This window comes from Rhinolophus sinicus, linkage group LG03 (genome assembly GCF_036562045.2).
Source record: "Rhinolophus sinicus isolate RSC01 linkage group LG03, ASM3656204v1, whole genome shotgun sequence".
NCBI lineage: Eukaryota > Metazoa > Chordata > Mammalia > Chiroptera > Rhinolophidae > Rhinolophus > Rhinolophus sinicus.
In genome coordinates this window covers 71,829,178-71,953,364 of record NC_133753.1, presented here as the reverse complement: position 1 = coordinate 71,953,364, position 124,187 = coordinate 71,829,178, and the positions used below count along the sequence as shown (strand labels likewise).

The 124,187-nt window shown below is 48.4% G+C and overlaps 9 protein-coding genes and 1 pseudogene across 44 annotated transcripts; 3 read left to right on the top strand and 7 right to left on the bottom strand.

The window, feature by feature from the left end:
- Positions 1 to 7,048: 7,048 nt before the first annotated feature.
- Positions 7,049 to 21,118, top strand: ZNF219 (zinc finger protein 219). 4 transcript variants are annotated; one of them, XM_019713545.2, is made up of 5 exons: positions 7,049 to 7,194; positions 17,558 to 17,647; positions 17,924 to 19,346; positions 19,659 to 19,790; positions 20,047 to 21,118. In XM_019713545.2, exons 2-5 carry the CDS (start codon positions 17,642 to 17,644, stop codon positions 20,646 to 20,648), a joined length of 2,163 nt encoding a protein of 720 aa, XP_019569104.1. In that variant the 5' UTR covers positions 7,049 to 7,194; positions 17,558 to 17,641; the 3' UTR covers positions 20,649 to 21,118. The 4 variants fall into 4 exon arrangements, with proteins under 4 accessions (XP_019569104.1, XP_019569106.1, XP_074184106.1 ...); XM_019713547.2 differs by lacking the exon at positions 7,049 to 7,194 and adding an exon at positions 12,545 to 12,563; XM_074328005.1 differs by lacking the exon at positions 7,049 to 7,194 and adding an exon at positions 12,704 to 13,066.
- TMEM253 (transmembrane protein 253) lies at positions 7,188 to 10,686 on the bottom strand. 2 transcript variants are annotated; one of them, XM_074328006.1, is made up of 7 exons: positions 10,497 to 10,686; positions 10,242 to 10,400; positions 9,744 to 9,854; positions 9,598 to 9,654; positions 9,198 to 9,308; positions 8,931 to 9,077; positions 7,188 to 8,608 (listed from the first exon to the last, which is right to left on the bottom strand). In XM_074328006.1, the coding sequence occupies exons 2-7, from the start codon at positions 10,347 to 10,349 to the stop codon at positions 8,528 to 8,530; spliced, it is 615 nt and encodes a 204-aa protein (XP_074184107.1). In that variant the 5' UTR covers positions 10,350 to 10,400; positions 10,497 to 10,686; the 3' UTR covers positions 7,188 to 8,527. The 2 variants fall into 2 exon arrangements, with proteins under 2 accessions (XP_074184107.1, XP_019569090.1); XM_019713531.2 differs by having other exon boundaries at positions 10,242 to 10,381; positions 10,497 to 10,679.
- A 521-nt stretch (positions 21,119 to 21,639) lies between the features above and the next one.
- On the bottom strand, positions 21,640 to 40,254 carry ARHGEF40 (Rho guanine nucleotide exchange factor 40). 9 transcript variants are annotated; one of them, XM_019713535.2, is made up of 24 exons: positions 39,944 to 40,254; positions 37,224 to 37,421; positions 35,362 to 36,607; positions 35,048 to 35,215; positions 34,795 to 34,915; positions 34,114 to 34,210; positions 33,931 to 34,011; positions 33,683 to 33,799; positions 31,947 to 32,042; positions 31,751 to 31,866; positions 31,248 to 31,374; positions 29,423 to 29,545; positions 29,177 to 29,320; positions 28,072 to 28,682; positions 27,708 to 27,942; positions 27,260 to 27,346; positions 26,459 to 26,674; positions 25,575 to 25,745; positions 24,593 to 24,770; positions 23,771 to 23,875; positions 23,399 to 23,542; positions 22,944 to 23,181; positions 22,307 to 22,368; positions 21,640 to 22,178 (listed from the first exon to the last, which is right to left on the bottom strand). In XM_019713535.2, exons 1-23 carry the CDS (start codon positions 39,944 to 39,946, stop codon positions 22,335 to 22,337), a joined length of 4,656 nt encoding a protein of 1,551 aa, XP_019569094.2. In that variant the 5' UTR covers positions 39,947 to 40,254; the 3' UTR covers positions 21,640 to 22,178; positions 22,307 to 22,334. The 9 variants fall into 9 exon arrangements, with proteins under 9 accessions (XP_019569094.2, XP_019569095.2, XP_019569096.2 ...); XM_019713536.2 differs by having other exon boundaries at positions 22,307 to 22,353; XM_019713537.2 differs by lacking the exon at positions 22,944 to 23,181 and adding an exon at positions 22,763 to 22,905 and having other exon boundaries at positions 39,944 to 40,253.
- Positions 37,763 to 70,546, top strand: RNASE13 (ribonuclease A family member 13 (inactive)). 4 transcript variants are annotated; one of them, XM_074328008.1, is made up of 4 exons: positions 48,491 to 48,621; positions 63,784 to 64,013; positions 66,211 to 66,267; positions 68,188 to 70,546. In XM_074328008.1, exon 4 carries the CDS (start codon positions 68,922 to 68,924, stop codon positions 69,381 to 69,383), a length of 462 nt encoding a protein of 153 aa, XP_074184109.1. In that variant the 5' UTR covers positions 48,491 to 48,621; positions 63,784 to 64,013; positions 66,211 to 66,267; positions 68,188 to 68,921; the 3' UTR covers positions 69,384 to 70,546. The 4 variants fall into 4 exon arrangements, with proteins under 4 accessions (XP_074184110.1, XP_074184109.1, XP_019569109.2 ...); XM_019713550.2 differs by lacking the exon at positions 66,211 to 66,267; XM_074328009.1 differs by lacking the exons at positions 48,491 to 48,621; positions 63,784 to 64,013; positions 66,211 to 66,267 and adding an exon at positions 37,763 to 39,591.
- Positions 48,488 to 50,565, bottom strand: LOC141570607 (ribonuclease 8-like; annotated as a pseudogene).
- RNASE7 (ribonuclease A family member 7) lies at positions 59,230 to 60,512 on the bottom strand. The gene has a single exon (XM_019713549.2). It carries the CDS (start codon positions 60,331 to 60,333, stop codon positions 59,845 to 59,847), a length of 489 nt encoding a protein of 162 aa, XP_019569108.2. The 5' UTR covers positions 60,334 to 60,512; the 3' UTR covers positions 59,230 to 59,844.
- A 413-nt stretch (positions 70,547 to 70,959) lies between the features above and the next one.
- TPPP2 (tubulin polymerization promoting protein family member 2) lies at positions 70,960 to 73,817 on the bottom strand. Its single transcript, XM_074326706.1, has 3 exons — positions 72,687 to 73,817; positions 72,291 to 72,444; positions 70,960 to 71,502 (listed from the first exon to the last, which is right to left on the bottom strand). Exons 1-3 carry the CDS (start codon positions 72,857 to 72,859, stop codon positions 71,317 to 71,319), a joined length of 513 nt encoding a protein of 170 aa, XP_074182807.1. The 5' UTR covers positions 72,860 to 73,817; the 3' UTR covers positions 70,960 to 71,316.
- Positions 73,818 to 76,906: 3,089 nt separating this feature from the next.
- Positions 76,907 to 86,058, top strand: NDRG2 (NDRG family member 2). Of its 19 annotated transcripts, none has more exons than XM_074327986.1 (18): positions 76,907 to 77,361; positions 78,577 to 78,639; positions 78,776 to 78,842; positions 79,557 to 79,637; positions 79,979 to 80,020; positions 80,670 to 80,775; positions 80,980 to 81,100; positions 81,288 to 81,350; positions 82,282 to 82,342; positions 82,560 to 82,646; positions 82,842 to 82,898; positions 83,074 to 83,177; positions 83,659 to 83,703; positions 83,973 to 84,024; positions 84,280 to 84,327; positions 84,608 to 84,643; positions 84,796 to 84,847; positions 85,076 to 86,058. In XM_074327986.1, exons 4-18 carry the CDS (start codon positions 79,563 to 79,565, stop codon positions 85,240 to 85,242), a joined length of 1,116 nt encoding a protein of 371 aa, XP_074184087.1. In that variant the 5' UTR covers positions 76,907 to 77,361; positions 78,577 to 78,639; positions 78,776 to 78,842; positions 79,557 to 79,562; the 3' UTR covers positions 85,243 to 86,058. The 19 variants fall into 19 exon arrangements, with proteins under 19 accessions (XP_074184087.1, XP_074184084.1, XP_074184095.1 ...); XM_074327984.1 differs by having other exon boundaries at positions 77,053 to 77,152; XM_074327987.1 differs by lacking the exon at positions 76,907 to 77,361 and adding an exon at positions 77,806 to 77,833.
- A 6,172-nt stretch (positions 86,059 to 92,230) lies between these two features.
- Positions 92,231 to 95,399, bottom strand: SLC39A2 (solute carrier family 39 member 2). Of its 3 annotated transcripts, none has more exons than XM_074327980.1 (4): positions 94,186 to 95,399; positions 93,876 to 94,006; positions 93,585 to 93,635; positions 92,231 to 93,155 (listed from the first exon to the last, which is right to left on the bottom strand). In XM_074327980.1, the coding sequence occupies exons 1-4, from the start codon at positions 94,298 to 94,300 to the stop codon at positions 92,523 to 92,525; spliced, it is 930 nt and encodes a 309-aa protein (XP_074184081.1). In that variant the 5' UTR covers positions 94,301 to 95,399; the 3' UTR covers positions 92,231 to 92,522. The 3 variants fall into 3 exon arrangements, with proteins under 3 accessions (XP_074184081.1, XP_074184083.1, XP_074184082.1); XM_074327982.1 differs by having other exon boundaries at positions 93,031 to 93,155; positions 93,585 to 93,630; XM_074327981.1 differs by lacking the exon at positions 92,231 to 93,155 and having other exon boundaries at positions 93,196 to 93,630.
- A 125-nt stretch (positions 95,400 to 95,524) lies between these two features.
- Positions 95,525 to 101,237, bottom strand: METTL17 (methyltransferase like 17). The gene is made up of 14 exons (XM_074327979.1): positions 101,110 to 101,237; positions 100,809 to 100,962; positions 100,586 to 100,720; positions 99,647 to 99,728; positions 99,308 to 99,389; positions 98,924 to 98,997; positions 98,372 to 98,466; positions 97,931 to 98,001; positions 97,633 to 97,740; positions 97,304 to 97,372; positions 96,593 to 96,643; positions 96,254 to 96,346; positions 95,848 to 96,032; positions 95,525 to 95,774 (listed from the first exon to the last, which is right to left on the bottom strand). Exons 1-14 carry the CDS (start codon positions 101,188 to 101,190, stop codon positions 95,669 to 95,671), a joined length of 1,386 nt encoding a protein of 461 aa, XP_074184080.1. The 5' UTR covers positions 101,191 to 101,237; the 3' UTR covers positions 95,525 to 95,668.
- Positions 101,238 to 124,187: the final 22,950 nt, after the last annotated feature.

Below are 124,187 nucleotides of genomic sequence, written 5' to 3'. Positions count from 1 at the left end.
CCCCAGATTATATAAATATTTACCTATATTTCTTCTCATAATTTTATGATTTTGATTTTTTCCATTTAATCTTTAATTATCTAGAATTTATTTTGATGTTTGGTGTACATTAGCAGTGTAACTTAATTTATTTGCAAATAGTTATGCAGTTGTTCCAATATCATTTATTGAAAAAAAATCAATATATATACAATGGAATATTGCTCATCCATAAAAAAGAATGAAATCTTGCCATTTGTGACTACATAGATGGGCCTAGAGGATATTATCCTAAGTGAAATAAGTCAGACAGAGAAAGACAAATACCATATGACTTCACTTATATGTAGAATTAAAAAAAAACCAAAATAAACAAAACAGAAACAAGCTCATAGATGCAGAGAACAAATTGATGGTTGCCAGATGGGAGTGATGTTGGGAGGATGGGTGAAAATGGTGAAGGGATTAGGAAGTACAAATTGGCAGTTTTAAAAATAGTCATGGGGATGTAAAGCACAGCATAGGGAATATAGTCAGTAATATTGTAATAACTATGTATGGTGTCAGATGGGTACTAGACTTATTGGGGTGATCACTTTGTAAGTTATATAAATGTCTAATCACTATGTTGTATACCTGAAACTAATATAATATTGTATGTGAATTGTAATTAAAAATAAAATTTTTAAAAAGAAAAAAACCAGTTTACAATTAATTGACTAATAGAAATAGAGCCATTAAAATATATTAAATCTTCGTATATACTTGAGCTCTTTTTTTGACTCTCTATTCTGTTTCATTCATCTATCTGTCTATTCTGGTGCCAATACCACACTGTTTTAATTTTTTATCTTTATATTAATAGCTGATAGACTAAGTCTCACCTTATTTTTCTTCTTCTTGTTAGAGGCCCTTCCTTCCTTCCTTCCTTCCTTCCTTCCTTCCTTCCTTCCTTTTTTTGATATCATACATTTATTCTTCCAGATTCACTTTAAAATAACTATGGAGAACAAGGTAAAAAACTGGAAGTAGCAGGAAATTGAGAGCTACCAATAGTAGTATTACAGCATAGCCTTTGGGACCTAGTTGCACTTTGAGCTCGTGAATTTGTTGTGGCATCAGCTGAAAATCATGTTTGGATGATTTTCTCAAGTGGCAACATATTGTTAATGTTTTAGCAGACACTGAGTGTTAGAATGTTGCACAGGAGTTTCTATGATGAGTAGAATGCCTTCTAAGGTTTCTTCTGACTTAGCCTCTTCATTCGTTCAGTAAACATTTACTGAATGTCTCCTATATGCCATTCACTTGGCCAGCTTCTGGGGTTATAAAGATGTATAAAATACAGTTCTTACTTCAAAGCTGGACACAGAAATGATAATTTTAGTTGTAGGAAAGGAAAACAATTTTTCTCTATCCTCTTAGGTTTAGTAGCTAGAGTTTGCACATTGGCACAAGCCAAATTACCAGGAGAAAAGCCATACAAACTTTATTTTATGTTAACATTTTAATTTTTATGTGATCAGAGGGCCTTCATGAAATGAAGACCCAAGGAAGTGATTAGACACAGGGGATTATATACCATTTTAATAAAGGGTGAGAAATTGTGAAGAAGTGACAAGACAGAAGAAAAGGGGCTTGGAGCTTCTAGGGGAGGTAAATTGTGGGAAAGTAAATATATGGGGGAAGTTGATGGAAGATAAGAATTATTTTAGGAAGGTTTGTTCGTGCATACCCATGACAGTGCTAACTGTCTGCAGTGATAATGATTGATTTTCTTCCTCCTATTATGGGAGAGGAGAGGGGGAAGACTTCAGGAAAGCTTCCGAAAGTAGGTGAGTACTGAGCTGAGTCTGAAAGGATCAGTAGCAGATAGTAGCAATACAAAAGGCTGGGATGGGGCTAGCACTAGATACCACAGCTTGAATTGGGCACAGAAGTAAGAAATATACATGCCAAATTAAGATATTTTGACATGATATGGCTTTGATTTCCCACTAGTGTTTTAATTGTTTTGACTTCTCACGATTGTGCACAACAAACAGCCCTGACCCCTGTCCAGCCCATCAGTGAGTCAGTATTATCATCATCATCATCCTTGGGTTAATGAAAAAGCCAAAAAGAGGGAGAGGAAGAGGGAGAGGCTGAAGTTCAAAGATGCAGTGGAGTGTTTATCATACGTACTAATGAATATTTTTTTAAAAATGTAAGGCTGCATGCCAAAGCCACTTTCCTCAGATTGCTGTCACTAAGAATGAAGTACAAGGGAGGGGATATGGAACAGGACACTGGAAAGGTGGACAGGGGCCAGATCACAGGGTTCAGTACACAGGGTTCAGTACATTTTCAAAAGCTTAGCCTTGATCTTATAGGTGATGGGGACAACTGAAGGACTGGTGAGCAGGGAAGCTAGTGGTCACATTTATTTGAAGAATATGGAAGATGTAACCAAGGAGGACAAGCCTGGAGACATAGAAACTATTTAGGACTCTTTTTTCTGTGGTCGGTGAGATGTGGTGATGAGGAGAAGAGGACTGATTCAAGAGCAAGAGGAAAATCTATAGAGTGTGGTGAGTATTTGGGCTACAGCACATGAGGGAGAGAGGTTTAGCATTCAGTTTGTGTGACCAAATGATATAAGATAGAAAGTTCAGAAGGGGGAGTAGGAGGCAGACAAGAGGAGAGGATTTCAGGTCTGTGATGTGTAACACATTTCCTGTAGGCCTCCTTTTAAATACAAGAGAAGTTAGACATTAACTTCTTGAAATCTTTCTTATCATATCTCTTGAAGGCATTGGTTTTCAAGGAGGGGGCTATCTAGCTTCACAGGGGACATTTGGCAATGTCTGCAGATTTTTGGTTGTCACAAATGGGGTGAGGTTGTGTTGCTGGTATCTAGTGGGTCAAAGCCAGGGACGCTGCTAAACATTCTACAACGCATGGGACAAAGAATTATCTGGCCCAAATGTCAGGAGTGCCATAGTGGATAAATTCTGTTCTAGGGACTAGAGGAATAGAAATTAAAGGTCACCTATTCCAACTATTCAGTTGGCATTTGAATACTTGCTTCAACAACCTATCAGTGCAGGATAAGCATGTTGCAAGAAACACGTCTAACATATCCAGAGGTTCAGCGTTCAACTTCAAAGTAGCTCATCTTTGAAAGGTGTTCAGTTTCTTCTCTTTTTGTTCTAAAATCAACCTTTCTATAACAAGTAACCCAGCTTCACTTATTAGGTTCACAAAGAACAGTTTCTCTTCATCATAATTATTTTTGAGATTTATAAAGACAGGAGTCCTGTTACTTCTATGCCATAACTTTGAGTCCTCTCGCTTTACCTAAAGCATAAGAATAAGTACATAGCATTTTCTTTACACATAGAGGGAACACATAATTACAAAGAAGCAAAACAAATTATTAGATCTTGGGATCTGGGACTTGGGGAAAACATTTTAAACAAGAAAACTTTACAAAGGCAAGGTAAAATAGACATGAGTCAACAAAGACAACTCATAACTCTGGACAGAACATAGGAAAAGTTTCTAATGAGAAAAATAAACCAAAGATTCAGATGATAAGTAAAATCCAGAATAACATGAACCATAAAATATAAATAAGGCAGAAAAAAATATAGACTAAGACGAAAAACGAAAGAAACAGAAGACAACTCCCATTAAGTAAATGACATCTGAATTTTAAAGAGAAGCAACACACATCAGCTTAGTAGCTGGTTATCTCTGACCTGAGGATCTAGGAAATTATACAAGGAGGCCCTTCACCCTGACGTTTTATACAGGGAAAAGCAGATTAAAACACCAAAGGCAGCATTTCTACTCCTCCTCTCTCTCCTCCCCTCTTCCTCGTCTTCCTTCTCCTTCGCCTCTTCCGGAGTTAGGGGTAATGGTGGAGTCAGGGCTCTCCATAAAAAAAATAACAAATGGAAAGTGTACAGGAGGGACTAACAGGAGGGACAGACAGTTCCACAAACTTACTTTACCAATTGGAAAGTTAACACACTTTTTAAAAATTAGCATTTATTGGGGTGACAATGGTTAGTAAAATTACATAGGTTTCAAGTGTACAATTCTGTAATACATCATCTAGATATCACATTGTGTGTTCACCACCCAGAGGCAGTTCTCCTTCCATCACCATATATTTGACAGTTAACACATTGTGATAATGAAAAAAATAAATAAAATTAGCGCCAAGTAAAAATGTTTTCCTGCTTCTCTCCTGTGCTTAGTTACTGTTCAGTCATCAGTAGCCCAGCTCTGGGCAGTCTCCCAGATTCCCTGTACCCTGGAGAGGGACCTCTGATAACTTCAGTGCACAGACTCTGTCATATTTATAGGAAACATTGTCTCACAGTGACCACACCGCCACTGTTCTGTTCAAACCATCAATCAAATACCGAGCTTGAGGCAGCATCAGCAAGGCAAGCCAAAATGAAGGGCGTGGACGCGGAACAATACAAAATGAGTTTAGACAAGAAAACGCAATCCAGAAGCGCAACGGGGCAATCTCTTCTCACTGAGATTAAGAACATCCCAACCCCAGGTGGTGAGTGGCGAGAGGCTACGGAGCATTCACCAGGCCAAGCAGGCGAGATCAGCTCTGATTACTCCTGGGTAGATGAGTTTACTGATTTCGGTGGCTCGTGTCCAAGATTACGTAACAGCCACAGAGGCCCAAGGGGGTGAGGATGACCCGGAAGGGCCCTACGCCTCGCGCCTGCTCGCGACGTACAGATTCCGCTCGGGCCACGTGTGCTGCTGCCCTGGTGGACTCATTGCAGGGGAGGGATTTGGGGAGCGCCTCGCGGCGTGCAGAGAGTCTTTCTCCAACTAAACTACTGCCTCACGCCATTATCTTGCGGAAGACTCTTTGTGAGACCTTGACCCAGGCAGCCCAGAAGCCACGAGATGGCAGCAGAGGACACAGCCCGGGGCACAAGACCTGAACCAGCTGCAAAAGCAGATATTTTACTTGGGAAATATCATCAGTTATCTATAATCATGAAGTCAAGGCCAGAATATCAAAGAAATGAGGGTAAAATTCAACACGGGGAATTTCCCAACCACCGGAGAATTCGGCTGCATACAAAGCCACTATGAATCAGATATTTCTCCAATGCTTAAAGCACTGGGGTCAAGGCCTTTAAAAACTGACGTCAGCAGAAACCTGGTCACAGTCACTTCTTTCTGTGAAGTTCCAATGGGCAGCAATATAAGTAAAATGTGAGTGACTTCCCCAGAAGCTGCCAAACTGACAAAGAGGTAGATACACTGGTTACTGGGAAGCCCTGTAGCAAAGCATTGCAACCAGGGACTCTAGCATTAGGCAGTGTGGAGGGGGGAATAATGAGGATCACAGGACAAGCCTCAGTCTTCACTTGCAGCTGGCAGAGGCTAATGCACAGGAAAGGGGCATTAGTAGCACTGGGATTAATCTCCAATCTTCTGACTTCTCATCTAATGCTCTTTTCATTACATATCTGCGTCTCCCCCAATCATTACTACCAAAAATGTCTCCAGACATTGCCAAATAACGTCCGGGTGGCAAAATACCCCTCCTTAATAACCAATGCCATAGAGGGTTCTGAATAAAAAAAAATTTTTTTAAAACGTAATGCTAAACCTCTCCAAGATTTGAATTTCAGAAGACGCCTCGAAGGCCTACGAAAACTGTTATTGCACATCTAAAACCTGCATTCCTACTATGTTTGTATAATAGAGGGGCTATACTTGAAGGGCAATAGGCTGAATCTGGTCCTCAATTAAAAAAAAAATTACTCAGTGACATTTTAAAATCAGATTTCACATTTAAAAGTCAGAATTTCTCACTTGTATAGGAAAATTGGAACTGTGACAATACCAGACCCACAGTTCCACACGGCAATAACTGGATGGAGTTGAGGGGCAGGGGGTAAAGTATTTAAATAGAATGTGTGCTCTCTAGTTTGCCACAGTTCCCACCACTTCCTATTACCGCACACCCTATCCGCTTCACTCATTTACACTACTCCTCATCCCAAAGGCAATTTATTTTCAGCCTCTGAAGTGCTTCATAGTTTTATTTTTCCATGTATGATTTTATTTTAGCCTTCATATTCCAATAAGATAATATACTATAAATACTATGATTACTAGGTATCTACATGTAAGCAAAATGTAGTTCAGAGAGGTTTGACTTGCCCAAACTTACACAACAAAACCAGAATCTAGATTTCCTGACTCTCGATTCTATTATTTTTTTGGGGGAAGTTTCTATTAAGAACTTCATTTAGTGGTTCATGGAACAAAACCAAAGTAGATACAGGCATAACTGCTAGTACAGATGAGTTCCAACTGCTAAGCTGTTCAAGAATCACTGCAAATGATTACCTCTTATTCTTTTAATGAGTCTGCTTCCCTTAGCCTTCCAGGCATATGAAAAGACTGCCCTTCTGTCTTGGAGTTGGGTGTGGCTATATGACTTGTTTTGGCTAATGAAGTCTGAGCGGAAGTGATATGTGTTCCTTTAAGGCAGAATCTTTTAAGAGCCCATGAACAATTCTTCATGCTTTTTTAGGGAGACTGGTGACTCTAAGCTTCATGGTCATGTGGTAGGATCTAAATGGTGGAGTTCCAGAGATTTTGGCATTGTTACCACAGCATAACCTAGCCTAACCTGACTGATACAGGTTTATTTGCACGGTCATTGAACTTCTTCAAGAACTAGAATGCAATTCCTAGATTTCTGATCATATCTCTAAAAGCTGTTGCTCCTATCTGGAAGATAGAGTGAATTGTTGACTTTTTAGCCCCCGTTTCCTCATCTACCACCACCTCTGACATGGAAATTATTTTCTGAGTACTTTACACATGAGCTCTCCATTATTCTAACAGTTAGATTGGGAGAAGGGGGAGGCCCATATCTTGTTTTCTCCATTCCAGAGCCTAATCCCAGAATTGTCCCCACCCACTAGTACTCACACAACCTTGTCATAGGGCGACTATTACCACTCCCAAGGTGTCACAAACAGAAAGGAGTTGCCGCTGGCACCGCTGCAATGCTAGGGCAAGGCAGCCAGGCTGCGCTCTTTCCTCACTGGTGTCTGGGCTTGGCTAAGCCAGGAGAAGCAGCATTCTCTAAGGGAAAGAAGCCTTCTCAAGTGGGAACAAAAATGAGTGTGAGGCGCACACCCATCCTGGGCTCTATGTGAATTTGGGGTGAGTTCTTTTAGTACTCCAGCTCTGGTCAATTTCTAGTTTCTCCGGCGGCTGGTAGGTTGTCCGGCTTAGTACTATTGGGCCTCCCAGTTTTCCTGGGCTTTTCTCAAGTCCACCTGAGCTTGTCATCTTTGCACACTAGCAAAGGTCATAAACGGTGGGGGTTGTGAGCAACCAGTGCTTCAGCCACCGGATCGCAGCCGGGATCAAAGGTCGGCGGGGCTGCCGACAGGCTGAGCCTGCGCAGTCCTGCTACCGTTTTGGAAAGAAGGGGTGGCGGCAACGCGGGCTCGCGGGCTCGTTACACCCGCGTGCTCTCAAGAGGCGGGAAAGTCTTAGGTTGGGTCGCCGCGTCCCTCCCTCTTCCTGCCCCGTCCACCCGTCTGCCCAGCGAGCAGGTCCTCCTCAGGCGCCCAGGCTCCGGGGGAGGGGGACGAGAAGAGCCCGGGGATTCTGACTCATCATCTCCAACCCCTTTCTCGCGCGCGCTCCAAGTCTCAGGACTTTGGACCTGGGCACTGTAGGAGGGGGCGCGGCGACAGTATCTGGGGAATCCCAGCTCTGCCCAGGGTCAGCTCCCAGCCGCTGCCTGTCTCCGAAGCTGGCAGAGAGAGGAGTGTGGCGCCACAGCCTGCTCTCAGTTGCTGAGGTTGGGGTGGTGGCGCCCCCGCGCAAAATAACCCGCCCGGCTCCTCCCTAAACGTGGGGCCAGTGGTCGCGTCCGAGGAAACTCAGCTAGGCCCGGACTTCCAGCACCTCGCGTCACTCAGCAGATGCACAGCGCCCCCACCGCGGAGTAAAAGGCTCTTTATTTCCCAGCAGGCCACGGGGTAGCGAGGCATCGTGGGATTTGTAGTCTCCGCTAAACTAGAAAGGAAACGGATCCGAGGGAAGGGAAATAAAGCACCCATAATTGATTTCAGAGAGTGGGCAGGCAGGGGAACCCTGGCTCGGAGTGGGTGGGATTGTGAAAGGTGGAAAGAAGAGAAGCAGTGGGGATGAGGCAGATGTTAAGCTGTATGGGGAGGCTGTGGGGAAGGAGGATAAAGATGGAAGGGAGGAAGTGGGTATAGATGAAAGTTGGTTTAAGGATGCCCTGCAGGCGGGCAGCTTTCAGGGCAGTGAGGTGAGGGAAGACGCTGATCTAGGTATAGCTTCCCTTAGAAGAGAAAGGAGCCTAGTTTGAGTGAAAACTGAAGGCATTCCACCAGACTTCATGTTGATCTCAAGGGACTCCATCTAGCTTCTGACTTTGGTGGGGTGGGGTGCAGGAGGGTCTGGAGAACGCTACCACAGGGCAGGAGAGCAGCACCTGCCTGCTTCCCTTGCCAGTTCACTCATTTGTTCCGTTTGCTGTGCTAGTCATTGTGGGACGATTCTCCAAATCAGGAACTTCCTCCAACTCAGAGAGACCCTGAAAACCAGACAGGTGTGAAGGGAGTAAATTGTAGGGGTGAGAAAGGTGGGATCCCAGACAGAAGCAACTTCCTCCTCCTCCTGTCTCATTTTTTCTCGTGTTCTCATAGCCCTTCCAATACTTACACAGGTTCCTAATGTTCTCCCACATTTCTAGCCCCAACTCTTTAGTTACCCAATTCCCTCTTACCCACCACTAGGGGATAATTGTCCAAAGCCAGAAAACCAATCATTTTCAGTCTAGGATCCCTTCCTTGCCTCCCTGCCCCAAATGAGCTGCTAGCTATCTGCTCCATAACTTCCCTCCCTGCCTTCAATACCTCCTGCAACTCCTGGTAGTGCAGACTCTGGCTCCTACAGCATCCTGGCTTCCTCTGGCTCAGCAGGAACAGGGAGTATGCAGAGAGCAACACTCCCCCTAGGGTGAAGGCTTCAGTGCTGATCTCTAGCACCAGCAACCTGTCCAACTGCAGGTAGACAGGGCTGAGGGTGCTGCAGGGGACCCAGCACCTGTTTCTTCTGCCCTTTCCCCTCTCCATCGCCTCTTGCCTCCTCATCCTCCCACCTTCTCCTTTATTTGCCCATACCTGGGAAGGGGCAATTGGGACAGGCCCCAAGACCGTCTTCATCACCTCGACCACCACCACGATGAAGCCAAAGATCAGATTGAAGGTGTTGAATATCATCATGGCCCGTACCTGCCAGTGAGCCAGCTCAGCACTGCCCAGCCTAGGGGACTCATTGCAACCCCAAGCCCCACCTGCACCTAGCCGGAAAAAAAACCCCTCAGCTTTTATTCCTCCACCTCCCAACAGGGCAATCGTCCCTTTAACTCTTTTGCTTTCCCTCCTCAGTCTTTTAGGCCAGTCAGGGGCAGACAGCTGACAGGATCAGTCAACACTTAGAGAGTCACTTCCTGGGCTGAGGTGTGTGTGTGTGTGTGTTGGGGTGGTGGGAGAATAGTATTTCATTCTCTTCCTCTTTCACCTTCCAGAGGCGGGGTGCTCTGCGCAGCTCAAGGGTAACAATCCCAGTGAGGAGACCCTGAATGGTGAGAAAGGCAAGTGTTGAACTCTGGCCTCATTAATGAAGAGCCTCTAGGACCTTCTACCCTCTGTTGTGGTGGATCTTACCAATGCTCCAGGTCCAAGCGGTAGTGCTGTGGCCATGTGACATTCAGAGTTCAGGCAGGCAACTGAGACAGCAAAAGGCACCAGAGCCACTGCCAGCCATAACTGGCTCACCTGGAGTCCAGGGGCAGGATGGTTGAAGGGAAACTGTCAGGGATTCCCTACCCGCCTCCAAACCCCTGCTTCTTGCAGAGATCAGCAATTGGCAGGAATACATGGTGGTGGAAAGTAGTCAACCAGGGGCAGTAAAGGAAGGGGATATCATTTAATTTCTTCTGCCTCATGTCATAGTTTAGTTACTTACCTATGTGTTTTCCCCACACGATGGAAGCTACTTAGCGATTAAGGGTCTCGCCTTGTTTATCCTTTGCTTCCTCCACCCTCCTCCCACTCAGAGCCTAGCAGTTTCAAGTACATGGTAGATGCTCACAAAACACGGATGGAACTGAACTGGGGTACAAGTGGACATGCTGAAGCTTGGGGTTGGGCATCTGGCCTCACCGCCAGCACCAAGAGGTGCCCACTCTGTCTGTGCCTTGCCCAGTGCTGTAGCTTTTCCAGACGAACGCTAGGTCTCTCCTGCTCTCGCTGACCAGCTCTGTCCTCCATGGCTCCCTTGACCACAGAAGCTTGGTGCTTTCCTGAAATACATTATAGCACCTATCAAGAGACAGGACATGCAAAAACATCTCTTTCAGCTGCCCCTCTGCCCTATTTCAATATCCAGGGAATTGAGTCTCAGAGCCTCTCACCTACCTTGTCTGAAGCAGCTACTCCAAAGTTATGGGACCCAGCTGGGCCTGGAGGTCCTGGTAGCACAGAGCAGACAGGCTGTCAGGGCTGGGGTGTGGTGGGGCAAAGGTCCCTATAAGGGACTAAGGATCCGGGGAGTGGCCATGGGTAGACACCAGTTCACTCCATAAGACGCCCAGCCCTGCCTTGCTCTGTTCCTGTTTCCTGTTGCCCCCATCTCTGTCCATCCTGGGTTCCTCTTCTGATCACTCAGCCATGGACCACCCTGGGCCCCAATTTCCCCCATTTCCATCTAATATTTCTCCTTTTTTTGGGCTTCCTCTTCAAATTACTTGCTGTTCCCTAGGGCAATCCCATATTACTGTCTGGACTGGTACCCTGTCATTACCACGTGTACCTTTGTCCCAAGACCAGGCAAGGTTCAATTCTCCTGGCTTCCTCTCTCACTTGCTGAATGGTTTCTCCTCTCTCCACTCTTTCTTGAAGGATTTACTTTGGATGAGACACTGACTAAGTGGATGGGGCACCCTATTTATAGTGGGGATTGTTTTTGACTCGGTTATAACCTGCACCTAGACGTGTATAGGAGATAGTCCCCAAAGGATCATTCTTGGGAAGGATGCTATTGCAACATTTTTGAGAGATACAAGTTGCTTTATAACCAGGCCAACCTGGACTAAAATCTCAGCTTTGCCACTTTTCCTAGCTGTCTGACCTTGGATACATTATTCTACCTGTTTGAACCTTAGTCTATTCAAATTGAGTGATCAAACGGGGTTAATAATATGACTGTGAAAGGTTGTTGACTCATGGTTGAGTTCTTAGTAACCATTAGTGGTGCTGAAGAAGTCATACTGTTGTGCCTGATGCCAATACACTAAAGGGCTTATTCAGAAGCAAAGCTGGGGATATTTATTTCTGCAGTAAGAAGCAGAACCAGCTGGGCCCAAATATACACTCTAGCATCAAAAATAGGAAAGGCCCATCTTGGTGTAGAGCCTGAGGTCTGGAGGCAACCAGACTTCTATGTTCAAATCCCAGATCTACCTGGGTAACCTTGTGTAAATTGCTTAATCTCTGGGTTCCCTTACCTGTAAAGGGAAGCTAATAATACCAAAGAGTTGCCTTGAGTATTAAGAGAAAAAATGTATATGAAACAGCTCAGCCCAGCACCTGGCACATAGTGTTTAATAAATATTAATGGTTATTATCATTATTATTATTGATGACAGGAAGAAGACTGAGCCAGAAGACCCCCTGGGAGTTAGTACCAGGAGGCACAGTCCTAGGATGCAAGTGGCCTTTTTTGAAAGCCACTTCTGCCCTGCTCAGTGCTGGGCCAACACTCATTGGAGTATTGTGTCCACTCTTCTTTCCTGGGGAGTGGGAATCACATTAAAGGGATCTGAACTATTGTGCATCTACTCCCTCCTCTATCCCCATGTGCATTAATTTTATTTAGTGGTGATGGCCTGACAATGTGAGATGTTGGCTTGCACTGAGGATCCCTGAGCTGGCAAGCCAGTGAAAGACACTCTTTAGCTTCATTTTCCTTACTTGTAAACGCAGACTTACTATATCTCAGAGTGTCACTGTAAGGATTATATACTATTAAATATGCGAACAGGCATTGAGTAAATATTGATTAAATCTGAGTATCGCACTTACAAATTTGTAACCCCTGTCGAGATTACAATCTCCTCAAGGGAAGGCAGTACATCCCCCTCATCTGTTCATCCCCCACAGCGCTGAGGGTAGTGCCTGGTCCTTAGTAAGCACTCAGTAAATATTTGTTGTATTGAAGAGCCATTAAAGTGACTTAAGGAATGGAAAATAAAATTCGAGAGGAAGGCGTAGGGATTGTTTATCAAGAACAGAAAGGACCGAAGAGTAACTTTAATAATGTTTCTTACACGGCAGACATTAACTATCTCTATAATCGCCCCTCCTCCTCCCCAAAAAGAGACACAGAAATTGTAAGGGAGAGGCTTTGAGATAAAACCCCAGTAAGAACTTCCCGAGTCTGTGCATGTTGGGGCAGAAAGAGCGGCAGAGCCAACTCCTTCCCTGGTATGTCCGGGTTTAGGGTGGGAGGGGCAGCGCTGCTTGGAGGCTGGGGGAAGGACGAGATGACCTTTCAAAATCTCTTCCAGTCCCCTGTAGGAATCGTCTGTGCGCCCCACCCCCCTTCCTCCCTCCCTCCCTCCGACAGCGCCCCCAGTCTCCAAACTACCCGCACCCCGCCCCTGGCGGCCGCCTCTCGCGGCTCCCGGGGTCCCCAGCTCCCTGTCCCCGGAGCCAGAGCCTAGCTCCCGCTCCCGCGCGGCTCCCAGCCGCGCCGCGCCGCCCCCCGCATGCTAATGGCCGGGCCGCCTCCCGCCGCACACAATGCGGGCCAGGGCCGGGGGCGGGGGACCGGGGAGGGGGCGGGGGCCGGGCCGGGGGCGGGGGGGCCGGGGCCCGGCGCATCTCCCCCGGCCCCACGTAACGCTGACGCCCGCGCCGCCGGCCCGCCGCCCGCCGCCGCCGCCGCCGCCGCCGCCGCCCGCTCCGCCGCCGCCCGCCAGGGGCTCGTGAGTAGCCGCTCCCCACTCCCGGCCCCCCTCCGCCACCTGGCCCCCGCCCCTGGCCCCTCCCCCTCCCGGAGGGCCCGCTCCGCGCGCCGGGCCTGGAGCAGGTGCAGGGGCGGGGCGGGGAGGGGCGCCGGCTCGGCCCCAAGCAAACTTCGCCCAGAGCTCTTGGGGGGGCGGGGTGGGGGCGGCGGCCTCGGAAGCCTGGAGAGCTAGGGGGGCCTCGAGGGAGGGGGGGGCCAGGTGGGGGAACCGGGAAAGCGGACACCAAAGGGGAAAGGCCAGCGCAGGGGGGGGGGAAGGGGACGGGCGTCTTTGTAGGGGCCCGAAGGCAGGGCGCGAGGGGCCTGGGGGTGCGGGTCGGCCGAGCCGGGAGCCAGAGTGGATGAGCGCCCCCCGGCCCAGGTAGGGCTGATGAAGGAGGGGGAAGGGACCCAAACTCTGGGAGCAGGAGTGGGGGAGGGGAGAGGATGGGGGGGTGCTTCCCTCTCTGCGTCCCAAACAAAGTGTCACAAAGAGCTCGGCCGGCGGCAGCAGCAGCGGAGGCGGCTGCAACTCAGCTTTTGTTCTCCCGGCCTGGGTAGCTGAGCCCTGGCCTTCCAATCAACCAACCCTGCCCCCCATCATCCTTCTGGTTTATATTCCCCGGGAGGGGTCTGGGGTGCTGCTGGGTGAACCTCTTGTGCAGGATCACAGTTCCTGCTCTACTTGCCAACCTACTTCTGGGAGGTGGATTTTCCCAGAGGCTCTCTTGCCCACCCCCACCCCCTAATCCCAGGACTGAGGCCCATATGGGCGCTAAGACGCTGACCTTTCTAGGGTCAGCTCTAGTTAAGGGGACTTATGGCTGGCTACATGCCCCTTTCCTCAAATCCAGGTCTTCTAGAACTTTCAAAAGAGGGGTCAAGTTGGGACATGCCTCTGGAATAAGATTCCACAATAGTGGGGTGGCAGTATGTGAGCAGGTGTACGCACCTTCCTCTTGCCTCCTGCTGTATATTTGCAGTCCATGACTGAGATTCCATGCCTCCAGCTCAGGATGGTCAGGGTGGAGGGAAGGAGGCTTTACTAAGAACTCAATGTAAAAGGTGGGCAAGCTGTGGTCTGGGTCAGTTTGGAGGAGCTACCTGAGCAGTGAGGTTGAGAGGGCCATGGAAAGGAGATCATGAAAGTGAACTACCTGCCTATCTGTGTGATAAAGGTGCTCTTGATTCTACACCACTTAAGAAGCTCCCTTTCCTTTTAACTCATCTAGTGCAGTGTTAATCATAATTGTTAGAGGACTTGGAAGGCGTAGGATTCTCAACAGAGAGAAAAACATCAAGTATTAGAAATGACCAGTGACAGAGGCCTAGTCACAACCACACCACAGAAGTCCTGAACCCTAGCCCCTGACAGTTTGACCCGAAAAACATTTGACCACAAGGCTTGAGGGACCATCTTTATGCTCCTCCAGCCACACCCCCTTCCCGACCAGCTCTCCTAGCACATAGAAGTAACTGGCCTGAAGATTTCTTTTCCCTATCCCTCGCCTTGTGTCCCTATAGAACCGAAATAAGGGCAAGATAACCCCTGATTTCCAGTGGGGGTGGGAAGTAGGTCAGTGCTGCTGTCTGACCAAGTCTTATGGATGGTATTTAAATCCTGACTGTAGAAAACTTGATTATTGCCCACAGGCAATACATGCATGACCTGGGTTCCAAGCCAGTTCATAGAATCTTGGGCCTTGTCAGTGCTTTCTTCTATTGAGAAAAACTCTTGGGATCAGGTGCCTGGGACCTGGTTTGGTGTGGAGGAGATTCAGAAGACCTTGACTGGGACTAGGAGGGTCTCTCACTGGGTTTTATTAATTTGAGGCCACCCTCTGGGGAAACTTTCCCAGCTCAGGAATATAGCATCAATTTGGATCTTCTTGTATATCACTGTTACCATCCTAGAAACTGCCATGTGCAGAGCAGGATTTTTTGTTTTGTTTTGGGGAAGGAAGCTTTGCCCTATTGCTATGCTTCTTGCCTCGGATACAAGGTCAACTTCCCATGAGGTATTTTGCTTGCTATCCTACAGGCAGTTTCAGGGGCCCTAGAATCTTCTCAGAATCAGAGTATGTGCCCATAGGTTAGTCAGCTATGACCATGCAGTATTCCCAGCCTTCCCCCACCTCCCCCCACCATCTGCTTCCTCTGAATATACCAGATTGGCTGTACACCAGGATGTTCTGGGAATCCCCAGGAGAGCAACAGAATGTGATGGACCCAAATACGATGCCTCAGTCACTCATTCCAGGATGTACAAACTGTAGCTGTCAGGATACTCCTTATAGCTAATTAAAATTCTTCTAGTTACATCTATTTTCTGTTACATCTATCTATTTTCAGTGTCATCCAAAGGCAAAAGTAATCCCTCTGGTACCACTGTCTTTTTTCCCCCCACTATGGCTCCCAGATAGGAATTTTTAAAAATCCTCTGGCTTTTCTCAGTGCCTTAATTGTAGTGCTAAAATGGCAAATGTGGCCCCTCTAGCACTTCATAGCTCTATCTATGGTACTGAGGTGGCCACAGTGGCTCCTCTGGTAGCCCACTGCACTCTCCATGGTACTGAAGGGATGACCATTTGTTTTAACTTCTCTCTGGGGTCCAGAAGAGTCCTATGACTCAAAACTACAAAACTTTCAAGTTGGAAGAGACCATCTATATAAATTAGTCCAACCCCCTTATTTTACAGATGAGTAAACTGGAAGGTTAAGTGATTTACTGAAGGTTGCAGGGCTATTAATAGACTGGGCCCACAATAGCTTTGTGCCAGTCTAATTCACTGTTCCTGATACTACTTAGTGAGCCTGGCTAGGCTCTTGGTCCTAGAAAAGGGATTTATTTGAAGAATCCAGAAGATAAGGCTGGATGCCCTAATTTGGTGCTACAGAAATACAAATATTAAAAGTGGTGGTGGAGGTTGTTTAGTGACCCTTGGACAAGGACACTTTGTTAATTAACCTCCTGTTAATAAAATTCCCATAACCCAAATTCCACATGTAACAGGTACCTGCCCATTCATGAAGTGTTATCACATCCACTAAATATCAAAAATTAAAGAAGTCTCAGACCTCCAGAGCCTCTTCTCTTTGCCGATAAGCAGGGCTGACTTGTGGCCCAGTTCTCTCCCATTAAAGATCCTTAAGGAAAGTAATGCCTGAGTCCTTTTCTTTCTCAGTAACCCATTTCAGTTGCACAATACCTATTGTAAGGAAGTTCTTTATATATCAAATATTTCTGTCTCAGGCAAAAAACTAGGTTAGGCCCATAGTCTCTACCCTTGGCCAGATAAAATTCTATATGTAAGCAGGAAGTACACTGATCGAGTTCTCGTCATCCTCCTAGGCCTATTTCCATAAATCTTAATTCTGGGATTGCTTCTAAATCCTAATGCTAACCTCTGCAGCTTAGAATCAGGAGACACCCCCGCCCCCCCATCCTCTTCCTCTCAGTGCTCTTCTCCTTCCTCAGAACTGGAGCTCTGCACATCCCAGGCCCAGGGAATTTTAGCCTGGAGAATTTTAACCCTTTCCTGCTCAGAGCATGTGCTGAGCCCCTATCTGTGCAGATGGCCCAGCCCCGCCCCTCGTCCCTCACTCCAGGCTCTTGAGCTCAGAGCCAGTGTAATCCTCCTCTTGTGTGAGGGAGCCTCTCCCCTGCAGAGAGGAGGAAAGCCTGCTTCGGAACAGCCCTGGACAAAGGGGCTGAGATGCCCCATCAAACTGCAGGCTTCGAGGTTTGAAACACAGGGATGAATCCTATCCGGTATTTGCAGTTTTTAACCCTTTCCCCAGGCCAGCAGCACCCCTTAACTTGCACTCCTCCCCCAACTCTCTCTTCATTCCCTCTCTCTCTGGCTCTCTCCCCCTTCATGCCCCTCCCCCTCTGTCTGTCTCCAGACTCTCTGCTGCTGGGAGGTGTTTCTCTCCCATGCATGAATGAGTCTCTGTAATGAATGGAAATGAATGGATCAGGAATCCAAGTGGAGGGAGGGAGGATGAGGGGGAAAGACAGAAAGACAGGGTAAGGGCAGAAGGAAGGACTGTGGAGCCCGGAAGGATGTTTGGCTGGCTGTTCAGTTAGGTGTCTGAGAGCAACTGGGGAGCATGGCAAGCCCACCCCATTTGGTCATCAAGCTGCACAGCCCAAACTAAATGAGAGGGCTACACTGTGATAGTCTCCCCAACCACCAGGGGTGGTGGTGGTGGTGGTAGTTGTTCTGGACCAGGCATTTAAAACGTATTTGGGGGAAGAAGTCTGTGATATCAGGGAGCTTTGTGGGTTTGTCAAATCAAGGAGTACAAGTTTTGAAGACAGCAGCCCCCTCCTGCCTCAGGATGCAAGGAGGGAGAAGGGATAGATCGGTTTCTGGAATACACGGTGCTAAGATTGTGGGGTAGAAGTGATTTCACGGCTGAAAATCAGGACTCATCTTGTCCTCCAAATCTGTCTTTCTTGCTTTAGCTCTTCAGCACCTGTTGCCTTCACAAGCAGCTTTTCCTCCTCCTTCTCTGCACTCCCCAGAACCAAAGAATGTGAAGGGAGTCCATGGAGGTGAGTGACGCTCTGTCCTGAACCTGCAAGTACCTACAACTATACTCCCTCCCCTCCCTACCTCTCTCTCCTTCTGACCTGCCATTATTAGAAGTTATCTCCGTGGCCCCAGCAGCTCAATTCCCATTCATCCCCCAATTTCCTCAAGGTGCACTCACCTGGTGTACCTGGTTCCCACCCACCTTCCCTCGGGTTCTTCTGGCCCTCTATGCCTTTGCTTACCCCACAGCTCTCCTGTCTCCATCCTTTGTTCTGTATACATCTTTTTTCCCACAGGGCTCACGTCCCCGCGCCCCGGGCGGCCACTTAGCGCCCTCACCGCCGGCCTTCGACGGCGAACTGGATCTGCAGCGCTACTCCAACGGGCCAGGAGTGAGCACCGGGTCTCCAGGAATGGGAGCGGTGGGCTGGTCTGAGAGTCGCACTGGCGAAAGGCGCTTTCCCTGTCCTGTATGTGGGAAACGCTTCCGTTTCAACTCCATCCTGGCTTTACACCTGCGGGCGCACCCAGGCGCCCAGGCCTTCCAGTGCCCGCACTGTGGCCACCGTGCAGCACAGCGGGCCCTATTGCGCTCGCACCTGCGCACGCATCAGCCTGAGCGCCCGCGCAGCCCGGCTGCGCGCCTGTTGCTTGAGTTGGAGGAGCGTGCGCTACTGCGTGAGGCCCGTTTGGGGAGAGCCCGAAGCTCAGGGGGCGTGCAGGCCGCTGCTGCCACTGAGGGCCTGACACGGCCCCAAGCTCCGTCGTCGTCCTCCTTCCGTTGCCCCTTCTGCAAAGGCAAGTTTCGCACTGCGGCAGAGCGCGAACGCCACCTGCACATCCTGCACAGGCCCTGGAAGTGCGGCCTATGCAGTTTCGGCTCCAGCCAGGAGGAGGAGCTACTGCACCACAGCCTGACAGCCCACGGAGCTTCTGAGCGCCCCCTGGCGGCCACTTCGGCTGCGCCCCAACCTCCGCCTCAGCCTCCACCACAGCCAGAACCCAGATCAGTCCCCGAGCCGCCGGAACCTGAGCCGGAGCCCGAACGTGAGGCAACCCCTGCCCCCGCTCCTGCCGCTCCGGAGGAGCCCCCTGCGCCTCCAGAGTTCCGTTGTCAAGTGTGTGGCCAGAGCTTTACGCAGTCCTGGTTTCTCAAGGGCCACATGCGTAAGCACAAGGCCTCCTTCGATCATGCGTGTCCCGTGTGTGGCCGCTGCTTCAAGGAGCCCTGGTTCCTTAAGAACCACATGAAAGTGCACGCCAGCAAGCTGGGCCCACTGCGTGCCCCGGGGCCTGGTTCCGGCCCTGCCCGGGCCCCCCAGCCTCCTGACCTGGGCCTGCTGGCCTATGAGCCACTGGGCCCCGCGCTGCTCTTGGCCCCAGCGCCCACCCCGGCTGAACGCCGCGAGCCTGCGAGCCTGCTGGGCTACTTGAGCCTGCGAGCTGGCGAAGCCCGGCCCAATGGTGAGGGTGCAGAGCCTGGGGCGGGCCGCAGCTTCGGAGGCTTCCGCCCCCTGCCGTCTGCTCTCCCAGCCCGGGCTCGGCGGCACCGTCCTGAGGAGCCTGACGAAGAAGAGGAGGTGGTAGAGGCGGAGGAGGAGACCTGGGCTCGGAACAGGGCACTAGGCCCTCTGGCTTCACTGCACCCGCGCCCAGGGGAGGGGCCGGGGCACTCTGCACCTGCTGCGGGGGCCCAGGCAAGGCCCACCGCCACACAGGGTACGTAAGGGGCCTCCTGTCTCCTAGGTTTTCCAAATCCTGGGCCCATTCTGATGCCACTACTCCCCTCCTGTACCCCTCTTTAAAAAGGACCTATTTTATTTCTCACCTTTTTTCACCCTCTGAAGGCTTTACCACCTTCTGAGGGCATCAGCTCAATTCACAGCAAATTTAACTCCTCATTCCCCCAAGCACGGTGTTTCCTCCTGGGCCCGAAGGGGAAGCAACCCTATGGGGTGCGTGTGGGGTGCATGGCTCTGATGGGGTTAGGGCAAAAGGTCCCTTTGACTTCCCTTAACTTGTATATTACAGAAGAGAATGGGCTGTTAGTTGGAGGGACCCGGCCTGAAGGGGGCCGAGGGGCCACCGGCAAGGATTGTCCCTTCTGTGGAAAATCTTTCCGCTCAGCGCATCACCTCAAAGTACACTTGCGAGTACACACAGGTGAGGGGGCAGCGCCCAGGTTGGAGAGGGCACTAGAAAGCAGGAAGAGAGGTGAAGGCTATTGGAGGTGAGGGTAGGCAGCCTTCAGACTGGCCAGATGAGGGTGTTGGGAAACCGTTATTTATTAAATCGGGGTGGGGGGGTGGGAATAGAGGCAATGTTTTTTCCTGGGCCAGAGGTCTGTACGTTGAGCGAAAATGCGGGTGGGGTGGGCAGTGATCAAGACTCTGAACCTATAGCATTCCCCTCTCCCCAGGCGAGCGCCCCTACAAGTGTCCACACTGCGACTACGCAGGCACCCAATCTGGCTCGCTGAAGTATCACCTGCAGCGCCATCACCGGGAGCAGAGGAGTGGGGCTGGCCCCGGGCCACCCCCGGAGCCGCCGCCCCCTTCCCAGCGGGGCTCAGCCCAGACATCCGGAGCCAAGGCGGCCTCGCATACTGCGACTTGGGTGGAGGGCACCGCAAGCCCCCGGTCTTCTAGCGCCGCTGCACAGGGGTCCCGTCGAAAGCCCGCTAGCCCCGGGAGGACCCTGCGCAACGGGCGAGGCGGTGAGGCCGAACCCCTGGACCTGTCCCTGCGGGCGGGGCCGGGAGGCGAGGCCGGGCCTGGGGGTGCCCTCCACCGTTGCCTCTTCTGCCCCTTCGCCACTGGCGCCCCGGAGCTCATGGCCTTGCACCTGCAAGTGCACCACAGCCGTCGGGCTCGGGGCCGCAGGCCGCCCCAGGCTGACACTTCCCCACCCTATATCCGAGCACCATCAGGAGAGACCCCTCCCAGTCCTCCGCAGGAAGGGGAGGAGGGTCCCGGGCTGTCGAGATCCGGAGAGGTGGGGCTGGGGGGTCAAGAACGGTAGGGAGCCCTCTTAGGGGCAGTTAGCTTAGTGAGCTTACCCCGCGGGAGCGGGAAGCACTAGAGGTAGTTGGGTAGAGCAGCCAGCAGGGGGCATCGTGGGACCCATATCCCAGCCCCAGGTGGACCAGAGGTGAAGGGTGTGGAGGGCCTAGGAGGGTGGGCAGGCGGTACCCACCCAGGGGAGTCACAGTGCCTTAGAAGTGGCAGGGGTGAGGATCAAAGAACGGGGTCCCAGGGCTGGCAGAGAGGGTTGTGCCCCTGTTGAGGAGTCGCTCTGCCAGTCCTTGCTGGTCCATAGGCGTGAGAGTTTATTTTTGTACAATGGGTGGGGGTGGGGGGCACTGTACCCTTCTAAGCCCCTTCGGGGGGCCCGGTAGACGTTGCTATTTTTGGTACGATTCCTGTCATCCCTGTCGCAGAGTTGTGTCCCTAATAAACAGGTGTCTTGAGGCACAGGACACTGTGTCGGTCTGCCTATGTCCTGTCCTCCTTTTGGGGCCATTCTGTTCAGGAAAGAGGTACCTCTTTAGGCACTTGTTATCACCCAAAGAGGTTGATTAAAAAAAAGGAGAATCTTGGATGTTACCCCCAGGGTTTGGCTTCAGTAGCTCTGGGGTGGGGCCCAGGAATTAGTGTTTAGCAAATTGTCTAGGGGATTCTCATGCACTGTGATCTGAGGACCTCATTTTGAAATCTGCTGAACTGTGCTGAATCCTAGTTTGACTGTGACTAGCTCAGTCTCAAGAAATGGGTGCATTGTGAGAAAAGGAGCTTTAAAGGGTGCATTGAGCCTCTGGGAGCCACTGTGTGGAGGAGGCACATTCTCCCAGGCCTGGCCCACACCCAGCTTTGGGCCAGGAAGGGGTACAGGGTATCTTGTAGCCTGGGTTGTATTTTCCATGTTCTAGTTAATGGTTGAGGGGAAGTGCTCAAATTATTATTAGTAATATCACCTCAGCCTGGAGGACTGCTCTAGCTCTTTGGACACAAAGTGTGAGTAAATACGTTTAATATAACAATAGTATTATAATAACAGTAATTACATATATAAAGTTTGCAGTTTCCCGCCCCACCCTCATATAATGGTTTGCATAGTTCCATTTCCCATGACACCTCAGAATGGAGTCACCAGGAATAATGGTTGAGCTGGGAGAGATAAGTCTTCTCAGGGAGAGTCAGGGTGGGAAGAAGGGGGAAATACCAGCTCTCTGGGGAGGCCTGATATGGGGGGGGGGGTGCCCTGGGAGTTATGCAGTGGCCCAAGATGGGGAAGGACTGGACCAGGAGTAATTTCCCCGCCTCCAGGGTATGAAAGCAAGCAAGTATGGCCATTCTGGTTCCTGAAGGAAGGCGCCCAGCTGGGGAGAGCTATAGAGATAGCGTTAGCAGGGGAACACGCTGGTCCTTTGACCTCTGTCCAGGAAGCAGAGGGAAGGAAGTCAATGTTCTTCCAGGCCTTCACTATGTCCCACTGCCATCCCAGCCCAAAATGTGCTGAGAGGAGGGGCTGTAGCCAAGTTCTGGATTTTCTCTAGAAGTCAGGAAAGAAGAGGGAGATGGGTTGGGAGAGGCTGACTCCCAAGCAGCTGGGGGGAGGAAGGATGGTACATGCAAGAGGGAAGGAGTGTTGGATGTGGTAAAAAGGAGGTACTGACTCACCCAGGTCACAGAGGTGTTGTGGGGTCACTCAAGGCTCGACCATGACTCTTAGGGGAGAGAAACTGCAGTGAATTAAAAGGATAAGAAATGACCTCTTCTATCCCTGTCTCTCCCTTTCTCTCCCCCCCAAGCCTGTGAGTTCACCTCTTTCCTCCCGTTTGTGAATTTGCTGATTTAATCCAAGTACAAACCAGGCTGTTGGCATTTTCCCCTTTCCATCCACTCCTGCACTATGCTCCTTATTAAGGATTCCTTTTCACTTCTGACCTAATGCCTCTCAGCCAGGCCTGGGTGAGAGGAGAAAGGCAGACTGGACAATATATCCAACTTGGAGCCTTGCTGGGAGCACAGGCTTACTGTTTCCTCTTGCCCTCCCATGGGTTGAAAGATAAGAAGAGCCCACCCAGAAAGTGGCTGAAGAGGTCACCCATACCAAACCCTAGTGAAGGGACTTACCTGCTGGGATAGCCCTAAGATCCCTCCACTGGCCAGAATGGGAGTGCTGCTCCCAGGATGGGGGGGTTGCAGGCTGGGGCTGTTTCTTGGTCCTGGGGACACATCTCCAGAAGAGTCAAGTGATTCCGGGGCTGGAGGGGAAGCTAGGGTGAGAGCAGGGTATAGAACCCTTCAAGATTACCTTAAGCAACCAAGCTGCTCCAATCCATCAGGGAAGAAAAAGCTCCATAGCAACAGGAAGCTGTGAGTCACCATAGCAATCCACTTGCAAGAGAACCCCCCTACCAAGAGGCAGGAAATGTCAGCAGCATCATTAGAGCAACCAGGGAAGAAGCAACAGGAAACTATAAGGATTGCCGTGGTGAACCAGGAGGGTACAACAGGAAGCTGAGGCAGTTTCCATAGAAACCCAAGGAGAGCTAGAGAGAGAAGTACAGAGGAAGTGCTTAGCAACAGGCTGCTGTAAGCATTACCCTAGCAACCAGATGGAAGGCTCTTTTAGCAATTGGGAAGCTGTACATAGTTGTCATGGCAACTGGGCTACTTGGCTAGATAAAGGAATTGCTCAGCAGCAAGCATCCTGAACATGACATAATGACCCAGCCGCTGGGAGCCACCCTTTGAGAGGTGCCTCACCCAGGGAAATTTGCTTGACGTCCAGATCCCAGGCCTCCTCCTCGACGCGGGCAGGCAGGGAGCAGGCTCCCGGTGAGAGGCCGGGAAGGGAGGGGCCGGCATGCTCAAAGGATGACACGGCCACGGAGGCCCGTGTTCGGGCGGCTGCAGAGAGGGGGGGGTGGGGGAGGGGTGGGGTGCTGGTGTGGGAAAGCCCTCCTGGCTCCCTGAAAAGACCCTCAGTTTCTTAGAGGGTCTCCCAGTCGGTCCCACAATTTCTGGTAAGACATATCCACTCATTACCCTTCCTCACTTTCTACCACGCCTCCCCACTGTGCCCTCATGTCAAGGTCTTGACTTCTGGGGGCGACCCCCCAGCACTGTGGACCTCACCTCTTCCAGTGAGCAGGGCACTCAGCGTCCGTTCTCCAAGGGCTTTGATGTCCAGAAAGGGTTTATTCCCGATGCCCATGGAGACCATCTGCTGCACTCGGAGCTCTAGGGAACAGAGACCCTGTTACCAATCTCCTTTGCCAGTTCTCTGCTCTAGTCCTAGCATGGTCTTGGTCCACTCTTCCTTTTGCTCCTTCCCAACTCTCATTCCTCTGGTATCTTGTTACTCTTCCTGTTGACTGCCATGACATGGATGGATGGTGGTCCTCGACTTCCTCCTCAGACATCTGTCTCTTCTGTATGTTGTTGCATCCTGCCCATTTACCATTCCAGCTGCCCAACTTCTAATACTCATGTTCTTCCCTTTATCTTGGGTATGAAGAGCAAAACTCACTTTTACATACCTTTACAATTTATCAAACGTTTCCATATATATCACCTTATTTAATTCTCCCTATCACACTAAGATGTAGATATTACTTTCTATTTTTTCAAGTGAGTGGAATGAGGTTCAGAGAATTCAAAACAAAACTGGCAAAACACAAACAATTAGTCCAGGTCACACAGCAAGTAAGTTCTGGAACCCAGGTCCAGCGAGCACTTTCTCAGTCTCCTGCCCAGCCACGTGCTCTTGCTTCCCTGAAATAGATTTCGCTTTCCTTTCGGTATACCTTAGACTAATTTCTCTCTCTCAAATCATATCTTGAATCTTCTCATAAGTCACTCTTCTTCATCCTACACCCTGTTTTCCCAAGTGGTCTCCATACTCTCCAGCTAACCTCCTGCCATAACCTTGACCCCACCCCTGGTTCTGCCTTGTACCCTTGTTGTGGGCTGCCTGTCTCCACAACAGCTGGGCGATAGAACTTGTCCACTTCAGTTTGATCTCTGGTGAGGCTGCCTGTAGAGTGTATGCCTCCCGTGCACGGCGCCGCCGAAACCACAGCTCAAAGCAGAGCCCGCTGTCCCCGATGTTTTCTGTTAACCCCATGTCAGCAGTCTGAGAAAGAGCAGAGGAGAGTGGGTGAGGATGGAGTGAGTCCTGGTTAGATGGTACCACATGGAAAAGCATTACACTTAGCCTTGCATCTGTTAGATGTTCAGTAAATGGTTGCTCAACACCTACCATGGGCCAAGTGCTCTACATTAGTCTCCTTAGCAACCATAATTTACAGAAGGGGAATGCCCAGAGACATGAAGCAACTTGCCCAAGGGCTAATCATAGCTTATTAGAGAAAGAAAGTTCAAACCTATGTCCGCTATTCCAAACCTAGGCTTTTTTCTCTATATTGTAATACCCCCTGAAGACCTAGAACTAGTGTAGGGGGACAAAGTCTAGAAACCCTTAGAATCATGCCACACAGCTTAATCTAGGACCATAGGTCGCTACTGATGTTTGTCTGGATACCAGGGCTGTTTCCCTAAAGCAGAGCCTCCCTCTTGGCTTCTTCAGTTCCATCAAGTTACATATACAGTGTCCTTTTTCCTTGTCCCCCAGGGACCACCCATGACTCAAAAGGCATGTGTGTTCTTAGTGGGAAGGGTCCTGCTCCCTTCTGGCTTGGAATACCTCATGAATCTCCTGCATGAATGATAAGGAAAACCTCAAGGAATAGACCTATGACAGGGACTTCTATCACCCCAACACCCTAACTGATGGTTGGTTACAGGCGAAAGCCTGTTCGAGATTATGCAGATTCTGAACATGGGTTGGGGTTGAATTTTCAGAACATCTTGAGTTCTCAAGAAGAGCATGACTTCCTGTCCTGTTCCCCACTACCCCTCCTTCCTGCAGGTGTTGTACCTTAAAGGCCTGCTTGTAAACAAAAGTCTCCGACCCCCCCTCAGAGCCCTTGAGTTTGCTGAACAGGAGGAGATGCTCAAAGAGGAAGACATGGCGAAGGCACTTCTTTCTGCCACAGATGACGGTGAAGGGGTCCCGGTGCAGAAGCTGTCCCTGTTCCTTCAGATCTGTCTGGAGAAAGGAAAAAAAAAGTCATTGGTCCTGGAGCCCTTTGTGTATATTTTATGGGGAGTAAAAATGGGATTTATAGGGCAAGGGCCTAATGACTCATTCTAAAGGCAGAATCAGGAAATCAGGGAAGCCCTTGGCCTAGAATCCACCAACTGGTCACCCTGCACAGCGTACCTGGCCTAGCAGCACAGCCTGTCTCTCAAGACGGAAAGCATATTGCATAGTAAGGCTCACAGCCTCCCGTGAGAAGCCTTTGAATGGTGGGGATGAAAGCATCATTTTGCCCCAGGAAGAGAATCAAGAAAGAATTGATGGAGAAAGTGGTCTATCCCAGAGGAGGTAGGTTTCCAACCTGTTCTGGAACCTCAGGGCTGGAAAGAGACTAGGTAGAGAAGAATAAGGTATGTGTTGAGTGTTGAGATGCAGGAGGAAGTGCAGGGTAGATTGAGAAAGATAAGAATCAAGAAGAATAGGAAAGCACAGGCAGATATAGAATCATGGGATGATGGGCAGGACATAGCTTCTTTATTTATAGACGAGTAAACGGAGGCCCACTGAAGTTCAGTGTCTTCACTATGGCCATCCAGCTGGTTAGAAATTACAGCCTGGAGCCCTCTGACCATGAGTCTAGTTCTCTCATCACCAGCCCACTCTGCTTCTGAGGCCACAGGACTAGGTAATTTGAGCTGTAGTGACTGGAGCTTTGGCCTCACCTCGCAGCCACGCACTGCCTCCACGGCCAACAGGTCTCTGCCACGGGTCTCTTGTTCCCGGAGCAGCTGCACGGCAGCCCCAAGGGCCTGGCGCTCAGAACTCAGTTCAGGCCCAGCTTCCCTTAAGAGCTCCTCCAGGAGCCGCCCATACCGAGCCAGCTGCTCCAGGGGCTGCTGCAGGGCCCGGGGCAGGTGAGGGCCACCCTCTGTGGAGCCCTAGAATGGGGAGGAGACAGACAGGGATGAGGGGAGGGGCTGGAGCTGGTGGAGGCTGAGGTCGGCGGGGAGGGTGAGTGGTACTCCAGGCTTTTGGGGGTAGATGAAGCAAAGAAAACCTTCCCCTAGAAAGAAAGCAGATAGGGGGGCTGCAGGAGATTCAGTCATCCTCTATATCTTGCTGGGAAATAAAGAAGGAATACAAATAATGCCTTATAGCCTCTGGCTTTTAACTTTTGAAAAGTTCACATGTTTTGTTGTGAGGTCTTTTGATCCTCAGAGCACTCTGTGAATTAGATATAGTAAATATTGCCCCCATTTACCAATGTAGAATTGGGCTCAGAGGAACCAAGAGTCTTGCCTAGTCCCTCAGGTGGACTGGATAAGAACCCAGTCTCACCTGCCTCCCAGTCCAGTGCCTGTCCCACCCTCAGCAATTCTGGGAGGTTATTGGTAGGTGACATTCCTGGGCACATCCAGAAAAGCTCCCCATCCCCCCTCCCATCCCTGTGAGATTTTGAGGTTGGGTGGGTTTTACACCTTCCTGGCTCCTCCCTTTCTTATGAAGGTTGGAGAAAGGGTTACCTTGGTCAGGGGGCCGAGTGCAGCCAGGCCATTCTCCAGTTTGTGTCGGTGCTTCACATACTGGGCGTAAAGGCTGAACTGGTCCCCCTGTGCCGGAAGAGAAAAATGCCATCCCTGCAGACAAGCCCTTCCCTTTGCTCCTCTATGTTCTCACTGCAGCCCAAAGGAGAGGCAGGCCACCAGGGGGCACTCAGTCTGCCTAGGGAATGACAGCTCCTGGCTCCGGTGGAGACAGTGAAGGCCAGGAAGCCCTGGAGACAGGGACACAGAGGCTGAGTAGGTCCAGAGGAGCCCAGGGAATAGCACTAGGCCCCAGAATCTTAGACCATACATTTGGGTGGGGTGGGTGTGGGGGTGGGGGGACAGATACTGAGAAGGAGGACCAAGTAGGTGGGGCTGAAACATTCGAAGGGGGAAGACCTGGAATAAGTTTTAGAGTCTCACTCACATGGCGAAGGAAGCAGGCCCCAATGCGCAGGGGGTGGGTGGTGCAACCTTGAAGCTCCCGCAGAAAGTGTGTCCGATGGAAGCTTCGAAGCCTCTCCCGGACACTTAGGGCGGTGGCCCAGGTGCCCCGCAGTTCAGGAGTCAGCTCAGACCCAGGGGGTGGCACTGGCTCACTCAAAGTGGCCACATACTCCTGCTCACAGGCAATCAGTTCAGACACCAGACGCTGCTGGGCACTGCAGGTACAAGCAGTAGCAGAGGAGGCTGGGGCGTGAGAGGGAGCCACCACCCCCAACAATATCCTATGCTTTTCCTGCTGGGCAGTTGGGCCTGCCTCTTGGGCACCAGTTAGGCTGGGCTCTCACCTGATGCTTCTCTTGCGCTCCATCCGGGGGGTGCCTACTCCCCAGGGCCCATCTGGACCCCCGGCCCGGCCCAACAGCACATGTTCCCGGGGTGAGCACGTCCTGTCTACCACCTCGGTACTGGTGACCTCCAGGCCTCGGATGAGCACGGTCCTAGGTGGCCTGCCCTCTGCTTCTGGAGCCAGTTCAGGGCCCTCCTCCTCATAGTCTTCCCCACAGGGGGCCAGGGAGCAGTGGGATGGGGCTGCCCGTGGCCCAGGGCTGCTGGGGAGCAGCAGGGAGCTGAGGCTGGGGGAAGGGCTATGAGGGCCCCGCTGGGCCCCTCCGCTGCTGGCACTGTCTGCCCGTCGTCGCCGGTGGCCCCGCGGACTGGCCTCCTCTCCCAGCTGTTGCTGAATCCTCCTCTCCAGCTCTTGGCAGCGGGCCCGGCAGCGGCCCCATTCTCGCAGGGCTGCTGGGCTGCCCAGGTCCAGGGCCAGGGCCCGCATCTCCTGGAAGGTGCCAGCGCTGGGCTCTGGAGCCCGCCGCAGGGCCAGGGCTGCCAGCACGGCCTCCCGACCCGGCCCTGCTCCTGCCAGTCTGGCGGAACCTTCATCCACCCATTCATGTGCCTACAAGGCCAAAGGGGTTGGGAATGGGGAGAGGAAGGAGTGAGATCCAGTCCGGCTCCCACACACTGCCCAGGGACAGCTCCTGTCCTCTTGCCGATGGCTTCTCAATGCCTATTACCTTCCCAGTCCTCTCAGAACACATCCCCTCACTATTCCAGCATCACTGCCTGACCGTGCCCCTCTGAGCTGGTATGGAGACAGCAGCCTAGATGAAAGAATAGCCACCACTTATATAGAATTTCTGAGTGGCAGGCTCTGCATTCAGTGGTTTTTATATATTGCTTATAGAATCCTCACAGCAACCCTGCGAGGTAGGTGCCTGTGAAGGCACATTCCGGTTTGGTATCTTGTCCCAGATTATTCATCAAGTAGGCGGCAGAACCAATAAAGCCAAAGAGATGGCCTCCTGAGTCCCTGCTTTTAACAAATGCCGGATCAGCCTCTTCAGGCAGAAGAGCACAGTGATGGGCATAGAAAACAGGGCCTGCACACACCTGCTGGAAGAAGCGCTGTAGCCGCAGGGCCCGGTGGAGGCCACTCTCCACATGCTCTAGCCGCTGTTCAAAGACATCCAAAACCTTCTGGGAGGCACTGTCCTCCTCCAGGTCCAGGGCCTCCCGTGCCTGACCCAGGCGCTCCTAGAGAAGGGAGGCTATGCTCAGACCTGGTCCTCAGCCCCTCTCCATCTCCCCCTCCCTCCCTGCATGTCTCTTCTCACCCACCCTTCTCCCCCTTCTCACCTGAACCTCAGCACTAAAAGCCCGGAATCGGAGCTCTGTCTCCTGCAGGGCAGACAGGGAGTCCCCGGGAGCAGCAAAACTCACCAGCTGCTCCTCCCCTGGGCCTGACAGCCACTGCAGCACCTAGGACAGATGGGGTGAGAGAGCAGGGCTGTGTGGGAGGAGGAGGCCATGCAGAAGAAGGAAAAGGAAAGCTGAGATCCAGCTTCCACCATACCACCCCAATCTGCAGAACCCTGGGCAGACCATTTCATCTCAGCTGTAAAGTGGGAAGAACAGTGAATGGCGGTAGTTTCCGTAAGGCCAAGTAAGAAAGTGAGTAAGAGATCTTTGCAAAGCACCAGGTGAAGGGGAAGCTGGGCTGGCAGGAAACACCAAGGCAGGTGTGTTAGGGTTCCAGGGCTCAGCATGGAGGTGACACAGATAAAACTGGTGTGAGCCTGAGGCAGGATGAGGGGATGAGGCTCCAAAGGAGGGCCAGGGGAAATTTCACATGACCAAACCCAGTGATGGGTGGGCGGGGGACCGAGGGACCAGGCTTGGAGAGATGGCCCAAGAGGTGTGTGTGTGTGTGCACGTGCGTGTGTACAGCTCTAGTTGCCTATTATGGGCTCTAGGGACTCATGTTGGTTCTGGGATAATTGACCAAAAAGGAATGGTAACTTTTAACTCTGAACAAAGGCTGGAAGCTGGGTGAGACAGCCTGAGGATGAGAAGGCAGAATGTTCCTAATAACCAGGGCCAACAAGGAACACTTCTATCGTCCTTTGTTGAATTCATTCGGTCATCCGAACACCCCTGTAAGTGTTATTATCCCAGTTCTACAGATGAGGACTTGGAAACTCGAACACGCTTCAAGACTTGTCCAACATCTCACTCCTAGCAGAACTAGAACTCAAACTGAGCACTTCAGACTCCAAATCCTATATGCTAACGGTTTTTAAACAGTGGGGGGAAACAGCTAATAATCACGCAAGCCAACAAACAGTAGGAGATACAACCTGTTGGATACTGGCATGGAGAAGGCCAATATGAAGAAATCCCAGGAAACAGAGAGTTCTGCCACCACCACCCCCACCCTGGCTATTGACATTAGTCCTGAGATGACCCTTCCCTGATACCCACATGCAGGTCTATGAGGTGTTCACTCACCATGCTTGGGGCTAAAGAGAAACAATCAGACTTCAAAGCCCCCTCTACCCCACATGGTAGGGTGGAGAGCAAATCCCTGTGGGAGTCTTAACCTCAGAAGAGAAGAATCAAGGTTCAGAGAAGCCAGCCTTATCCCTGAATCTTCCCCACAGATGCCTTGGTTCCAAGGCATTTGGGGCTTTCATTTCATTGCGCTCTCCTTCCAAGGCGGAGGGAGGTAGGGTCCAGCCTCAGGTTTGGGGGATGACATTGTATAAGGAATTGAGGGAGCACGGGTGGCAGTGCAGCAAAAAGGCTGGTATCAATAGACGTTTATTATTATCATTATTATTTTTTTTATTTTTACGTTTATTATTTTTAAGCTAAGGAGGTAGGCACTTCAGAGTCAATCAGCTCTTCCCAGAATCCCCTGGGATACCAGAGCATCTCTCACAATCTCTAAGGATCCCTGATCAAACAAACAGTGGGGAGGGGAGGATCTGGCTTCTCTTTGTGGGGCCTAAGATGCTATCTGCCTCTTGTTGAATCTCACACTGACCATGACCAACCTCCAGCGAAGGTGAGGACAGAGGGAGAGCCAGTCAACCAAGCCAGGTTAGGAGAACATCATCAACTAGAAGTATCAGTGGAAAAGGGGTTGCCGAGTCAGAGGGGTCTGGGGGTCCTGGCTCACCTGCTGGAGTCGGCACAGGCGTTGCCGCTGCTCCTGCTGTTGCACGTGCAGGTTGGAGAGGCGCACGAGCTGATGAATGGCTTCATCCACCTCCTGGTACAGTGTAGCTGGGCCTGGGCCCTCAAGCCTGGGGAAGGAGGGGGGAAGAATGAACCATTGCGTTGTCAAGCACCCCCTCTTCAACCCTTGCATCCCAACAGGAGTGGTGGCACAGCCTTGTGGGTCAGAGTATGGCCCTGGATTTGCATCCTGACTCTTCCATGTACTGACTAACCTTGGCCAAGACATTTAACATTTCTGACCCCCCAAATCCCCATTTGTAATTGTAACTAGCATGTAAGGACCTTTGGAGGGTTATGAGGTAATAAGTGGAAAAGCATGACATCTTGTCCAGATACACGCTCAGTAAGAATGCTCTGGCAGTTAAGATTTATTGGCAGCCCTCGATGTGTCTCCACCTGCTACGTCCACCTGCCCCTGCCCACCATATTCATCCCTCGTACTTGCTGCTGTGCGTAGAACGCAGCCTCATCAGGATGGCTCCCCCGTCCCTCTGCAGCTCTGTCAGCCGGGGATCTGCCAGCACCTTCTGCAGGGGCTCAGGCATTCCTACCGCCTCCTGGGAGCAGGGAGCAGTTAACAGTTGGGGTCCCACCAGAGTCCACACCCCATGCCCTTTCATCCCATTTCATTTCATACCTCTCCTTCTGGCTCTGCTGCCCCTTCCAGCTCCGCAATGGCTTGCCGTACAGAGCCCAGCACACCTCGGCACAGGTGGCACAGCCTTGCCACCTCCTGAAACATGCACACGGGAATGGAGTCCAGGGATAGAGTTTAGGATAAGGAGCCCAAGCCCTGGGGTAGAAGTGGGGTGGCCACAGAGACTTTAATAGAGGCAATGCTGGGTTCAATTCCTGATGCTGTTGCTTACTAATTGGATGACCTTGGGTGGGTCCAGAAATGTCTTTGAGCCTCAGTTTCCTCAACTGTAAAGTCAGGACAGGACACATAGGATCAGGCAGCCCGATGGCTCAGTTGGTCAGAGCCGAATTCTTTCTTTTTTTTAAAAAAGATTTTATTGGGGAAGGGGAACAGGACTTTATTGGGGAACAGTGTGTACTTCCAGGACTTTTTTCCAAGTCAAGTTGTTGTCCTTTCAGTCTTAGTTGTGTCGGGTGCAGCTCAGCTCCAGGTCCAGTTGCCGTTTTCTAGTTGCAGGGGGCAGAACCCACCATCCCTTGCGGGAGTTGAACTGGCAACCTTGTGGTTGAGAGCCCACTGGCCCATGTGGGAATCAAACCGGCAGCCTTCGGAGTTAGGAGCATGGAGCTCTAACCGCCTGAGCCACCCAGCCGGCCCCAGAGCCGAATTCTTAACAATAGGGTTGCTGGTTTGATTCCCACATGGGCCAGTGAGCTGCGCCCTCCACAACTAGACTGAAGACAATGAGCTGCCGGAGGGGCGGCCGGATGGCTCAGTTGGTTAGAGCGCGAGTTCTCAACAACAAGGTTGCCAGTTCAATTCCTGCATGGGATGGTGGGCTGCGCCCCCTGCAACTAAAGATTGACAACGTTGACTGGACTTGGAGCTGAGCTGTGCCCTCCACAACTAGATTGAAAGAACAACGACTTGCAGCTGATGGGCCCTGGAAAAACACACTGTTCCCCAATAAAAATAAAATAAAATAAAATAAAATAAAATAAAATAAAATAAAATAAAAATAAGATACACAGGATCTTGTGAGGTTTAAAGAGACGCTGCTACATATAAGTACCTAGCATGGGCCTAGCGTTGTGCAGTTTAGTAAACATGAGTCTCCTTTCTTGTCTACACTATTCAGATCCACGTCCCACAACACAGCTTAATGACCATGTTACAGACCCCCTTTAATACTCAGCTCAGATCATGTTTACACCTCTTCGTGAATACTCACAGTACTTAAATTCATAGAATCAGAGATTTTATCCTAATTGCTACACTTTGCAGGTGAGGAGCCTGAGGCCAGGATGTTGGTGCAGTGAGCAGGTACAGAAAGGCTCCATCTCCAGAACTGAGGTACAGTAACTCATCCAAGGTCACATGGAACCAGAACCAGTCTTCCAGATTCTCAGCTCTTTCCAGGACCGTAGTGACACTATTTTGTACTTTTCTCTAGTTGTTTCTGACTTATCTCCCACCAAAAATCATATGCAGCGTAATGTCATGTTAAAAATTTATTTAACATATTCCTCCCATCTCTTCAGTAACCCATGCGTGGTATGTACACAAATTTTTCTCATGGTTTGTGAGCCATAAATATTTGTTGAGTTGAATGGATGGGAAACCAGTTTTACCCAACCCCTTGGTCATATCAGAGATCTGCCTTCTCCCTTAGAATGTCCTCAGGTGCGTCAGTGCTGGCTCTCAGTGTCCCGAATGGGGGAGGTGAAGCTTACCTGGTGTGTGTTGACCCAGTGGCTGGGAGAGGGCTCCCTGTGACCTCCCAAGTCCCATTGCAGCTCCTCTGGCTTGGCCACTCTTTTCAGATCATTCTCTGACAGCAGCTCAGCACCCTGAAGTCATATGAAGGCTGTGGCTTTCTCGCCTGGGCACCCAGGGGTTCAGGGACCACCCTGGGGCTCCAGCCAGCTTCTTTTCCTCTCTCCACTACTGAGGGGGACAAGGTGGGAGTGAGGGCTCAAACCTGAAATCCATGGAGCTCAGTGGGAGGGTCATCATGACTGAGAAGCAGCAGCCGCTGAACAAGGGGAGGGTCTCCCGAGTCCTATAGGAGGGCAGAACCCTAAACTGTGGGCAACTGAGTGGCCTGGGATGGCCTCTGGGGAAGAGTTAGGATGAGAAGTACCTGTCTCAAGGGGTTGATTACCTGAAGTTGACTCAGGACAGGAATGAGAGCTGGAGGCAGGGGAGGTGCCTTGCGAAGGTCTAGCAGGACAGACAGCCCCAGTATCTGTAGGTCAGGCCTGTGGGGGCAGGAAGAGCCAGGGAGGCAGTGTGTGTGTGTGTGTGTGTGTGTGTTCAGAAACAGTGGCACAGGGTCTGGCTTTAGTGTTACTAGTTCTTGGGAGAAGTTAGTTCCTGGTACATTTGGGAGGCAATGGTCAAAGGGCCAGAGCCTGGGAGGTGTGTCCCAGAGCCAATGACATAGCAATCAGGACTCTATACTCATGGCTATGGGGCATAGGATCAGGGTCTAGAACATTAGGAATCCTGTGCTCTGGAAAGTATAGATTCAACACCAGCATGTAACATGGTCCCTAATAGGTTCTTGGTGCTCAATAGTTGCTGAATGAGTGAATCAATGTCCTGATAATCTAGCTAGTGTCTCAGGATACTGAAAGTCGGCAGTGTTGATTTTTGAGAATCAGTGTAGATATCTTGGACGTTAGGGGTGAGGCAAGTCAGAAGTTAATGACTTGAAAATCTGAGTGTTGAAGAAGTAGGTGTCCTAGAGTTCAGGAGATCAGTGTCCTGAAAAGAGAGAGGGTCAAAGTCCTCATGACCCAGGAGGTTAGTGGCCTGGGTGTGAGCGCTGGGCCTCGGTTACCTGAGCAGTGAGTGGAGGTAATGAAGAGCAGAGCTCAGCATGTCTCGGGAGGGTGAGGGCTCCTCAGGAGAGCACGGTGGGGTAATGGTCAGCAGAGCTCGCCCGCTCTGGTCCACCCCTCCTGAGGACACAAAGTGGCAAGGCTGTCCTGGCTGGGGCAGGACATCACAGCCACCCTGCCTCCCTCTGCAGCCCACCCCAACTGCTTCTCTTTCTTTAACTCCTTTCCCTTCAATCACTGATGCTCACTGACCAGTCAGGATGAGGAATCCAGATGCCATCAAGTCCCAAGCTATGTCAGGGTCATCAGAGATGGAGACAGGAGGGGCCTCTTCTGAGATGCTGTCCATTCTCACCTCCTGCACAGTCTCCAAGGGTGGTGTTGGGGGATCAGGGAGGAGTCCTTCGGGATCTGTGGATCCTGCACAGACACAGGTAGAGCTAGGGGCCTGAAGTGACGCTGGGTATGGCTGTTCTGCTCCCAGCCTCATCTCTGCTCCTCCTCTAGCCCTCTTTCTGAGGCGTAACCTACGCAGACCCTTGCCCCACTGGTCTGTGTCATCTCACCTGCCATGCACACCAGTCTTGGATCCTCCTGCTCACTCTCTCTGGCCTTCTCTTCTATAGGCTCACAGGCTTCGGGGGGCCGAGACTCTTCTTCATCTGCTTGTTTGACTTCCTCTTTTGGCTCAGATTCTGGCTTCCCCGAGCCTTCATGTTCTTCCTTAACCAGGTTGCCTCCTGGAAGCTTGCGCTCATTTGGTGAGGGCAGACTGATGAGGACTCCCTGTTGGCTGGTCTCTTCCTTGTCTCCAGGGCTCAGCGGGACACTGTCCCCTCCTCGGCTAAGAGCCCCTTTGCTTGCAGCTCGCTTCTTTCTCCTGTTTCCTTTGCCTGTTCTCCGAGGAGTGCCAGGCGGTCCTTCGGCCCCCTGGCTTGCTCCTCCCACAACCTCCCCTGTCCTCAGGGGGCAAGATTCAGAGGCTTCCCCCAGAGCCTCTGCTGGGGGATCAGATGCCTCCAGAACTGCTGCCTCTGGGAGGGCCTCAGCTCCTGGGGGAGACCCAGGGGAGGCTCCACTGCTGCTCCCCTCACCGGGTGGACGTGCCCCATCCTGGTCCCGAGGCCCTAGACCCTTCTGGTGCATCCATGCTCGGTGTCTCCGGTGCCGGCCCTTCCCTCCAGCACCCTTGCGGGTGGGTACCGTCCGGGTCCTGGAGAGGCCCGAGGAGCTCTCAGCATCCACGGGGCTCCCCCTGACAGGCAGTGTCACCTCCAATAGCTCCACATACTCGCCTTCAGGTCCTTCGGCAGGGGCATTGTGCCCATCGCCAGGACTCCTGGTACCCAAGGCCTCCTCAGGAAGTGGAGGGCTGGGGAGCCCTGGGGGTCCGGAGGGAAGTTCTGGGGGCAGCGTGCTTGGCCGATGTCCTACCATGAGGCCTTCTTTGTGCACAAATCGGGGGCAGATGAGTTCAGCCCAGGGCAGCCGCTGAATCCCAGAGGGCGCGGAGAGTAGGCAGGTGCTGAGGCGACCTGTAGGCCGGTCCTTATTGATACCTTGTAGCCACTCAGGTGTGAACAGATAGGCACAGGCCTCACTGGGCACAGGCAGCTCCTGAACACGCCCACCTCCTGGGGCCAGGCACTTAAGTACTAGGCGGGGTGCTTGGGCTGCTGAGGGCACCACTTGCAGGTAGAAGTCCCCTGGGCGCAGCAGCTGCCAGGGCAAGGCTGCTAGCTGCACCACCACTTGCTCGTGTAAGCAGAGGGGCCAGCCCTCATGGAAGAAGAGAAAACCGCTGTACTGGGCCTGGGGAGAGAAATGGGAGGCTGTGCTCAGGCCTCTGCTAATGAAACCAACAGGAGGGGGCAGTTAAAATGGGACCATCATAGGCAGGAGTGGCCTTATGCCTGGTGGGTTATAACTCCAGGAGAGCAGGAGGGGATATCTTGGGGTGCTTATATGACAGAGGAAGGGCTCGGGAGGTCTGTTTTCTGGTGGTAGGAAGCTAGTTCCATGTGTAGGAGGATAAGAACTGAGTCATTACAAAGACATGGTCAGCGGATGCCATTGTCTTGGAGGAGTCAAAACTCTTTGGAGGTCTTTATATCTGTAGAAGTAAAGGATCTCTGTTGAGCGACATCTGGAGGAGTTAGTATCTTGAGAAATACACATGAGGAAAAATATGTCTGGAATTAGGTCTGAAGGGTCAGAGTCTTTGGGAGTTGATGTTTCTTAGGGGGTCAATATTTGGTGGAGATGAGTTTTTGCATGTGTGCTAGTATCTGAGGGGCAGTGCCTCTGGGAGGGAATCAGTATGGGGAGGTGGCGTCTCTAGGCAGGGGTAAATTAGTTGGCCTCACTAGCCTCTGGAGTGAGGCAGAGAATCTTAGGGGAGCTAGAACCGGGATGCACAGACACTCACACAGGCTTCCTGCTGGACCTTGGCAAGCAGGTGCTTGGCGGGCACCAGGAAGTCCAGAGTGTACCTCAGCGCATCCTCCCGGTAAGTCCTCTCCACCACCTGGAACACCTGGCCCAACAGTGTGGGTGCTGTCGCCTCGAAGGGTGGGTACAGGGCAGCAAGTGTGCTCTGCACACAGTCCTCCACTGGCTCGGGCTCCTGGGAGAGATAAGACCAGGCTGCAGATCTGTAGAGATCACCCAAGCATGGATCCTTGGGACCCACTGTGTGCAGAGAGGGAACTCAGGAAAGGGTGGCTGAATAACCCCAGGATGGGAGTAGGGCTGGGCCAGTCAGAATCCACAGGCCTCGCAGTGCACTCTATGCAAGAGCTCTGAGACCTTGGCTTTGGAGATCCAGAGAATTTGCTGTGAATGTCTCTGATCAGGGCTGTCCCTGATTCTTGTGAATCAGGGCAATTGCATAGGCCCCCCCCCCCCCCCCCCCCCCCCGGAGAGAAGTGACAGGCTCCTGGGCCATCAAGTGACTTACTGATGGCTAAGAGCTCTGGAGGGTGGGGGGCTTTTACACAGACATTCTGCAAGCCCCTCCTCACAGGGCCTACCATCCGGAGACCCCCATCTTAAGTGGCTGTGACACCACCCGTGAACAATCACGTGCTAGAGATGGTCAAGTGGAGGGCTGTTTGTCTTGAGTCTTTCTAGCACCCCTCTCCACTCTCCCAGAGTGGCTGTGAGGCAATCACCCACTCCCAGAGCATGTGGGATTGGGTTACAAAGAACTGGGTGGGGACAGTTGAAAGAGGAAAAAGTCACAAAAGAAACATGTGGGGAAGGGAAGAGCAGGCCTTGGTGGTTTGTACTGGAGCTGAAATCTTTTGATTCCAGCAGGACTTCTCTGCCAGCCTCCACCTGGAGCCACAGTTTCAAAAAGACTCAGCCCTGCTTCTTCCAGACTAGCCTCCCTAAGTGAAATCAATGGGTTATCTTTCTCCATACCACAGGCTAAACAACCACCCCTCAGGCTATTCCTTTGTAAACTTATTTCTCTTTCAAGATGTCTTTAAGTTCCTTTTATCAGATTTCTTTGCTGTAAATGGGCAAGGGGATGTTCACTGCAGATCTTTTTCTAGTTCTTTACCTACCCCCCACCCAGCCTGGCCTTTTCCCTGAAGACAAAACTGCATACCATTTTACTTTGAGTCCCTTCAGCCAGAGTTGTCTGCCAGTCCCGACCATGAGAAGCTAGGGTAGCCACTCCAAAGAGGGACATTCAGCGCGCCACACAAAGACCCGGCCCCAAGGTGTGTGGGCGAGCAGACAGAACCCCCCTGTGTTCCGGAGACCCGGCCAGAGCAGTGAGCGTGGGTGGGGGTAGGGTGGAGATAGGCGGGGGTAGGCAGAGTGGGCCGACTGCTCCGAGTCCAAGAGGGGGGAGCTAGAGCTGGAGCAGCGAGGCAGCTGCAACCCATTAGGGGCGGTGAGCTCATGGCTGAGCGTGAGTCTCAGCCACAGGAAACGACAGCAGTAGGAGGGGAGGAGGGGTCTGGGGTGGGAGGCGGCGGGCAGGAGCACAGAGACAGGGCCTCCAGCCGGCGGGGACCAAAGAGAAGACCAGAGAGACTGAGTCAGCTCTCCCTGGCCCAGTTCCTCTTTCTTCTTGCTCCAACCTCCCTGCCAGGGGGTGCCCTTTCTTCTGTGGAGCAGCAGCCCCGGTACTACTCCTACCCCTCCTCCACTCCCCGCGGGGAGCGCCCCCAGGCAGGGCCTCTCCCTCTCCTCCACTCTCTGCAGTGAGCGCCCCCTAGGCGGTGTCCTCCCCACCCCACCCCCCGCAGTGGGCGCTCCCTGGCAGTGCCTACTCCTGCAGTGATTCTTCAGAGAGTACTTCTGGAGTGAAAGTTCGCAGTATATGCCCTCCTGCTCCCTGTGCCCTGAGTTGCGGCAGCGAGGGTTCCCTATCCCCTGGAGGGTGCACCCGCCAGGGCTTCTCTGCAGCGGGAATATTCTGAGACGGCTTCTGTTCTCTGCGGCGTGAGCTCCGGGGCATTCCCTGTCTCCCCCACCGACCCCCATCTCTTGTCTGCTCTGGCAGCGTCACGCCCCCTGGCATTGTGGGCCCCCCTCCCCAGTCTGTCTATCCTGAGGCAGCTTCTCTTCTCCGCGGGAATTTCCCTCTTTGGCCTTGTCCCTGGCCCCATCCCAGCCCCAGCTGTGGCTGGTCCCCCAGGGCCGGATGGGTGGGTCCGGCTCACCGGGCTGGGGACTGGGATGGAAAATGGTGGTTCCAGGCAGGTCAATTCTCATGACCCGAGGCCAGATCCCATCCAAGGCTGCTGCAACACCCAACCCGCAGGGGTCTCCCTCGGGTAAGGAGCTGGGACCGGGAGGGGGAGGGAAGATCCTGCAAAGGAAGGCACAGGTCAGGATAGAGGAGGGCGAGGGGAGGTGTATGGATTAGGGGAGAGACCAAACGGAGGATGGGGGAAGGGGCGGAGAAGAGGAAGAAGAAAGAAAGGGTAAGAGCAATACCCTGTGGGGACAGAGCCAGACAGTGGGGCAGACAGATCAAAGAAAAGAAAGGGGGGATGGGAAGGAGGAGAGTCCCAGGAGCTCCCAACAGTCGAAAGCAGGAGCGGGACGCACCAAGCTGGGGACTTGCGGCCCAAAGCGGGCTGCGCGAAGGCGGAGAGGACACCGGGGTTGCGACGCGGGACTCACCATGGCTCTGCGCGGGGTCGCGTCCGACGCTCGGGCGGGCGGGGCCGGGTGCGCCGCCGCCTCCCTCCCGCCGCTCGCGTCTCGCCGAGTCTGGCTAGGGGACAGCTCCGGCCGCGGCAGCGGCTCGGCCCGCTTGGGCTCCCAGGCCGCGGGGCCCCGCCAGGGAGGGCCGAGACGGCCGCCCCTCCCCACCCCGCCCTTCAGTGCCCGCCTCCGCCTCGGCGCCGGACCCCCTGCCGGGACTCCCCCTGTCGGGACTCCCTCTCCCGCGCGAAGCCTCTCCGCCGCTCCCCCGACGCCCTCAGCCGATCTGCCCAGCTCTCCAGCAACCCTCTTCCTCCCCCAACCCGCCCTCGAGTGGGTAGCTGAGACCCTGACCCTCGGAGGCCCGCCCCGCTGTGGATGCCCTTCTTTTCCCGCCACCGCTTCGCTCCCTGCGGGGACTGTTTAGTCCTCGAAAGAGATACGCCAGAGGCTGGGGCGTCGGTGAATTCCCTGGGCTGCCCAGTCTAGGACTGGAGTCGTTTGGCGCCCGGAAGCCTCCCGTCTCTAACTCGCCTGGGAACCTCTTCTCCCTTCGGTTGCCAGATTTAGGCAGAACCTGGGGCTCAGAAGAGACCCCTCCCCCGCCCCAGGTCCCTGCCCGCCTCGGGTGGAGCGGAGGGCAGGGCAATGGGGATTCCTCCCACCCTCCAGGGGCTTGCTGGTCCTCTTTCCTCTCGGTTCTCCTCTGGCCTCTAGCATTCGGCCTCTAGCATTCGGGCTCTGACAATGGGCTCCTCTGTGCGGCCTGGGGAGGGCGGGGGCGGGGGGGAGGATTAGGAAGCTTTGAAGGCTTGGGGTGGGCATCGTGGCTGAAGGGGGGCAGGGTTCCTGGATCGGGATCCTCCTGTTAGGGTGAGCACTGCCGCGAACATTTTCTGAGTTCCTTGGTCGCTGTCCTATCCCCTCCGCATCCCACATCTCTCCTCTTTTCAGCTAGCGGAGGGAAGGCACCAGAACCCCAGTCAGACTCCATGATTTGACACTGGATGCCAGACCCTCCTTGTGGGGTAGTGATAGTCTCCCAGAGCCACTAGGGCTCATGGCGGTGGGGATGGCCAACTGGCACACTAGACAAAGGGGAGGGGGTAGGCTAGTTAAGAAAGTTGTAACTTCCCACCCTCCCGCACTTCTGGATGGTAAGTGAAGGCCCGGCGAGACACCCCCCACCCCACCCCGCCCTCATCCCCAGGGCTGGGGGAGGCGTAGACATAGCAGGGAGATGCCTTGTTCCTTCTCTGACGGGCACCGCGAAGCCCAGCGTGGACAGGCGGGGGTGGGTGCAGGGTCGGGGTGTGGTGGGGTAGGTAGTGCTTCCAAAGGGTGGGCATTTGAGAGGAGATCAGTAAGCCAAATAGTCCCCAGAGAGGGCCGTGAAGGCAAGTGTCATTGCGGCTGAGGGGTGACGTTTGGATGCAGCTCCTATGAGACTAGAAGGCCAGAGCTTCTGGGCAGTCGTTGGAACGGCGAGGGAGGAGGGCGTAGCGTAGGTGGTGGGCTCTTCTCTCACCTCCTCAGAACGCTAACTCCACCCTTTCTCCACTCCGCGGGGGCTGGAAAAGAGGAGAAAGAAAATGTTTTATGGAGGCAAGATCTCTCTGCTCTTTAGCATCAAAAGAATAATCTAGGGCAGCAAGCCCTAGTGACCATTTTCCCAGCAGAGTTAGAGGCAGGGAGCTCGAGCTCTTTTCTATCAATGGGTTATGGAGCCCTGAGTCACGGGAGACTCTCCAGCTTCCTTAGGATTAGTGCCCTGGAACTGAGAGAGTGAGATTTTGCTACCCCCTGGTGTCCACTCTGTAAATGCTGCCCAGTAGCTGGTTACAGAGGTCAGCACTTAGGAAACTTCCTTAGAGGATATACAGTTGACCCTTGAACAACAAATGGCCCAATGCTGCTGGCACAGTCGAAAATCCATATATAACTTTTGACGCCCCCAAAACTTAAGTTGTCTCTATGTATCTGTGGGGGGTGGGAATTGGTTCCAGGAAGCCCCACCAATATCAAAATTCATGGATGCTCAAGCCCCCTATATAAAATGGCAGAACAATGCATACAGTCAGCCCTCCACATCTGCAGACTCCCAATTGGGGATGGAAAACAGTACAGGTATTTATTGAAAAAATCCCGAGTATAAGTGGACATGGGCAGTTCAAACCGCTGTTGCTCAAGAGTCAACTGTATTATGAACCTTATTCACTTGTTTCAAATCCAGCTCACCCATTCCCAGTGTTGAGGGAGAATGAACCTTCCCTTACATTCCTTATACTCAAGCAAATTGGGAAACAGTTGGTAGAGTCTAAGGTTCCCACAATTAGAAAGTGTAATATAAATTAAGATGGCTGTGGGAGTCCATGAATTTCTGGAAAAAAAGGAGTGGATGATTGTTTTACATGGAAAAAGGAGAGCCATTGAAAGTTTTTGAACTTGTAGTGTGAGAGAGATTAGATGTAGGGTCTGGGATCCAGTTACTCCTTTCCAGGAGTTGTTTTCATCTGTGCTAAATTAAAAAGGTTTATTTTATTAAGTAAGGTGACATATACTGTGCTTATAGTGGTTAAATACCACTTTCTCCAAGAATGTGGGCTCTTACCTAAGAGAGAGCAAGAGAGAGAGAGCAGTACGTGTTTGTGTGTACAATAGAGTATGTGTTAATGTATGTTTTTGGCACATGTTGAAGGGGAAAGATTTTAATGGAGGAATTAGAGGCAGGGAATAGACCAGGCTTAGAAGCCTCTCCTGCATTCACAAACAGTTCTCACCATATTTCATCAATTTCAGATTCTCTGGGTCTTATCAAACTCCCATTTTATAGATGAAATTCTGGCTTATTGAAGTTTAGTAACTTATTGTAAGCTACTAACTTGCAATAGGTGGAGAAGCCAGGATTTGAATCCAAGCAGTCTGACTTCAGAGCCTTCACTCTCAACCACTAGGTTACAGGGCCTCATTTAGCTGTCCAAGTCCATAAAAGAAGCAGTTGGAACACCATCTAGCTATCACATTAAAGAGTGTTAACTTTATTTTTGTAGTAGCCAGTCCTGAAAGAGTTTCTAAAAGTGATAGCTATGTGTACCTATGGATCGGAGAATAAAAGCCATTTTTTTTTTTTTAAGATTTTATTGGGGAAGGGGAACAGGACTTTATTGGGGAACAGTGTGTACTTCCAGGCCTTTTTTTCCAAGTCAAGTTGTCCTTTCAATCTTAATTGTGGAGGGTGCCATTCAGCTTCAAGTTGTTGAACTTTCAGTCTTAGTTGTGGAGGGCGCAGCTCAGCTCCAGGTCCAGTTGCCAGTTGCTAGTTGCAGGGGGTGCAGCCCACCATCCCTGGTGGGACTGGAGGAGTTGAACTGACAACCTTGTGACGGAGAGCCGAGTACTGGCCCATGTGGGAATTGAACCGGCAGCCTTCGGAGTTAGGTGCATGGAGCTCCAACCGCTCTCGCCACTGGGCCGGCCCCCAAAAGCTATTTTTTACCTAGACATTATTTAGGATACCTCTACCCCTACCCCTACCCCTAAATCCCCAATCTTCAGAACTGCTAAGCAGGTCAGTACAAATCTATCTCCAGTTTCTTGACATCCTTTTTCCTGGGCTCCTTGCTCACGTCCAGGTCTCTGTCCATATTCCACCTATTCTTGGGACCTTTTGTTACAAAACTTTCAGTATTCTGTGCCATACTTTCAAATGCCCCCAAGCCAAACCCAGTACCTAAGTGATTGATTCCAAGTAATTGTTACATTATCTTGTTTTTTATTTCTGCCAAAATACATTTGTATATCAAATGAGGAGTTTTGGTACCCAAAGAATCTATAATTGGTGGAATGTACCATGTTTCCCTGAAAATAAGCCCTAGCACGATTTTTCAGGATGACATCCCTGAATTTTTTTGTTTTCTTTTTTAAAGTCACCTTACCTGGTAAAATGTAGCCTTAAAACTCCAAGTTTGGCCAGGGAGGAAAAACCCCTATTGAGGATGGAGACTCAACTACAGTTTCTGAGTTTTAGTTTTTCTGGAGTATATTTTGTGGAAGTCTGTCACCCCTTGCCTCAAGGAAGTCCTGTTGCCTTTCTCAGTTCCTCCAGAATGCAATGGGAGACCCTGTTCAAATCAGTGGAATGACCCCCTGGATGCAGCCCAGGGCAGAGGAAGGAGGCACTGAGGTGAGAGACAGTTCCGGGCTTAATGCCGGTGCCACCACAGCTAGCCATATGCTTTGAGTCTGGGCTAGTGCATCATCACTGGCCACTCTCCCTCCTAAGAGCTCAACAGAAGCAACAAACATGGGAACACCAGGAAATAAAATCACTAAAGCTAACCGTGCATTGTGTAGATGAAAACAACCCAGAAAATGGACTGGTCTTGCAGTGTCTATGTGAGTTTTTAAAATGTCCCTTTTGTGCCCAGAAAAGAATATTCAGGGCCGGCCCGGTGGCTCAGGCAGTTAGAGCTCCGTGCTCCTAACTCCGAAGGCTGCCGGTTCGATTCCCACATGGGCCAGTGGGCTCTCGGCCACAGGGTTGCCAGTTCAATTCCTCGAGTCCCGCAAGGGATGGTGGGCTCTGCCCCCTGCAACTAAGATTGAACACGGCACCTTGAGCTGAGCTGCCCCCCGGATGGCTCAGTTGGTTGGAGCGCGGGCTCTCAACCACAAGGTTGCCAGTTCAATTCCTCGACTCCCGCAAGGGATGGTGGGCAGTGCCCCCTGCAACTAAAATTGAACACGGCACCTTGAGCTGAGCTGCCGCTGAGCTCCCGGATGGCTCAGTTGGTTGGAGCCTGTCCTTTCAACCACATGGTTGCCGGTTCGACTCCTGCAAGGGATGGTGGGCTGTGCCCCCTGCAACTAGCAACGGCAACTGGACCTGGAGCTGAGCTGCGCCCTCCACAACTAAGACTGAAAGAACAACAACTTGAAGCTGAACAGAATGAACCCCCCACAACTAAGATTGAAAGGACAACAATTTGACCATTGTTCCCCAATAAAGTCCTGTTCCCCTTCCCCAATAAAATCTTAAAAAAAAAAAAAAAAAAAAGAATATTCAGAGGGCCACTTTGGCTTTTAAAATTTTATGTGTTAAAGATGAAAATCAGAAATCCAGTTCTTCCTTAAGCTTTTGTATTTAACTTACAAACAAGTACATTTTAATAATCTCTTTAAAGGGTTGTATTTGATGACTATTTTGTACCATTTATAAATGTAGTTAATAAGACTCTTTTAAACAAATTTAAAATATATTTTATAAATTTAACATATTCCATGCCCTTATAAAGTAACTTGGTCATCTAAGCTAACCAACAAGACATTCCTAAATACCTAAAACCCTTATAAGTCTAACAATTTATAAATATGGTGGTTTAAGTCTTACTTTTTTTTGAATGTTCCAAAACTACTTTTAAAGGAAAAATTCCATTCTAAATCACACATCTAAACCAATTATACATTATAAACTAGAATTGCAAGGCCAATTTGTTATTGTAACAGACTAAATTCTCCTGAATACTGAAAATGCCTAAAATACCAAATAGGCACAAATTTCTTAATAAGAACATATTGATGCTATGTGTTTAATTCTCTCTTAAGTAATTCTATACTTAATTTAAAAATTTTTGGATATTTAAACAAAAACAAACTTACCCACTAGGAAATAATTATGTCATCTTAAATGGCTGAGGAGCCCCTTCCCAAGTGACTTCTTTGGAAACAAGTCATCAGTGATCCAGAGAGCATAACCAGCAGAGATTTGTCTCAAGGCTTTCAGGCAGCTCTTCTCAAACCCCCAGCTGCCCCACTGAGCTCTATTTTATACATGCTGTGTCATTACTCTCTGAATGAGCCAGTTTCACAGTCAAGGCCCCTATATTCAAGTTACACTTCGTCTAATTCTTCAACCTACACTCGGAAGTCAGAAACTCCTACCCAGGTTGCTACACCACTTGTTTGGATATAATTAATCTATTTAGGGATTCATTCTATTCTGAGTTCTTTCCACACTCTTTCCGGCTTCTGGGACCACAACTCTTACAGATATTGAATGGCTGAATTTCTCCTGGTGTTGCCTAACTGTGGTCACAGACCTCATGTTACTCCAGAGCTATGTAATAGGAAGATTAACATGTAATAGAATGGGCTTTGGGTTTGGATGACTGAAACCCAGGGGGAGGTGGGAGAAAAATGTTAGAGAATCCATTTAATTCATTATACTCTTCTGTTATTGTTTGATATGTTTCAAAGGCATTCTTTTTCCTGCCTCAGAAGCTAGGTAGTGAATCTTTGATTGCAACACCTTAGGTGTGTTTGTCTAGCTCCAAATCACAGTCCCCTCCAAAGCCATAAGGTATGTTGGGCATATGTTAGGAACCCAGTGATATGTGGAAAAAAGAAAACCCAAAAAATTTTGTGCTCCCTTAAAGCAGTACCTGGGATAGATTGGCAATTACTGGAGAAGCAAACACAAAAAAGAATGAGTTGACATAGGTATCGTTTTAGATTAGGACCTTGAATGACTGGGTATGATGTTTTCACTAATCAAGATTGAGAGACTGCAGAAACAGAGGCACATTTGGAAGCAGGGCAGATCTGAGCTCAGATCTGAGTGTTTTTGTTAAGATGCCTGCAAGACACTGAAGGGGCTAGTAAGAGTACGTTGGGACATTGGGGCTAGAGATATGCTTTTGGGAGCAGGTAAGTGGCGGTTGAGGCCATGGAAATGTACCAAGTTACTCAAGAGAGTGTGGTGTGAGTTAAGAATAGGACCTAAGAATAGGACCCTGAGAAACACCATCATTTAAGGTGCAGACAGAGGAAATGGAGCCTGCCCACGACACTGGGGTGAAGCCAGAGAGGTAGAAGAATGTTGTTTTTCATTCACTTCCAGTCTGTCTTCCTTGGTCAGAAGCACAGATAGTAGGCAAGATAGTGATAGTGGTGGGCAGAGTGTGGTATGGCTGCTGCCTGGATGCTATATTTGGGGTAAAATGTGTAGGTGTGGTAGGTAGCTGGGAGCTCTGCCATCTCTTTTTCTAGAAAGCAGGGAAGGGGGTTGGGAGTCAGAATTTTTGGATTCTCTGCTTTTTCTGCCACATCACATTTCAACAATCATCTTTTCCTTATTGTAAGCCCTAGTCTTTGTAGGAAAAGCTCTTTCTAAATATGGGAAGGGAGGTGTGTGGAGGAGGCAGAGTTGGTAGAGGGAAGGAGAGGGGCTGCCTTACAGTTGAGTGAGCGTGTGTGTGTGTGTGTGTGTGTGTGTTTCTGTGTATGTATATATGGGTGTACATGTCTTATATTTGTATTTATGTTCATGTATGTGTATAAAATGTGTACGTTTTTCTCTGTATCTATCAAGATAGGTATAGAAATTGAGAGGAAGCATTGGGAAACTTTTATGACAATTTGATATACTGGTTTTACATTAATTGAATCTAATAAGACAAAATTTGGCCTTGTGTTTTCTATATCTGTATGTTCTATTTCATTTTTCTAGTAATTCATTTTATTGTATTTCATGAAATTATTTGCCTGTGGCAGATTGCATATGAGACTGCTCCTTCACCACGGTTAGTTAGACAAACACTGATTAGGACCGTATCAAGATTCTTGGAAGGTTCTGTCTGATTCAGAAATTCCCTAGGGAGAGCAATTCACTTGAGAAGTCTGAGGTTCCTGTTCTTGGTTATACCAGTGAGGCATGAGGTTAGGTCTTGAGCACAAACAAGGGGTTCAGGCCTCAGATCTGACTGGCATCGGGGGGCTCAGCCTGATCTTCCTCTTCTCCATTCCCTTCACGTGAGATGGGACCACCAGGCAGTTCTCAAGCAGGTGGATGGCAGAGTCCAGGCTGTTCTTCCAAGCCCAAGTCTGCTCAGGGTGCTGGCCTTCCTCCTGTCTGCCAGGCAGGTGAAGCTGATGCCTCACAGAGGTAAGAAGGGGTTTCCAAACCTCCATACTTCTTCCAGACAGTAACACACACTCAATCGGGAAGAGCAGAGTCTTTTCATTGAAGCAAAATCAGACACATCCCTCTGCCCGACATAGGGAACCCAGATTCTCCCACCCTCCCTCTTCAGATAATCTCCCCTGCCTGGGATCCCTCTAAATTGTGTAACTACAGCTTTTCTAAGGTCCTGGCCTTGGTTTTCCATTTGTAACTTTATATTTTTCTTCTTTAAGACCACCTCCAAAATTATATATGCCATAGGCCCCACAAAACCTGGACCCTTCCTTGCTGAGATCCTTGGTACCTAAAGGGTCGCATGGTATCACGCACCCGGAAAGCAATGTATGCAGCAGTGAAGGGCTGAAGAGAACCACCCTCTTTCCTCATCATTTCATGCCATAAAACCTCTCTGGAATTAGGAGTATGTGAAGTTGGGTGTGTGGGAGAGCAGTGGTATTTGCAAAGAGGGTAAGGATTAGTAAAGAACTCGAAGGTGGAAATGCAGCAGCAGCAGCAGCATCAGGAGTCTGCAGAGCCTGGTGTGAGGGGAACACCTGGCCTTAGACAACATTATCCAAGGGCACAGGAACCAGCAGGTACCTCACGTCATCCTTCTGTTGTGGAGTGTCATGGGCCACGATGAAGAATGAGTCCAGGTGCTTCTTTCTACGTGCAGTCTTGGTACCTCCCCCAGGTGAGCTCATACGTGGTCAGGGACACAGGCTTCTGCCTCTAGTGGCAGTTTTCATGGCTGTTCCTGCAGGCTATGGTGGGGGTCTGGCAAGTGGCAGCCATACTGGAAAAGGATTTATGCAAAAAGGTATTGAGGCCTTTGCAGTTTTTGTGTACTTGTTGACATTGCCCATCGCTGTTTTGCCTCCCTGGGGGCTGGGCTGCATGTTCTGAGTTTCAAATCACTGAGCTGAGGTCATGTGTTTGGGCTTGGCACTGACTGGGACCTCAGCCACCCACAGGCCCAGCAGTGGGAACAGCAGCAGAGGGCAGACTCCTGCTCTGGTTTGTACCATCTTTCCTGGGGGGGACAATGCCAGAGAGGAAGAGGTAGGTGGGTGAGTAGGTATCCATGAGGGAACCTCTGCTAGCGCTTCTAAGAATTTCATACCCTAAGTCAATCATTGCAGGGCTCTTGCAGCCTCGAATATTTAAGAACACCACTGGCATTTTATTGTTCAGTCCCAGCAGATCATATGCCTTTTTATGCCCCCATTAAATACTTGTATTGTGTATCCCTCAAAAGAGTTTTATGAGGTATGATTACTTTTTATTATATATGAGCAAACTGAGCCTCAGAAGAGTTAAGGAAATTGCCCATCATTACAGAGCTAGAGAATGTCAAATACAGATTTTAATCAATGCCTCTCGGCTTCCAAAGCCCCATTCTTTCCAGACGCCCACGTTTCTTGCTTGAAACTCTGAGAAGTCAGACCACAAAAGGAAACTAATCTTGAAAGAAAAATAGGCCACAGCCTTACTCTCCCAGGCTAATTCAGGTGTTTCTGAAAGAACCAATATTAAGGTTATGGAGTCAGGCTAGTGCCTGTCTGTTCTGTGGCCCAGTTTGACTGGTAAATAGTCACTCCCAGTAAGGGAATCACTGTTCCAGCCAACGAAGCTGCGTGGTGAGCTGTGTTCTTTCCACGGCTGATGTTTTACCCTGTTGGAGAAAGTCTTGGAATGATAGAGGGTTAGAGCTGGAAGAGTCCTTAGAGATGAACCCAGTCACCTCTCTATTTTACAGATGAAGGAGCTGGAGGTCCTGAAAGAGCAACTGTCCTTCCCAAGGCCATCAAATGAGTGGCAGAGCTGGAGCCAGGAGCTCCCTGACTTTCTTACTTTCTTTTTTAATTCAAATGTATTGGGGAGACAATGGTTAGTAAAGTTACATAGGTTTCAAGTGCACAATTCTATAATACATCATCTATACATCACATTGTGTGTTCACCACCCAGAGTCAGTTCTCCTTCCATCACCATGTATTTGAAGGAGCTCCCTGACTTTCAATTCATCCCTTTGGTCTAGTGCCAAGCTGAAAAGTAAAGGAGAAAGTGTTTTCCATAGAGGTAGGACGTGGTGAGAGTGTCTCTGTGGTTTAGGTGGTGCACAAACATTGCTTTCAATCATTTTCTTCTAATCCTTCTGATAACATTTAGGAGAAAGTCTCCTATTAGAACAGGAAGGTAAATTCTTTGTTTCTCCCCACTTTTCAATAGAGACAACAGACCTCAGGCTGAATCATTAGCTGAAAACAATCTCTGGATAGAATTTTCAAACAGTGGATGACATTCAGTATATTTATTTTTACTTCAATTAATTAAGTGACACTCATATCCTTTGAAATATGGTATTACACAGTTTCATTTTCAAGGTTTTATTTGAACCAAATGAGTATATACATATTGAGAAAATTATATATTACTGGCAATAAGTGGATATTGTGACAATTGTCAAGGGAGGAAGCAAATGACTTAAGTTGGGGAACTTGCTCTGACTACAGCCTCTGGATTCTGTGTCCATATGTTGGATCCCACCCAGCATTTCTCCCTCTGGGATTGATTTGTGTGACTTCACTGCATTTGAGATTAAATGCTCCTGGAAAAAAGTCACTTAGGCTCCTGGGATCTGCATTGCCAGATGGAAATCTTCTGAGATGTTTGTTCCTCTGCCTCCAAGGTGGAGCCTGTATTACCAGCAGAGCTCACACTTACTGCAGTTGGGATCCCTTCATGCACTCCCCCCCACAAAGCTAACAAAACGTTGATTCTTGAACCCAGAGGAATATTCTTCAGCAAGCAGTTGACTTGGGCCCCAGGGAGCAAATTACATATATTTATACATATCTCCAGGAAGTCATTTCTCTCTCGCTGGCCCTCAGCTGAGCCTCTCCAATTGGGATGAAAGGATTACCAAGTGGTTATTCATTAACAGTTGCAGACCCAAGCTCCTGGCTTTGGAGTGAGAGGGTGAGGATGGCAGCAGGAGCCAAGGGCTGGCAGAAACATTTCATGCCAACCAAGATGACTGACCACAGACTTTGCAAACTCTGAATCCAAATAAGTTGCAAAAACGCTTTCCCTCAAGTAGATGCTGACCCTGCCTCTGGCCCAACCCACTCAAGGAAGCCTGGGAAGGGGTTCCTTTGATTGTGTATTTGATCCTAATCAGCCATCACAAGTCTTCCCAACTGCCGCAGCCTCAGGGCTGTTTTATCCATTAAACACTAGCGGCTCAGTGCCTACGGGAGGTTTTCAAGGGCCTGCAATATTTGAGACTGAGAAAAAAATATATTGGCACCAATACAGGAAACGTCAACTGCAAAATCAAATTTAAAATATTTTCTTACCTGTTACCACAGTAACATAAAGCTGATTTCATTTATTTTGAAATTCAGCAGGTACAAGAAGTTGATTACATTGGAAAACAATCTTGGGTTAGATTTTCTCATTTTATAGGGATTCCCGAGTACCATGATTGCAGAAGGAACAGTGCCAATCACAAATTCCTTATAGTCAAATAATTTCAGACATAAAACTCATTAAAATCATTTCAGATACATTTGTGTAAGAATGATATTGAGTGAGGAGTATACATTTTATCTGTTCAGTGTGGTGTGATGAAATGTTAAAGTGCCTAGTATGGTACTGTGGTATTAAATATGGCCCTAGCTTTGAGAGTAATATTTACTATTTCACTAAAGGCAGCCAGGATGATACACCCCACACTATGTAAAGGTCTGGTCAGCACAGGGCTCTACAGCAGCAACAGGAGGAAAGGAACAGTACTAACCACCATTTATCACTATCACTTAAAAAAGTGCTTACTGTGTGCCAAGGCGTTGTGCTTTATGTGCAATTTTATATACAAAGCAATATTATGTGGTCCATGTTATTATCCCCATTTTACAGAAAAGGAGACAGGCTTGGAGAGCTTAAGTTCACAGATTTAGAAAATGGCAGGGCCAAGATTGAAAATGAGGTAGGTGTGGCTCCAAAGTTGTGTTGTCCCTCGCTGCCACACTGCTTTCCTGTTTATCAACAGTTACCTTATGGGCTGAGAGTCACCTTGTGACCAAATTCTATTCTAATAGACTGGTCTTCCTTTTGTCTCCTGGACATGTTTTACTTCCTTACACTTTACTTCTGTTTCCTTTTTCTTTCTCTTCCCAGAGAGCCCTCCCTTAAATATTATTGATCCTTCAGAGCTTAGCTTTATCATATCACCTTAATTTTGATCACAGGCGTGAGCCTTCCTGTACAACTTGACCTCAGGCTAATCCCTCCTGAACATAATCTCCTTAGTCATCAGCTCCTGGTGCCACTCATTTGGGTACTTAATTGTGTACCACCTTTTTGTTGTTGTTATTTAACGCTTACATGTGTATCCAGTCTTCCCAACTGGATGGTAAACTCACGGGTCAGGAGTCCGCTCCTTTCATGCTTTTCTGTCTCCATAGTGCCCGGCACACTGATAGCTCACAGGGATACTCAGTGATTGTTGAACTGAGTCACCACCCTGGTTCTCTCAGTTTCCTCATCATTTGTAACACAAAGAGTTTCAGTGTAATAATTTCTAAAATATACCCTGGTTCTAACAATCTATGAAACAAGAAGAAACATCAAAATGCTAGTAGCCAGACTAGAATGTAAGGAGAGGTCCTACAAGAAAACACCCAAAGGTAGCTGTGAAGAGGGACAGCAGAGAATAAGTAATGATCCCCTAAAGGCCAGCTTTTTAATTCATTAATTAGTTTTTAATTTTTTTAAGGAGGGCGCAGCTCAGAGTGGCCCATGTGGGGATCAAACTGGCAACCTTGGGGTTATCAGCACCACGCTCTAACAAACTGAGCTAACCGAAGACCAACTTTTTTCAGGAGGGGTGGCTGAGGGTGCCACAAAAGTCCATCTGGGGTGCTGGCCTGAGGTCCAGCAGTACCAGGAGGTAGTCTTTGAACTGCCAGTGCTGCCCCAGTAGGGTTGTCAGGCTTCACCCTGCAAACAACTCCCTGGTAGTGAAAGGCAGACTCTTCAGGAAGAAGGGGGTTCACGAGGAGTGTGACTGATGCAGAAGGGGACAGGGCCACTACAAATGACGAGGTGTGGCTAAGGGCGAAATGAGGTGTACATTTTCTGATCCTTGGCTTGGATCCTGTATGAGATTTTCCAAGACAGGTAGAGGGCAATGGTGGATCTGCTCATCGAGGTCGTGTACGAGATTGTGTCACAGATTCAGCTGTGACTGACGAGCTGAGAGCTATGCTGCTCTGACAAGGTACTTATGACAGGGTGTGAGAACTGTTGTCAGTGCGTCTTTCCAGAGGCGCTAAGCCTGAGTCAAGCTGGGATGCAGAAATTCACCCAGACAAGCTGAGTGAAGGTATAACATTGGCTTCAGGAGGCAAGTGGCTGTAGATGGTACTCTGTTTCTCTAGGCACAGCATGGAAGAGTTTTAGCCAACTTTCTGCCAAACAGCCTACACCTCCCTGGTGGACCACCTCGGGCCAAGACAGGTGACTGGAAGGAGCACTTACTCCTAACACTGGATTATCCTGACATCCGGGGTATTTGACTAGCTCTGGCTGTGAAACATTATTGCAATGCTAATTCGCAAAGGAGACTGAGATTGTGAATATTTAGCTCCCCAGTTACTTTGTGAGTATACACATATATAGCAATACCCCATCCCTGGTAGAGAGAAGAGGGAAAAGAAGAGAATGGTGCAAACAAAATGAAAGTCTAGGAAGTGGGTTAGAGGCAAGTTCTGGCTGGCAAAGTCCAGAAGGAAAAAAGAAGGCTAAGACTGCAGAGCAGCACCCTACTTCTGAGGAGCTACGGAGAACAACAGGGCTACCGTGGCCCAGCTTCTCTGAATGTACTCCTTGGTCTGTTTGCTGGGATCCGGGGGCTTGGCAATGAGTCAGCAAGCAGGGCAGGGGAGCTGGGTTGGTCTCAGACAGAAGCAGGAACCTCGTCAGAAGCTTCCACAGGCAATTGCTCCAAGAGGGATTCCTTCCAAGAGGAGTCCCTGGCTCTGAAGGCCCATGGTTATGAGACACCTTGGATCCTGGTTTCTGAACTCTGAGCCTCAGAGCTCTGTCACATGAAATTCAGTTGCCACACTCCTTCTGGGAAGCCTTACTCTATTCCCAAGTCCATTTTTCTTTACTTTGGAGCTTTTTGGGGCCTTCTCAGGGAGCCCAGTCGCACTGTGATCTTGCCTTAGTGTGCAGACTGTCCCCTTGTTCCTGACTGTAGGGTCTGTCCTCAAAGAGAGGATGTGGTCTTCACCCCAACCAGAGGTGAGGCATGTGGCTCCTCTCACATGGTTTTGTGGCCTTTAACTCACTACAAGCCTGTGTGCAGCATTCAGACGTCCCAGGGATGACAGTGACAACCATGATAAAAACAATTATACCTAACATTTACTAGGTTTCTATGTTCCAGTCACTTTTCAAGTACTCTATGTTCTCTCTCTCTCTCTGTCTCTCTGTCTCTCTGTCTCTGTCTCTCTCTCTCTCTCTCTCTCTCTCTCTCTCTCTGTCTCTCTGGTGAAGGACCTTCCTATTGTCCTGGCCCCATGATTATCTTATCTTCCTCACCCAACTCTTGAAGAGAAATACTGGTCAGAGACACAGACCCACAGGGAGAAAGTTAAGGAAAACCTCATCAAGGCCAGCGAGCTCCTGCCCGAGGCTGAACGCAGATGTGTGCCGATAGTACACAAGCCACAAGATAAAGGTCTTCTTTCCCAATTTTACAAAAACTATTTTTGGAGGAGAGGAAATAAAGCATTATTTTTATATAAAAAAAATTACATCATGGAGTATATTGAAAAACTCAAATAAATGTCACTTAAAAATAATTTTAAATGTTTTTTTTTTTCTTTGTTTTGTTTTGTTTTTTGTCTGACCTTGAGCCTTGCTTTATCTACTCTTGGCTGGGAACATTTTTTGGCAAGGGGAGTCAGCTGAGGAGGAATTTGGTCTCCTTTGTTTAAGTCCTTTGTTCTTCTGTCACGAAGTCAGGCCTGCTCCATTCATCACAGGTTTGGCCACTCAACATTTGACACCACTGTAATAAATATAAATGATAACACCTCTCAACTTTTCCTACATGCCAGCTTCTGTACTAAGTGCTTTATATGTATCATCACATTTAACCCACATATTATTCCCATGAAGTAGGCTATCTTGGTATAGATGAGGAAATTCCCATCTCCCTAAGTCAAGAGGACTTTCCAGCATAGTGTGCATTTCCACTATGGGTAGACATCTTTCCTTACCTCCCTCTTATGAACTATGGACTTCCTACGAGGCCTCAGTAGCAATGCTTTCTCATGGCCCTGTGGCTTCATGGATGCTCCCAAGTTTACTGGCTTTGGAGTCCTGTGCAGGTAAACATCCTGGTAAGAGCAGTAACTGCTCTTTCTACCTCTCTGGTGGGATGGGAGTAGGAGGAGGACTTTAAAAGAGTGGGTATATGAAGACTTTGAAGCCCTTTTGGAGGCCCAATTGTACAGGAGCATAGGAGAAATGTGATGAAATGGGCCAAGGCTCTCTCAAAGAGAAGGCTTGGATGTTGCTGCTACTGGTATGTTTTCTGCTGCCATAGTTATCCCCAAGAGCAATAGACCTATGAAAAGGGGCAATTGAATCAATGAGAGGAGAAATGTCCTGATCTCAAGGACATTTCCTCTTATGACATTATGACCTTGAGATCAGGACCCTTCTCTTCACAGTGACTCAGTTGGCCCACTTTATAGTATCTGTGGATCATTTACTTCAGCGTGTGGAGACTTTGGGGAACAAGCATCAAGTAGAAAAGTCTCCTGTCTAATCTACCTCAGTGTTAGTCCTAGGAGGGCTAACTAACTCTCGCCCCAGTTCTTAGATTAATTTCTTTACTGGATTCCATTTCTGCTCCTTAGGTCCAGGTTGAAACAATTCTCTTTAAAGCCATCTACACAAGGCTGGGCAATACTTCCCTAGACACCTTCCTCCCCTCTCCAAGCTCCCACCCCCAGCAACAGAAATGTCTCATAACTAATACGTCTCATTTTCCAGCTTTTAAGTAGGAATGCATCAAGTTCAGCCAGACTTGATATTTGGCCCAAACTTGTTATTCATTTTGGATCTCAGCTTTGACCTTTGGAAGACTAAATAGACAAATACTTATGTTAACATTATTCCTGGCGTCCTGGAAGTTGGCTGTGATCAAGATCATGTGAAGGAATGGGTAACAGTCAAAGTGAACCAGTTAAAGCATTGGTAATGAGAACAAAGCAGTTCATTTCGATTTATTATTAATATCTGAATGATTACTTTCAAATAGTGGTGAGCATTCTAGATGAAACTTGGAGAAGAATTTTCCTGATGAACTTTTTTAAATGTTGAAATTCTATCAGTCAGTGGAAGTATAAATATATGTTTATTATTTTAAGGGAAATGCTACAATAATTAATGGCTATGAAAGCTTATACTATACACAAAACAATTATTAAGAATTTTCACATAATTAAAAAATAGGAAAATTAGTTGACAATATAAATAATAGGAGGGAGTGTATTAGCTTTAGGAAGTGTATTAGCTTTTTTAGGAAGAATTTTATATGCTTTTTGAGCCATAAAGTATTTACAGCAGTTCAATAAATAGTACAAGTAGTATTTAATTTAACAAATAGTATAAGTAAGAACAATAAAATTAGATTATATCATAATTCTACCTATGATTTAATTATATCATAATCTTTGTAGAATTGATTGGTATGTTAACATTTATCATGTTAAATAAAATAATCCTTAAGAACTATACTTTTCAGGAGGATTTTTAAATTGAGATATAATTTACATACAGTGAGTACACAAATCTTGAGTGTACAGCTCAATGAGCTTTCACAAAGTAAACATATCTGGACCAAGAAATAACATGTCCAGTTTACCTCTTACCCCTTTCAAGTTAGTACTCCCCAAGGTGATTTTTACCTGTCACCACAGATTACTTTTTTTTTTTTTTAAGATTTTATTGGGGAAGGGGAACAGGACTTTATTGGGGAACAGTGTGTACTTTCAGGCCTTTTTTCCAAGGCAAGTTGTTGTCCTTTCAATCTTAGTTGTGGAGGGTGCCGTTCAGCTTCAAGTTATTGTCCTTTCAGTTTTAGTTGCGGAGGGCGCAGCTCAGCTCCAGGTCCAGTTGCCATTGCTAGTTGCAGGGGACACAGCCCACCATCCCTTGCGGGAGTCGAACTGGCAACCTTGTGGTTGAGAGGATGGATTCCAACCAACTGAGCCATCTGGGAGGCAGCTCAGCTCAAGGTGCTGTGTTCAATCTTAGTTGCAGGGGTCGCTGCCCACCATCCCTTGCGGGACTCAGGAGTTGAACTGGCAACCTTGTGGTTGAGAGCCCACTGGCCCATGTGGGAATCGAACCGGCAGCCTTCGGAGTTAGGAGCATGAAACTTGGAGAAGAATTTTCCTGATGAACTTTTTTAAATGTTGAAATTCTATCAGTCAGTGTTGAAATTCTAACTGCCTGAGCCACTGGGCCGGCCCCACAGATTACTTTTGAATTATGTTTAATTTTTAGTTACTTAATACTATTTCGATCAGGAGTCTTTCAAGAAAAAATCATTATTCGGAAATTCTCATTTTAAGAGAATGCATTAAAGTCTTAATTTTAGCCACTTCAAAATTTTGTGAGGAGGGTGTCTTCAAAACCATAATACCCATAAGGAAAAGCATCACTAAAGAATATACCAAGAGTTGTGAAAAAAGAATACAGTTAAGAGAAAAATCAGCTATGCCCAACTATCTTATACCTCAGCTTAAAAACTATTTAGAATGGTAAAGGTATAGTATAATGATCACAGGACATACAGGTTTTACACCCAGCCATTTGGCCACCATGTATATTTTATATAACTCTTCTTTCAAGCCTCTGTGATGCATTTTGTGCATCTCTACTTTTAAGACTCATCAACTTATTGGCCCCACACTGTGCTTGAATTGTTCAAAGTTCTGTTCTCCTTTTCTTTTGATCATCCCTTACCTCCCTTCTCTCCTCGTCTCAAACCACCCAGCTCACCTAATAGGATTCTGCCAGTAGAAGGAAGCCCTTAAGGAGAATTGAATGGTGTATTAGTCTTGGTCTGAGTGTTTGCCAAAAGAGGATATGACTGGACAGGGATATTTCTATTACTACTACCACTGCTACGTATTACGAGTTATCATGATTGCATGCCTACCAGTGCCTGGGGCTGACTAAGGCTTCGTAAATGCCGTTTCTAAATCTCCCCACAATCCTGTCCAGTAGGTGGCGTTACTCCCATTTTGCTATATGGAAACACAGCTGCAGAGGGATTCAGTAGTTGACTTGAGGTCCAGTCAAGATTTATACCCTTCTACCTGGCTACAAAGCTTCTTCTGACTTTGATAAGAAGTAAAGGAGCACTAGAATTGTTAGAAGCAATATGTAGAGAGTAGACTCCTCAGCTGGGAAGGGAAGGTCTAACAACTTAGCTGGGTGCTGAAGGAGGGCAGGCAGGATGGTGTGGGGTGTAGTGTAGTTTGTCTGGGATGGAGATAAAGGAAGAGAGAAGGGACTGGTGATGGGCAGAGCTGCAGGCAATGAGGGAGGGGCTGTCAGGACCGAGGCAACAGAAAACCATAGTTTCTCCAGCTCTGTTCCCTAGGGAGGGAGAAATGGTATCTGCAGCCCAAGGGGATAGGGAAGTGGCATTTCCACATCTCAATCCCAATGGCCTGGGAAAACTGCCAGAGTAGAGAGCCAGGGAAGCACCGAGGCAGGAGAGATGATTATCAGGAGGAAGGAAGCTCTGGCAGCTCCCACCAGCCTGTTTGTGACAAGCAGGCTCTGGGCCACGGAAGTCTCTTGAGGTCAAGGGAAATGTGACCTGGAGCAAGGGGATGAAGCTGGGACACTCCTCTTACCCTCTGCCTTCAGGCCAAGGGGATCTAACCAGAGCCAGGCCCACCCACAGGTCAGAAAAGCAGTGGGCTGGATAAGAGGAAGGGCAGTTAGAGAGGCAGAGAGAGAGACAATGAATTAAGATCCTTGAAACACCTTGTAAACAGTCCCTTGGCTAGAGAGGTAATGACCTTTATTTCAGTCAACACAGGGCAACTGGCTCTTCAGCGCTCTCAGGGTACATTTCTTCATGGGTGAACTCTTACCTAGTTCTCCTGTCCCTGCAAAGTTCCCTCCTTTTTTGCCCAATGGTAAAGTAGATAGTGCACTGTATGTAGAATGAGGAGACTTAGGTTCAAGTCCAGGTGCTTCTACAACCGATTTCACAAGCTCTTGAATTAATTAAGTTTTCTGAAATCTCAATTTCCTCATCCCTACAGAAGTCATCAAGTCTATCTCACAAGGGACTCACATGCCTACACCATGAAATGCTGTGTAAATATGAAGTGGTAATACTTTGTCTTCTTTCCTTCCGCTGCCTCTCTGCACAGAGGCCTCCTCACTATCACGTCAGAGCTGGGGAAGATTTCTAGTTTAGGAACATGAACAGCTCTGTCCATAAACCCTATATAACCCTCTTACATCTATTTCCTCCTCTTGTGATGCTGCCATAATAAGATGGGGCAGGGGAAAGCTGTACAAGGCACAAACCAGGGAATCCCCCTACCCCGGAGCTTGCTCAGCCCCTCTCTCAGGGATAAGTTCTGGGAAAACAGCAACAAAGAGATGAAAGCCCATCTCATCTGGATTTTAGCCCACTGAGGTATTCACCTCAGCTCCCCCTCAGCCTGTCAGAAAAACTCGAGCTAGGAAGGGCCCCAAGAAACGAAAGGAAGAGAACCTTTTGGGCATAGAAGGAGTAGTGCAGCAGCCTGGAGAGGAAATTAAAGCTCAGCCCAAGAGTGAGGAAGACTGGAAACCTACAGGACTTTGTCCAAGTGCACAGGAACCAGGTGGAATTTTCCAGAGTCCCCTTTCTCGGGTGGGTCACAGGCCACGATGTAAGAAGCGCTCAGTTTCTTCTCTTTGTACCTGCAGTTTGGGTGCTTCCCTGAGGTGAGCTCACACATGGTCAGGGACACATTCCCTTTGCTCTGGTGGCAGTTTTCATGGCTGTTCCTGCAGGTTATGGTGGGGAGGTGACAGGTGGCAGCCACACTGGAGAAGGATTCATGCAGGAAAGTGTTGAGGCCTTTGCAGTGTTTTGTGTGCTTGTTGATGTTGCCCATCGCCTTTTTGCATCCCTCGGGGTTGGGTTGCACATGCTGAGTTTCAAACCACTGAGCTGAGGTCATGTGTTTGGGCTTGGCACTGACTGGGACCTTGGCCACCCACAGGCCCAGCAGCAGGAGCAGCAGCAGAGGGCAGAGTCCTGCTTTGGTTGGTGCCATCTCTCCTGGGAGGACCATCAGAATGGAGGGCTGGGGTCGCTGGGGACAAAGAGCAGGTGGTATTTAGTTGAACACTGAGCCTTCCTATCCCTGTTCCTTCTAGCCAGCCACTATCTCCCTCCCCTCGGTTACCCTGGGTTTTATCCCTTCCCCCCTCTTCTGTGCCACACCCACTAGGACCCCAGCCTCTAACCCTGTGCCCCCATCCCCCTCACCTTGTATCCCTGTCTTCTTTCATTCTGTCCCACTTGCCTCCCACTCTTTGCTCTATCTCCTCTCCCTCAAGTCCCATCCTGTTGTGTCCCTGCGTCCCTATCCCTTGCTCTGTATCTCATTCCCTCCGTGACCCCATCTCCTCCATATCCCCGTTTTGTATCGCCACCCCACCCCGCAGCATCACTCCCCTCTCTCCCGAGTTTGTCCTCATCCCCTCCACATTGAGTCCCTCCTTTGTCCATTTTATGGCTCACCTGAGTGTACTCTTATCTGGTCCGAACGCATCCCTTCTCTGTCCTCACCCATGTCCCACCACCGGCCTCACCTCCTCACTGAGTCCTCGGCTGCGGCTCCTGCTCAGTGGACTGAAGTAGTACCTCCCGCCACTGGGCCTCAGCTCTCTGAGGGCCTCTTTTCACTGCCTGACTCCTTAAGAGCTGGCCTGGGCTATGTTGCTTCTGTTTGGGGGTGGGCTGGGGTGCAGTCCTAGGGCAGGAAGTGAATCAGGTTCATGTTCTTTTACATGACCCACATAAGCCGATACCTATGGAGCTAGTGTACCTGCCTACACATGTTTGGCAATGGGGAAGTTTGAATCCTCACACTCATGGACAAGATTTGGCCCCTGGCCACATGATTTTAATGACTAATAAAGCAGCTGTCCCAGGTGTCAACTCCACATGAATTTCAGGGAGAGTTGTCACTTTTCTCCTCCTATACACACCTCTGGTTCAAGATTCTGGGAAGAGCCAATCACTGTGCTGATAAGGATTGCTTTTTCTCTGACCTGAGCTACAGATAGACCAGTCTAGAAAGTTGCTTTGTATGATTTCTTGTCGTCAGGATTTACTGCTTATCTTCCGGAGGAGATAGAGAAGACAGGGAAGTGGATGACTCATCGCAGCCAGATGTCCAGCACCATCCCAGCTCAGTCATTCTGCAGTGACTCATTCCTCTGGGCGCCTCCTATTCCAGGTGCTGAGCAAAGCCACCTGGCTTTACCTGAGGAAGGCACCCAACACCTCTCACACTTTACTCTTCCTCTCCCTACTTTATTGAAACTTGTAAAACTTAAACATTGTCCAAATTTGAAAATGCTATTGGTGGTGGTGTCTTAGGCCTTCTTTGACCATTTATGCCCATTCCCTGTGGGAGTGACAGCTGTGTGGCATAGCTGGGTCACTGCTGCTCTGGGGGCTCCAGTGAGCTTGGTGTGTGGCACTCAGAAGAACTGAGACACTGAGGCAGAGAATCATCACTGCATGTGGGTAGGAAGGCCTGGAAAACAGATGAACAGTGTTTTTGTTTTCAGGATTCACCTGTAAGTAGTAGGTAATCTCAGAATATTGGGTTCAGGTTCATTCATGTAGTCAACAAATTTTTATTAAGCGCCAACTATGTGCCAAGGAACTTGGGATATATCAGTGAACAAGAGAGACAAAATTCCCTACCTGTGTGGGAAAGACAGGGGGAAAAAAACCCAACATATATATATATATATATATATATATATATATATATATATATATACTTGGCTCACAGTTATAATTGCTAAGGAAAAAAGTAGAACAGCATGGAAGTTGGTAAGCAGTGATTTTTAAATGGGGTCATTGAAGTAGGTGACTCTGGGACAAAGACTTGAAGGTGAGAGAGTGAACTCGTGCTTATCTGGGGAAGAATCCTCCAAGTAGAGAAAACAGTACTGCAAAGGCCCGAAGCAGACAGATATTCCTGGGGTGCTAGAGGAACAGCCAGGAGTCCAGTATGACTGGAGCAGGTGAATGATGGGGTCAGAGAGGGACCAGAGGCCAGATCTTGGCAAGCCTTAGAGACCATTAGGACTGAGACTTCTGCTCTGTGTACACTGGGGAGCCCTGGGAGGGTTCTGCTAAGCAAAGGAATAAAAGGCCTATCTGTTTGAAGATCGCCTGGCTGTTGTGTGGATTGTAACCGTAGACAGGCCACGTAAACCATCCTGATCATAACGTTTGTGTTCTAGTCCAGAAGTTAAGATTTCAAGTCAGGAAGATTTGGGTGTTTGTTTTGAGACTGGGGGATATCCCTTGAGTAGATGGAGACCACAACTGTTAGTCAGGATGAAGGATCTTCGGAAGAAAACCCCATGCTGGAGATGGGGAGCACCACTAGATGGCAACAGAGAACCAGGAGCAAGTTTACACAGACCACGGGCTCCTCTGGTTCACCCTCAGTGAGGCCTTGGCTGCGGGAACAGCATTCACTGCTTTGTTAAGGTGCCTGAATCTCTGCAGTTTGAACTTCTGGATAGAGAATTATGCCGCTGCTGCTGTAGAAATGCAAATGTGTGGCGATAAAATCCATGGTTTAAAGCAAGCTGTGGCTAGAATGCAGATCAGCGCAGGCCAGTCCAGCCCTTGACTGGAGACTGGGGTTAGAGGAGGGGGTGGAAGGCCAAGAGCTCATTTGGATTCCTAGCTGGGACTCCCTCTCACTGCTCATTATTCTAGAGTGAGATGTTTCCAAACCACGACTTGCACTGCCCTCTGTTTGTGTTTTCCCTTCATTATAATTATCCTAGTTTGCTCAACTCCATTATGCTGTGTTCTCCAAAAGGCTGCCTAGTGCTATGTGAAAGTAAAATAAACACAGCCCCACTGTCTCAGGTCAAAAGGAAGAGACAGTAAAGGTTTAGGTTTACACACGAAATTTGAGGAGTTGAAACTACCCTCTGCACAATTCAAGCAAAAACCCTTACTCTGCCTCAATTATTTGGATAAGACAGGTGATTTTATTTATTTGCCTAAACTATCCAGCTTCCAAGATCTGTGTCACTTTGCACTTGGTAAGGTAATTTTGCCATTTATTTTTTCTTTACTATATGCATGGGGCAAGGGAAAAAGACGAGAGAAGGGGGAGACAAGGTTAGGGAGAACAAAGGGAGTTAAGCATCGGGCCAAAGCCTGGTCAGGGAGTCTGGCAGAAGAGAGAAGACAATAATTAGAGAAAGGAAAACAGAAGACAAAATAGTGGGAGAGAACATAGGAGGGAAGAAAGCCCCTCACACGTGCAGCTTCTATCCAGGGATATGAGGTAGATACCCCAGCTTCCTTCTTATTAGATTGCCACAGTCACTGTTCTTGGCCCGTCTCTCCAGGCTACTGGTGTGTGTGTGTGTGTGTGTGTGTGTGTGTGTGTGTGTGTGTAAAGTCATTGGGGCGGGTATTGTGAAAATCCCAGCAGTGCCAGGTGGACCTCTGCCTGTTTTCCCCACAGGACAACAGCTGTTGCTTCCTCTAGCCTGCGCTGAGAGGGGGTGAAGAGGGCTGGGACAGAGGAGGGCCGGGCCTGGAGTGGTGCCTACCCTTCAGAGCCCAGCCTGTCTGTCTTCCGGAGTTCCACACAGCCTCTGGATACCGAAGGAAAGCCCATGAAGAGTTTCCCTCCAAGCAGGAGCAGATCTCAGTTCTGTTATCCTGATTTTGTTGCACCTAGGATAAGTAAAGGTACTGGGCTCATTTTTGTAGACAGGGAAAGTGAAACAGCAAGTAGGGGTCCAATGTGGAACTTGCTTTGGGTCTTTGAATTCGCATGACCTTTCCTGGAACAGCTGTGGGTTGGAATCCTTGGCTCCCAGACCAATGTCTTTAGACAATTTAAGATGTAGGAGAGGGGAACCTGGTCTGGCCTGGAGACGTCCCTTATGAGGTCTAATAAGCCATTGTCAGTGCCTCTTTTATCAACAAAATAAAATAGAAATTCTTTAGCCTGACATTGAAGGTTTGCCACAATTTGACAAACCTGCCTTTCCAACCTTTTTATCTCTGACTTTTCTCCCACTGAGTACCTCAAGCTTAGCTAGGCTGGTTTTCTCTCTTTCCTCAAACATAACTTTCAGAATTCTCTTTCTCTCCGTTTAACTCTTACCTCTTCCTTCAGACCCACTCGAAGTTCACAGGATGAACGCTACCCCCAAAAACGTGCTCCGATTCTCCCAATTCAGAGGGATTTTTCTCACTTCTAAATTCCTACATTTGCTGTCTTCAAGACATAAACATTCCTGCCTGGAAGCATTGGTTATTTCTTCATATGTATTTATCATTTCCCTCTAATTTAGGCCAATTCCCAGAAGACAAGGACCATCTATCTGTTACACTTCTTTTGTACCTCCCACAGGATACAGTATAGGTGCCTTGCAGAGAAATTACCTTAACTGATTCAGCTTCTGGGTTAGAAGGTGTTCACTGTGCCCCTAAATAATCCCAGGCCCAGGTGGGATCACGACCAACCCATAACGTTGGTTAGCACAGTGAGGAACTCACAATGCAGCTCCTAGGCAGCAACCCTGGGGTTGAGGTGAAGTTATGACAAGAAGTTGAGATGTCTAAAGCAATCTTTGGGTTCAAGGACAACGCAGGAGCTGTCTATGACACAGTATGCTATTGAGTAATTTGAGTTGGACAGGACAAAAAGTGGTGCCACTGGGACTGAGGTGAGCTCACTCTGGGAAATGTCTTGGGGTTCCCGTCAATCATATGAAATCACCCCTGCACCTGCCATTCTAGCCAGTTGTTCTAGAAATGCTTACTCTTGGGGATGGGGAGGAGAGAGAGAATGTACAGATGACTACATGTAGAGGGTCACTTTTACAGGAAAAATAACTCAAAATTGTTTCAGTGGTGAACTATCAGGACTCCTTTTGCTGATAGAAAAACGAGTACCATTACAAGCAAAATCTAACAAACATGTTTCTAAACCCTGGATATTTACCGCCCCTTTTTAACATATAAAGTATAAGTAAGTCCGTACTTGTTAGGAAATCTGATTCCTTGGACCAGGGTTTCTCAATTTCAGCACTATTTACATTTTAGTCTGGATGATTCTCTGTTGGGAGCCATCTTGTGCATTGATGGGTTTCGCGGTAACCCAGGTCTCTACCCACTAGATGCCAGAAACACCTCCTAGTTGTGACAACTAAAAGTGTCTCCAGACATGACAAAATTGTCCCCCATGGAGTGCCACCGAATACGACTTATGACCTTTAGCAAGCTGCTGTCCTCTGAAACTTAGTTTCTTCATCTCTAGGGTAATTCTTGTGTAATAGGGTAACAATTCTACAAATCTCAGGCTTAGGGAACAGATGAAACCATGACAAGGATGTCTGAATGGAAGAAGCAATCCTATGGTTCAACACCTCTAGGATAGGACTTTATATACCAGACCACTAGGATGGCAGTTTGAAACCCGAAGGCCCATAGCACATCAGCACTTTTCCGGGCCCTGTGCTCATGCCTTTGTAACATATGTGTGCCTTTCTTACTGAATTGTAAGTTTAATCTGGACTGGAACTCTCTTATTTACCTTTATATTTACCCCCAAATTTGTCACAGTGCTTTCAAATGGTATTTAACAATTATTAAAAAAATATTTTGCAGTAATCAACATAGTACATGGCTAATAATAGAAAGCTTTGTGAAGATGAATTTTAAGTCAGGTATTAGAGGGGGCTCTAGATTGGGGGCCGAGTGGGGATCGGGAAGGCCACTTGGTTCATTTGGGGAATGAAAGAAGCTTTGCCGATGTTAATTGGGGGAAAAAGTGAGTTGGTGTAGAACCTAGGAAACCATCCCCAGTTATCCATTTATATATTGTCTAATGGTTAAAAGGCATTTTCATGCTGACCATCTCATTTTATTCTTATAGCCTCATGAGGTAAGGAAGGTATTAGTCCTATTTTATAGAAGAGGAAACAGAAATTCAGTAAGTTATCTGATATCAAGTCCTGAACTCTTTCCTCTACAATGTGCTATTCCATTTCTGTAATTGTGTGTGCCGAGTTGAGTGGTGGTGGGTGAGCAGTGAATGAAATAAGAGGAAGACCAAGAGGCATGAAAGAAGCCTCCCTCTTCTTAGGGAAGCTGCAGCCTTGAGCAAATAGGGAAGAGGTGACATGCTTTGAAGTAGAGACCGCACAGTAGTAGGCTTTCTCAAAGACTTGAGTCAGCCAGGCTCAGGCACCCTCCTGCGTGGGCTCCCACTTGGTGTTGGCTTGTAGACCAGCCTGAAGGACACAGATAGCCACCTGCCCGTGCGGGCTTTACCCTCACTTGCTTGGCTGTGCACACTTCCGCGGGGAGGTCTTCCAAGCGGAGGCTTCTTGTACAGGATCTCTGGGCTGAGTCTTTGCATGAGCTAGTTCGGTGGAATTGATGGGGGCGAGAGTGGGAGGAGGAGAAGAGCAACATTCTGGGAAGAGGAGACGACATGAGCAAGGACATGGGGGTGGGGTGGGGGCACCACAGGGGAAGCAGGCAGGCGCAGGAGATGCAGTTGGAGACAAGGCCTAGATCATGGGAGGTCTTACATCCTCTGAGGCTCAGAGCCTTACTAGAGTTGGAGTATGTGTGGTGTCCAGGGGCAGGGAGAGCCCAAGCAGGAGAAGAAATAGGAATGGAAGGAACGGGTTTAGGAAAAGTTTACATAAGATTGCTGGGGCTGCATGACTGATGGACTCATGTTCATACTGAGTCTCACTATGTGCAAGGCACGGCACTGGGCAAAAAGCTCTTGACATACATCTTAACGAATCCTAATACCGCCACAACGTATAAAATATTATCCTCATTAACAGATGAAGAAATCGATGTTTATAGTGTTTCAGCAAACTTCGATTGACAGTGCATAGCCTGTAAAGAGCAGAGCGTGGATTCAATTTCTGGTCTGTTTTACTCAAACTTGCTCTTCTTTACCATGTAGACACTGCTTTCCCACGGGTGGAATTAGGAAGAAAAAGGGGTCTAGGATCCCTCTCAGATTTCTCGTAGAAGTAACTGGGGAAGGTGAGATAGACAACAGAGGAGGAGAAGAAAGTTGTCTATCTCACCTTCCCCAGTTAACTCTAGGGAAGGATGGGTTCAGTTTTGGACTATAGTTTGTGCCGTAAGAAAGAGCAAGTTGGGGAGTGGGGGGCTATGAAGGAGGAACACCAGTACGCCTCTCTGCACCCACCCCTGAACTACAAATTGGCCTCGGAGCACTCCGCGTTCTGCAGTCTGACTGCCCGCTCCCGCTCCAGGGAGACTATGGTTGGCTCTCCTGGGAGGAAGCCCACACCTAGCTCATACCCTGCAGGAGACCAGGCTGAAAGGCCCGTGGAAGTCAAGGACTGCGGCTGGCAGGCTCTGGGGAGCTGGCTTTCTGCTTCTGATGAAGGGGCAGGTGTTGATGAAAAAGAGAATTAGGAGCCCGGCCCTTTCCTAACCTGAGAGACAACAGTGAGAATCTGACCTGCTGGGCTCAGGTGGTCCACACCTCCTTAAAGTCCAAGCTATGCTGTTTAATCTGACCGGACAAGTTTGAGGCTTCAGGGTCAGCATACAAAAATTTGCAGGTGTGCTCTGACTCCAAAAGGGCCTGAGGTTATAGGCGAGGGAGTCACTGTGATCCTGTCATTGTGATTGTTGTGAAGTAGATGATGGGGACAGTGAGGGGTCCACAGGACATGTTGGATTTTCAGCACAGCAGCACTTGGGTGGATGGCCGTTGCTTATGCATGCGCATGTGTGTGGCCTCCTGGGCTCCTGTGAGTGGGATGAGAGAGTGGCAGACGCTCTGTTCTCTAAGGGTCAGGAATAAGCAGCACTTTGTTCCTCAGAAACATTATAGTGCTTTTCTTCTCAGCTTTCCGCAGGAGCAGGGCCTATGGACCAGAAGAAAACATCAAAGAAAGCCCAAGAACTTAGGGAGTTCTGGCAAGAAGGCTGGAACTAAGTGTTCTTATGACACCAGAAAGGAGGAGACCACAGAGTAATGTCTCTTTCCTCTCACCCATCCAAGTCCTTCAGCACAGGGGCTTCTCAAACTCAGGGGACATGCCCTCCTCTCAGACTGGCCTTTATCCAGAAACCTTTCCAGCCTCTTCCCACCCTTGGGCTGTCCTTGGCCTCAGGCAAGAAGAATCCCTGCCTCGCTGCCCTGCTCATCTTCTAGTTCCTGTCCTTCCTCCAGAGAAATCAGAGAACTGTAGCTCTATTCCTTCTATTGCCTCTGCATTTTTTACCAGAAGGTTTGACTGGGGTCAGCGACAATCGAGAAGAGTTGCTCACCCAAGAACCAGCTGGATCTTTTATTCTGTAAGTGTTACAGCTCATGGACTGGGTGAGGCTGAGACTGCAGGTGGACCAAGGGAGAGGGGGAATGGCTGAAGGTGGCTGACCAGCTGGGTGACCTTGGCAAGTGTCTCCTCTCTCTGGGGCCTGAGGTCTAGGGCTGGATGATCTCTGAGGTCCAGTCCAACTCTTAGGGTGTAAGAGAAGGCACACAATGATGGCTGGGGGAATGCTGGAGGCTCCGGGAAGAGGCACACTGTACGCCCACTTTTGCCTCCAACCACCTCAACTCTACCAGCAGGAAGAATGGCAATAGCTGTGGCCTGGCTCCTGTTCCTCCAGCTTGTTCTAGAACCAACTCTGGTCGTGGACATGAGGCTGCAGGTTATCATCAAGAACTTCCGCGACTTACATATTGACTATCCCAGGGTTAACTATCCAGTGGGTTTCCAGGGCTACTGTAATGGTCTGATGGCCTACGTGCGGGGCAAAGAACAAAGACTGTATTGCCCAAACACCCACTATGTGATACATGCCCCCTGGACAGCCATCCAGAAGTATTGCAAATACTCTGAGAGCTTCTGTGATAATTACAATGAATATTGTACAGTCACCCAGGATACCTTTCCCCTCACAATCTGCTCTCTGGTCACCAAACAGGCGCCCACCAGCTGCCGCTACAATGGCACCCTAACCAACCAAAGGCTCTATCTGCTGTGTTCCCGAAAGTATGATGCTGAACCGATAGGTATCATTGGCTTCTACTAGGGAAGGGAGGCTTTCATTCCAAACCACCCCCTACTGCCACCACAGACCAGCCTGTTCCCATTGCCAAAAGTCTGATCCCGGGTATAAGGCTTCCTCCCTGACTTCAAAGGCAGGCAGGGTCCTCTTCCAAGGGACCAGGGAAGTAGGAAAAATGTCCAGAGCTTTGGTCACCATGCAATCATACTGTCTCCTGGGCTCCTTCCAACTTGTTTACCTCCCCCTTCCCATTATCCCCCTTCTCCCACAGACAGTTGTACCCACCCAAGAAGCTGACAGTGTCCAGTTGGCAGTGACTGTCCATTCACTGGGCCAGATCCTGAATTCTGGATGGAGGCCCAGAGCCTCAGCTCACATCATGGCAACAGGCACCCAGCTCCACATCTCAATTCCCCATCCCCACCACCCTTTTCTTCTCAGTCTTCCTCATTTCCTTTATGACTCCCTCCACTCACTCACCCACGTGATGGGTATCTCTGGCTATAGGAACTCCTTCCTGAGACGCTTAGGTTCATTTTAACCAGACCCCTCAGTTCCCAGTCTGCCCCTCTCTATGAAATCATTGATCTCTTCTTCATATAACCTGTCCTTTCCTCCCTCCTTCTACCATGGAGCCCAGTGCAGCCTCTACCCCACACTCCCAGCCTCTTTTAGTCGCCCTGTCTTCTCCAACCTCTTTCCTTCCACCATTCGCAATGGCTCACTATAGTTTCAAGTTACCTTCTTTGACCCCCGAAGATTCCTATATCCTGTTCCTTTCCAAAGCTCCTCCTAATGTCTCTCAAACTCTAGGATCTGCTGCTGACAAGATGGATGAGGTGGACCTAGCTGTAGTCATGGAAGGTTTTAAAAACACATCTGAGGGGCAGCCGGTTAGCTCAGTTGGTTAGAGCACAGTGCTCTTAACAACAAGGTTGCCGGTTCGATCCCCACATGGGCTGTGCCCTCCACAACTAGATTGGAACAACTATGTGACTTGGAGCTGATGGGTCCTGGAAAAACACACTTAAATAAATAAAGTTTAAAACAAAACAAAACACACATCTCAGTTATGTAAGATATCACCATTGGATGAAACTGGGTAACGGGTACATGGAACCTTTCTGTACTATTTTTGCATCTTCCTGTGAATCTATAATCATTTAAAAATAAAAAGATAAAAGACATATCTGACTCAGTTCTGGTTTCATTCTTTTTTCCTCAGTGCACCAGGACTCTTGGAGTCCTGGGGGTTACCCACCTCTGGCCATCTTCTTGGTCTACCTGTAGCTATCAGTAGGATTTGCTGGCCCATGTAAACTATGATGGAGGTGCGGTGGGGGTAAAACTCACTTCAGGCTGGGTGTTGAAAACAGATTCTCCCTTCCTCCAGCTCTAGGACAAACTTGTAATAGGAGTCAAGCTAAGTAGATCCTTGGCCCACCTTAGCTGGCTTCTATTTCTCCCCCAACAAAATCTGCATTTCAACAGATGAGGAAGGTGGAGGGACAGGGGACTGGTTAGTGGTATCTGGGTCATCCGTCAGATCAGGAATTGTTACTCCCCTTTGGCAGGCAGAAGGGGGTGCATACCAGTAATATGTAATATGAATGCAAGTATCAAATACTTTTGCCTCCACATCTGGTTTATCTCTTACCTCCAAACATATTCCTCAGCTCTGATCTTAGAAGCAGTTGTTGAGGGGAAGGCTAACTTATGGTTTGGAGGCGTCAGGCTAAGTAGGGCAAAAGATGGAGAGCTGGAAACCCTGACTCCTTGGGCTTTCTCTCTTCTCTTCTCTCTCTCTCCATACACAAACAGGCCCATCCATCCCTCACCCTGGTGGAAGACAGAGCTCATTAGCTGTTGCACACACAGATGTTTATTGTTCCCCAAGCTCCCTGATGTTAAAGATGCAGCAGGGTCAAAGGCTGGCAGGCTAAGATGAGGCTATTCCTTACTTGTCCTTTTTATCATAGGTGCCAGCACCCTTGTAGCCACTCACATAGCCTGCATTGTCGGTCATCTCTTCCCGTCCTGCGATGCCTTTGCCCTTGCCACTCTCGTCAAAGCGCTCCTTGTGGGAGCCAGTGTACTTGCTGGTGTCTGTCAGCCGGCTCACCCCGCCCACGGTCGTTGCTTTCTGCAAGCCAGAGGATGACAGGTCTGATCCCTCTCCTTTCCCATCCACAATCACACCCCTTCTCTAAAGATGGCCTTTGATTCTGCTGGTGCTCAGAGCTCTTGTTCTAGCTATGGCGTGGTGCTGCTTTCTCAGGGCCCAGATGTGGCTATGGGCAGGAACTGTGACAAGAGCCATCCACTCATGAGGGAGGAAGAGCCTGGTGTATGGGAGTGAGGGGCTATGTGTGGATTTTTCTGCTTCCAGAGGAGTTATTTTGACCAGGCTGCAGCCAGAAAACTTCAACCCCTGGCCCAATATGCAAGGTCCCTCCTACTGGGTAGGTCCTATTTGAAACCTAGAGTAGAAAGAGCTTTTAGTAGAGAGGGGACAAATAGGGAACAGAGGGTGGGTGAGAGGCAAGAAGTCAGAGATTAGACCTTACATAAGAGCAGGAAGAGAGGTGGGGATCAGGTACGAAGTCCTCTGCACTCAGTGTCCATCAGGCCTTAGTTGCCCGGCTCAGATGCTGGGCTCTTGGGAAGGAATCTAAATTTTACTATTAAAATAGCTGTGGACCTTGGGCAAGTCACTTCCCCTATCTGGGCCACAGTTTCCTCACCTCTGAAATGACTAGAGGATCTCTAAAGTCTGTTCCAGTACCAGCAGTACCACAGAGGTTTTCTGCCCTGTCTCCTGATAGTGCCACCGTTGGCGGGCGTTAGGGTCATCAGAAGGTGGGAGAGGAGACCAGCATAAGGTATTTAGGGAAGTAGGGTCAAACATTAGGGATGAAGAATGTCGCTCACAGTAACACCCGTGGTAGCTGGATCCTTGCCCTCCATGTGTTTATAAACGTCTTCCAGCGCCTCATCTGCGTTCTTCCCCTTGAACCGCTTCTGGCCCAGTTCCTTCATCGCCTCTTGGAATTGTTGAAATGTGATGGTTCGGGCATTCTTGGCCCTAGTCAGTGAGACAAATCCAGGAACTCTGGAACATGAACTCATCACTTTCTAAGGTCCAATCCTCCCCTTACTCAGACTTGGCCACCTAGTGTCTTGAGGACAGGGAATAGACAGTGCCATGTACCCAGCTGATGCTCAGTAGCCCCATGACAAATGTTCCATCACGTGAACTTCTGATGCCATGTCCCACTAGCTTGTTTGTTCTACTCACCACCCCCACTCCCATCTTTGGTCTCTCACTTGACTTTGCTGAACACGATGTCTACATCAGTGGAAGTGACTGTCTTGCCATCCATGATACCACAGTCTTTGCATAGCTTGGAGAAGTTCTTGTTGTTCATTTCAGTGCCACTGGCTGATGACTCTCCGAAGACAGCAAACCGCTGGAATGTTTTTTCTGCTTCTGATGCCATGGTCAACTGGAGGTGGGGGAGGACAGTAGGGGCGGGGACTCAGGGGTGAGGGAGGAAGGAAGGGGGAACTAAGGAGTAAGAAGCATGGGGGGGGGGTTAAGATGAAATCTGAATCAGCAGCAGGAACAAACCCCTCCTTCCTGTTCCTCTTTCCCCCCTTCCCTCTCAATCCCATTCATCCCATCTACTGCTCTCAGCTCTAGGGACACTAGTGTGGATCCTACATTCTGAGTAATCATCACCACCACCCATGTCCCCACTACTTTTGGTACCTAAGAGTGCCTGGATGGTGTCTGACCCTTCCCAGCCTTTGTATATAAGTGTATGCAGATACGTGGGAGCCAGCTGGTTGGGGAGACTATGTGGCAATGGGGAGACAGAAGGGGGAGGAGAGGGAAGTTTCTATGACCTCAGTAGTGTTTATGTGACATCACCTCAGCTACAGCCCTAGTTTTAGGGGAGGAGTCTTTTGGTTTCCCTTGCATGTTGCATTGAGCAAGTTGCCAACCTTTTGATCTCTTCAGATGATCAAACTTCCTCATCATTCCAGCCCAGCTTGACCAAGTCCTCTGGGTCCTGGTCAAATTGCCTTATGCTCTACCTCTCAACAAAAGCTGAGTGCTGGAGGAAGGAGTTAATAAAAATAGGTTGGCGTCCGTCCAACATTGCTCTCCTTTCTACTCTCCAGGCTCAGGTCAACATGGAGAATCCCACTGGCATTGGCAGACCAACCTCAGTAGGAACTTTAAATGGTGTCCACTGTTGGGCCTAACACTGGCCTTGGAGTGTAACAGATCTGGGTGGGTCAGGGTGAAATAGGTCAGAGTGAGGGTGAGTCTCAGACTCTGCAATTCTTCCAGATAAGTTTCTGTGCAGATCAAGGACGTTCCTCAGGGGTTCCTCTAGCTTTTTCTCTAGCCAGATGCCATATAGATGGATGAATTTCAGGGATCCTAAAATAGAGCAACTAGGTTGGCGGCTTCCCTCTCCTTTCTGTCTGATGAAACACTAGTTCCCATAAATATTTCTTCTTTGTCTTACAAATCTATTTCTTTCTTTCCATTCCTGTTATTCCCATACATGAAGTCCTTGTCATCTTATATCTAGTTGAATACCCTAGCTTCTAAATGATGTTGTTTCCTAAGTTGAATGTATCACCCCCATCCACCCCATAATCCATCTCTATTACCCCACATCAGATTAATTTTCAGAAAACTATTTTTTATCCATTATTCCTGCTCAAGAACTTCTGCTCTATGGATCTTTGATGCCAAACCTTTTTGCTTATCGTTCAAGGACCTTCACACTTGACCCCAATCTACCTTACCAAACATAAGCCACCTCTCATCAACATTATTCTTCATCTGGGGCCATAATGGCCTAATCACTATGTGCTTGAGAGGCTACCTCATAGAGGAAAGAGCATAGCCTTGGAGTGGAATGATTCTGAGTCAGGATTTGAGTCCTAGATAAGTCGTTTACTAGCTGGTTGGCCTTGGGTAAGTCACTAAACATCTCTGAGCTTCAGTTTCCTCATATGTACATGAGGGCAATATTTACTCTATAGTATTGGGGGATACTACACGAGAAGTACCTTGCATAAAGTAGCTACTATTCTATTCAAAATAACTTGTGCATTTCTGCCCCCAAACTTTCCCGTATGCTCTTCCTGGATAGAATGCCCCTCTCTCCTACTCAAATACTCCATGGTTGCACTCCTCATAGGGTGGTTCACACTAGGAACAAAAGCCTTTTCCTCCTCTGAAATACTAAGACAATGGTTCCTAGCCTGTTTGGGCTGCAGCCTACCTGGGTGAGGATTTCTGAATTATTGCAAGGGCTCCTGGAATCTATATGTACATAGAAGATTGACTGTCAATGAACAAAGAATTTGCTTTGCACATGCAGGTATATCACTATATACATAGATGTTGTGATTATCAGAATACTGTACAAACTTACTTGAAAGTACTGAATTTATGGTTTGTCTCTATCAGAGGATACTAAAACCATGATGTGGGAATGGAAATCTGATCTTCCACTCGACAAGAGTGGGGAACTATTGCCTAAACAATTCATCTTATATAAAGATCATTTTTCTTTTTCTTTTTTTTTTTTTTTAAGATTTTCTTGGTGAAGGGGAACAGGATTTTATTGGGGAACAGTGTGTACTTCCAGGATTTTTTCCAAGTCAAGTTGTTGTCCTTTCAATTGTTGTTGTGGAGGGTGCAGCTCAGCTCCAGGTCCAGTTGCCATTGTTAGTTGCAGGGGGCGCAGCCCACCATCCCTTGCTCGGAGTCTAACCGGCAACCTTGTGGTTGAGAGCCCGCATTCCAACCAACAGTTATCCGGGAGCTCAGCGGCAGCTCAGCTCAAGGTGCGGTGTTCAATCTTAGTTGCAGGGAGCAGAGCCCACCATCCCTTGCTCGGAGTCCAACCGGCAACCTTGTGGTTGAGAGCCCACTGGCCCATGTGGGAATTGAACCGGCAGCTTTAGGCTTTAGGAGCACAGGGCTCCAAACGTCTGAGCTGCCAGGCCGGCCCAAGGTCGTTTTTTTTGGCTTTTTCGCTCTTTATACCTTCTCTCAACTATTCGAACATAAGCTTCTAGAGAGAGTATGACTAGCCTTCACACTTCTTTGAATTCCATCTATACAGTGGCATGCCTACACAGCAGACACTTAAAACTGTCGCTTAGTTGAAGGTATAGTTTGAAGCTGCTTCTGGATCAAGAAAAGAAAGTTAGAGAGGTTATCTTTGTTGGGCCACTTACACCAGGGCTGCGCTGGGACCTGCCCTGACATAAAGTAACCTTATCTTAGGGCAGAAGCAGCCTCATTTCTGCCTGTAGCAGGCCGAGACCCCTAGGACTAGGAAGCAAACAGATCCCAGTGGAAATTTCCCACCTCCGGCCTGCCCCTGCGTAGGCCCCTTATCAGGTTCCCCCTGAGTCATCCTGACCTAGAGACGAATTTAGATGCTGGAACCTCTAGGTCCTTCCCTCCCCCACTCCAAGTAAGACTACTTTAGACACATCAGAGAAAGCAGCAAACAAAAGTTCTCACTCTAGACATTCTTTCTCCCCACGTTTCAGGAGGGCTGGTGAAATCTGTCTCCTCTCCTTTATGTATTAGATCTAATTCCAGCATGTTTTCCTTGTCCAGGAGAGAGTGTTAAACTGGCATCCAGAGGGGAGAAGGGACTAGGCGAGGAGCCAGAGTGTCCAGCTTCTGTGCCAGTTTCTGGGGAAATTGTTATGAAGGGAGTGGGGGAAAGAAGTAGAGGAAACCTTGGGTGCATCAAATTAGGGAATGTAGGGGGGTCCTTTAGATTTGGGTTATTGAAAGCTGGGTTTTATCCTGACCAGTTCTCCTACTCTGGGTTACCTCCTCTCTCTTAGCCCCTCCTTCTTTCCAATAGACCCTGCCAAGTGGGGATGAAAGGGGCATTGATGTTCCTTGGATGGGAGGGGGATTGTGGGCGGTGAGGGGGGCTGTGGGGGGTAGTTCCCAGGCAGGAGGGTAATTTGGGGGTCTTGGGGGGGCAGTCTGTACTGGTGTTGCAGTTGGCAGCTTCAGTTCCATTGGCCATTGTTTCCAACTGGCCTGGCGCCCAGCCCCCAAATGGCAACTCAGGAACCAGGCTGAAGGAGAATGGGGTGGGGACCCTGGGGGGAGGGGAGCTGGAACGGGCGCAGGTGGGGAGAAATTCAATCTGGTTTCCTTTTGCCTAAGACAACTTCGAATTCCCTTAGCCACATAACTATCCCATTCAAGGTGGCCCTCCTCTTAGGAGCACAGGGAGGGTGCATCTAGGTAGGGGGATGGCAGAGCAAGTGAGTCCAGGGCAGCAAACCCACCCATACCCTCAGAGAGACCGAGCAGTCCCTGAGAAACCGTCGCCTGGGCATTACGATTCAGCTGGGCCGAGCTGGTCTCACCCTCCTTCTTTGGGCCGGACTAGGAGGGGTTAGCGCTGAAGCCACAGGGTCTCTTGAGTCTCAGCCCGGGACACTGCGTCCTCCCCAAGCCCCCACTCCACCCCCGCAGAGCTAACTCCGCCTCCGCGCCTGTTTACCCCAGAGTCAGAGCCCCTGGGGGTCCCCGGCCACTCCCCCACCCCCCCTTGGGGCCTTGACCTGGGAGTCCCCGTTGGCCATCCTCTTCCCCCTTCTTGCGATCTCCCTCTATTTATAGCGGTCCCCCGCATTCCCCGCCCCCCCTCCCCTCCTTGTTTTCCAACTTCTCTAGGAGCAGCCGGACAGCAGGCATCGGGACGCAGCACACAGAGGAGGTACCAGGACCCTGGGCGCCCCGGAGTTGGAACTCCTGCTTCCTCGACGCCCCCTCCCTTACCCACTCCGTGCTGGCACACCTGCCCCTCCCAGCTGGCGAGACCCCTTCCTCCTCAGCGACGATCTCCGCCCACCCTCAGCGACGATCTTCCCCCAGCTCTCCTTCCTGAACCAGGCTCTCTTTTTCCGGGCGGGCGGAGTCGAAATCGTGGGTGTCAGCACCCTGGGTTGTCTCCCGCTACCCGTCCCCACAAATGAGTCTGTGGGTGAAGGAAGGAGCCACAGTGCGATAGGCAGACCTAGGTCACGGGTGGGGGTGGTGTTGAGGGCGGCCGTGGGGATTCCCCGTAGGACTAAGGGATCCCTGCACACCCCACAACCCCCTGGTTGCGTGGGGATGTGTGGGGAGCGCGAGCGGAGACCGGAAGCACCCACAGTTTGCTTTTCTTAGAGTTTCCCTCCACTGTCCCCGCCCTGCACAGTCCCCCTCCCGAGCGGCAGACAGCCTAGAGCGGGATAAGGGGGGGCGTGTTTACTGGGGGTCTGGGGCGGATCCGCGGGGAGCTGTCGGCTGGTGGGCGGGCTGGGGCGGGCCTGGGGCGGGTCTGTGGGGAGCTGGAGTTCGGGCGGGCTGGAGAGTCAAAGGCAAGTGAAGGTGGAAGCCGCCGCGGAGGCAGCAGGTAGGGGGAGGGGCAGGCGAGGGGCTGCAGGGCCTGGCTGGCGCCAGCCCGGCCGGTGGGCGGTTTGATCCTAATCTCTGGTAGCCGACCGCTGGGGGAAGGGGCCCGCAAGGAGGGGGCGCTGGGCTGCTGCGCACAAAGACAGAGCTTCGGCGGGCAGCAGGGCGTGTTTGGGGCGTGCGCGAGGTGGTGTCCAGGGTCCAGGGCGCTGGGTGCCCGCCGCGCGAGGATGTCGGTCCCCACGCGGGCGGGCAGCGTAGGAACGAGTCCTGGGTGCTGGGCCCAGTCAGTCCCATCCCTCCTATCCATCTTTCCCGGCTGGCGCTAGGCCCTTGCGGGTCGTCAGTCAGGGGAGGCTGGGAGGAGATTGTGGGACCGCCCTCCTCGCCTTTCTCCACTTGCGGGACACACACCGAGACTGGGTGGAGGAGAGAAGAGAATGCACGAGGCCTTTTAAATTCTTTTTTTTAAATGGCGGAGGGAAGCAGCTATGCTCTGCTACCCTCATCTCACGAGAGAGCTGTCAAAAGTTGGGGATCCCCTAGTCCCCACTTCTAGTTTGCAAATAGGAAAGTGAAGCCAAGAGTAGTACTGACTGGGCCAAGGTCACACCAGTAGTTGAAGAGCCCGCGACTAGAATCCAGAGGTTTTGACACAAGCCACGCGCCTTTCTCCACATCAGCACTTTCTTCTTTCCTGGCTCCAGCCTGGGCTTGATACCTGCTCTCCATGTTGCCCCGCAGGCCCTTCCAGCCTGTATTGGTTCTAGCCGAAGCCTAGAGAAGACGTCTTTACTGGAATCAGGGGTACAGATGGGGGAGGGTTAGTGACCTGGGGAGGGTTGGTTATTCAGGTAGTCCAGATCTTGGCTGAGGCTTTCTGTTCCTAAAAGACCCAGAGTCTGTCTCCCAGGTCATTCACCTCATTGCCTTGTTTTCTCAGACCCCAGAGCCAGAAGCAGTGAGAACCCTGACCCCTAACCCCACTGCATCCAGCCAATAGGAGCCCAGTAAGTGACCCCACCCCCAGGCTGTAGGCTCTTTACTGTGTTTGTCTGCAGGCATACTCTGCTCCTCACCGGCCCCACTAATGTTGAATGTATGCTGATTTATTCACAGGGGGGAGGGACAGCCTTGGAAAGAAGGGAGAGTTTGGGTCAGTTGGGCACAGATGTTCCTTGTCCCTCTTTTCTTGTTTCCCCCTCCCCCTCTTGGTCATGTTACTCAGGTCATTTTTAGCCCCTTTCCTTTTGAGCTGCTGACCTTGGGGCTTTAGTTGAAGGTTACAGTCAGTTGTGAACTCGCAGTACCCTCCTTTAGTATTTTTGGAGTACCCAGTCACTGAGCCACGATTTCATCCCCCTACCTAACTGGGAGTGTGGGGTGACCCTTTAATATAACTGGACCTGCAGTTGCTGCCCCACCCTGATATTTACATCCAGAATAGGGGAGGAGGATCTGGAGGTGTGGGTGTTGAGGGGAACAGTGGGGATGGCCAGTTGGAGGAGAAGTGCTGTCCTCCGTCTTTTTCCACAACTCCTGCTCCCAGTGGCCTGGACATGGAGCTGGGGCAGGAAAGGCTTTCTGAGTCCTGGAGTCATCTTCAGCTCCTGGGGCCACCTGCACCCTGCATTGTCCTGTCCTGAGAAAGGAAGCAGGTATTCAAGGAGATGTGGGAGTGTAGAGACAACCTCCCCAATCTCAGTGTTTCCTTACCCTGCCAGGCCACCATGGCGGAGCTGCAGGAGGTGCAGATCACGGAGGAGAAGCCGCTGTTGCCAGGGCAGACACCTGAGGTGGCCAAGGTTATTAGATACCCTCTGATTCCCAGGCCCGAATTCCAGACCTCCAAGCATCCCCTTCATTGCCTGCCTTTCCAAATCCATAATCTCATTCTAACCCACACCCCTACTTTCTCCACCTGTGCCCAAGTTTCTCCCCCCATGTACCACAATTTGGAGTCTAGGCCTTTGTCATGCCACTGTACTAATCTTCATCCTTTCCATGTCTCTTGTTGTCATCTCTTTCTGTCTTTGATCTCTTGGTCTCTTTATCTACCTCTCTTTATCTGTGTCTGTCACTCCATCTGTGACATTACATGGCTGTGTGTTTCTGTGTGGATCTGTCTGTGTGTGTCTCTCTCCAGGAGGCTGAATTAGCTGCCCGAATCCTCCTGGACCAGGGACAGGTAACAGCTTGGGGCAGTCCCAGGGTGGGAGGAGGGGCGCTCCTCTCCCTCAGGAAAGAGAGGCCCTCCCATTACCTGAATCTTCTCTCTGCTTCCTTCTATTCCTGTCCTTTCCTATCCCCATCTCTCCCCTTTCCTTCCCTTTTCGCTTTTCAGAGTTCCTTGATGCTCTCCAATCTTTCATTATTCTTTTCCACGCTCAAAAATCATCTTCCACTGTCATATTTACCTAAACTAAATTCTTGCTGAACCTGTTTCTAATACAGTGGTACCTCGGTTTTTGAACGTCTCCGTTGATGAACATTTCGGTTTACGAACACTACGTTTTATGGATCTCTGGTATTATTAGATAGTAAAATTCATGCTAAATTCGCAGTTTTAGGGGTCTGGATTTTAAAGGTCTGGAACGGATTAATCCATTTTGCATTACTTGCTATGGGGAAACTGTGCCTCGGTTTTCAAACGTCTCAGAACTTGACCGGTCTTCCGGAATGGATTATGTTCGAAAACCTAGGTGCCACTGTACTTTGTTCCCTTTTCCTCTCTTTGCCCCTCCCCCCACACCAACTCCGCAACTTTTACGGAGGTCCCCCTCCTGCCTCTTTTCCTCTCAGTAACGCCTACCTGATGGTGACCTATTTTCCTGCAGACTCACTCTGTGGAGACACCTTATGGCTCTGTTACTTTTACTGTCTATGGCACCCCCAAACCAAAACGTCCAGCGATACTCACCTACCATGATGTGGGACTCAACTGTAAGGATCTTCACTTCCCCTCCCACCCCTTTTGGGAAGAGGCTGGGGGAAGGGTCCACATGGGCAGGAAGGGAGCCATGTGGCATGTCAAGGAGAAGTTCTCTCCTAATGTGACTGTGGCATGAAAGAAAGAGGGTGGGTTCTGACTTGGGGACACTTTCCCCTGTCTGATTCTACTGTTGGGGTGATGGGAATTCTCTTTAGATAAATCTTGCTTCCAGCCGCTGTTTCAATTCGGGGATATGCAGGAAATCATTCAGAACTTCGTGCGGGTTCATGTGGATGCTCCTGGGATGGAAGAGGGGGCTCCTGTATTCCCTTTGGGGTGAGAATTAGCTCCCTTCCTCCTCATCAGACTGTGAGGTACAGGGCAGATGTGGGGAAGATTGGACCAGGGGAGGAGGAAAGGGAAGGCAGTGGTGATTCTGCGACAGGACAAGTAGGACTCCCTGAGGTGGGGACAGTAGGGGCAGGTTGGTATTTTCCTTAACATTCATTCCTCTCTTCCCCAGATATCAGTACCCGTCTCTGGACCAGCTTGCAGACATGATCCCTTGCATCCTGCAGTACTTAAAGTAAGAAGCCTGGGGATCCCTTCAAACCAGAGTTCTGTTTTCAGCATAAGGTGGCCCTTAAAACTCCTATGTCCACCAGGGTTCCTGCGCGAATTTTGGTCTCTGGCTTAGATGTATCCTTCCTTCTGTATGCTGCCAACCTGATTGTTGAGAGGAAGGAGGGTGGGTTTGGAAAACTGACTTGAGTCAGCCGAGTAGCCCTAATACAGGACAGAAAAGGGAAGGGGCTATGTGAGGCCCTGCCTCAGGCTGAGGAGGGATCAGAAAGCTAGAGAGGAAGAGGAGGGGGTGACATAATCCCTGAGGAACCAGACAGACCTGTCTCTGTTCCTCCCACTCCCCCTCCATACGCACACCTGGGAGCTGGGAGCCCTGTGTGCAAACGAGAGCGGGAGAAGGAGGGGAAAGCCGGGCAAGGCCTCCTTGGTATGTACGTGGGACACTGATGACTCCTGGGCTCTGTCCTTGGCTTGGCTTTTCCTGGACACCAGAGCCCCAGGCAGCTCTGGTTCACCTCTTTGGCTCTCTGGAACCCCACTCTTCCTGCTATTCACTGAAGTTGGGTTGTTGTGTTTTTTTTTTACATCTTGCTTAGAGTTCCCTCCTTCTCAGTTCCTTCCTCTAGAGGAACCAGGAACTAAAACAGAACAAGTTGAACTAGCTCCTGAAAACAGAATGGACAAAGAGTTAGCTAGGAAGACAGTATCTGGTGTGTTGGTGGATGGGTGTTTCTTTTTAAGACACTAACTCGCCAAGAGAGAGCTGGAGAAAGACTTTAGGGTCCTACACTAACTACCAGTGTCAGTTTTTGAGCTCCTTGGCAGGTGCCTTTCTGTCCTTTGTGCCTGTGGCCTTAGGAAAGAGGGTAAGGAGTTTGGAAAGGCAAAGTTTTGGACATCGGGGCCCATTAGATATACTTTCCCTTTTACAGTTTCTCCACAATAATTGGAATTGGTGTTGGAGCTGGAGCCTACATCCTGTCACGATATGCTGTAAGATATAAAAACCACCCGATGAGGGAAGGCGGGTCTAAGGCCCATGGCAGGCTGATTAAGAGAGCATTGTTTGCTAGTGTGTGTTTGGCGGGAGGACATGGATGCCAGGGTGGAGAGGGAAGCCCCGTGGCGGCCTAAGAGTGGGTGGAACTAAGTGGGGAGGGGAGACGGCCATGCACTGCCTCTGATTTCCCTTCCTTCTGCTGCCCTTCAGCTTAACCACCAGGATTCAGTCGAGGGACTTGTCCTCATCAACATTGATCCCAATGCCAAGGGTTGGATGGACTGGGCAGCCCACAAGGTTTGGAGGGGCCTGTGTGCTGAGATCTAGGGTCGGGGTTCTCTTATATGGGTCCAGTTAGGCTCTACCAGTATAACTGATTGGCCTGTGAACTTCAAGGAGGGCGGCACAGAGCAGGAAAGAAGCTGTGTCACTTTGCCTGGGTCTCTTCTCCCCATAATGTCCTGAGCTTTCTTACCTGCCCTTTCCTTGTAGCTTACAGGCCTTACCTCTTCCATTTCGGAGATGATCCTTGGACATCTTTTCAGCCAGGTAAGTGGTTGTGGAAGATGGAGGAAGAAGAGGGGACCAGCAGGGACTTGAATGCTTGGGGTGAATTCCTTAGCTGGGACAGGGTATGCGGAGGGAAGAAGGCTTGTCTCTTCACATCCAGTAACTGTTGGCTTCTCTTCCCAACCCTGATTTTTCTTTCCTTTCTTTGCTTCAGGAAGAGCTGTCTGGAAATTCTGAGTTGATACAAAAGTATAAAAATATCATTACACATGCTCCCAATCTGGAGAACATTGAACTGTACTGGAACAGCTATAACAAGTGAGTGGGCAGTGTGTGTGCGTGTGCATGTGAAAGCAATGTAGAAGCAGTGGCTGGGGGTGATGGGGAGGCAGAGAGGAGGAGAGGGACGTCCAGAAGGTACACCACATGCAAGGAGGGTGGGATTTGCTGTGCACCTGGGGCAACTGCAGGACAGGCCCAGAGGGAGGAATTGTGAGGAGCTATCCCCCTTTCTCCTATTTCCTTCCCTTGCAGTTTTGGGTTCCCAGAAGTGAGATGATGGTCTGTCCTGTGCCCTTCCTCCCATTCACCCCGCTCTGACCAGGGACCTGGAGCACAATGTCTATAGAGATTGCGCTTGAGGCCTGCCTGTTACCTTCCCCTTTGGTTCCCACTTTTAATCACCAATATTTGATTGTAGTTTCTGGCAGGAAGATAGCTTCCTCATGGGGGAGATACTTTATATCTGGATGGATAACACTGCCTGCCTAAAATTCCTACTCTTTTAACCTCTCTCTAGCCGCCGAGACCTGAACTTTGAGCGTGGAGGTGATATCACTCTCAAGTAAGACTTTAAGACCTAGAGTTTTGCCTCTCTCCCTGGATTTTCCCTAGGTGCTTATATCCTTTAGAAGGAGAATCTTTTGCCAGGCAATTTTATTGTCCCCTCCCACCCCATCCCAATTAACAAATCACCACCCACTAGGTCTTCTGCCTTTGAATCCTCTTGGTGAGGTCAGAGGAGCCAGACATTTTTCCAGCTGCTCTTCTGGGAAGGAGGTGGGTGAGGGAATGCCAGGGCTCACTACCTCCTCCCTGACACTGTGCCTCTAGGTGCCCTGTGATGCTGGTGGTAGGAGACCAAGCACCCCACGAAGATGCAGTGGTCAGTAGGGAATTTGGGGGTGGGTGAGGGAGGTTTGGAGTCCTAGGGTGGTGGTTAAGAGGGGTATCTTGCCAAGAGGCAAGCTCAGTTTGGGACAGGGAGAGTAACTTTGGTACGTAAGAGATTGATTCTTGGGAAAAAGGAAATGGGTAGGGGCTGATAAGAAAGGAACTGGGGTCTGGGTCCCTGGGTCCTTTGGACTGGAGGGGCCACAGGGAGTGTGACCTCATTCATTCAACTTCCTGCTCACTCCAGGTGGAATGTAACTCCAAGCTGGACCCCATCCAGACCTCTTTCCTCAAGGTCAGTCACCCTACTCCATGCCCAGCCTGACTCCTGTCCAGAGCAATAGATCCTGAATCCTAGATTCAGCTTCCAGGCCTAGGCCTCCAGGGTCCTTCCTGGGAGCAAGTGCAATGCACAAAGTAAAAACAGAAATAAAAACAAACAAACAAACAAACAAAAACCAATAAAACAAAAAACCCCTATGGGGAAGCAGGGAAGAGACCCTTTTCTGCCTCCCAGCCTGGCTCACTTTATTCATGTGTGTATCACTTTTTTTGGGTGTCTCTCTCCTGAACAGATGGCCGACTCTGGAGGTCAGCCCCAGCTGACTCAGGTGAGTACCCCTGCCATCCGTGGGATGGGATATTAGTAGCACTGGGCTATACACCCTTTGCCATACAACCCATCCCCAACCTGCAGGGCCTGGGGCTCCAATGCAGCTCCTAACCTCACCTCACTCTCCCTCTCCTCTTCTTGCTTCCACAGCCAGGCAAGCTGACCGAGGCCATCAAGTACTTCCTGCAAGGCATGGGCTACAGTGAGTATGGGGGTCAGAGGCTATCATGAGGACGAGGGATTGCTACATAGGAGGAAGGTTGGCCACTGAGGGGAGGAAGCATTTTAGGCTAATTCCTGGACTTAACCACCACCTGCCAAATCAAGCTCATTGACTCCCTGGTCCCATTTGTAACTATCGTCTCCACCCAAGCACCCCACTCTGAGTTACCTCCTCTCTGACTGCCTACTTATCCTTCTCTCTCCACAGTGGCCTCTTCCTGTATGACTCGCCTGTCCCGTTCTCGCACAGCCTCCCTGACCAGTGCGGCATCCTTTGATGGCAACCGGTCCCGCTCTCGCACCCTGTCCCAGAGCAGCGAGTCTGGGACTCTCCCTTCAGGGCCCCCAGGGCACACCATGGAGGTCTCCTGTTGAGTGGCCCTTGTTGCCCTGGTGTGGGACCCACCCTCACCTCCCCCAGCACTAACCTGGGAGGTGCATAGGGCACTGGGCCAGAGTGAGCAAGGGAAGATGGGCAGATCATGTGGGGACATGACCTTGATCTTTGATTGCTTCCCTAACCTTGACCTCTAACTTGTGATTTCTCTCAGCTGAGAGAGAGATCTTAATATCTCTTAGGGACCCAGACCCCTAAATGATCCCTTTCCCTCATTCTTGTGTTAAGGCGGAGAGGGCATGTGTCCCCTCTCCCTAATCTAGGTGTCTGTAGATGAGGGATAAGAGGTTGCTGTAGTTGTCCGTGGTGCCTCCCCCAGACTCTCCCTACTCATCCCATTGCAAGGATAGGGCTGGGTCTCCATTCACCAAAGCGGACATGGCTTCTCATTAACCCTTCAGGTCTCTGAAGGGTATGGGCCTAAATGAATGTGTCAGGGGAGGCTTGCTGCTGGGTTAGTTGTCCTCAGGATGTGAGAGAAACATCCAGTGTGTGAATGGAAGTTGGAGTGGGAGGTGGTGGGCAATGAACAAGTTTGAGGAAAGGACTAGAGCTGAGGCAATAGGAAGGGGCCTGGGGCCATTGGCTGCACTAACTTTGGTAGCTATCGAGACAGTGTGTCTAGAGTGGGAAGCGGGTAGGAACCAAGCTGGGGCAGGGCTGCTTAGGGCTTGGCATAGGAGTGGAAAGGGCTATTTTGGGGCTCTGACCACAGTGTGTTATGTGTGGAAGGTGCTCTCCTGTCTCCCACAACTTCTGCTGTAACAATAAACTGTAGAGGAATTTGATCACCATTATTCTTTGTCTGAATATGCCTGCGTCGTGCCCCTTTCCCACCTTCTTCCTGACCAACTCTCACATTCTCGAAGTGACATAAGCCATAGGAGGGGGCCCGTAGAGCATAGACACTTCACTAAATGTGACGACGTAATACCTATTCAGCAGATTGGTGTTGTCCTTGATATTGGTAGTACCTTTACATCTTGGGAGAGGAACTACTGAGATCTTAGAAGACTTCGGTATCAGATACTGAGAAATGCATAGGATTTCAGAGACGTCACCAACATCATGATCTTAAAGCCGGAAGTACAGAAAGCTGACGTGCCCAAGGACATCTCGTGACCCACCTTCCTGAAGGATCCTTCAAGGGTCACCTGGATTCCATTTTAGGCGACCCCAGGCCGTTGGGGGTCAGTACAATCAGCAGACCAGGACTCATCCAGTTACTAGCAGGGTTGGGTTTTTCATGGTTGATCCCAATTTAAAGACTCCTTCAGATGAGTCCCAGCAGCAAGGAGGGTTTCCTGTCAGGAATCCTCCCAGTGAATCCAAGAATTCGGGGAGTTAGACTGTGTGGATCTCTGAGAAGCTTTCAAGTGTGAACAATAATCATGAAGAGGACTTGATATTTTGTGGCCGTTGCAGGCTGATTCTGGGGCCCTTGGGGCACAACAAGTAAAAATGAAACGGTACTTTACAGTGTTATTGGCCAGAGAACTGTGGGTGGAATATAACAAGGTCATTTGCCAGATTATAGAAACCCCACAGGCAATTATACACTTTCCTCCGTGAAACTGAGCTGACGACTAATGCAGCTCGATGTCCAGTGCTGACACGCTGACATGGAAGTAGAGCCTGGAACATGTCCGTGGTTCTTGAGCATTTCATCACTCTCAGGACTGAGTCTATTGTAAACGCAGTAGGCGAGGATCAGGAAGGGCGAGGCTGTAGCTGCGTAATAGCTGCGCCTTATGGAAGGGAAGGCGGGTCTTAGCACATCCACCTGCACAGATAACACTGCTAGCAGGGGAATCTCAGAAGAGGGAGAGAACCTCATTTTTGTGCACATATGTTAGTGCGTGAGTACATACCTGTCATGGAGGTGGTGTGTGAAGTGGGTGGTGACCATGTATGTCTCTCCTGTAGACGTCCCTACATAAGAAACCCAGAGTTAAGGTGGAGGGAGAGATGCTCTCTGCTGGCAGCAAGGGTGGGGTTTTCTGCCCCTGTCTGACCTCACTTTGTCAGTCCTAGACAATCCAGGAGAGCCCATGGGGACGCAGTGCCCCCCTGTGGTAGCCATGGTTCTTCTAACTTTCCCCAGTTCCCAGTTCCCTTTCTAAGTCTCCCATGTTCCTTGTGCTTCTACACAGTAGCTACATAGGGAGGGCCTGATTCCGTGGTCTGTGGCTCCTGCCCACTCTCAAGGTCAGAGCTCAGAGGCTCAGAGGAGAGGTGGGGAGACTTCACAGAAGCTGAACCACAAATCCCACTTTTTGTCTCTGCTTCAGGCTTAGGCCTCCTGGTTCTCTCTTCTCATTCTCAAGGAATGTGCTCCCCCGACTTTGGGGACAGAAGTCCAAGAGAGCTAAGAGAGGATTCGATGGGAAGGAGAATAAGAAGGAGGAATATAGTGACGCGAGCCTTGTGGTGTCAGCGTGAAAATTATGCTGCTCATGAAGAGATTTTCAAGGGTAATTCTCTGGTGGCACACAAATAGTGGAACTGTAGCAGGAGGGATGGATAAATACACAGTAGAAGCAGAATGCATTGTATATTTGACATTCAATGAATCTAAAGATAGTAACTCAGAACAAAATTGAAATAAACAGGAAATAATCGAAACTGGAGTCTAAGCATCCTCACAGACTGGGGTCTGGGGCACCCCTGTGTGCTCCCCTTTTGCTTCACCTTTGTGAGTGGCCATGGGCTCCTCCCATAGGTCACTGGGGGGAGTGTGAGGGTGCCTGGTAGGTTGGCACACCCACAGGTACCAACCCACTCCAATTCTGGCCACTTCCTTGTAATTTGTCAACCAGAGTCAGGAGCCAGGGACTGAGTCCTACGGTGATGGAGGCAAGACCCTGGAAAAGTGTCCTTCAGGGGAAGGGTGAAGTGGAACGAATTATCTCAGAAGAGTTCATTGGGAGCTCCTCGAGTTTTGTTCCTGGTCGTATCTTGTTCTCTGACTGACTGCCCACGCTGCTCCGGGATAGTTGCTAATCTCTGGTTTCTCTCTGATGCTGTTCCCCATCTTCCTGTCTTCACAGATTGTCATCTTACAACTGCAGTACCCAAATCCAACCCTCGGGAGCAGAGGAAAGATGGGGAGCTCCAAAGGATTGCTTCAGAGAGCCATTTATTGGTGCAAAAATGGAAAACTGTCTCTATGTGGAAGAGCAATAGGAGGGCTCTTCTTCTGATGTCATTTTTTTCCTATTTAAATATATATAAAAACGTGTGAGGTGTAGAATGAGGGGTAAAGGGGCACAGAGGTTAAGAAGACTTGAAAACTGTTCCACATAAATTCTCTTGTGACTATTCTAGTGAGCTTCTCCTCTTATGCTTTTTCCCATCCTACATATCTTTTCTCCTATTTTTAGTTTTCAACTCGCACAATTCTAATTGTTTTCAGTTACACCCTGTCTCTCAAGGCTAAATCAAGGTGTACTCCTGATTCTGGCTTCTAGTCACCACACCCCAGGTAACTCAGCTCTCCCTGTCCTGTGGTTCTCATGTCTGTGATTCATCCTTCCTTGTTTCTATCTCACATAAAACTACACTCATCTTCTGCTTTCTTGTAGCCCTCTCTGGCTCTGCTGGGGAATCCTATCTTCTGAAAATGATCCAGATTGTTCCTTTTCCTGATACCGATTTCTCTCTATGGAGCCATTCTCTAGCTTTATTCCAGCTTTTGATATAATATAGTTCAAACTAAAGATGGTTCCTGTCCTGGTTGGTAAGGATCTTGGGAAAGAGAAAGGAAATGGTCATGGGGAGGAAAGAAAGCATTGGTGGCTGAAAGCAGAAGTGGCTAAAGGAGAATCTAAGGGCTCCTGGGTTGGGAGGAGGCAAAAAGGGTGACTCATCTGTGCTTGAAATCTCCTGACCTCTGCTCATTTACCTCAACTGCTGATAGCATCAGTGACCCAGAAACATATGAAGAGTCCCAGAGTCTAATGTACTTCTCCTCAAGTCTCTTCTCCATAGTCGTACATATCCTCTGTACCAGAAATAGCTCTCTAACCTCCATATAATCGTATCCCTTCCTATTTGCTCTTTCAAAGTCTGACCTGTACTTACTGACGCGGATCTACCTGCAGTGCACCCACACATTTTTGTCCTTCAGCTTCTGTTTGGGTGTGGCCAACGAGAGACATGGCAGTAGATCCAAGAGTAGGAGAATGAAGGGATTCCTCTGGCTTCCTCCTTGTGGAGCCCCTGCAGGCGGGTTGTAGCCCACTACCAAATGGCACAGCTTTCAGTGCATGGCTCTGTCGAGTTTCCAGTAACTGCTCCTTCCCTTCAGCCCAGGTAATATCATTGCTCTTACCCAGTCGCAGGGTGTTAGCTGCTCCGTCCTAACCCTGCCCACACATTCTGTATGCTCCCTTTGTTAAACTTGCTCAGTGATTCAACATGCTCTCTGCCTTCTCTAGACACCCTAACAGCTGGGCTTCAAACCCATGGTCAGACAATTAAGTTCACAAACTCATCCTAGAAAAAGTGCTACATACCTCATTGCTGAATATCACTATGGTCACCTTCAAGTACTCCCCTTGAGAAGCTATCCACTGAAGCCAGCGCCTAGTCCACCCTTCAAAGTAATTTTGGAACTCTTTCTGAATGGCCATCAGAGCTGTTGCCGTATTACCCTTGATGTCCTGAATGTCATCAAAATGTCTGTTTCAATTATTTCCTGTATCTTCGGGTAAACAGAGATGTCATTGGGGACCAGATCAGGTTGAGTAGGGAGGGTGTTCCAATACAGTTATTTGTTTACTGGCTATAAACTCCCTCACTTGCCATGTGAGCTGGTGCATTGTTGTGATGCAAGAGCCATGAATTGTTGGTGAAAAGTTCAGGTTGTCTAACTTTTTTTTTTTTTTTAACAGGACTTTATTGGGGAACAGTGTGTACTTCCAGAACTTTTTTTTTCCAAGTCAAGTTGTTGTCCTTTCAGTCTTAGTTGTGGAGGGCGCAGCTCAGCTCCAGGTCCAGTTGCCATTGCTAGTTGCAGGGAGCGCAGCCCACCATCCCTTGCGGGAATCGAACTGGCAACCTTGTGGTTGAGAGCCGGCGCTCCAACCAACTGAGCCATCCAGGAGCTCAGCGGCAGCTCAGCTCAAGGTGCCACGTTCAATCTTAGTTGCAGGGGGCGCTGCCAACCATCCCTTGTGGGACTCGAGGAATCGAACTGGCAACCTTGTGGTTGAGAGCCCATGCTCCAACCAACTGAGCCATCCAGGAGGCAGCTCAGCTCAAGGTGCCATGTTTAATCTTAGTTGCAGGGGGTGGAGCCCACCATCCCTTGCGGGACTCAAGGAATTGAACTTTGAACCGGCAACCTTGTGGTTGAGAGCCCACTGGCCCATGTGGGAATCGAACCGGCAGCCTTCGGAGTTAGGAGCACGGAGCTCCAACTGCCGGAGCCACCGGGCCGGGCCCAGGTTGTCTAACTTTTTCACGTAGCACTTCCAAATAGTAAACTTGGTCAACTGTCCAGTTGGTACAAATTCATATTGAATAATCCCTCTGATATCAAAAAAGGTTAGCAACATCGTCACAACAAGTTCGTGAACTTATTTGTCTGACTTCATATAAGATGGGATGTACAGGTAAGTTAAAGGCGGAGAAGGTAAAGGTCAGAAGAGAATCTGTATACTGAGCTTTCCTTAGTCACAGAAACATGGGTTTAAAGCCCAGCTAGCTATATGCTCAAGTTACTTGTTTCCTGCCTGCGCTTCCCTAGACTTACAATGGGGATGGTATCTACCTGACGGGCTTGGGGAGGTGAGATAATGCACGTGGAAGCGACAGTACAGTGCCTGACCCATAGCGATGCTGTGTGGAAACTATTATTATTATAACACAGGCCCTATTCTCGGTGTGCTGCGTGTGAGTGCGTTGAATACTGAAGGGAAGCAGGATAGGATGGTGCTTCAGGAAAATTATTTCCTGAGTCAGACATTTTTATTTAGTTTTGCCTTTAGCTTGGCTTTTCACTGATCCCTGGGTGTATAAGTTAGGCTTGTGAGAAGGTTTGCATATCTTAATTTGTGGGGAGGGGAATGGAATGGACAGACAGAAATGAAATGAGACGAGAATGAAACTCAGGAGACCTTGCCCATGTTAAAGGCACTTGGGCTTCTACACTGACAATATCCAAAGGGGCAAAGTGGTGAAGGTGCCTGAGCTCACAGGGCACACCTTCTCTTTCCCTGTTTCTCCACCAAGTCTGAGATATTCCTCCCTCTCATGGGTCAGGGGGTGGGCAGCAGTCGACCTGCTCCTCCTCAATTCCAGATAATCGGTTTCTGTATTGGTGCTGTTTTTAAGAGAAGCAACATTGCAGGGATTACTCAACTGAAAGACAAATGGTCCAGTGGGGTGGGGCCCGGGGCATAGTGGCAGGTAGGACAGGCAGAAGGCTCTACCACATGGCAGAGCCAAGTAATCACCCTCAGCATTCATCTGGCGCCTTTCTCCCGCTCCAAACACACTGCTTCTTAATCCCTCAGCACAAGGAAGCTGGAAGGAAACAGAGGCTCAAAGAGCTATCATGCCCTCGAGGCCACACAGGGCTCAGTGTGAAAAATAGGAACCAGATGGAAATAGGCTCCATCTCGTCTGATCTCCAGAGTCTGTTGGACATGTTGGGGACGGCTGACAACAGGTATTGGGAGTGGGGTGGGCGTGGTTAGTGTAGGGAACAATCTGGATCCTCATGGTTTCTGTTCTTAAACCTCTTCTCTAAATGCTGGGAACTCTGGCTCAATATTTCAACACCTGTGAGTAAGGTTGGAATTTCAGCAATGCTCCCATATCCGGGGGGCATGGCTGCAATCGACCAAGTGGCTAGGGGCTCTGAATCTAGAAGAAAAGACTGTCTAACACTCACCCTTCCCACTCCCCACTCTACCTGGCAGCTCTTCGGCAACCCGGAGAGATGAAGCACAGCATGGCTGAAGGGAAGGGTGAAATGGACATTTTATTACACAAGGTAGCAAAAATGGGACAAGAGTCAAATCTAGAGTGATGGTCTTTAAATCGGTTCTCCAATGTATAGGCACTCAACCTAAAATAATCATCCTTTTCTCAGTCCTGGGTGAGCAATGGGATCTCATGTAGGAAAAGCTGGGGACCAGTTCACGGGGATGATGCCTAGTGAATTGCACTTAGTCTCGGGAGAGAAATGTCTGAGGGCCAAAGCCATTTGGGAGATCATTAGAGAGAGGTCCATCAGAAGTCAGGAATCTCAGGCCCACAATGCAATAAGGGCCATGAAGGCAAAACCAGCGGCCACACAGCCCCACTTGGCCAGAGGGGCCTCAGGGCCAACTAGCTCCCGGGGCAGAATTTCTAGGAAGGTGACATACAGGAAGGTACCAGCTGCCACACCCTCTAACACAGCCTGGGCTAAGCCTCGCCCCCCTTCAGAGTCTCCTGCAGCCACAGCCAGCCCTATGGCTACACCCAGGGGGGACATGAGAGCGAATGACAGAATGGAGAACACGGCCCATCGTGTTCCAGTGCCTGCCTGCACCAGCCGCAGACCTACACCAAACACCACGAGCCCCTTGTGAGCCAGGACAGCAACACAGAGCTGCACGGTAGCCACTACTGTCGTCTGCAGCCCCACAGCTAGACCTTCAAACACTGAGTGAAAGGAGAGTGAGAGCAGGAGGATGAGGGCGCGGAAGGGACTGCGTGAGGATGAGGGGAGCGATCCATGGCTGTGGAGTCCAAGGACGTGAGCCCCACCGCACTCCTCCTCCTGCACTTTTGATCCTCCAGGAGCTCCAGGACAGCACTGCAATGCCAGCGACTCCAAAAGGAAGACCAGGAAGAAGCCCAGGGAGATGATGAGCTCTCCGTAGGGATAGTTCGTCTGGGAACAGAGAAAGGGGCTGTGAGATGGGAAAGGATGGAAGAAGAGTGGATGGACGTGGGATGGCAGACTGAAGAGAACGTGAAACGTGGGACTAGAACATAAAAGCGTTGGGGAGCGAAGCCCAGAGGAGGTATGGGCATGCAGCAAGAGACCAGAGGACCCAGGGACACAGTATCAGTAGGGTTAGGAGTACGGAAAAACGATGTGAAGCATGGCAGAGGGTGCAAAGAATGAGAGCAAAGCAGGAGGTCTGTCTGGGGTGTCATACACCCAGAAGGATCTGGTCAACTCCTTTCCCCAGGGTCTGAGCTGAGGAGCACAGGGATTCCTGGAATTCCTCACATCCTTCCCTCAGAAGGGTCTGGGTATGACAGAAGTCTCCGGTTTTCCTCACCCTCCAGGTAGGGGCTGGTGGAAGATACTTACATCATCTGAACTAACATCATCAGAAAAATTTCCCTCACTCTCTGTCCTGTTCTAGGGAGAAAAAAACAGAAATTAGATCAGGCATGGAGCAGCTCAGCTTCCTGTCCTGTCCCGTCAGCTCCACTGATTTCCTTAAAGCCCAAGCTGAGCTGTTGTCATCATTCCACACGACACTGAAGCTGTCATCTTCCCAGTCATTCCACCCTTGTCCTTGGCTCCATCACTTTCCCCCTTCTTCCCTTGCTTCTGTTCATCATTCTGGCCTCCCAAGCCCACGACTCAGCTGCTCACCTGCATCACGAACTTCTGGATCTCGGATTCAATTCCCTCTAGGGCTTCAGCGGTCATGTGCATGAACCCTGCTCCCAGGAAAACACCAGCAGAAATGCAGCCCAGGAGGCTGAGGACCCGGCGGTGACGACCTAATAAACAGGAATTATAATCCAGTTGGTGATGAGATGGACAAAGGCAACTAAAGAGCAACAGGCAGCACCCAACATCCCAAGCTTGGGGATGGCGAGAGAATCAGAGCAAGGAGTCAGGATAGCAGGATAGGGAAGTCAGACTTAGGTTATTGGGCAAGGATGAGAGAGGGCTATACCTGTGGCTCTCTCAATCTGGAACCATTTGAAGCAGATGGGAATGAGGCCACAGACCAGGGTGAGAGCCAACAGAGCAAACAGGCAGCCAATTTTTACTCCTAGTAATGGTTCCATCCTTGGGGTACAGGATAAGCAGAGGCCTCCGAATGACAAATGGAGTTACAAACTTTGGAGCAGGACTGGTGCCTTAGGTGGTCTGAGCTGCAGTGTCCACTCCCGAGATTCTGGAGGCTGTTGTGATCCTCTCTGTTCTGGGCTGCCTCTGCTTATGCAGCCTTGCATAGCTGACTGGGGCCCTGCCCAGCTTCCCGCCCTCTCCCTGCAGGGAGGCCCCTCCCCTGGCTCACGCCTCCTGAACTTGGAAACCAGAAAGTCCAGACTCCCTGTCAGGCACAGCCCTGTGCTGTGTCTTCTCTCCTTCAGTTCCATGACTAATCCAAGGGCTGTGGACTGTCTTAGTTCATGCCTGGGGCTGGTCTAATGTTGTCTATGGTAGCTACTTCCCAGCTGTTTTGCATTGGGGACAACCTGGTCCTGCATCACACAGGACATTTGATCTAAACCTTCCACTCCAACCCAAGTCTTAGATTGCTTTGCTGATACCTGAACTGTACCCTTTCAGAGGGGATTTGGGGCCACCTGGGGGTAAGTAGGAGGTGGGGCTGAGAGGTGGTGCTGCCACCACTCTGTGAGAACTAGATGAAGGGACTCCTCTTTCCTGTCACCTTGGAAAAATAGCTCCAAGTATGGAAATGTCTAGTGGGGCGTTGAGGTTTCCAGTATTACAACATTGATATTGTTACAACTTCTGACTGTGCCTGTTTCCTGACATGTATTGTGTTAGGATCGAGAGTTTTAATACAAAGAAAGTTGCTCTAGCTCTGAAACAGCAAGGCTAGGGGAAAACTGAGAAATGAACCAAGTACACGGAAGGACCCTGCCTGGGGAAATGGGTGGAGATGAAGATGCCGTCCTGATGGGGATCACCTCTTGAGGGAGATGCATGAAGCAAACTCTGGGGGAGCTGATGAACCCTGAGAAAGATGACAGGGAAGGACGGAGGGAGAAAAAACTCGAGGCTCGGCAGCTGCTGGTCCCCTATTCAGGTGGCCTACCAGCCCTGAGACCTGCTGAGCCAGTTCTGAGTGCTGGTGCGGCTTTCCGCACTCCTGCAGTTACTTCCCTGGGACGTCCTGGTCTCTGGGAGAAGCTGTAGTATTCTTATTCTTACAGGAGCAGGTGAGCTTGAGATCTGGGTGGGAAGACAGGCACTGGAAATCTGAGGATTCACTTCATTGCAGGGCAGACCCCCATACCTTTTAAAAATCACAAGATCCATTTCCATTCTTAGAAAACTTTTAATTATTATTATTAAAACCTCAAACAAACAGATATGTAGGGTACCAGCACTCCCATCCTGGATACCAGGTAGCTCTAGCCTTGGCAGGCATGACAGAAGAAAACTCAGGGTACACATCCTTGTCAGCTCTCAGGGGGATCTATAGCAGCGGCCGGAGGAAGCTCAGACGGTGTGGTCACAGGTAAAAGATCTCCCCAGGAGCTGACGCGGGCACAGCGATACAAATCCCTATGGAAGAAAAGGTCATTGTAGGCTGCGGGTTCCTGCCACCTCCCACTAACTCGGGTCACAGTCTCTATACCTGCCGTGTCGACGGGCTGTGATCACAGCATGCTGCATATGCCCATCTGGACAGCATAGGTGACAATGCACATGGCGTGGCCGTTTAAGGATAGGCTGAGTGATCCGGGGCCAGCGATTAGCCTCCTCTGGAGACCCTCGGGCAAGGATCACCATCGAGAACTTTTCCTCCTTTGGCTGCTTGTTCTAAGATAAGGACAGAGAGACTGCTTGGAGGAAAAAGATACAGGGAAAAATTTTTTTGACCCTCATTCCTGCAGCACTTTCATATTCTATGTCATGCACATTCAGTCCCTAAAATCTCAAGGCTATTTTTTGAATTTTCCAACTCCTCCCACCTCTGATTCTTTCTCATCCTTCGTTCCCAGTCTATTTTCTCCCTGCTGCAATGCTCCCAGGATACATACCCAGCTGAAGGGGATGGGGTGGTAAGCCTGGGAAAAGCTACAGGCGAGGGGCTCAGAGGCTGTCAACTGGGGACACGGAAGTTCATGAGGACACTGTAAACACACATAAAAGACACGCAGTGAAACAAAAGAACCATACATCATGAAACTGAAAAACTAGGAGTTAAATGGTCCGGGAGGGATAAGAGAGCATAGGAAAGGGGGTAGGGAGAGCAGTGGAACCACTAAGAAACCCGATAGGGACACAAAGCAGTGGAGGGTGGCTTAGCTTTGCCCTCTCACTTGTCCTGCCACAGCTGAGTTCAGATCTTTGCGTGCTGGGAAAGGTGGAATACTCACTGGGGCAAAGACAAAACCTGGTCGAGGGTCCAGAGGTGACTTCTCCTTTCCCTGAAATAAAAAAAATTAAGCTGGGCCGGAGGAGTCTACTCTTATAAGTCAGTCTGCGCACTCAGTCAGTTGAGGACTCCTTTAAATTCAATTCTGGTAATTATTAACTATGTTCTTTGAGTTAAGCTGGCTGCTTCTCTAATACTCCAAACAAAGAACTTTCTCTTTGCAGCAGGAGAAAGGCAGGAACTTGGCACATAGGATGGTGCTCTCCTTGTCAGCAACCGCCACTCTCAAACAAATCCCACTCCAGGACAACTAAATTTATGATCATACACTGGCTCCTATAGTCCTAAAGAAATAAGGTTCTTGGCTCAGCAATGTCCTAGATCAGGGAATGGCAAACTTTGTTTAAAGGCCCAGAGAATAGGCAAAATCTGTTTCTGTCCCAACTATTCATCTCTACTGTTTGTAGTGTGAAAGTACCCATACACAAGAGACACTCAAATAAGCCTGGCTCATACGAACACAGGTGACAGGCTGGATTTGATCCATAGGCCCTAGTTTGCCAACCATTACCCTATAGCATAATGACTTCATAGGCCTACTAACCTGAGTCACTCTTACCATTGTATGACAGAGTCTCTTCAGGTTTCAAAGGAGTACCAGTAATTGGTGACAGATAGGTACAGAGTGGGGGAAGAAGAGAAAGAACCTTACCTTAAGGACGAGGTCCCTGGCTTCCATGAGCAGGCAGTGCCCAGCTTTTGTTCCATTCTCCACCAGTATCTGTTCACAAAAGGGGAAACTGAGCAGAGGCCCTGAACTACATGAAAACATAAATGTAGCTTTGTAAGAACATTCACAGATGGAATAGTGGTCCTAAACGAAATGGTATTATATACAAGATGGGGATGGAGACTGTAAAAGAGGGACAAAGGATTCTGTGCAGGAGAAAAGAACGAACACAAGCTCCAATGGATAGAAGGAAAGGCATGGAAACCATGAAGCTGCTTTAAAACTTGAAGGCAAAAGGGATTTCAGCTCACCAGAAAATCACTTGTCTTGCGCCACAGGGTTTGAACGACCTCAGCGCGCTCAGCCTTGCTGGGCAGTTCACTCAGGGAAAAGGCTGAGACCACCACATTGAACTGTACCTGAAGACCAAGACAGGGACACGACAGACTCGACATCTCCCCTGCCAAGAGCACGACAGTCTAGCTCCCTAGATTTCTTCTGCTGCCTTTTCTCTTCTGACACTCACTGCTGGGTTGCAAAGCCGAGGCCACACTTTTCCATCTGCCAAATTCTGCATTTAGCTGGCATACTCTACACATTGCCACTTGCCTTGGGTGATACAGGTAGAAACTGTCTGAAAAAGACACTTGGAACATAAGGCTCTCCAGATTCTGAACCACCTGTGGAGGAAAGGAGAGGTGTGGCAACTATGAGTGTATAGGTGTAAACTGAGGTGATATCCTGATGAGAAACATGGCCCCGACAATAAAGGAAAATGCTAGGCGAGAGTGAGATGCAATGGGGTAAATAAACATTAAAAAGGACGGGAAGAATATTAGGTCACCTGTCCTGTTAATCTTACCCAACCCATCCATAGTCCAGCAAAGGCCTCCACCATCCTCTGCTTGACCATAATATTGGAAGGAGACCACACTCATCTTTAACTTTTGGCCCATTCCTTTACTCCTGAATATGACATTCTTTCTAATATTACTTCGCTTTCTTAACTCCTTCAACTTTGGAAAGTGCTTCCTTATATCTTGTCCTCACCTTTCAGTAGCTTTTCTGCCAGATCCAACATGGCAGCTGAACTGTCCACACACATATATTCACGTATGCTCTGGCCCCAAATACTATGAGCAGCCCTAAGATGGCAAAATATAAATCAGCAGTTCTCATGACAAAAAGTCATTCTTACAAAAAATCCCTCTACCACCAACCCCACCCCGGGGAAACAAAGTGTTATGTTAAAATAGTTGGAAAAACTAACAATGTTATTTTCTTATTTCATTTACAACTCCTTAAAGAAAGAAAAAGGCAGACTCAAAAACTACTTGTAGACAAAAATTTTGATGATATACAAAACTTATGCCCTAGACTAAATTCCTTTCCTTTTTTATCTTTCTAAACATGGTCCTTTTTCATCTGACATTTAAGTTTTGGCCTTAATCCATAAACCTTCTCATGCCTTGCCTACCCTGAGGGAAGAAACATTTTAGTTCCCAACTTTCCTATTCTTGATTCCCCAGTCTCTTGATGTTGGAGTGGTGTAAGCATGGCTCTCTAGAATTAGAATGTAAAAAGAGAGAGAAAGATACTCACCAGGTGACAGACCCAGTACCCGATCCAAAGTCCATCAAGGTTTGTGGCTGGAACTCTGGAATTTGAATCTGGATCTGAAGAAATATACAACACCCCACAGTAGGGTAAGCAGACACTTACTTAGGGCCGTGGTAAATATGATTAGGAGACCAGGACAGAGGAGATGTGAATGTCTTTTGAGATTAAATTTAAATACTTTATAGAATAGGAAGCTCCTAAAACAGTGATTCTAAAGCTTTCTTGGGTCACAAAATCCTTTCAGAGGATAAAGAGAGCCCCTTAAAAAAATGTACATGCAATGTCCCAAGAATCCTACCCCAGGAGACTACTTTATAAGAGAACTGATGGTAAAAGGCTTCAGGTTGGAAGCTGAGGGGTTTTCACCTCATGGAATGCCCTGGAGACTGCTGCAAAGCCACCATCCAGTCTTGCTGCCATATACACCAGGCTCAGTGCGTCATTGTAGCTGCCAGAAAAATCAGAGAGTCATGTCCACTGGGAAATAATCTCTATTCCATGGCTGCTTCTAGATTTTTAGGAAATGAAATCTCTGGAAAGGGTTCTTCCATGTTATCACTTTCACACTACAACACAGGAAAAGTCCTGGGGAGGCTTACAAACCAGGCAGCTTTTTGAAACACAAAATTGTGTAATTGTACTTCTCCAATTCTCCTTGAAAAGTCAAACTTTTCTTTCCTCTGCAACCCTTCTAGCCCCGCTTACCTCAGTTCTTGCCAATGGTAGGTAGTTTTACGCAGCGCACGCAGCACTGCTCCACGAAGTTTCTCCTCTGTCTGAGATGAGTCTGGGGTGAGAACAAGCACTGGAAGTGAGGACCTAGGATGAATAGGGCTCAGATCCAATATTTGAATTTACTGCCTGCCCATTCCGCCCCAACTCCTACTGGGGAAAAGCCTCAAAGCTTAAGGAAGCCAGACCTGGTGAGAATAACGACCTCCACCACTACCACTAGAGTGTATCAGACAATAATTTGCCTCTAACAGCAGATTATTCAACTCAACTCACCCCATCCCACGGGTTTTGTTCTATACTAAAGGGAAGTGTGGTAAAGATTTAAAAAATAGGGTAAGGACAGTATTTTGTGCATTTCCTCACTTCCCCAAAACTTAAGATCATGCGTCTCTAATGTTCCTAAGGGAGGAAAGGGACTTTAAGTCTCATGTTATCTACTGAGTGCCTACCATAAGCCAGGTACTGTGGGTAATACAGGGACTACAAGATGAATAATAGGCCTGGTCTGTAATACGAAGGAGCTCACAATCATGAAAATAATAACTTGACAAATTATGCTTATTCTCCTGTCCCTCAAGAGGGGTTTGGCACTGGACAGGGAGCCATACAGGGGCTTTATTTCAGCTGAATAAAAACTTAGTCCTAATCTAGTGGATTTGTTAGGAAAAAAAACAAAGACCTAGATTTCAACAGGATACTAAAGCACTCATTGACCTTCACCAAAGCCGGGAGGGCAATCTTTGAAATAATCTATCTCCTCTTAGTAAGGCATCATTGTAATAACTACTCTGCCCAGAGAGTCAAATAAGAAATTGTAGTATCTATTTGAGAGACTAAAATTATTTCTGGCTCTTCATTTCCCATTGTTATTTCAATGTGACCTACTTTTTAGTTATTCTTAAACCCTACCTAGGTTTTCCAGGAATTTTTTCTCAAGATGTGTAGCCCGCCTTTGCAATTCCTCTGGCTCTAAGGGTACATGCCGGCTCCAGAGATAATTGGTCAGTGCTTGCACCTGCTTCTCCACATTGGGTATTGAATTCTCTATGGGCCAAAGATGAAAAGCGGCATCAGTTGCATGAAGGCCCAGTCTCCGCTTGCTCTCGAGCCTCCCTTTCCTACCGTTACTCACCGAGCAAGAGTAACTGCGCGGTGTCAGCCAGTGCTTGAGGTATCCGCACCCGCGGCAGCTGCCGGATGCCGGGGTGCCGGCGATGGGGCCTCTTCCCCAGAAAATCGGACTTGTTATCTACCTGGGATATGCCGGGTACAAGGGCAGCGAGAGCCTGCAAGCCGGGAAAGAAAAGCTGATTGCCGGGCAGGAAGAGAAGGTTGCGGGCGCTCGCTAAGGGAGGGGCTGCCGGGAGCGCTCCTGGGAGCAGACCTGTTTCAGAGATCCAGTCTCTCCCAAAGCAGTGACAGCAGGCACTCACCCGGGACTGGGGAGCTACACCAAAGCCACGACGCCATCTGCCTAATGTGAAAAGATACCTCGGGCCGCTCCTGGTCGCCATGGCGCCGGAGGCGAACCGGAAACGGAAATGTAGGTGTCTGTGACCCTCAGTCTCAGAAGCCCAGGCGGACATCCTCCCCGGAACGACGGCATGGGGCAGTATCAGCCAATGAGGAGAGCGAGTGCATGCTAGTGGCCAATAAACAATCGATATGTAAATCACCTTGAAGAGTAAGAGTGTGTGGATGGGACCTGGACATCGGTGCTAAAAGAACCCGCCGGAAGCGAGGTGGCTTCCAGGCTTCTTTGGGACTGGTCTCGGCATCCGAAAATTCAGGGGCGCGGGGTGGGAGGGGGTGGTGGCGGGATGGGAGGGGGTGGTGGCGGGGTGGGAGGGGGGGGGGGCGGGGGGGGAGGGGGTGGTGGCGGGGTGGGAGGGGGTGGTGGCGGGGGGGGATGGTGGCGGGGTGGGAGGGGTGGTGGCGGGGTGGGAGGGGGTGGTGGCGGGATGGGAGGGGGTGGTGGCGGGATGGGAGGGGGTGGTGGCGGGCCCTGCCCTGGGTCTTTAGGAGCGCACTGTAGACTGGCAGGCTATTTTCTGGATGTGTTTGTTAACTGCCTGCGTTCCCTTGATTTTCTTTCTTTCTGGAGAACTCTGAAGTCGTGTGTTCTTTCCCCCATGTGAAAAGGGATAAAATGCAGTAACGGAAAGATGAAATAAAAGCCAGATTTAGGCGACGGAAAAGAACGGAAATTAATAGATTTAATGCTTTTTATATTTTAGTTTCTCTTCATATTAAACCGGTCTTCTTAGATAAATAGCTAACACACTTTCAAGTAATATCAGTCCCTTCATTTAGTCCCCTTATTTCTCTTAGTCCCCACAGTCTTCTGAGATAGATTGTTGTTAACTCCATTTTGCAGCTGAAGAAAGCTGAGTCTTCAAATGATTAAATACCACGCCCAAGATCACAAAGCTTATATGAAAACTAGACTTAAACCTAGGCAGTCTAAGTCAGCTTCACTTTTAAACATATGCCCGACCACATATTGTTGGTATTTTGAATGCAAGTTAGCAAATTAACAATATGCTAAATGTTATGAAGTGTTAAATTAACATGTAGCATTAGAATGAACTCACTTGATTCCTATAGCAAACACATTAGTCAGCTATGGTGTATCTTAATCTGGTGACTGGATGGGTAAACAAACCTATGGCCTTGGCTGTAACTGCAAGAGTCCAAGTATGTTAAGTATGGGATGAAATATGGGTAACTATATCACTTGCAGAGTTAAATGTCTGGTTTGCGTTTAGATTATTAAGCTTGATTCTAATAAAGGAAGCCTTTGCTGTATAATCCAAATGCTCTGGAAGGAGCCTGGAGGGTTGCTTAGGACAGCTGTTGTAAATTCCCCACTCACTGCTCTCCCTTTCAAGTTCACCACCTTCTTTCTCCCCCCACCCCGCCCCACTTTGATTCACACTGCCACACAGCCTCATCTCTGTGACACATTGCTTTTACTTTAAGTTACTTCCTCAAGTACAGTCATCCCACAGTATCTACTGGGAATTGATTCCAGGACTCCTATGTCACATTTTTTTTTTCTGAATTTTTTCTAATTTTGGTGCATATTGTTCTTTCATGTCTTGGATTATTTTCTTAGCTTATTTTGAAATCATGGCTTACAATTTTAATCTGTTTTGTGGACATGTCTGTGTTAGTGTAGGTTCTCAGCGAAGCAGACATTGAAGGTGGGATTAGATTGGTAAGAAATTTATTGGGAGAAATACCTGTGAGGGGATAAGGGAGAGGAAGCCAAAAGAGGCAGGAAGAGTCAGACTGTAATGAGGGAGGGAAAGCAAATGGATTGGTAGGAACAGTTCTAAAAAAGTTTCAGCCAGGCTTATGGAGAATCTTTGAGCCCAAGGTAGCCATCAGCGGAGTCTTGCATCTTGTAGAAATGGGCCTGACTTAGTAGTATCATTGCTGCAGTAAGTCTTTGTTTGAGAGTGGCCCATGGGAAGCATAGCAGATTCAGAGTGTGGCAGTTGGGGCCATTGGTCAATTATGATTCCCATGAGGTCTGAGTAGTGCATTTTCATAGCTTCTCTAGAGCCACACAGATCCACTTCTTCAGCTGTACTTCTTCAGATAGGTTCAAAGGACAGTTCCTTCAAGTTTTGCACAGGCTGTCACAGATTCAGCATGCCAAGAACTACAAGAAAGGATATGTGTTTTATTTTGAGTAAAAACTCAAGGTTAAGTGTAAAACCCTTAGGCTCAGGATTTCAAAGTGTAGGCAATATGGAGAGAAAATATGACACACACACTTGATTAATGCAACATTTATTTCTGTTACTTAGCTGAGCAGGGAGCAAGTGAATGTGTGGAGTAGAGAAATAGGGACACACACACACCAACTTGACAGGAACGGTCAGTGTGTCTGTGCTAGGCTGCTGCTGATGCCCAGGGGCTGATGCCCATCAGTGACCTCCACCTGCAGGATTTTCTTCCCCATTTCTGCACAAAGAAGTTGGAGTGCCCTCAAAGATTTGGGGTCATGGTCTGCAGAAAACTTGATGCAGCTTTCCCAGTAGAAGTGTCAGGAGACTGGTGCTTGATGCTCCAGGTTCGGTGATGGTGTGGATGCTCAGGCTTTTATGCTAAAAGTCTTAGGGGGGATTGAGGATGACTGCAGCTAGGAGCCTGAGACTAGATCCTCATCAGTTCTTCCAGATTTCCTCCCCAAAACAAACAACATGTTTACATTACTCATTTTTCAGCTATAAACACAAATCTACTTTTAAAATGGTTTCCCAAAAACATGTTTAAAAACAAGAGTTAAATAAACATGTTTATGAGTTGTTTTTTTTAAGGAACAATATATTCATAATTTGACAAGGTGAGGTGAAAACACCATGTCAAAACGAACTTACTTCAGGATGAGACATCCTTTAAAAATACTTAAATCCCACAAATCACAGTATGTAGTCAATGTTAGCTGCCTGGCATCTCTCTGATTTGTCTCCATGTGCCTTAGAGCTATGAGCAGTTTCCTATTATGACTCAATCTTTTTTTTTTATGAATAATTTTTAAAAATTTTATTGAGGAATATTGGGGAACAGTGTGTTCCTCCAGGGCCCATCATCTCCAAGTCGTTGTCCTTCAATCTAGTCATGGAGGGTGCAGCTCAGCTCCAAGTTCAGTTGCTGTTTTCAATCTTTAGTTGCAGGGGCACTGGCGCAGCTGGCAACCTTGTTGTTGAGAGCTCGCGCTCTAACCAACTGAGCCATCCGGCCGCCCCTCCGGAATCTCAGCAGCAGCTTGTCTTCAATCTAATTGTGGAGGGCACAGCTCACTGACCCATGTGGGAATTGAACTGGCAACGCTGTTGTTCAGAGCTCGCGCTCTAACTGACTGAGCCATCCTGCCACCCCTCATGACTCAATCTTTGCATCAACTGAGGACTACAACCTGGGCTAGTCAGATTCCTTTGAGGAAACTGAGTTTCCATTCCTGGCTCCCTATCACCAACCTAAAGGAAACTTGGGTGATGGCATGTGAGTGGCTTACAGCAGAGCTTCACCAATAGGAGAAAAAGAAGGTGATTTGTAGTCCCTTCTGATGACACCTGCAACCACATCTCTGCACTGGAGGCCACCACTTACTGAGTCAACTGGGTTGTCATCTCTGAAATCTGGCAGAGAGTGAAAATGATGCCTATTTTTATAAAATAGGTCAAGGAAACTCCTGGAACAGTACATGCATTTTGTTTTATGCTCACCATGAGAAGAGTTTTAGAAGAATGACATTGTTGGTAGAAGAAGTCAAGCAAACATATCGTAAGTCTCATAAGTCTGGGGTTCTTGCTCCATCCTGTCCTTTCGGTTTTTCATCTGTAAAATCCCAGCAGCCATTTAGGCTGGCCCAGATACCCTTCAGTGGGTTGATAAATAAGGGTCTTTGGTTAGAAGAGCATGCATTTTTGTTTCACCAACAGTGACATATGTTGTTAACATTCTAAATTAAAACAAAGAACAAGAATTTTTTTAATTTTAATGGCCCACTGGAGGTAGACACAGGCTGCTCCTGGTTGGAGGCAACCAGCCTGGGAGCTTGGCCACCTTGGGCCCCGACCATCCTAGGAGGGCAGAGGGCATCAGAAACAAGGAACAAGAATTTAGTGACATCAAATCACCACTGTGGTAATCACATGCACTTGAAACAGCTCGTTAGGGAAGGCTGCCTCCATTTAGGACAAAATTTCAAACACAGTTATCAGCTGCCAGTCTGTTAAGGGAAAATAACTGAAATACTCGGCTATAAGAGAAAGGTTAAATAATAGGTGATGGCATATCTCTAAAATGGGAAACTGTGCTGCCACATATTACATACTGGAAAAAGTTTACGGGATTGGGAAAACATTCCCTTTATATTGTCAAGCAAAAAAAGCAGACCATAAGATGATGTCCATATCACATATTTTAGGTTTAAATATAACCAGAAAAAGTACTGGCGGGAAATTTGTAAATATGAGAGACTTTATCTTTGGTTACTGAAATTACAAATATATTTTTTTATTTGTGAGTTTTCTGGTTTTCTAAACTTTTTGTACTGAATATGTGTTACTTCTCTAATAAGAAAAAAATGAAAATGTGATGTAAAATATTGACTCTTTAAATTAGACATTCTGAGGTCCTTTCCAGATGCACAAGACCCCCTTCTTGGTACAGCAGGGACTGCACACTTGCTTAGAATTTTAGATTCCTTCTCTGGGTAGGTGATACTGATAGAGGAATGTTTGGAACCCTAGGGTTTGCTCAGAGAATTCTTGACTGATTTTTATGGGGTCAATCCGCTTCTTTTCTCCAGGCACCCCTCAAGAAAAATGCTTCACCCTCTACATAATGGAAACTTTTTCTTTGTTGTCTTTCAGAAGGCAGATTGATAACACTTGCCACCCAGGAAAGCTCTACTTTTGTACAAGAATATTTTTCTCTAAGAGGAATCATCATTGACCTCTCCCTTGGTCTCCTGCCATCCTTATAAAGACAAAGCTTGGTGTCAGGAATAACATATGAGCTTAGTATAAGGACAGATAGAGTATCAGTAAAAGCCCTGATGTTTTTAAGCTGTGACAAGCCATGAGGAAAAGGCAAAGAACTCCAATCAGCAGCGGCCTTGACTGTCAATAGCTGCGCCTTATGGAAGGGAAGGTGGGTCTTAGCACATCCACCTGCACAGATAATACTGTTAGCAGGGGAATCTTCAGAAGAGGGAGAGAACCTCATTTTTGTGCACATACGTAAGTGCGTGAGTACGTACCTGTCATGGAGGTGGTGTGTGAAGTGGGTGGTGACTATATGTGTCTCTCCTGTAGACGCCCTACATAAGAAACCCAGAGTTAGGTGGAGGGAGAGATGCTCTTTACTGGCAGCAAGGGTGGGGTTTGCTGCCCTTGTCGGGACCTCTACTTTGTTGGTCCTAGACAATCCAGGAGAGCCCATGGGGATGCAGTGCCCCCCTGTGGTAGCCATGGTTCTTCCTAACTTTCCCCAGTTCCCAGTTCCCTTTCTAAATCTCTCACGTTCTTTGTGCTTCTATACAGTAGCTACATAGGGAGGGCCTGATTCTGTGGCCTGTGGCTCCTGCCCACTCTCAAGGTCAGAGCTCAGAGGCTCAGAGGAGAGGTGGGGAGACTTCACAGAAGCTGAACCACAAATCCCACTTTTTGTCTCTGCTTCAGGCTTAGGCCTCCTGGTTCTCTCTTCTCATTCTCAAGGAATGTGCTCCCCCGACTGTAGGGACAGAAGCCCAAGAGACCTAAGAGAGGATTCAATGGGAAGGAGAATAAGAAGGAAGAATATAGTGACGCGAGCCTTGTGGTGTCAGCGTGAAAATTATGCTGCTCATGAAGAGATTTTCAAGGGTAATTCTCTGGTGGCACACAAACAGTGGAACTGTAGCAGGAGGGATGGATAAGTACAAAGTAAAAGCAGAATGCATTGTATATTTGACATTCAATGAATTTAAAGATAGTAACTCAGAACAAAATAGAAATAAACAGGAAATAATCGAAACTGGAGTCTAAGCATCCTCACAGACTGGGGCCTGGGGCACCCCTGTGTGCTCCCCTTTTGCTTCAGCTTTGTGAGTGGCCATGGGCTCCTCCCATAAGTCACTGGGGGAGTGTGAGGGTGCCTGGTAGGTTGGCACACCCACAGGTACCAACCCACTCCAATTCTGGCCACTTCCTTGTAATTTGTCAACCAGAGCCAGGAGCCAGGGACTGAGTCCTACGGTGATGGAGGCAAGACCCTGGAAAAGTGTCCTTCAGGGGAAGGGTGAAGTGGAACGAATTATCTCAGAAGAGTTCATTGGGAGCTCCTCGAGTTTTGTTCCTGGTCGTATCTTGTTCTCTGACTGACTGCCCACGCTGCTCCGGGATAGTTGCTAATCTCTGGTTTCTCTCTGATGCTGTTCCCCATCTTCCTGTCTTCACAGATTGTCATCTTACAACTGCAGTACCCAAATCCAACCCTCGGGAGCAGAGGAAAGATGGGGAGCTCCAAAGGATTGCTTCAGAGAGCCATTTAGTGGTGCAAAAATGGAAAACTGACTCTAAGTGGAAGAGCAATAGGAGGACTCTGCTTCTGATGTCATTTTTTTTCCTATTTAAATATATTAAAAAATGTGTGAGGTGTAGAATGAGGGGTAAAGGGGCACAGAGGTTAAGGACACTTGAAAACTGTTCCACATAAATTCTCTTGTGACTATTCTAGTGAGCTTCTCCTCTTATGCTTTTTCCCATCCTACATATCTTCTCTCCTATTTTTAGTTTTCAACTCGCACAATTCTAATTGTTTTCAGTTACACCTGTCTCTCAAGGCTAAATCAAGGTGTACTCCTGATTCTGGCTTCTAGTCACCACACCCCAGGTAACTCAGCTCTCCCTGTCCTGTGGTTCTCATGTCTGTGATTCATCCTTCCTTGTTTCAATCTCACAGAAAACTACACTCATCTTCTGCTTTCTTGTAGCCCTCTCTGGCTCTTTGCTGGGGAATCCTATCTTCTGAAAATGATCAAGATTGTTCCTTTTCCTGATACCGATTTCTCTCTATGGAGCCATTCTCTAGCTTTATTCCAGCTTTTGATATAATATGGTCTGAACTAAAAATGGTTCCTGTCCTGATTGGTAAGGATCTTGGGAAAGAGAAAGGAAATGGTCATGGGGAGGAAAGAAAGCATTGGTGGCTGAAAGCAGAAGTGGCTAAAGGAGAATCTAAGGGTTCCTGGGTGGGAGGAGGCAAAAAGGATGACTCATTTGTGCTTGAAATCTCCTGACAAGTGTTCATTTACCTCAACTGCTGATAGCATCAGTGACCCAGAAATATATGAAGAGTCCCAGAGTCTAATGTACTTCTCCTCAAGTCTCTTCTCCATAGTCGTACATAGTCTCTGTACCAGAAACAGCTCTCTAACCTCCATATAATTGTGTCCCTTCCAATTTGCCCTTCCAAAATCCTGGCAAGATCACTGAAGTGAAAGTAGCAGAGAATTGATGGCATGCTGGATGTTTTCTGTTTGAAGGAAGGAAGGAAGGCAGACAGATTAGCCCTAAAGGCTTAAAATTTATTTTTTTGCATTCATTTCAGCAAAATCACTGTGTTGTTACAGTCTGTATTTTCACATAGTTCATGGTCTTCTGAAGTAATGAATGTCAAATTAGCCCATCTTTCTTTTTTTTTTTTAAATCCAATTCTTTTTTTTTTTTTTTTAAGATTTTTTATTTTATTTATTTATTTTTATTGGGGAAGGGGAACAGGACTTTATTGAGGAACACTGTTCTTCCAGGCCTTTTTTTCCCAAGTCAAGTTGTTGTCCTTTCAATCTCAGTTGTGGAGGGTGCTGTTCAGCTTCAAGTTGTTGTTCTTTCAGTCTTAGTTGTGGAGGGCACAGCTCAGCTCCAGGTCCAGTTGCCATTTCTAGTTGCAGGGGGCACAGCCCACCATCCCTTGCGGGAGTCGAACCGGCAACCTTGTGGTTGAGAGGATGCACTCCAACCAACTGAGCCATCTGGGAGCACAGTGGCAGCTCAGCTCAAGGTGCTGTGTTCAATTTTAGTTGCAGGGGGCGCTGCCCACCATCCCTTGCGGGAGTCGAGGAATTGAACTGGCAACCTTGTGGTTGAGAGCCCGTGCTCCAACCAACTGAGCCATCCGGGAGGCAGCTCAGCTCAAGGTGCCATGTTCAACCTTAGTTGCAGGGGGCAGAGCCCACCGTCCCTTGTGGGACTCAAGGAGTTGAACTGGCAACCTTATGGTTGAGAGTCCACTGGCCCATGTGGGAATCGAACCGGCAGCCTTTGGAGTTAGGAGCATGGAGCTCTAACCGCCTGAGCCACCGGGCCGCCCTAGTCCATCTTTCTTGAATCATTGTAGTTATTAGATAGATTTTCTAAAAAATTAATTTCAATTTGTAGATATTTTGCTCTGTTAAGGCCATAGCAACTGGCATCGTCCATACAATTCTCAAACAAATATTTAGACTTGGAAATTAATTGTGAGAGTTATAATACCATGTTCTAACATTGTAATCAGGTTGCATATGTTAAATTAATACGATCACAAAATATTATTGATTATTCTAATTTTATTATATAAAATGTTATAAATTAGGTCGTGATTTTTACCACTTCTTAAAGCAACATTGAGATACATAGAGTATTGTAAAGAATTAGTATCAAATTTCACACATGTTGTCCAAACTTACATATATACAAAATTAAGAGTAAATAAATTGTTGACTATTCAAAATGTGCCTCAGCTGTCACGAACCACTTTGGGAATATTGTGTTAATTTGTGAGTATTCAGAACAGCATTGGAACATGAAGGGAAAGAAGAAAATAGATGCTTTACACCATGATACATCATAATATAAAAATGCACTGCAGTCATGCTATCTGAGAGGAAGTCTTTGACAAGTCTTTTTTTTTTTTTTTTTAAATCTCTGTGCTTCTGCTGCCCAGATCCTTCCAATACATGGAGGTAGTGTCTGTCTCCTATCCCGGCAGAGCCACAGTCTTGTCACTCAAATGTTGTCACCTTTTAAGGATCTGGGCAAGAGAGATGGAGACATGTTTCCCTTGGATTAGAGCCATGTCAGTCATGAAAGCACACTAATATGGGTTGGATCCCAAGTGACGGGGCACCTGTGTATACATTTATTATTTTATATGTTTGTGTTAGTTGTGGGGCTTTCTTAAATGTGAGGCCCAGGGGAGGGTCTCTCTTTCCGGAGTCTGAGGGCAATTCTGGCTGTATCTTCAGCACTTAGGCAAAGTCAGGTCGTCATAATAGGTTCCCAAGAGGTATCGGATCAAATATATTTTGCATGAATAGAATGAGTGCTTGAAAGAGATGTTTTTCTGGCTCTCTGGATGCCATATAGTTGGTGAATTTTAAGAAGAGGTTCTTTAGAGTACAGATGGGGAGAGGGGGAAGATTTCAGGGCAGGAGAAGTTTAGAATTGTTACTCATGAAGAGACCAATATTTAGAAATGTTCTCCAAACAAAATACAGATAAAATCTTAAGTTGCCTTTGGGACATAAGAAGGATGTTTCTATTTGAGCCATGAAGGCAAGGCCCAGAGTTCAGATTAATAGCTCTGGCCTAAAATGGGGCTTGGCAGTACATGTGAGCTTTGAAATGAACTGGAGCAGGCTTCAAAGCCTGGCTAAGAGGTTCTCAGTGTGGACACGTCCTTGAGCTCTGCTTTGTCAATACCACTGGCCTCCTATTCCTGCTTTCCCTCTTCATCTAGAATTTGAAGGGGAGAAATTCTAGAGAACAGACTTGGCAAATTTCAAGAGATAGGAGCAAAGGATCATTTCTACAGACTTGTACTTTTCCAGAAATTTTAGGTATCTGCTGAAAACTGTTGAGATATTTCTTATCTGTAGCTCCTATCAAGAAAATAGCATCTGTAATATGGAGCATCTTAACTGCCTTAGGCCTCGTAGCCAACTTAGATTGTAAACTACCTTCTGGATCTACAGAACTTAGGGAAAACATCCTCCCTTCAACCACTGGCTTAGGGGGAGAAAGAAATTTGGATGCAACCCTTGGCAAGCTGTCAGAAAATGATTACTGGGATATAAAGAGACAATTCACAATAGTAGAATTTTATTAGAGACATGAACTTTAGGGAAACTATTGAACCTCACTAGTAAAGAAATACATGTTAAAATGGAGTCAGGTACAGGACAGGCAGTTCCTGTGTGATCCCTCCCATTTTCTGTGGCATCTTCATCTGGCAAGGGGCCCCTGGTGCCTTGGCAGAGGGGAGAGTTAGGTCATAATATAGGAGAAAATGATGGTGACATAACCTAATTATCTCCAGAGAGGCATGGACTTGTTCCTGCTCATCAGCATTGCCAGGAGGGAGGTGGGAGGACCTCTTAGAAGAGCCAGAGAAGGTCAGCAGACATGACTGACAGCTTAGGAATTACAATCTAAAGGAAAAGTTAAAAGAAAGGCCTTGGGGAAGGAAAAGTTTTGCAACACTAAGAAGAGTCAACATATAGTTGGTTTTTATATTCCATCTCTTCCCAAAACAGAACAAGCTGAATGGGGTCCCAGTTGCAGTGACCCCATTAGTCCCAAAGGCATTCAGGTAAGCATTGCATGTGAGAAAGCATGCTCGAGTGGTGAACTGTGTAGACACTAGAGAAGGGATCTGGGAGACTCCAGAGAGCTCTACAATTAGGAGAAGGCCTGCCATCACCCTGCCATGTTTTGAAGGGCTAGATGGGTGAGATGCCTGGTTTAGGGACTTTCCTTTCACCAGAGAGGCCCCATTTCATTCCGTAAGATTTACTTAGCATGTGCTATGGACCATGCATCATATGTAAATATGTATTTTTTGACTTCAGTTTTCCAGATGAGGGATAATGGGCTCATGGCAGATAAAAATGGGGTCAGACTCACAGGGGAAAGCCCTGAACCCAGGAGGAAGGAGGACTTTATAGGCAGGGCTGAGTGGTCAGGCTGAAAGAACCAACCAACAGAAAAACAAAGACTGTGGCCTGCCCCAGGGGTGACCCAGGCTGCATGAGGCTAATGAGGCATTTGGAGAGCTGTTCCAGAGAGTGGACTGTGGCAAAAAATCTTGAAACCAAAGCTCTGGCTCTGGTGGTAGAAGAGTACTGGGGGTCAGGGTTATTCTTCACGGAAGTTGGGAGGGCATGAGAAATGGGGGTGCCCATATAGGCAGCACCAATTCTTTTCCTCAGATCTCAGTTCCTGCTCTTCTGCCCCATCCCCTACCCAAGGGCCCCTCAGGCCCTCTTCCCTTTCTTCTAGCCAAATTTCAGCAACCTTTTCCTCACTGGGAAAACTATGAATAGTATTTCCCCCAGGTCCTTTGATTTCCTGGTTTCAATTTAGAGAGCCCGAGGGCTACTTAGGGAGAGCAGTCAGGGTGGAGGCTGGTGTAGGATTTATGCTTTCTACTTAGACTCTGTTCCTCGTAGTCACTGCTCTTCAGATAGAGGGGAACAATAGGACACTTTCCCTATATGACCCATAGCAAGAGCACAAAGAATAGAGGTCATTATTTAGGGATTCTAGGAGCTGGGGCTGCCTTCCATTTGCTTCTCTTCACCCTCCAGGCCATGCAGGAGTCTGATTTCCCCAAGGACCACTGGGCTCCTGCTGTGCAGGCTCCACACACATTGCTTGAAGTCCTATTTGAGTGTCAAGACTGAACGTCTCAGCTTTCATCCCTGAAAGATAATGGGGCAGCACCCATTACTCAGCCCCACCACACGCAGTCCTCCCTACAGCGGGGCAGTAGAACAAGGCACGCTGGGAGGAGGGACACTCAATACCTCACCACCAGCAGAATCCCTATTTCTAACTCTGGGAAAATCCTCAGCCCAGGACCTAGTAAAGGGGGCCTCACCCTCGGGATCAAGACTGAATGTGAGGATGCTCAGTGGAAAGGTAGAGATAGCTGTGGTGAGCCCTTCTGTGGTCTTGGGGAGAAGAGCAGGAAGACAAGAGTGGGTAAGATGAAAAAAAAAAGGGAATCAGATAAAAAAAAAAGTTTTGTAATCCCTAAAGCACTTTACAAATGTAAGTTATGGGGGTGGGGGGGAGTGGGAGATGAGGGTAAGGGGGATCAAATATATGGTGATGGAAGGAGAACTGACTCTGGGTGGTGAACACACAATGGGATTTATAGATGATGTATTACAGAATTGTACACCTGAAATCTATGTAATTTTACTAACAATTGTCACCCCAATAAATTTAATAAAATAAAATTAAAAAAAGAAAGAAAAAAAAGTAAGTTATGGCTATTAGGTGAGGATCAAAGGTCCTTTGGGATAAGATGGGATCTCCGTACTAGGTCTAGAAAGGGTGAAAGACGGGAGAAGAGCCACTCTGTCTCCTCCACGCGTAAGTGCCCATTCTGCCAGATGACCGCAGGGCCTCCTGCAACATCCTAGGCTGACTTGCCTTTTTTCCGGCTTTTCCTTTTTCCTGGGGAAATCTTCGTTAAGTGCGCAGGCGTAGGATGGGGGTCGGGGGAGCATCTACTTCGGGAAGCCTTGATCCCACCCTATGGTGACGCTCCCTGAGTTATGCAGCCAATTTGTTCACAGCTGCTCTAATAAAACTCCGGAAGGCGTTGATCCTGATCCTGGTCCTGGCAGGCAGCGACTTAGCGGCTCCTCCCTCTTCTCCGCAGAGGCGCCGCCGCCGTATTAGACAGCAGGGGGCGCTCTGCTGCTTGCTTCCTTGAGCTGAGAGGGCACCAGATCTTTCCCTCTGGGTTCTACTTAGCAAGGCTGAGACCAGCTTTATCTTTTAAAAGCCTTTTTGAGCCCCGAGAACAAACGAGAAATAGACACATAGGATTTATATTATATACCTCAAAACATATAAGCTTCCAAAGCAGAAGATTTTTACCTTTCAGCAGTGAACTGGTCCCCAAACTGTCTCAATCTCCCAGTTGCCTTGGGATAGTCACAGGTTTTTCCAAAGAGAGAAGAGCAGCAACAGACACTTGTGATGAGCACCCATTGTGTGCCCTGAGCTTCCAAAAGTAGAGGATGAAGGAGGGTGAGGGGACGAGTGAGAGAGTATCAGCAGAGCTCTTCAGCTTTTCTGCTCAAAGGGCAAGTGTTCTCTGTGGCTGCATAGTACTATTCTATGGCTGTTTCATCATTTCTTTACCCAGTCCCTCATTCAGGGGCATATCGTTTGTTCCAATCTTTTACTACTATAAACAAGCTGGAATGTATATCCTGGACAAAAACAGCAACAATAAACCCCGTGCATTTAGTTGATGACAAGCTCAGTCCCATGCATGATCAGTGTTCTTAGGACCTGGCATACTGCAGCTCCTGTAAATGTCGGGTGGGGGGAGCTGTGGGTTGGCAACACCAAATCTTCCAGATGCACATGTGTGTCACTGGCCCCAAGGTAGCCTGGGAGAATATTTTTCAGAATATAACAACAAAACCAGTGGAATGTTTTCCTTGTAGTGAGAGCCCAGTAACATCTCTGCACAAAGAAGTAAACATTATTGTTTCAAAGTTCTGGTCTTTTGGAAGTTCCCCATCACAGCCCGCGCCCCTCGACGCGAGAACTGTCGCGCCCGTCGGGCCTCGCGAGATCCTGCGGCCTTCGCCCCACACCCGCGAGCCTGCGCCCTGCAAGCGCTGTGAGCAACCTCGGAGCCACCGGCAAGGACCGAGGGACCGCCTTCCGTTGCGGTGGGAACGGCGGAGCTGGAAAGGGGCCGGGAAGATCAAACAGGCCCCAGTCCCAGGCTAGACAGAACCCTGTTGTGGAGGAAGTGCCACGTGTCCCCTGTAAACCATACATCTCAAGCAAATCAAAGATGACGACTAGACACGAGTTAAGACAGATGGCACATCCAGATGAGCAAGGGGAAGAAGCGAGCAGGGAGTGAAAATCTACTGAAATGTGCCTTGATCCAAGGATTCCAGCTGAAATTTCCAAGTCATTGATATGTATTCATGTGCTCTGAGATATCCAGAATATCATAGCCTGTCTTCAACTGTGCAAATGAACAAGGCACGAAGTTGGTGCAAAGTTCTGCTATTTTTATTGCTTCTTAAAAAAAACAAAAATAAATTCAATTTCATTATGAAAAAAAAAAGTTTTGGTCTTTTAATACTGGAGGGAATGAAAGTAATACATGTTTATATGTTAGATAAATTTAGATACAAGTAAGGACAACTAATTTAGTTTAAAAAGTATAGAAAATTTTAGAGCAAATTGCAAGCTCACATTTTCAAGCAACTTCTATAGGGTAAGCCCTTTGCTTAAATTGACTCATTTAACCCTCACAACAACCCACAAGTCAGATACTATTATATTATCTTCATTTCAAAGACGAGCAAACGCAGGTCCATGTAGTTAACAGATAGTAGTAGCAGAACCAGGAATGTCTCCCTCAAAAGCTGGTGTTCCCATTTATTCCAGGCTGCCTCTTAGAGGGAGCTGGGGTGCACAGTATGTTTAGGGTAAATCCTTTTTCTTTTTTAAATTATTTTTATTTTTATTTTTAATTTTTATTGGGGAATATTGGGGAATAGTGTGTTTCTACAGGACCAATCAGCTCCATGTCAAGTCGTTGTTTTTCAACCTAGTTGTGGAGGGCACGGCTCACTGGCCCATGTGGGGATCAAACCGGTGACCTTGGTGTTATGAGCACTGCACTCTAACCAACTGAGTCAACCGGCCACCCCCTTTTCTTCTTCTTGCCTCTGTTTCTTCATTTCTAAAATAGGAATAATCATCCAGGATAGCCTATTTATATTATCAGGTTTGTTTTCTAGGTAATAATTTTATTTCCATAATAAAATATGTATTCTAGAATGTGAGATGAAATGGGGTCTCCAGTCTGGTAGTTCTTATCTGTTACATCTGCAAGGATCCCTAGTCATTATCACTGCCTGTGAAACACATGTTTTTAGAACATACTGAGTAAACTAGTGTGGGGACTGAGCCCCAGAAAGCAGTTTCCAGGCTCTCGGCCTCACATAGACAGGTGCCTGGCTCAGGTAGTAAATGGCCATCAACTGTGATTGCATGGCCATCAGCTGTGGCTAGTTGGCCATCAGCTGTAACCAGTGAGCCATTGGCCACTAATATAACTGCTGTGGCTACACTAGCAGAAAGAGAGAGAAAAATGGGGGCTAGCAAGAAGATGGCGGCTGGGCTAGCAAGAGTGGATTGCAGAGAGGTGGATGCCGCCAGCGAGAATATAGTGGTATGACTCCCCTACCTATGGCTCCGTGGGTGTTCCTTTTTGGCCTCACCATGTTCTGCATTCTTATGTGGGGAGCAGGAGCAGAGACCCCGCAGGCCCCCCTGCACGACAACTAGTATGTTTACTTTTGGCCATTTTAAGTGATCACTTTGCTTTGTCATCTTGTTTTGCGGACTTTCTTAATTCCTTTGGTTATTAAGCAAGTTTTTTCATATTTATCGTGTTGAAGTGTTTTTATAGGTATGAGGATGTAAAAATGAATTAAATATAGTGTAGCCCCTCTGTGATGCCTATAGTCTCAATAGAGAGAGCTGTACTTAAGTATTTATGAGGCAAAAACCACATACTGCAGTCATAGGGTGTATATCTGACCCGAGACCTGCTCTGATTGGCTGATTCCGTGGGTTTTCAAATTTGTTTGTTTTAAAAATAATTTGTGGAGTTTGTGGTAACCTTTCCCAGTAGGGATTTTCACATAGAAAATTTGGATTCTGGGATTGCTTTAAATAGTCAAAAAAGTGGCCACATTAAGCCACCATTATTTCAATGTAGCTATCAGCTAGAGCTGAGCAGCAGCTGCTTCTACTTAAGGGGGCATTAGCTTAGGGTGTCTTCACTGACGCCCTCCTTTCTTCTGACTCCCAGCCTGTCTGTCTGTTTACTCAGTGATGATACCTGCCTGGCTCCTGCAGACATTTATGTTCTGACCCATCAGATTTGTTAAGTGTTCTGAGAGAGGTCTAGACAATACTCTGCCCAATCCTTGACCATTCTCCTCCTTTAAATTGTGTTCAGAGCACATCCCCAAACACATTTTTTGATAGTTTTTACTATAGGTTCCCTCTGCAAATTTTGAACTGCCCTCTAAATTAAATCCAAATCATCCAACTGACAGGAAAGATTTTGGGTTGAGGACCTGTTTATTTGAAACAGGAATCAGTACAAATCCATGTTACTGAATTCTCAGCACGATTTTGTATTTAGTATAAAAAAATTTGCTAAATTGGAGTTTGTTCTCTTATTTCATTAGTTTAATCACCACATCAGTGTCCCAGCAGTCACTGAATTATGGGCTAATTTCATGATGCTGTTATTTGTAATCAAGGGACATTGTAAGATATAGTCCCAGGAGAAGGTCTGCATTGTGGTAAAAACAACTGTTGAGGATGTTGGTCACAGGGTTGCTCAAAGCCATCTTGATGTCCAACACTTACAATGTCTTCAGCCCCAGGACAATCTTGAAATGTCTGCCTGTAACCTGCTGATAAGGTGATGCTTTAAAAAAAAATTTTTTTTTACAGGACTTTATTGGGGAACAGTGTGTATTTCCAGGACTTTTTATTGGGGAACAATAGTGTGTTTTTCCCAGGACTCACCAGCTCCATCCAAGTCAAGTTGTTGTGCTTTCGATCTTGCGGGAGTCAAACCATAAACCTTGTGGTTGAGAGCACTCTCCCCAACCAACTGAGCCATGTGGCCACCTGGGAGCTGAGTGGCAGCTCATTGACTTCATTCTAGTTGCGGAGGGCGCAGCTCGCTGGCCCATGTGGGAATCGAACCAGCAGGCCCGATGCCCAGAGCTCACGCTCTAACCAACTGAGCCACCCGTCCAGATAAGGCGATGTTAACCGTCAATACATTCCTTCACATGGCTTTCCTAATGCAATGGCTATCTATGGGAACACACACTGCTTGTCAATACCACTTAAAGGACTGTAGTAATAACATGGTGCAGGTTAATTTAGTTGCGTGAATGGAGGGAGCTAAGGAACCTGAGCTCAAATGACAATTGGTGTACTGGTCTCTCCCTGGTCTCTTGGGCTCAGCAGGATGGCCTTAGGCCTGCCTTCTTCTTATATGGGGCCTCCTACACATCTCCTCTGAAGGCCATTGGAAAAAAGCTGATCTTGATCCCTTTGATCAAGTTTCTGGAATGAAATGGGAAAGTACAGGAAAGACTGCAGTGATGCATTTGAGGTAATCACTTCCTGAGGGATACTCTGAACATATTGGCACAGACGTGGAAGGTGGAGTGGGTCAGTGGCTGGGCCTCACTGAGGAGGCGAGGCCTTGTAGAGACTTCCTGGCGATTTCTCTTGCCAGTTTTTCATCATTCAAGAGGGAATGGAAAGGAACTCACTTAAATGTGTTACAGGGCTTTAGTGTTTGTGTTAGTCATTTTGGTCTCAAAAAATTCTATGATCCTGACTTATTGTGTATCAGAATTGCTTGTGAATTTTTTTTTTTTTTAAATATTTTATTGGGGAAGGGGAACAGTGTGTACTTCCAGGCCTTTTTTCCAAGTCGTTATCCTTTCAATCTTAGTTGTGGAGGGTGCCGTTCAGCTTCAAGTTGTTGTCCTTTCAGTCTTAGTTGTGGAGGGTACAGTTCAGTCAGCTCCAGGTCCAGTTGCCGTTTTTTCTAGTTGCAGGGTACGCAGCCCACCATCCCTTGTGGGAGTCGAACCAGCAACCTTGTGGTTGAAAGGATGGGCTCCAACCAACTGAGCCATCCGGGAGCTCAGCGGCAGCTCAGCTCAAGGTGCCGTGTTCAATCTTAGTTGCAGGGGGCAGAGCCCACCATCCTTTGCGAGAGTCGAGGAGTTGAACTGGCAACCTTGTGGTTGAGAGCCCACTGGCCCATGTGGGAATCGAACCGGCAGCCTTACGGAGCAGCCTTACGGAGTTAGGAGCACAGAGCTCCAACCGCCTGAGCCACCGGGCCGGCCCCTGCTTGTGAATTTCTAGTCTTGTGACTGGAACTCTGGAAGACACAAATTCCTTATTCACATTTGCACCTTCAGTGCCTAGAGGAGGGGCAGGCACATCATAAAACTTGGAAGTGTATGTGGAATGAATGGTGAGTTGAATATTGTAAGAGTCCCTTAAAAATAAATAAAGACTTATGAACTCAATTACACACGGCTAGGATGTGAGCATGTGCTAAAATGCATTCTGAGTTTTTCTTATTTAACCACATTAACGGCACAGGAAAAGTAATTTTACACAAATTTGCATCATACTTCTAGACCAGTAGTTTTCAGTGACTTTGTGGTTTCAAAATTTCTAGAGGTATGTTTGGTAACTATATTGATTGAGGAGGGGGCAATTACTGGCATTTAATGGGTAGGTACCAGATGTGCTCAGTGTATAGCAATAATGTGTAGAAAAGTCCTGCAAAATGAAGAATTGATGCATGTCCTACAACTTATGACTTTCCTCTTGGATGAGGGTGAGAAAATAGTTTATAATTATCTGAGCCTTTAAGCAATTCCTCTGTATTTTTCATAATTTTGAAACAAAAAAATTTGCTGACAATATAACTACCATGTGTATTGAGGAAAATTTTACTTCTTCCTAGATCTTTGCAAGCTCTTTGATAGACTGGAGATGGACAGTGAGTTAAAGTCGCCAAACAGGATTTCATCTCCTTTCTTTTCACCAAGTTGGGCTTTGGGGGATTTGAGATTGGTCAGTCATTAGCCACTATTTCTCAGGGACTCTTGCTGAAACTGAGACAGAAAGAATGAGATTTTTAACATACTACTTTACTCATGGAATCAGAACAAACAGGAACAAGTGGTCACAAGAATTACTTCTTTCATTAACTCTGTGAAAAATACAAGGAACTCTCCTAGCAAGCAATTAGGAACAGTTTCACGATGATGAGAATATAGAGCCTGCTTGGTTTAGCTTCTCTTTTGAACAGAATTGGATAAATATGACCAAATATTTGGTCTTGGACTTCATTTTTCCTACTGTTTTTGGGTCTTTTATTTTTCTGTGAAAGTATTTTTCCAGGTAGAATTTTTCAAGTTAAAGCTTGAGATAAAATTATTTACAAAAGTATGAAATATGTACAACCGGTGGAAAGTGAGATGACTGATGTTAGGGAATACACAGATAAATATCGAAAGTGTTGTTATGGGTTTATTTTATTGTGACTAAATAATCAATATAACATATCTGTGGTTTCATATATATAATTGCTTAGAATTTGTACATGCAATTATGGAGGCTGGCAAGTTCTGAGATCTCCAGGGTTGGTAAGCTGGAGACTCAGGAGAGCTCCTGGTGTGGTTCCAGTCTGAAGGCTAGTAGTCTTTTGATCCATTAAGAGCTGACATTTCAGCTTGAGTCAAAATCCAGGAAAAAGCTGATGTCCTAGTTTGAAGGCCATCAGGTGGGAGAATTCTCTCTTATTTGGGAATGGGTCAGCCTTTTTGTGCTATTTAGGCTTTCAAATGATTGGATGAGGCCCACCCACCTTGCGAGAGCAACCTGCTTTACTCAGTCAACTGATTGAAATATTAATCTCATCCAAAAACATCCTCAGAAACACCCAGCATAATTTTTGACCAAATATCTGGGCACCTCGTGGCCCAATCGAATTGACACATAAAATTAACTATCATATATATATATATATATATATATATATATATATATATATATATATATATGAATATATAATATAATAATTTTATTTCAGGTAATCAGGATTTAGGTGTAATCTTTTAAGAAAATCAGATTTATATACTAGAAAAATTCAGAAATGTGGATTGCATTTTCTGTAGATATTCCTTTACACATACACACACATACACACACACACACACCCCTACTCCTTAATTAGAGATTCAGATAACTACAGACAGTCTGAGCTAGAAGGAGTATGTGAGGTCTTTTGTTCCAAGTCTCTCTTTTAACAGCTGAGGACCAGAGTGGTGGGGTGATTTGTCAAGCTGACACAGAGAATTAGTGATAGAACTGGGAATTAAATACATGGCTCGTTGATACAAGGATTCCATTAGTACTATGCGGCAACTTGAAAAATGAGGTGGGTCTTTGTGTAACTTGTAGAGCTCTCCAGGAGAATGTATGGGATGTCAAGGTAGTGGGATGGAAGGAAGGAAGAAGGGAGGAGCTGGAATTGGATGTGTAAGTGGAAGGAGGAGATGACAAAGTGAGCTCCTCAGGTGAGCACTTTGAGGAGTGAGGAGAGATGGAGAAAGGGAGAGAATGTGACTTACTGAGGGTTTGGGGTTTGAGGAAGGAAGGTAAATCAGGGGAAGTGACACACAAGATGCCTCTTTCTTTGTCTCTTCATTTTCTCTTCCAAGACAGAAAACATGACTCAGATATGAATCCTACTCACTCCTGGACAAGACTGTTATTTTCTAGGCCAAGGACTTTGTAAATCTCCCAACTGACTCCCCAGACTCATCAGCTCCATGAGTAGGGATTATGGGCGCTCCTTACATTTGAAGTAAGATTACCCCACGCCAACAGGTTTGATTCTCCGTGCTCAGCAGCATTAGGCACAGCTGATCACTCCCTCCTCCAGGAGGAGGCTGACCTGGGAATGAGGCTTCTTGTGACAGAACAAGGATGAAAAGCTTCTCCCCTTCTCCCTTAAAACTGCTCCTCCATTAGCATTCCCCACCACAGCTGAAGGTAACATTATCCTTTCTGTTCTGAGGCCAACAACATTGGTGTTATTCCGGATTCCTTCCTTTTTCTTCCGTCCCACTTTCAATTTCAGTAATGTCAGTTGTTTTCACTTTCAAAACACATCTAGCATCCAGCCATCTCTCACTGCCTCCATTGCTATCACCGAGTCTGAGAGAGCATTTCTTCCCACAAGAATTACAATATACAAGTCTCAGCACTCTGCTTCTACCCTTGCCCTCACACACAGCAGCCCAAGTCATCCTGTCAAAATGTATCCCAGATCAGGTAACTCTGCTCAGAACGTTCTAGTGCTTCTTCATTTCACTCTGAGTAAAAGCTAAAATTCTTACAAAAATCCTTATACTCTTAAGTGATTTGTCCTCCTACACCCTTACCTTTTGGAACAAATCCCCTGCTATTTACTCTCCCTTTCACTCACTCTTCTCTGGTATCTGGCCTCTTTGCTGTTCCTGAAAGACACAGAAGCAGCCTTGCCTTAAGACAGTTCTCCCTAGATATATGCAAAGCTAACTACCATACCACTTTTAAGTCTTTGCTTAAATATGACCTTACCAAGGAGGCTTACTTTACCCTATGTAAAAATTCTACCTGTAGCTTCCCCCCATCCTCCTTCCTGCTGTATTTTCCCCATAGAGCTTATCACCTTATGGTCTATATAATTTGCATATTTATTATGTCTATTGTCTGTGTTTTGTTTTTGTCTGTTGTAATCTCTGATGACTCTCACATACCTCTAATAATGCTTGGCACATAGGTACTCAAGGAATGTTTGTTGAGTAAGGCTCCCCAAATCAAAGGCCCAATTCCCACTACACAAGATTCTTAAGCTATCAAGGTCACTGACTGATTTGGGATCTAGGTCATTTCTTACCCGCTGCTTGTGTTGCTGAATCTCTACCTGATGTGTAAATCTCCAAGCCTCATCCAAGAGGCCTAATGGGAGGTTGGTGTAGACACCGTCCTTTCCCTGTGATTTAACCCCTCTTTATCTCTGAGGAATTTCAGTTCATTCTTCTAATACCACCTCTCCAGAATCCGCACCCCTCGCTGACTCCAAGTCCACTTCCTCTCTCACAGCCTCTCTAAGTGGCTGAGGGTCCTTGATGGCAAAGCCCAGCAGGAGCTGGCCGCCCTTGGCGAACCTGTCACCACCATGTGTAAATGCTCTTTTCCGCCAGCAGAGGGCAGGAGCTGCCGCGAAATCCTGGGCTGGGCTCGCGCCGGGCTTCTGCCTGCCCAGTTTTCTCTACTGGTTCCAGGCTCTCCCAGAAACTCCTGACTTCTTTCTGGGCCGGAATGAGGGAGGAGAAAAACCCAGAGAGTCGGTATGTGATTGCACTGCTGATGGGCTGATGGGCACCTATTCCGGAAAGCCGTGCTCCCACCACCCTGGGACGATACTCTCCAGGCTCTGGGTTCGATGTGCTTACGGGACGCTCTAATAAAACTCTGACGGCACGCTGACCCTAATCCGGGCAAGTGACCAGACCCACAGTGGTATTCTTCAGTCCCCGTCACCCCTAGAGGCTCCGCAACCACGGGGACGGGTCACGGGCTCCTGGGGAGGGGTCTGGACGGTCTCCCACTTTCTTCACAGCAACGTCCCCCAGACTTCGGGTACACCCCTGAAAGAGGCGCTGTGGGGAGAGGAGGGGCGCGGAGCTGGGGCGATCACCTTCTTGCTCAGTCTTGGTCCTCTCAGGCCACATCCGGGTGCTCCTCTGGGAAACTCAGCTGCAGCTTCTTGTCTTCAATCTAGTTGTGGAACGCGCAGCTCACTGGCCCCTGTGGGAATTGAACTGGCAATCCTGTTGTTCAGGGCTCAGGCACTAACCAACTGAGCCATCCGGCAGCCCATTGTGCTAGTTTTTAATCTGACCCAAATGCAAAGTTAGTTCTGAGGGTCAGACAAAAATAGCCTCCCTACTGTAAATACATTTAAATTTTACTGTGAGATAGTAAACTATTCACATGCAGTTATTTAGTTTTAGTCATGCTATTTCTTTCAAATTCATGAATCTTACAGGAAAAAGCCAATTTAAATCATCAAACAATTTACAAATATGTACCCAAAATACCACATATACATCTCTGCAATAACATAGACAGCTACACACAAAAATTATCCCTCACAGACTCAAAGAATTCCAAAGTATCTGGGCTGGAAAGTCATTTAATACAAGCCCGTCATTTGTAGATGAACAGCCTGTTGATCTTCCCAAATTCCATAGCCAGGTAGTGGAAAATCTGGACAAAATCTCACAGCT

Coding starts and splice junctions, on each gene's coding strand:
- TMEM253 (XM_074328006.1), bottom strand. CDS start 10,349: ATGGAGGACAGAGCTGGTCAGCGAGAGCAGGAGAGACCTAGCGTTCGT. Junction 9,655..9,743: donor CGCTTGGACCTGGAGCATTG/GTAAGATCCACC, acceptor CTCACCATTCAG/GGTCTCCTCACTGGGATTGT. Junction 9,309..9,597: donor GAGCACCCCGCCTCTGGAAG/GTGAAAGAGGAA, acceptor GCTCACTGGCAG/GTACGGGCCATGATGATATT.
- SLC39A2 (XM_074327980.1), bottom strand. CDS start 94,300: ATGGAACCATTACTAGGAGTAAAAATTGGCTGCCTGTTTGCTCTGTTG. Junction 93,636..93,875: donor TCCAGAAGTTCGTGATGCAG/GTGAGCAGCTGA, acceptor TTTTCTCCCTAG/AACAGGACAGAGAGTGAGGG. Junction 93,156..93,584: donor ATGATGTTAGTTCAGATGAT/GTAAGTATCTTC, acceptor CTCTGTTCCCAG/ACGAACTATCCCTACGGAGA.
- RNASE13 (XM_074328009.1), top strand. CDS start 68,922: ATGGCAATAGCTGTGGCCTGGCTCCTGTTCCTCCAGCTTGTTCTAGAA.
- TPPP2 (XM_074326706.1), bottom strand. CDS start 72,859: ATGGCATCAGAAGCAGAAAAAACATTCCAGCGGTTTGCTGTCTTCGGA. Junction 72,445..72,686: donor ATCGTGTTCAGCAAAGTCAA/GTGAGAGACCAA, acceptor CTCACTGACTAG/GGCCAAGAATGCCCGAACCA. Junction 71,503..72,290: donor CAGCTACCACGGGTGTTACT/GTGAGCGACATT, acceptor TCTGGCTTGCAG/AAAGCAACGACCGTGGGCGG.
- RNASE7 (XM_019713549.2), bottom strand. CDS start 60,333: ATGGTCCTCCCAGGAGAGATGGCACCAACCAAAGCAGGACTCTGCCCT.
- ARHGEF40 (XM_019713535.2), bottom strand. Junction 36,608..37,223: donor AGGTCCAGCAGGAAGCCTGT/GTGAGTGTCTGT, acceptor TTCTCTCCCCAG/GCCCAGTACAGCGGTTTTCT. Junction 23,543..23,770: donor TGCCCTGCTCACTGGAAGAG/GTGAGGTCCACA, acceptor CCCTCTCTGCAG/CCGCCCGAACACGGGCCTCC.
- ZNF219 (XM_019713545.2), top strand. Junction 19,347..19,658: donor AAGGCCCACCGCCACACAGG/GTACGTAAGGGG, acceptor TGTATATTACAG/AAGAGAATGGGCTGTTAGTT. Junction 19,791..20,046: donor ACACTTGCGAGTACACACAG/GTGAGGGGGCAG, acceptor CCCTCTCCCCAG/GCGAGCGCCCCTACAAGTGT.
- METTL17 (XM_074327979.1), bottom strand. CDS start 101,190: ATGGCGACCAGGAGCGGCCCGAGGTATCTTTTCACATTAGGCAGATGG. Junction 100,963..101,109: donor GTGTAGCTCCCCAGTCCCGG/GTGAGTGCCTGC, acceptor CCCGGCTTGCAG/GCTCTCGCTGCCCTTGTACC. Junction 99,729..100,585: donor AAAATTCCTGGAAAACCTAG/GTAGGGTTTAAG, acceptor TTCTCACCCCAG/ACTCATCTCAGACAGAGGAG.
- NDRG2 (XM_074327986.1), top strand. CDS start 79,563: ATGGCGGAGCTGCAGGAGGTGCAGATCACGGAGGAGAAGCCGCTGTTG. Junction 80,021..80,669: donor TCCTCCTGGACCAGGGACAG/GTAACAGCTTGG, acceptor ATTTTCCTGCAG/ACTCACTCTGTGGAGACACC. Junction 83,178..83,658: donor TACTGGAACAGCTATAACAA/GTGAGTGGGCAG, acceptor ACCTCTCTCTAG/CCGCCGAGACCTGAACTTTG.